The 121896-nt window shown below is 43.4% G+C and overlaps 1 protein-coding gene across 2 annotated transcripts; it reads right to left on the bottom strand.

The window, feature by feature from the left end:
• Positions 1 to 243: 243 nt before the first annotated feature.
• ESAM (endothelial cell adhesion molecule) lies at positions 244 to 103339 on the bottom strand. Of its 2 annotated transcripts, XM_089680905.1 has the most exons (7): positions 102879 to 103339; positions 17505 to 17662; positions 14229 to 14439; positions 10086 to 10241; positions 7672 to 7794; positions 5781 to 5922; positions 244 to 5058 (listed from the first exon to the last, which is right to left on the bottom strand). In XM_089680905.1, exons 1-7 carry the CDS (start codon positions 102940 to 102942, stop codon positions 4602 to 4604), a joined length of 1311 nt encoding a protein of 436 aa, XP_089537031.1. In that variant the 5' UTR covers positions 102943 to 103339; the 3' UTR covers positions 244 to 4601. The 2 variants fall into 2 exon arrangements, with proteins under 2 accessions (XP_089537031.1, XP_089537032.1); XM_089680906.1 differs by lacking the exon at positions 17505 to 17662 and having other exon boundaries at positions 102879 to 103337.
• Positions 103340 to 121896: the final 18557 nt, after the last annotated feature.

Genomic DNA, 121896 nt, shown 5'->3' with positions numbered 1-121896 from the left:
GGCAAAACATTCCCGTGGATAGAAACCTTTGATCTGGGCCATTTGGGTGATTTATGTTTTCATTATGATTTAAAAAGGAGCCAAACAAGTATGTGATAATAAATGGCTTCATATGATCATCATCCTTCAATAAAAGACAGTTTTTTGGCATGATCAGTCATATTTTCAATATCAATGCAAAAATTTCACAATTTCTGGCAGGGTATGCAAACTGATAGATAGATAATAGATAGATAGAGAACATTTCATTCTGTTGGGATTAAGCTTTTTATTGAAAAATGTGCTTTAAATATAACAGAGTATCTTGGCATTCTTTATAGCATTTAGAAATTTTAGAACAGTCTTTACATAAAATACAAAATAAAAGCAGAAAACCTGTGACGTCATTCGGTGTGCCCCTCCTTCCCCGATCTCTGTCACCCTCACACTATATTTCATCCTCCTCTCATGTGGCTGGAGGACTACAAATGCTTTGGTTTCATCTCTGTACAATTTCCAAACAAATAAAAAAACTAAATAAATAACTCTGTAAAAAAGATGATTTTTGGAAAGCTCTGCTACAGAAAGTAGTGCAGGATGAGGCTCTGCTACAGAACACGGTGCAGCATAAGGCCCTGCTACAGAATGTGGTGCAGGATGAGGCTCTGCTACAGAATGTGGTGCAGGATGAGGCTCTGCTACAGAATGTGGTGCAGGATGAGGCTCTGCTACAGAATGTGGTGCAGGATGAGGCTCTGCTACAGAATGTGGTGCAGGATGAGGCTCTGCTACAGAATGTGGTGCAGAATGAGTCTCTGCAACAGAATGTGGTGCAGAATGAGGCTCTACTACAGAATGTGGTGCAGAATGAGGCTCTACTACAGAATGTGGTGCAGAATGAGTCTCTGCAACAGAATGTGGTGCAGAATGAGGCTCTACTACAGAATGTGGTGCAGAATGAGGCTCTACTACAGAATGTGGTGCAGAATGAGGCTCTGCTACAGAATGTGGTGCAGAATGAGGCTCTGCTACAGAATGTGGTGCAGAATGAGGCTCTGCTACAGAATGTGGTGCAGAATGAGGCTCTGCTACAGAATGTGGTGCAGAATGAGGCTGTGCTGCAGAACATGGTGCAGTCTGAGGCTCTACTACAAAATGTGGTGTAGGATGAAGCTCTGCTATAGAATGTGGTGCAGGATGAGGCTATGCTGCAAAATGTGGTGCAGGATGAGGCTATGCTGCAAAATGTGGTGCAGGATGAGGCTATGCTGCAAAATGTGATGCAGGATGAGGCTATGCTGCTGAACGTGGAGCAGCATGAGAATCTGTATTGAATGTAGTTTAGGATGAGGCTCTGCTACAGAACCTGGTGCAGGAGGAGGCTCTACTACAAAATGTGGTGCAGAATGTGGTGCAGAATGCGGCTCTGCTACAGATTGTGGTGCAGGGTGAGACTCTGCTACAGAGTGTGGCACCCAGATGTGGCTCTGCTACAGAACGCAATGCAGGATGAGGCTGCTCTACAGAATGCAGTTCAGGATGGAGCTCTGCTAAAGAAAAGGGTGCAAAATGAGGCTCCGCGACAGAACACGATTCAGGATGGGGCTCTACTACAGAATGTGGTGTAGTATGAAACTCTGCTACAGCACGTGATATGTGATTAGGTCCTGCTACAGAAAGCAGTGTACGATGAGGCTGTGCTGCAGAACAGGGCACAGGATGAAGCTCTGCTGCAGAACAGGGCACAGGATGAGGCTCTGCTGCAGAACAGGGCACAGGATGAGGCTCTGCTGCAGAACAGGGCACAGGATGAGGCTCTGCTGCAGAACAGGGCACAGGATGAGGCTCTGCTGCAGAACAGGGCACAGGATGAGGCTCTGCTGCAGAACAGGGCACAGGATGAGGCTCTGCTGCAGAACAGGGCACAGGATGAGGCTCTGCTCACAGTGTGATGTAGGATGAAGCTTTTCTACAGAACATGGTGCAGGATAAAGGTGTGATGGAGAATACTGCACTTTCTGGTAATGACAAAAATGAATGAACAAATAAAGCATCCTTGCACGGCTCTGATTGGAGGTTACTGTTGACTCCTCCCCGTATGAGCATTCTCCAACGTCCTGGACCAGTATTATGGCGACTCTGGAGATATCCTGGACTGGAAGTAGACTGGCACAATCCCCTCATCTGTATACAGACTTCCAGTGTTGGTTTATAAAACATCCCCCCCCCCCTCTCCACTGTGCCACCTCCATGTCCTCCAATATTAAAAACTTCCCAATTATAGACAGAACCCCAACCACAGAAGTAGACTCCACTTCACCAAAAATCCCGATACATGTCCAGTCCTGAAATATATTTGTACATTCTGGAACCATAAAAATACTGCCGAAACAAAACCCCAGCCTAGAACCTGCAGAGGTCACTCCTAGACACTGCGCCAAAGTTTTGCATGACTAGCATGTCCTGCAGAAGACCGTTTCTGATTGGTGCATATAGAACGGGACACATTTCTCTGTGTAAATATTCACATATCCTGTACATCTACAGTGGTGGCCTCTGTGAAATATTAATCTTGCGGCTTAAATCAATATTCTTGGGGTTTGAAGGTTTGAAGAAAGATGCAGAATGGGCCGACAGGAGTTCAGGGAGAACACAATGATTATACTCATAAAGCAAGTTATTGGACATCCCTTGAAGAACTACAAACCCCAGCATTCTCCACTAATCAGACACACATCTCACTCCTTACTTCATTTTACAATAAAATAAAGCTCAAAAAATGTATAAAAACTGATACAGAAAATTCCAATATACTTAGAGATCATTTACAGCCTTACTGAGCTTTCAGTCTAAATCAGCTAAATACACCCCAGGGGCATCAAAGCAAAAGATGTGCAAAGTCTTACAGTTTTTTTTTTTTTTTTTTAGAAAGCAGCTACAGCCGAACTAGAATAGCTGGTCCCCTGCTAGCAATCTGCAGAGAAGGACCCTTGCTCTCTATGTGAAAACAGAGGTCTCTCTGCAAAGGGTCTACACACCCCTTCACTGAGCTAGAATTTAGGAGAAAAGCCTGGCCCCTGCCATTCTATAGAGAAGGACCCTTGCTCTCTATGTGAAAACAGTGGTCCCTCTGCAGAGGTCCTACACACCCCTTTGCTGAGCTAGAATTTAGGAAAAAGCCTGGCCCCTGCCATCACTCTATAGAGAAGGACCCTTGCTCTCTATGTGAAAACAGTGGTCCCTCTGCAGAGGTCCTACACTCCCCTCTGCTGAGCTAGAATTGAGGAGAAAAGCCTGGCCCCTGCCAGCATTCTATAGAGAAGGACCATTGCTCTCTATGTGAAAACTGTGGTCCCTCTGCAGATGTCCTACACTCCCCTCTGCTGAGCTATAATTGAGGAGAAAAGCCTGGCCCCTGCCAGCATTCTATAGAGAAGGACCCCCCTGCTCTCTATGTGAAAACTGTGGTTCCTCTGCAGAGGTCCTACACTCCCCTCTGCTGAGCTAGAATTGAGGAGAAAAGCCTGGCCCCTGCCAGCATTCTATAGAGAAGGACCCTTGCATTTTAAGTGACAACAGTGGTCTCCTTGCAGAAAACCTACACACCCTCTGCTGAGCTAGAATTCAGGAGAAAAGCCTGGCCCCTGCCAGCATTCTATAGAGAAGGACCCTTGCTCTCTATGTGAAAACAGTGGTCCCTCTGCAGAGGTCCTACACTCCCCTCTGCTGAGCTAGAATTCTTTTTACTGATTGCAAAGCTATAGATCAGACTCAGCAGGAGGCATGAAGAAAAGCCTGTCTCCTGCCAGCATTCTATAAAGAAGGACCCTTGCTTGAAACAGTGGTCCCTCTGCAGAGGTTCTACACACGCCTCTGCTAGGCTAGAATTCACCAATTAAAAGCATCCATTTTACTGATTGCAAAGTTATAGGTCAGAATCAGCAGGGGGCATGTCGGTCCTTTGCAGAAAAACCGCTGCTTCCATACAGAGAACAAGGGTCCTGCTCTGCAGCATACTGGCAAGGGACAGGCTTTTCTACTCAGGATGTAACTGCCTTTGCAGCCCTCCAGTTGTTGTGGAACTACATGTCCCATGAGGCATTGCAAAACTAAGCATGACAGCAAGGCAGAGGCATGATGTGACTTGTAGTTCTGAAATTGCTGGAGGGTTGCTGTTGTCCACCCTTGCCCTGGAATGTATTCAGCTGATTCAGTTGGGCTGTAAACGTTTTTTAGGACTGTCAATATTAAAAAACACTCGATTGTTCTGACGTGCCCGGCTTCTTTTCAAATATCAATATGTTGCAGCAAAAAGGTTAAAGTTATAAAATATAAAAAACGAAGGACTCGCGTCTGTTTGTCTGTGAATATAAAACGGCGCTTTGGACAGTGATGGGTCATTTTCCAAATGTGAGAGCTTTGCTGGGAGGGTCTGTAGGTGATAGAACAGACGTGGATGCATTATAAGGACACACAGGGAAAATCCCATTGGCCGTTAAGATCCAGCTTGTTGTGAAATCAGTAGAATATATCGCCCATATCTGGGCAGAATGAAAATATTTCATATCATCGTTGGCTGCTTAGTCTTGTAAACATTCAGTCATAAATAATACTGAGCTGGATCACACCAAGGACCCCGCCTGACTCTGAGCTGGAACCATAACCGGCACGGCCCCCATGCGCACCAGATTGGACGGAGTCACCCCAGACGGAATGTTTAAATCCTTCCTGGGAGCTTGCTGTTCCACACCGTTGGTCTTCTGGGCAGGGCTTCTGCTTGTTGGCACGGCTGTAGTGTAGTAGTTGCCATTCACTGGCGCCATGTATGCGGGCAGGGACTGGCTGGACATACTGGGGGTCGGTGTTGTGACTCGGCCTCTGTCGCTGATATAGGGGGGTCTGTAGCCGGCGGTGCTGCCTATGGCAGTATTTATGGATGTGGTGTCAGAGGGGGACTTGGGAGGGTAAGGCTTGTGGTCCCGGTTGCTGTTCATGGAGGATAGGGTGCCATTTTTGAAAGTAAGGTCTGACCCATTTGCCTTTACCCAAGTGAGGGTTTTTGGAGCCGCTGCATCCTCCCTGCAGATAAAGCAGAGATATTGAAATTAGGAGTTTAATTTATTATACTTGAAAAAATAAGTAATCATTTTACATGGAAAGTACTGCGTATTTTCAATATGTAGAACTCAAGGAAACCAAAATAAAAATAACCCTTTAGTAGAAAAACATAAAAAGGCATTTTTGTTTCGCTATTTACCTTTAAACCTGTGTTGTTTTACGCATTACTCCTTTTCATCAGTAGATGTCCTCAGTCTTCTGGGTTGAATGACATCCAACATCATTCAAACCACTTCCTTTGAGCCCAGTTTGTCATGGATCCACCCCCAGACAGCCTGAATTCACTGTGCTACACTAAACAGAGCTCCAGCATCATTATGTGAACGCCATTCTAAGCAGCAGTAAGTACCGCCCACCGCCACCTCCAGAGGAGAAGAGGAAGGACCTATGAAGCCATCAGAACGTGCAGATGACCCTTGGAAAAAGGTGTATATGAGCCTTATTGGGAGTTTAGGGGTGGAGGTGTATTTTTTTAAACTATAATTTAGCTTTGAAATGATTTCTGATGTGACTGTTACATATACGGAAAAGAAATCAGACATTGTGACAAATCCTAAACAAGAGTAAATCCTTATTACACTATCACCCTTACACTGTACAGAAGCAAAATGAAAGTACAGAAAGAAGGTCTGTGAAGTCGCTCAGTGACCATGCCCAGAACCGCCATTGCTGATGATTCTTACTTGATGTCATTCTCCATCTCATCCTGAGCTTCCTTCTTCTGCCGTCGGTATAAATAGAGCAAAACGGTTATCAAGATGGCCAGGCAGCACAGACCGACAATCGTCCCAACCACGGCCCCGACTATGATGGCCACTCTGGATGCTGGAATGTAAAAGAGTGGATGTTAAAAGAGAACTCTGCCAGACTTCATTTCAATTTAAAACATTCTTCACAAATTGATGTTTTTTGGTTGTTCCTTTTGGCCCTCTCCTCCCTCCTGTGTGCTCCTCTAAGTCTGGCTGTGCAGCCCTCGTACTCCTCCCGTGTGGCCCTCGTACTCCCCCCGTGTGGCCCTCGTACTCCCCCTGAGCAACCTTCTTATTCCTCCTCTGTTGCCCCTTACACCTCCTTCCGTGTAGCCCTCGTACTCCTCCCGCGTGGCCCTCGTACTCCTGCCGCGTGGCCCTCGTACTCCTGCCGCGTGGCCCTCGTACTCCTGCCGCGTGGCCCTCGTACTCCTGCCGCGTGGCCCTCGTACTCCTGCCGCGTGGCCCTCGTACTCCTCCCGCGTGGCCCTCGTACTCCTCCTGGGCAACCTTCTTATTCTTCCTCTGTTTCCCCTTACACCTCCTAAGCAGCCCTCTTATTCCTCCTGAGCAGCCCTCTTATCCATCCTCCTGAAAAGCCCTCTTATTCCTGTGTGGCCCTTTCTTTCTTCTTATTTCTCCTTTGGATCCTTTTCACACTTCTCGAGCAACCCTTTTAGTCCTCCTCCTCAGCAGCCCTCTTAGTCCTCCTCCCGAGCAGCCCTCTTAGTCCTCCTCCCGAGCAGCCCTCTTAGTCCTCCTCCCGAGCAGCCCTCTTAGTCCTCCCCCCGAGCAGCCCTCTTAGTCCTCCTCCCGAGCAACCCTCTTACTCCTCCCGAGCAGCACGCTTAGTCCTCCTCCCGAGCAGCCCTCTTAGTCCTCCTGGTAAACAGCCCTCTTAGTCCTCCTGGTAAGCAGCCCTCTTAGTCCTCCTGTGCAGCCTTCTCACACTTCGTGAGCAGCCCTCTTACCGCTTCTGAATGGCCCTTTTACTCCTCCTATGCCGCCCTCGTACTCTACCAGCGTTGCTCTCTCGCTCCTCCTGAGTGGCCCTCTTACTCCTCCATTGCGGCGCTCTCACGCCTATGGCCTGTGTGACCCTCTTAGGGCCCTTTCACATGAGCACACAGTCTGGATGTGTCTGTCAGTTTTTCCAGACAGAACCACGATGTTTGCCTATGGACAGGTGGCTGTAAACAGATGTACACTATTTACATCCAAGTCCATTCATGTCTGCAGAAAAAAAAAATCCAAAAGGTTTTTGATCTTTTCAATGGTTGAAGACATAAATGAATATAAATTGATGTTGTCTGTTTATGTGCGTTTCATTTACATCAGTTTGTTGGTAAGAAACTTATTTTTTTGGTATATATTTTTTCCAACTATGATGATTTTCTTCAACAACTAAAAAAAAAACAACTGTGAAATTCAGATGTATACTGATATAAATGGAACTGAACTGAAGACGGATGTATAGGACGATATGCAAACTGGGAGTCTCTCCCCTGTGCGTCCAATCCGCTGTTTTCACAGGCTGCAGGCAGCAGGGGTGAACGCTGCACCTGTGCCTCCTGGGCGCATGTAAATGCCAGGTTTGGACACACAGGGGCTAGATGCCCAGTGTGAAATGGCCTAAACTGATGGTAAAGAATTTGGGTTTTAATCTTATTTTTTAAACTAATTTTTGTGACACACCTGATGATGCTCATGTGAAAGGACCCTTAACTCCTCCATAAACAACAAAGCCTGTGATGACGGACTTGCTGGTGTCAGAACTGCTTCTCTCACCATATAGGTCACACTGTAATTGGCCTTTTAAGTGTACCTGAGGTCACCTCCATTGTGATGGTACACTCTGCCACACCGGCCGTGTTCCTGGACGTACACGCATATGTTCCACTGTGTTTGCTGGTAAGATTCGGCAGAGTTAACGTCCCCTTCACTGAATCTACGAGATAAAAATGTCTGTGTAAATGAAATCACAACCCATTGTTAGGAGGGGCATAACCTTGTTCCTGAGAGTTGAGTAAAGACACGTAGATACTTAAACTCAGTCTACATTGTAGACATTTTTTCATAGAAATTAGGCAATTTACAGCAATGGCACAACATACATTATATTACCAAAAGTATTGGTCAGCCTGCCTTTAAACACACATAGAATTTAATGGCATCCCAGTCTTAGTCCGTAGGTTTCAATATTGAATTGGCCCCGCCCTTTGCAGCTATAACAGCTTTAACTCTTCTGGGAAGGCCGTCCACAAGGTTTAGGAGGGTGTCTATGGGAAGGTTGGACCATTCTTCCAGAAGCACATTTGTGAGGTCAGGCACTGATGATGGAGGAGAAGGCCTGGCTCACAGTCTCCGCTCTAATTCATCCCAAAGGTGTTCTATGGGGTTGAGGTCAGGACTCTGTGCAGGACAGTCAAGTTCCTCCACCCCAAACTCGCTCATCCATGTCTTTATGGACCTTGCTTTGTGCACTGGTGTGCAGTCATGTTGGGACAGCAAGGGGCCATCCCCAAACTGTTCCCACAAAGTTGGGAGCATGAGATTGTCCAAAATGTCTTGATATGCTGATGCCTTAAGAGTTGCCTTCACTGGAACTAGGGGGCCAAGCCCAACCCCTGAAAAACAACCCCACACCATAATCCCCCCTCCACCAAACATTACACTTGGCACAATGCAGTCAGGCAAGTACCGTTCTTCTGGCAACCTCCAAACCCAGACATGGCCATCAGATTGCCAGACAGAGAAGTGAGATTCATCACTCCAGAGAACGTCTCCAGTGATCTAGAGTCCAATGGCGGCATGCTTTACACCATGGCATCCAACGCTTTGCATTGCACTTGGTGATGTAAGGCTTGGATGCAGCTTCTCGGCCATGGAAACCCATTCCATGAAGCTCTCTACGCACTGTTGTTGTGCTAATCTGAAGGTCACATGAAGTCTGGAGGTCTTTAGCTATTGACTCTGCAGACAGTTGGCGACTTGTGCGCACTGTTTGCTTCAGCATGCGCTGACCCCGCTCTGTCATTTTACGTGGCCTACCACTTGGTGGCTGAGTTGCTGTTGTTCCCAGTTGCTTCCACTTTGGTATAATACCACTAACAGTTGACTGTGGAATATTTAGTAGTCAGGAAATGTCATGGATGGACTTATTGCACAGGTGGCCACCTATCACGGTACCACGCTTGGAGTCACTGAGCTCCTGAGAGTGACCCATTCTTTCACAAATATTTGTAGAAGCAGTCTGCATGCCCAGGTGCTTGATTTTATACACCTGTGGCCATGGAGGTGATTGGAACACCTGAATCCAATGATTTGGAGGGCTGGATGTTATTTGGAGACTGTTCAAGGACAGAGGAGACATCCTGTAAGGCGCAATCTACTCTCTCCCTCCTCAACTGGTACTGCTCCCTAATGCTACTTCTGCTCTCTTGCTAACCCTAACCAGCAAGGCCTTTGTGCTTCTCTTACTCCCACACTGCAGGCAAACCGAATGATGCAAAATCTCTTATTGATATAATTCTGTGTCAAGGTGCCTACCCAAATATTGTGGGAATCAGTTTTACAATAGGATATGCTGTCCTTCCCAATATGGCTGCCTGGAGCCCATAGCAGGGGACAAGTAGTTTTTAATGGGTGCCTGCCAGCCTGAAGAAACAGCACAGTGTCCCCTTCAGGTTGGAGGATATACTGCAGTCTCCACCTGCCCACACCTTATCACTATCAGAAAGTTGAAAGTCATATAACGCTCTTCTGGAACAAAACTTTGTATTGTGCCTTAATTATTGCAACACAGTATTGTAAATTGGCCTTAGTGGTTGTTATTTTCATTAACAAGTATGTGCACCTAATAAAATGGCCACTAAATGCTAATCCCTTAAACACTGTATACTAATATATTATAATTATTTTTTTCTTTTTAGTGATTCCATGTCAGTGTCATTTTTTAAAAATGTATAAAAAAAAATTAAAAATTGTCTAAAGACATTAAAAAAATCATAAAGTGCAAGGAGCATAAACCTGGATTGACCAAACAGAAGTCAACACACTGCAGTCAGACTAGCAGCAGATTCTGATTGGATGCTCTTGGTAACCATTTTATTGCATACACTTGTATATCTTTAGCTCTGAAAGTCCAGGCTCAGTTTTCTAAGCTACAACATTCTTTATCAGAACTACAACATTATGGCTTAGTAAATTCAATTTAGTGTCTTTTTTTTTTTTTTTTACCGTGGGCCGGCGGAAAGAAAACCTCATTGATCGTGGATTTCTTTATCCATGCGTAGGTGGGGGTTGGCTGCCCGGATGATGACCTGCAGCTGAGGGTGATGTTGGTACCGATGTATGGACTTCCATTAAGTTGACAGGTGGGTTTAGAAGGAGGCACTAGAAAACAGACAGCAAAAGGATTAGAGATCACAGATTCCGAACAACAGAGCTGGCATGCAAAGTGCTGTCAACCCCATTTCAATTTCCAGATAGCAGGTGGCCGGAATTGTCAGATGTCTGGCTGCCATGGATTACTACACTTTGCGTGAGCAAATAATCTAGAAAAATTATAATTAAATAAAAAGGATCAGGATGTGTATAACAAAGCCATCCTACAGATACTCCAACCAAAAAGGTCCAGGTGATGAAGGACTAAATGTACCTTCTCTAATCTCCAGATTACAAATATGCTGCAAAAAGATTGCTTTATAAAACTTGCAATAAAAGATGGCCAGTTTAATAACAGAATGGTAATAGGTAATAAATAGGCACACATCTATTTATATGCAATGTACCAATGTTAATACATAGGCAGGTAGGTCCTATAGGTAGTGTATTAACTGTAACAAATAGGCAGGTATGTCTTATAAGCAGTGTATTCATGTTAATACATAGGCAGGTATGTCCTATAAGTAGTGTAATCATGGTATTAGATAGGCAGGGGTGTCTTATAAGCAGCATATTAATGGTAATATATAGATAGGTATGTCATATATGCAGTGTATTAATGGTAATATATATATATATATATATATATATATATATATATATATATATATATAGGTATGTCATATATGCAGTGTATTAATGGTAATATATATATAGGTATGTCATATATGCAGTGTATTAATGGTAATGTGTATGTATGTGTGTGTGTGTGTGTGTGTATATATATATATATATATATATATATATATATATATATATATATATATATATGTATGTCTGTCATATATGCAGTGTATTAATGGTAATATATATATATATATATATAGGTATGTCCTATATGCAGTGTATTAATGGTAATATATATATATATATAGGTATGTCCTATATGCAGTGTATTAATGGTAATATATATATATATATAGGTATGTCCTATATGCAGTGTATTAATGGTAATATATATATATATATATATATATATATATATATATATATATATATATATATATATATATATATATATATATATATAGGTATGTCATATAAGCCGTGTATTAATGGTATTCTATAGGCAGATACATCTTACAACAAAGCAACTTTCAGAACAGACTGAGAATAGATGGATAAAATACAGAACACTTCTACTTTGGAGTTGATTTAATAAAACCAGAGCATGCAAAATCTGGTGCAATCTGCACAGAAACCAATCATCTTCCAGGTTTTATTGTCAAAGCTTAATTGAACAAGCTGAAGTTAGAAGCTGATTGGCTGCCATGCCAGATTTTGCATTCTCCAGTTCTAGTAAATCAGTTGCACAGCTTATATTAGTGCCGCCTAGTGTGTTAAATCTGTCACTAACATTTACATCACCTGAAACAATAGGAGACATTAAATGCTAAAGAAAATTCAAATTCTGAATTCCCAATTATGACCTAAAGCCTACCTGTCGATTACATTGGGGTTGATTTGCTAAAACTGGAGAGTGCAAAACCTGGTGCAGCTCTGCAAAGTCATCAATCTGCTTCCAATTTTTTTTGTCAAAGGTTAATTAAACCAGCTGAATGTAGAACCTGATTGGCTCCCATGCACAGCTACACCAGATTTTGTACTCTCCAGTTTTAGTAAATCTCCCCCATTGTCTCGCGTAGCCCAGACACAATGGGGGTAGGTGCACATAGAGTGGTTTACAGCAGAGAGTGCATTGCTTTCACTCAGAAAGACTTTGTGCTGGCATGTAGAAAGCATATTAACATATGGCTGAGCGCTTTATAAATCCTCCCCATACTGCAGTACTGAACATGGGAGATTATAAGGTGGACAGTTTTCATGGAGCACATGGAGTACTGATCAGTGACCACTAGATGGCATGTGTAGACCAGAGAACAATACAAAGCAGTGCTGCCAAATAAAGTGTTTTATATTGTATTTGTTGTTATTATTGATTCTCCTGATGTGATACAAAGTAATACCTAAAATCAAGGATGGGTACTACAGACAATAAAAATAGAAATGTTCTGTTACGTACTACATTATGCAGTCCCAGCTACTACCTGGATGTTATACAGTCTAAGCAGGGCTTTATTTCTTAGAGGATAGGTCCAGGTACCCCCCCCTCCCCTTCCAAGTCATTCCTTCACTCCGCCCCCTACCCTCCTCTGAGCACTGTCCCTTAGTCCCGCCCCCTACGCACCTACCCATACCGCCCCTTTTAGAGAATTCAGAACGAGGTATTATTTTGGTGTTAAGTGACTTGTATGGAATTTGTTAATGGTAACAAAAAAGCAGTAAAATAGATCCCCTGCAGCCAGCAACAATAGATCCTCAAAGCAACAATAGACCCCCCCCCTAGCAGCAATAAACCAGCCCAGCAACAACTGATCCACCCAGCAACAACAGACCTCAAATAAACAATAGACCCTTCCAGCAACAATAGATCCCCCCTGACAACAAAGACCCCCCCCCCCCCCGCAACAAAATACCATGCCAGCAACAATAGATTTTCCAGCAGCCAGCATCAATAGAACTTCTAGCAGCCAGCAACAATAGATCATCTCCTCAACAACAGATCTGTCCCAGCAACAACTGACCCTACCCCAAAAACATTAGTCCCCCTGCAATAATACATCCCCCAGGCAACAATAGACTCCCATACCACCTCAGTAACAATAGATCTTCCAGCAGCCAGCATCAAAAGAAACTCTAGCAGCCAGCAACAATAGATCACCTCCTCGACAGTAGATTCCTCCCAACAACAATCAACCCCACCCCCAGCAACATTAGTTCCCTTGAAACAAAATACCACCCCAGCAACAATAGATCTTCCAGCAGATAGCACTAATAGAACTTCTAGCAGCCAGCAACAATAGATCATCTCAACAGTAGGTCCCTCCCAGCAACAATTGACCCCACCCCCAGCAACATAAGACTCCCCCGCAACAATAGATCCCCCAGCTTGTAGCATTATTAGACCTTCCAGCACCCCTTGCCATTACATACATTTAGTGCTGGAGGTGCCGGAACAGTGTTCCCCCCACGTTCCTGCTGAAAAAAAGCCCTGAATATAAGTGACCTATATTTACCCTGTATTTACAGAATATATAGAACACTTGGGTGAACCCACAGAGTGTACAAACTCCATGCAGATAATGCTCCTGGCTGGAACTGAACCTAGTGCCCCAGTGCTGCAAGGCAAGCAATTGTGCCACGGGACTAGTGTTTATTTACCAAAAAAGTGCTATGAATATCTGAGAATTCTCTTGTATGTTTCCATTGATGACTGATGACTGATTCCAAGGTTAGGAATTCTGGCTTCTCTGTAACATATTCCTCTCCCCAGTGTTTGGGTTTCTCCTGCATGCTGGTGGGAGGGCAGCTCAAGTAGTTTTCCTTCTCAGTTTAACAGCAGAAAGAGTTAACTGATCATGAGGTTATCTCTCACAGGGATGCAATGAATCAGTGTTGATGCTGTACAGAAGATCCATAGGGCTCATACTGGGGAATGGACAGGTTCCAGGCTGTTGACAGCAATCTACAAAGATCTGTGACAGCTTCATTTGTCATCAGGGATAGTTTTGGCATTTCTGCATTGTTTGTAGGCAGGATATAGAAGGAGCACAGATGGGTTCACAGACAACTGGAAAATACATGTATCAGGATGATATATTTAGAATGAACAGATTTGTTTTCCCAGTTGTCTAGAGTTGCCCTTTAACACTTGTTGGGTTTATGACCCTGTGTGTGATATTAATGATAATCACAGATTGTGCCCTCCCTGGGCCGCACCTTACACACATGGACATTTTCCACAATGTGTCTCGCCCTGGCCCACCCGCCATTGTCCCGACCTCTGGAATATAACCAAATTCCTTCTGGGAGTCCCCCATTAACCCTTCCCCGGCCTTTTCCCTGTGTGTTCTCAGCCCACAACTGTACACTCACCCAGGATGGATACATCCACCACCCCGATGTTGCCGCTGCCGATGATTTCGTCATTTTTCAGATTGACATAACATTGGTACTTTCCTGCATCAGTCCCCAGCGTTCTGTTGATTACGATGGAGATGTTCCTCGTCGGCATGGCATGGGCAAAAGTCAGGCGGTCTTTAAAATCCATAGCCACGGAAATCTCTCCATCCATGTATTTCAAGATCTAAAAATAACAAGGATCCATAAAAATTACACACTAGAGGATCTGGAATGCAGTGTAAACCCAATCACTAAAATCTCATAGAAGCTTTAACATATTAATGTCATTCCAAAATGAATTTACAATATTTTTAAATCAGCAGCTTTCAATAATCGTCATCAAGCAATCATTTCATCATCCCTGGTGATCCTGCCATCAGGGTCCTTGTTCAGCATTTCCTGTTATAGGGTGACAACTCTCTATCCCTGTCTCCCAATGGTGCTTCTGCATTGTCACCTTGTCATAGTGCTTCTGAGACTACAAGTGGCTGTTTCCACACACATTGTGCAGACATGGTACACTGCTGTCACCGTCAGGAGACTCGCTCTGATAAATGCCATGCAGGCATCATTGGAGTGCATGTAGACGGGAAGTGGCTAGAAGGAGGCTACTGAAGATCAGCAACACTGATATGTAACAAAGGATGAAAAAAACAGGATTTAAAAAAAATGATGTTGTTTATTAATCACAGTGCATTAGAAAAATGGCGTGGGAGCAGTAACTCTACTTACTGTTCTTGTCTCAGTGCATGTACAGTATATTATTCTGCTCAGCATGGCTGTAAAAAAGAAATGGACACTCTCTGGGAGTGAACTGGATATAGTTTCTTTGGTTGTGTTTCTGTGTTTCTAATAAAATCACTTTTTCCCACCTGTAGGAAGCCTACATAGCAAAAAAAAAAAAATATATATATATAAAATTATTATTTTTTTAATGACAGTGCTTGTGATGTGGCACCTGTGGTCCTTTTATGTCAACTGATGGCCTCAGCTATGGGAGAAACTCGCCTTCTAAACACAGAGAATCATTTTCTTTTTACTATTTGTGCTAGCTACGTAAGTTATGTATCCTATATGGCTAGTTTATTATTGCTCAAATGTAAGGATATGTACTGATAATTGATTGTTGACAATAATTATTGTTATAGAGTGGTATCCTTTCCCTGAGGAAGAATCTATACTAATGTATTCGAAAAAGCGTAGGATCCCATGCTGAATATATCTGCAGTCAAACTTGAGGTTGCAAGATGGAAATCAGCTTTGGGGGATACCACTGGATACATATTGCAAAAACCACAAAATTGTGTAGTGAATGATTTGTCAAAAATTGTTTTTTTTATATTGGCTAGTACGTCTTGTCTACATGATATATATCAATGTGTCAGATAAAAGAAATTTGTTTAAATAAAATGTTGATCTTTTTAACAATTGGTTTCTTTGTTTATACTACAAGGTTGCCTTAAAAATCCCATAAAATATAAGGTGTATCTTAGAGTGCAATTCTGGAGCGACAAATGCTGGTCTGCAGCTGTGATAAAGTTAGAAAATTCCCTTAGTTTACTCTAATTGGTGTTTTTTTTTTAGAACTCCCATGCAGCCAGATCCAGAATCTAGGGAACACCTCAATATTCCACCAGGAGTGAACTTCCTGTACTATGCACTGTGTAACTTCTGTCTCTGTTTCCTGTATCACATTCTGAATCTGATTGGCAGCTGTGAGAAACTGATTTTGTATGGGTATTTGAAATAAAAAAAAGTATAGTATTTTAATTACAATATTTCATGTTTGCCACTTGCAGCAAGCAGGTGGCAAGTGCAAGGTTAGTTTGAAAAAGGTTTCAGAAAGGTATTTTACTTCTATGCTGTGAATACCCTGCTTTGTAACTAGGCCTGAAAGATATCAGATTATATACTCTACAAGAGACAGTGCTGGTGTGTATTTCTACAGAAGCAGTCAACAATTGTACAGCTGGACTTTCCTTTTAGAACACCTTCTGGGCTATTATCATTATTAGTGTTACATTTACCTGATGTAATATTCCATGCTCTCTGATTAATAAGGACAAACTCAGTAGAACAATAATGTACACTGCAGTCTGGTTGTCTATTACATTTATATCCGGCCAGATACTCTTGAGTTACATTATTCTGAATCTATAGGAGATAGCGAAATCAGAGTGTGCTGTATATGGTCAGCTTTACGGACGTAGCTCTGAATGTTACATAAGGTGTTGTAATATGGAGAGCTCAGGATCACCAACCAGAAGTTTTAAAAGTCTTTATTTCTTCAAAAAAAATGTAGGAAAATAAAATAGCTTTCTTCAGCAAAGCAAAAATACAAACAGCCCATATTTCTGATGTAGTGAAAGCAATATTACAGCTCACCGCCATATTGCCAGTCCCATGCCTGGGTTCAGGTTCCCATCTGCTTCAGGGGAGGAGGAAAAGCCGCAGGATCTAAGCAGGACTCCCACACCATCTCACAGCTATGAATGTCTTCACCCCACTTCACAGACAGGTGTTGACTCCTTCTGGTTCCTTTTCAGGCCTCGCCTGCAGATGGGTTAACCCTGTTGGGATCCTGTAGTCGGGGTTGCAGGCTCTTTCCCACCCAAAGTCTCTCCAAGCCTCCGAATTCCGGGTCTTAAATGAGGACTTACTAATCCAGAGAGCACTATAAGTCAGTCCTCTCCTCACTGGCCCCCTGAACCCCCGAGCACTCAAAAGATGTTTCCTTCATCCCCCTTAAAGGGAGTTCAACCACAATATTCCCAACACAGATGTTACTGAATACTGGCTGTAAATGTGAGTGGGTGCTGCAACGAGCACTGGCTGGAAACAGAGGACATTCAAAGTGGAAGGTAAATCACCAACACACCAAGAATCTCCAGAACAGGTCCAAAGCTTTATTTAGCTATCACATTATAGTTACAGAAGTGATGTTTTGGATCCTCATATGACCTCTTCATCAGGCATGTGACAATAAAGGGGTCCTGTGAAGTTCCTGATGAAGGGTTCCTACAATGCTCTGAAATGTTGTTTCTGTAACTATGATGTGATCGCTGAATAAACATTTTGGACCCATTCTAGAGACCCTTGTTGTGCTGGTGACATATTGTCCACCTTAAAGGAACTACTCAAATAGCGGAGACATGTCCAGGACCCATTTTTGGCATCCTGTACAGCAGCTTGTATGTATTTGTAAGTTGAATGCACCTTATATTGATTTTAAAGATAAATACAACATACCTGAACCTGCTCCATCTGATCGCGCTGAATAAACCAAATTACATATGGTTTTTCTTCAGAGCTGCTGGAGTACCAGACAGGGAGAGTAATACTATGTCCCTCCACCGCCGTCACGAATTTCTGTTCCACATGAACCTCCAACAATGCCAAAGTGAGATCTGTGAGGACAGAGGAGACAAGCCCATTAGTAGGATCAGAAGTATTTATCTATAAAATATTTTGAACGTGTTCTTTCCATGTTGTCAGGACCAAAGTTCATCTACCAAGGCCATGTTTAGGAGAATGGGCGTTTTCTACCCTTTTAGCACTTGAGAATCAGCACAGGTATTATTTGGTACAGAGCTTCCAATGCACACAGTTATGCCCTACACTAGGGTACCTTCATATTAACCACTATCAGTCCCTGTAACCCTAACACTAACCCTTCCTTTAGCCCTTACACTAACCCACCCTGGTACTGTAACACTAGTGCTGAGTTCAGGCATGTTTGGACACGAGTCCAATTCTGCATGAGCTATCCCACTGGAAAGCTGTCAAAGTCAACAGCCAATCAATGCCAGCGTTGGCCTTCCTCACCCCACAATGGCAAGTATACAAGCCCCATGCATACATGCAGCTGCAGGGCAGGAAATGCCTTCATCGCCTGTGATTGCCTATCAGCTTTAACAGGTTTACTGAGGGATAGCTCTGGTGGTTTCAGCCTCTTGTGCAAACATGCCAGAGCTCATCCCTACCTAACACTATCCCTTATCTGTAACCCTAACACTAACCCTCCCTGTAACCCTAACACTATGCCTGCCTGTAATCCTAACACTAACCCTCCCTGTAACCCTAACACTAACCCTCCCTGTAACCCTAACACTAACCCTCCCTGTAACCCTAACACTATGCCTGCCTGTAATCCTAACACTATGCCTGCCTGTAATCCTAACACTATGCCTGCCTGTAATCCTAACACTATGCCTGCCTGTAATCCTAACACTATGCCTGCCTGTAATCCTAACACTAACCCTTCCTGTAATCCTAACACTAACCCTCCCTGTAATCCTAACACTAACCCTTCCTGTAACCCTAACACCAGACCTCCCTGCAACCCCAACACTAACCCTCCCTGTAACCCTAACACCAGCCCTCCCTGTAACCCCAACAACCAACCTTCCCTGAAACCCTAACACCAACCCACCCTGTTACCCTAACACCAACCTTCCCTGTAACCCCAACACTAATCCTCCCTGTAACCCCAATACCAACCCTCCCTGTAACTCTAACACTAACCCTCCCTGTAACCCCAACACCAACCCTCCCTGTAACCCTAACACTAACCTTCCTTGTAATCCCAACACCAACCCTCCCTGTAACCCCAACACCAGCCCTCCCTGTAACCCCAACACCAACCTTCCCTGTAATCCCAACCCTCCCTGTAATCCCAACACCAACCTTCCCTGTAACCCCAACACCAACCCTCCCTATAACCCCAACACCAACCTTCCCTGTAATCCCAACCCTCCCTGTAACCCCAACACCAGCCCTCCCTGTAACCCCAACACCAGCCCTCCCTGTAACCCCAACACCAACCTTCCCTGTAATCTCAACCCTCCCTGTAACCCCAACACCAACCTTTCCTGTAACCCCAACACCAGCCCTCCCTGTAACCCCAACACTAACCTTCCCTGTAATCCTAACACCAATGGTGTTGGATTGTAAATATTCCTATTGATTTCCTGGGACCCTTACTGAACAACTGCTGAGATAACAGGGTAAAGCTCACCAGTCTGCACAGTAGGTGCATATTGAAGTGAAAGGAGCAATAAATCACTTCTGTTTGTAACAAGCAATAAAAATAGTTTATGCTAATTATAGATAGTGTAATCAATTTATAAACTTGAAAATATAAAATAAAACCATAAACCAAGATAGTTTCCCTTTAAAATAATTATTTTTACATTTCTACTTTTCTTCCCAAATGATGTGAATTGGGAGGAGAAGAGCCCCTGGCTCAATGATACAGATTCCATTGCGTATGGAGGCCGCTCAGAGATTCCACGTTTCACTGTGGACGGATCGCCATCGATCGCTGACACTGAACACAGAGTAAGAGGTCACATGTTGATGAACTGGGGATCAATCATTAATGAGTCTGCTTTACCGGCTGAGTAGATACATTATTAACCCTTCCTGGGAAAATACAATTTGCAGCCATAGGAGGATGATACCGGCCTGGGGATTTCAGAGGCTCTGGGAGAGGTTTTATTTTCTGTTTTGGAAAATACAAAACCTAAGAGCCCAAAGATTGCATTGTATATGAAATGATGATCTCTTTATCTCACACCCTGTGTTCTCCAGGGGGAAAGGCAGGTGCAGAGTGTGACTATGAAGGTGGTGGAATTCTACATGGAAACATCCTAAGTACATTCTGTATTGTATTACTAATGATTAAAGCAGACTTTCTTCAGCTGACACATTTTCAATTCTGTAGTAAAATATGGAATTTCGGATCATAACAAACAATCCTGAAACTTTTTCAATTCTTTGTCTGCACTTAGAGACCAGTGACATCACTGAGAATGCAGCCTATCCATCACTAGAGAGCGGTGACATCACTGAGAATGCAGCCTATCCATCGCTAGAGAGCGGTGACATCACTGAGAATGCAACCTATCCATCGCTAGAGAGCGGTGACATCACTGAGAATGCAGCCTATCCATCGCTAGAGAGCGGTGACATCACTGAGAATGCAACCTATCCATCGCTAGAGAGCGGTGACATCACTGAGAATACAGCCTATCCATCGCTAGAGAGCGGTGACATCACTGAGAATGCAGCCTATCCATCGCTAGAGAGCGGTGACATCACTGAGAATGCAGCCTATCCATCGCTAGAGAGCGTGGACATCACTGAGAATGCAGCCTATCCATCGCTAGAGAGCGGTGACATCACTGACAATGCAGCCTATCCATCGCTAGAGAGCGGTGACATCACTGAAAATGCAGCCTATCCATCGCTAGAGAGCGGTGACATCACTGAGAATGCAGCCTATCCATCGCTAGAGAGCGGTGACATCACTGAGAATGCAGCCTATCCATCGCTAGAGAGCGGTGACATCACTGAGAATGCAGCCTATCCATCGCTAGAGAGCGGTGACATCACTGAGAATGCAGCCTATCCATAGCTAGAGAGCGGTGACATCACTGAGAATGCAGCCTATCCATCGCTAGAGAGCGGTGACATCACTGACAATGCAGCCTATCCATCACTAGAGAGCGGTGACATCACTGACAATGCAGCCTATCCATCACTAGAGAGCGGTGACATCACTGACAATGCAGCCTATCCATCACTAGAGAGCGGTGACATCACTGACAATGCAGCCTATCCATCACTAGAGAGCGGTGACATCACTGACAATGCAGCCTATCCATCACTAGAGAGCGGTGACATCACTGAGAATGCAGCCTATCCATCACTAGAGAGCGGTGACATCACTGAGAATGCAGCCTATCCATCACTAGAGAGCGGTGACATCACTGAGAATGCAGCCTTTCCATCACTAGAGAGCAGTGACATCACTGACAATGCAGCCTATCCATCACTAGAGAGCGGTGACATCACTGACAATGCAGCCTATCCATCACTAGAGAGCGGTGACATCACTGACAATGCAGCCTATCCATCACTAGAGAGCGGTGACATCACTGACAATGCAGCCTATCCATCACTAGAGAGCGGTGCCATCACTGTGAATGCAGCCTATCCATCACTAGAGAGCGGTGACATCACTGAGAATGCAGCCTATCCATCACTAGAGAGTGGTGACATCACTGAGAATGCAGCCTATCCATCACTAGAGAGCGGTGACATCACTGAGAATGCAGCCTATCCATTCACATTTGTTTCGTGTAGATCTGGATTTCCCTCTGTGTAAGAATCTTCTTGGAAAACCCCATAATTGTTTTATCTTTTTTCCGTAGCCAGCCAGGAACATTGGTACTCCACATATCCACAACCCAAACAAACCGCATAAATCCTGGCTGAGATCTGTAGAGCAATCTAACTGTGAATTGTTCCCCTGATGTAGCCCATAGCCAATAGATAAAATGGTTCTTATGAAATCTTTCCTGTGTGTAATTTGGGATGATGACAGTTAGAGAAAAGACAGGACCCTGAGCCGGGGATTCAGCCTGCAGCTCGAAGTCTCTCTGCTGGAAAACTCCCATCAAGTTGATTAGGCAAGCGCAGAGCAATGAATGCTTATTCTGCCCGGCCGCACACGAGACGATGTAACGCGCACGCGGCACTGTGTAACCTTCGCTGCACACGGCGACGTGTACACGTGGGAATGGTATTAACAAGGCCGCCCATACACCCTCCAATACTCACAAATGACCTGACCAGTTTGTGGTCTGTTTGCAATATTTGCACTGTCCATGTTCACTTTCTACTTTAACATTTAGGAACGTATATGCAGGTCACATGCTGCTATTCAAGGATTTGTTACAGGAGATATAACCCATAACAGGATGGCCTTTCAGTTTGCTCTGTCCAATGTGTACCATGAATAATTTACCTTTTATTTTACAAAATCCTTGCTTTCCCCTTATTTCAGTTTTTATAACATCACAGTGCGGTTGATCTCCTACAGCCTCTTGGCAGCCACTTCCTGCCTACATGGCATTTCTTCCTGAAGGTGATAACAGTAGACCATGTCTTGTGTTTCATCAGAAGCACTTGTGGCAGGGTGACAACGCAGGAGCACAAATGGTAGATGGGGACAGAGAGTTGTCACTTTATGCAAAACCAAAAGACTCTTCTGTGGTGAAGTATCAGACAAATAATGGAGGTAGATAGGCTCTACTTCTGGTATTCCAAATTCATGGAAATGTCACCAGTCATGGGGTGTCCACACACCCAGCTGCCCTCCTCAGATAGGGGTGTTCCAAAAACACAGCGCAACAAAAGACAGCCTCTTTTTCTTTTGTTATGCAGTGTTGTCACCAGGGGCGGACTGACAACTCATGGGGCCCCTGGGCAATAGGGGATCATGGGGCCCTTGTGTCCTTGGCCAAACTCAAAAAACCCTATGAAAAAGGTACCTGTGATTTAAGCTGAATTGGTAATAAAAGGCCGTGAAGGCCATTTTTACTCCAACAACATGTGGTCTCCTTTATTGGTGGAGGGATTGTTTGGGAAAAAGGGGATTTTTGAAAGTTGGGTTGGTATGGTTTAGGGCGATAGCATTTTCCAACACATCTCTTCTACACTAGTCATGGTATTTACTTACTAACTCCACATGACAGGAGAGGTGGAACTCCATCAAGGTCTTTTCTCATAAACATTAACTCCAGCAGTATATTGTACAACATAACCCCGTACAGATCGCTCAGGTCAGCAGAGACGCACAGTAAAAATATGACTTAAATATATCACAGGTGATCCGTACTGTTTAATGATCACACCGTCCAGGACATCAACCTCATAAAATACCATTCTATCCCTTTACTTACTTCCTTTACTTACTTCTGCTTCTCAGCTTCCAGGCAGCTCTGCAAATGCAAACAACCATTAAAGCAGCAAGAAGCAGTGGATGAGGTCCATATCACACAAGTGATTCTGTTTTAGGCGATTCCTCGTCAGTGATAGAAAGGCAGAAACTTGATTTACATCATCCTAGAAATCTGCTTCTTTGTGTGACCGACCGAGTCAGTGTTATTGAGATTTGATGCTGCTCCATTGCATTTGTCATTCCGATCCTCTGGTCTGGGGGCTCCTATGGCACTTTGGGGGGGACACTTTACTCTGGGTTTCCCTGGTCTGGGGGCTCCCTATGGTGTAGGTCAGGAGGTGCACACAGCTGGAGTCAGGGCCATGATAACACTACTGTATATAGTTAGTGGACAACTGACCATCACACCCACATGAGCTTGTTGGGGATCTCATTCCAAACCCATGGCTATTAATATGGAGATGGCCTCCTATGTACGAGGTGGCACGAGGTATCAAAATGTTTTGCAACATGCCAAGAGATGGCAGCACAAGGCTGCCTGTACAGTCACAAGGAGCACCGACCTTCATAAGTCAGTGTGCCAAAAGACATCGTCCGGTGTACATTGGGAGTTGTGCAACTGGTGCTATTCTGACCATGTGCATTACAACGTCAACTATGTCAACATTGGACAGCAAGTTAGAACAAAGAGCAAACATAAAATTCTGTTTGAAACTGCGCTAATCTGCAACAGAGACGTTTGACATGATTCAAGTTTACAGCGATGGTACAATGAGTAATTCAAGGTGTTTTGAGTGCCACTTCAAAAGTGGATAAACATCAATGGAAGACAAGAGTTGAGGAAGACCTTCGAAGAGCTTTACCCTGGAAAAGGTCGAAATGCCAAATCCACTCGGCAACTTGTGCATGATGATTGTCGGAGAACAATCCACAACATTGCTGCCATTGTCGGTGTGTCATATGGAACAGTCCAGGCAATTCTCACATGTGATTTGAACATGCACCATATTTCTGCCAAGTTTGTCCCCAGGCCGTAATGATCTTATTTTCGCACCTACCCTATTCACCAGTTTTGGCTCCTGTGGACATGGTCCTCCTCTCGAAGATGAAGATCCAGCTCAAAGGCTGCCATTTTGACAAGATCGTGGGGGTCCGGAAAGTGCTTGACACACAGCAGGAACACTGGGCGCGTTGTATTGCAGTGCAAGGGACTGTTTTGAAGGTGATAGTGTGTAAATGTAGATAAATAAAACACTTTCTTGTAAACAGAGCTAGTCTGGAAACCTTTTGATACCACCTCGTAACCTCCACTCTTCTGGGAAGACTTTACAAAAGATTTTGGAGTGTCTGTTGGAATTTGTGCCCATTTGTGAGGTCAGGTTCTAATGCTGGATGAGAAGACCTGGCTAACAATCAACATTCCAACTCATCCCAAAAGTGTTCAGTGGGGTTGAGGTCTGGGCTCTGTTCAGGACATTCGAGTTGCTCCACACCAAACTGGTCAAACCATGTGTTTATGGAGCTGGCTTTGTACACGGGGGTACAGTCATGCTGGAACATTAGAGGGTGCTTCCCACAACTTTAACCACAAGGTTAGAAGAGCACAATTGTCTAAAATATATTCATATGTTGTAGTATTAACAAGACCATTCACTGAAAGAATCCGTTACCAAACTATAAAACTGGCCATAGATGGATTGAATGTCGACCAGTTCAGCTGATTTTTTATTTTACATTATGGAGAATGTAACAGGAGGAGCTGGAACACACAAAGGTTGGTGGGGACACCCAAATTTCTGAGGTGGGCATGAACACAATCAAGAATCTCCCTGTTACATAGAAGATATCAGCAGCTGACGTAGTCCACCAAGCACCATCTATAAATAAAACATCACTTTTAGATGAAGTGACACTTGTCCAACATCTGCCTACAACTGACAGTTTTGTTGGGGGGGGGGGGTGAATCAGCCCTTTAAAACATTGCAAATGATAACTATATTGATCAATTCCCAGGCTAATGCTGGATTTTGTGTCCAGCCATCCATTATCCAGCCATTAGCATACATAGATTTGCCCCAGGGGTGAAGAATCCACCGCCACCCTGTGTAGTGAAGGTGGAGGTCCTGTGCAGTTACAGAGGGTGGCTTTCTCCCCATAGACACAACACAAGTGAACAGCGATGACCTTTTCATGTGCACAGAACCAGTGTCCAGGCCTGACACCAGTGGGAACCCATCACACCGATTGCGTGCTGCAGACATTCTGGGGTAGATTTACTGAAAGCAAAATCTGGTGCAGCTGTGAATGGTAGCCAATCAGCTCCTAACTTCAGCTTGTTCAATTAAAGTGTTACTAAACCCTTGACCCTGTATGCACTATATCTGGTCTCCCAGGACCCTGCATTCACTATATCTGGTCTCCCCGGACCCTGTATTCACTATATCTGGTCTCCCCGGACCCTGCATTCACTATATCTGGTCTCCCCGGACCCTGTATTCACTATATCTGGTCTCCCAGGACCCTGGATTCACTATATCAGGTCTCCCTGGACCCTGCATTCCCTATATCTGGTCTCCCCGGACCCTGCATTCACTATATCTGGTCTCCCCGGACCCTGCATTCACTATATCTGGTCTCCCCTGACCCTGCATTCACTACATCTGGTGTCCCCGGACCCTGCATTCACTATATCTGGTTCCCGGGGACCCTGCATTCACTATATCTGGTTCCCGGGGACCCTGCATGCACTATATCTGGTCTCCCCGGACCCTGCATTCACTATATCTGGTCTCCCCGGACCCTGCATTCACTATATCTGGTCTCCCCTGACCCTGCATTCACTATATCTGGTGTCCCCGGACCCTGCATTCACTATATCTGGTTCCCGGGGACCCTGCATGCACTATATCTGGTCTCCCCGGACCCTGCATTCACTATATCTGGTCTCCCCGGACCCTGCATTCACTATATCTGGTCTCCCACACTACACACAACATGGAAGTGCAATTATTTTAGTAAATATAAACTGCTAAATACCTTTTCTCATCAGCAGTATATAGCAGTCTATTAACTTCTATCAATATCCAGCAGAGCACTGGTTAAAGCTTGTAGGAAGAGGTTTTATTCTCCTGTAGGAGGATGCAGGACCCTGACTTCTGTCTGAAGAGTGCTGATTGGCCCTGAGCTGATCACATGCACTCTTCAAGAAAAAAAAAAAACCTCTCTAGCAATACACACCAAACTGAGCATGTGCAGCTTTCCTCTGAGCCTCTGTTCTAGCAAGAGATATTTAGGAGACACTGGAAGAAGGGGAGGATCAGAGAAGACAGGATCAAACATCCTTTGTACACAATGCAGAGGATTAACCCCTTAGGTTCCACAGTGAGTATAACAAGCATGCTTTACTGCATATACAGACTGATTTTACTGTTGTGGGTTTAGTAACACTTTAACAATAAAACCTGGAAGCTGATTGGTTTCTATGCAGAGCTGCATTAGATTTTCCACTCTCCAGTTTGTTTGTTTTTCCTCACAAATATACACTCTTCAGTTTTAGTAAATCAATCCCTCTGTATCTAATTTTTGTTACTTACTGTATATATTCAAGTTTCTATATTTCTACTTGAAGCTGATCAAATATAATATGAATAAAATGAAACATTTACTGGCACAAAGCACGCCCCCTGCCACGGGCACAATTCCCAGAATGCACCACAACCACTGTGCAAAACTTACTGCTAGAAATTGGGGGAATGGAAGTAGATGTGAAGATGGCAACACGTATGGATCTGTGATTGATCTAGGTATGACAGATCTCAAACAATCTATTCATTAATCATTAAAGTGGTTGTAAAGGCTGATGGTAAAAAATTCAATGCATGACGGCAAAAAACCTTTTGTGTGTAGCCCCTCCTAATACTTACCTGAGCCCCCTTCATTGCGATCCAGCATTATGCACAAGAGCCTGGGCTCTCCAGGGACCCCTTCTCAATCGTAGCCAGTGAGTCAATGAGGAGAGAGAGGGGGAGGGGTAGAGCTGCAGCTCTGTGTGTGAATGGACACACAGAGCAGCGGCTCGGGGGCAAGCCTGCTTGGGTGCCCCTAGAGCAAGCTGCTTGCTCTGGGGACAGGAGGGAGGAGCCAGGAGTACTGGCGGGGGACCTGAGAAGAGGACTGGGGCTGCTTGCACAGAGCAGGTAAGTATGACATGTTTTTTTTTTAATTGCCGTTATTATCATGCTTTGAGGAAGGCTTTGGCCGAAACGCGTTAGCTTTATAGATCATATCATGTCCATGATGTACTAATAAAGACTGTTGATGAAGAAGTGATCGTGTTGCCGGCTATGTCTTTATATATTATTCAGTGAGCGCTTCAGCCTGAGCACCGCCCCCCCCCCCCCACTCTCATTCTACCAAATTCAGCAGTACAGCTTGGGTGAGTTGCTTGGATTGCCTTTATTATCACTTTCAGTTATCAAACAAATGTAGGGCATAGGGTATTGATTGAAAATATGATTATCAAAGACGGTCTATTGAAAACAATTCATATGATCTGATATATGACACATGACTGATGTGAATGTACAATATATATGTAAAGTGCTGCGTAAATTGACGGCGCGATATAAGCACCTGAAATAAATAAATAAATGATCTGACATATTTTGATTGATCAGAAACCAAAGGAAAATTTCCGCCCTAGGTTACTGACTTGCCAGTGTCGAAAATGTTTGTCAGCTCATTAAATCCATGAAATGGAGGGTCAGAGCGATGTCACCCCATTACAGGAAGTGCCTGAACAAGGTCCACCATGGCAGGATCATCAGGGATTATTTTAATGAAAGATCCAGATTTAAAAAGAAGGAAATAACGTTTGATACGACATGATCAGGTTACGAGATTTTAGTCTTTAGGTTTACATCTACTTTACCGGTTTGTTTCACGGATGTTCATATAAACTGCAAATCACAGAAGAGGAATCCTTATCTGGATTGTCCCATTTCCTCTTTGATACACACGTGTGGTCACAGGAATTGGGCTATAAACAGACGGACACAAACCTACGGCCACTTGGAGTATAAAACAATAAATAATTCTGTGCAGGGGGAAATCATGACGAATGGAAACAATGGGGTGTTACAAACACAAAGCAAAGATGTCGTATTCCAATGTATGAAGTGACGTTGTCATGCAGCCTTCCATGGACACAAGACTTTTCCATATGGCATTGATACATCCCCTATAAAAGAACAATGCAGCTCCAACTGCAACTATATTTCAGGGTAGGATCAGGGGCGAACTGACCATTTGGAAACTCGGGCACTGACCGAGGGCCCGGGGTCAGTAGGGAGCCCCATGAGATGCCCCTGGTACCTTTTTCATAGGTTTTTTTGAGTTTGGGCAAGGACACAGGGGCCCCATGAGTTGTCAGTCCACCCTTGGGTAGGATACATCACACACTGCCTGCTTTTGTCCCCCAGGACTTCAGTGAGCTCTCTCCTCCAGAATTCCCAAACTGTGGTCACTGCAAAGTCAAATGATGGCTCACTCTCCACTCATATTTAATTTTTTTTATTTCAGGTACTTATATAGCGCTGTCCATTTATGCATCACTTTACATATATATTGTACATTCACATCAGTCCCTAACCCTCAAGGGGTGTACAATCTAAGGTCCCTACCTTCCATTTATACATACACATACTAGGGACAATTTAGACAGGAGCCACCCATATGGAAGAAAAATATATTTTAAAAATATTTTCAAAATATTCTTCCCAAATATATTGCCATATATTTGAAATGCTACAATTTTGGCCATATTCAATATATTTTAAAATTATATATATATACAGTGGGGATCGAAAGTTTGGGCACCACAGCTAAAAATTTGTATTAATGTGCATAAAGAAGCCAAGGAAAGATGGAAAAATCTCCAAAAGGCATCAAATTACAGATCAGACATTCTTATAATATGTCAACAAAAGTTAGATTTTATTTCCATCATTTACACTTTCAAAATAACAGAAAACAAAAAAATGGCGTCTGCAAAAGTTTGGGCACCCTGCGGAGTTAATATCTTGTACTGCCCCCTTTGGCAAGTATCACAGCTTGTAAACGCTTTTTGTAGCCAGCCAAGAGTCTTTCAATTCTTGTTTGAGGTATCTTTGCCCATTCTTCCTTACAAAAGTCTTCCAGTTCTTTGAGATTTCTGGGCTGTCTGTCACGCACTGCTCTTTTAAGGTCTATCCATAGATTTTCAACTATGTTGAGGTCAGGAGATTGTGAAGGCCATGGCAAAACCTTCAGTTTACGCCTCTTGATGTAGTCCCCCGTGGATTTCGAGGTGTGTTTAGGATCATTATCCATTTGTAGAAGCCATCCTCTCTTTAACTTCAGCTTTTTCACAGATGGCGTCAAGTTACCATCCAAAATTGGCTGAAATTTTATTGAATCCATTTTTCCTTCTACTCGTGAGATGTTCCATGTTGCCACTGGCTGCAACACAACCCCAAAGCATGATTGATCCAACCTCATGCTTAACAGTTGGACAGAGGTTCTTTTCTTTAAATTCTCTGCCCCTTCTTCTCCAAACGTACCTTTGCTCATTCCGGCCAAAAAGTTCAATTTTAACCTCATCGGTCCACAGAACTTGTTTCCAAAATGCATCAGGCTTGTCTATATGTTCATTTGCAAAGTTCAAACGATGATTTTTGTGGTGAGGACGTAGAAGAGGTTTTCTTCTGATGACTCTTCCATGAAGACCATATTTGTACAAGTATCTCTTTATAGTGGAATAGTGTACCACAACTCCAGTGTCTGCCAGATCTTTCTGGAGGGATCGTGCAGTCAAACGTGGGTTTTGAATTGTTTTTCTCACAATCCTGTGAGCTGTTCTGTCTGATATTTTTCTTGGTCTTCCAGATCTTGCTTTAACTTCCACTGTTCCTGAAGACTGCCATTTCTTAATTACATTCCGAACAGAGGATATTGACATCTGAAAATGCTTTGCTATCTTCTTATAGCCTTCTCCAGCTTTGTGAGCGTCAACTATTTTCAGTTTCAGTTTTCTAGACAACTGCTTAGAAGAACCCATGGTGCTGATTGTTGGGGCAAGGTCAGATGAGTCTGGGCATTTAAAACCTTTGAGATTGACATCACCTGGTCTTCCCAGACGATGATTGAGATGAGAACAATCCAAGACACTGGCAGGTCTCAGCTTGGCAAAGGGGGCAGTGCATGCTATAAATTCTGCAGGGTGCCCAAACTTTTGCAGACGCCATTTTTTTGTTTTCTGTTATTTTGAAAGTGTAAATGATGGAAACAAAATCTAACTTTTGTTGACATATTATAAGAATGTCTAATCTGTAATTTGATGCCTTTTGGAGATTTTTCCATCTTTCCTTGGCTTCTTTATGCACATTAATACAAATTTTTATCTGGGGTGCCCAAACTTTCGATCCCCACTGTATATATATATATATATATATATATATATATACACACACACACAAATACACACTGCATGTTGAAATGCGTTTTTATTACAAAATATATGAAAAACATTTTTAAAAATAAGTTTCAAAAATACTGCATGTCTTTAAAAATACAAATCTACATTTTTGGAATGCATTTACAAATATATGTAAAAATATATGTTAAAATTACTTTTCCATATGTTAAAACAAAAACTGAAGAATATATTTAAAAAAATATATATATTTAAACATTGGAGTACCTGGAGGAAACCCATGCAGGCACAGGGAGAGCATGCAAACTCCAGGCAGGTGGTGCCATGGTTGGGATACAAACAAATGACCCTAGTACTGCCAGGTGGAAGTGCTAACCATTTAGCCACTGTGCTGCCCCATATCTGAAGATACCACATGGCTACAGAAAACTACCGGAGATTAAACCATCCAAGGCCCATCTACAGCTATCAGTTTTGGGTGGAGTTGGTCTGTCATGCCAGGATAAGGTTGAATTTGTTTGTGCTTTTACTGGTATACGCCTTTTATAAGATGCAGTATGCCAGCTGTAATATACTATCCTACTTTCCCTATGTATGAAATAACGATACGAGAAGTCTATGAATGACACTGCGTGGTACTGCTCACTTTGAGTCTAGGTTCACACCTAAGTGTTTTCCGGTGCGATTTGCATTTTGCAGAAATACCCTACAGTCCATTTAACATGATTTCGCCGGGACACATTCACATCTCCGTGTTTTCACCTAGTGCGTTTTTTGCAGAGGGTCAGGTACTTTTTTAAGCTCAAAGCGCTTTGTTTTTGGTTAATAGACTTTAATGAAGATGCTGCAGAAATACATGATACGGTTTGTGTTTTAATCTGCCCAGTAACAAGTTGAAAAAAAATGCAAAACCAATCCAAAAAAAAAATCAATGATTTTTTTTTTATTTTAAAAATTGGATTTTTTTTATTTAACCTCCCTGGCGGTATGATTATTTCAGATTTTTGGTGCTGAAAGCGGTACCATTTTTTTGCATGGAAATATGTATTTTTTTTATTGTAGGCTGTAATTTTTAGGAAAAACTCACTGAAATCTGTCCGAACAAGAGTCTAGTAAACATCCTGGGTATGATAAAATTTGAAACACAAAATCATAAATTATAATTTAATAAATAATCATAAAAATAATATAAAAATAATAAAAAATTTAATTCAATAATATAATCAAACCAAAAACACTGAAATGTGAAATAGAGCGCCAAGTTCGCACATTGCTGAGCTCAGTCGCAAAATCGTTTTCAGTGTCTGATGACGAATTTCCCCCACGAATCATTATCACTCAATTCTGCAAGTGGTTCTGATTTACTATCGCTGTTCTCTAGCCGGTCTAAACCGCTTTTGACCTAAAGGGACACTTTTTGGACGCCATGGACATTTCTCAGTTTCCAGGCAGAAAGAACAGACAAAATGCAGGCAGGGCGCCGGACAAAGCACTCGGGACAAAATGTATGTGAAATTGGTTGAGACAGCAATGTTTTACTATGTAAAATGTAAACAAAAAAAAAAAGACATTTTTTAAAATTTTTAAATTTCCCGACGCCGGCGGCGCCCGTACGTCCCGACGTCACAGGGACAGGACACAGAAGCCGGATGCCGGCATCGGCCGGAGGAGATGGCCGTGGACGCTGCAGGGGACACATCGTGGGAGCGCAGGGTAAGGTAAGTGAAGAACACATGCCGGAGCAGTGCCGCAGGGTAAGCCCGAGTGTAGCTCGGGGTTACCGCTTTTGGTACTAAAATGTTACCCCGAGCTACACTCGGGAATACCGCCAGGGAGGTTAAATCAGATTTTTTTTATTTTTATCAAATTTATTTTAATAAAATGCTTTTTGAGTAAAAATCTATCTAAAAAAGTTTTCTATTTAAAATACAATAATAATAATTTAGATTACCATTATTATTATTATTATTATTATTATATGAAAGCATAGTTATGTAGCATGAGGCGGTATATTCTGCAATATTTAAATTTTTGGTAAACTCATTCAATGACTCCAAACTCTTCAAGCGGAGATAACATGCACTGCATTGATGCATTCACACAATTTCACAGTCACAATGAGAAAAGCATGAAATAAAAGAATTTGAGTTGTTCTCCAACTATGTTAGCAGTAGCGTTTTGGCATAAAAAAATGCATCATGTTTGTAAGCACGTGTAACGCGGTCAGGTGCGTCTAGTTCTTGGCCGTTAAATAATTTAATTGACCAGAATAATAATGGAATTTGTACATTGAAATGTATTGATGCTCAAGTGCTAAATGTGCCTGGTGTTAATGCCCGTTTACACATGTTTAGGCGAGTCAAGCATTTTTTCTGCCAAAATGCCGCTGCTCCTGGACATGCTGTTTTTTTCTGCCTCTTTACGCCTCCAAAATCCTCTAAATGCCGGACACATAGGCTAACATGGTGGGGCATTCAGAGGCAGAAAGAAAACAGACACCCCTAACAGCAAATTACAAATGTCTAGTGTACATGAGGTCTTCCACCTATTGGAAAATGTATAATGACAGTATAGATGATTAAATGTATTGTAAAATCCAGCTAGTATAAGTTCCCACATCTGTCTTTAGCTCTTGCCTCTGGGAGGGGAAGGGGTGGGCACCCAGGGCTCTGTTGCTTTGTACAGTGTTGGCTGAATATTTAGACCTCTTCCACACAGGCGTTCCATATGTCCATTTTTTCATCTGTCCATCTATGGATGAAAAACGGACACCCATGTATTTCTATGCACTAGTAGATGTAAATGGATGATCATCCATTTCCATTCATCAATGTCTGTATCTGTTAACATTGTTTTTTGAATGGAAGAAAACCGTATTTTTCTTCCGTAAAAAAAAACTTAACGGATGAACAATGGATGAAAATACGAATGAAAAACTGATGAAAATACGGATGTAAACTGATAAAAAAAAAGGATGTAAACTGATGGAAAAAAATGGATGTAAACTGATGAAAAACCGGATGTAAACTGATGGAAAAAAATGGATGTAAACTGATGAAAAAATGGATGTAAACTGATCAAAAAAAATGGATGTGATGAAAAAAATGGATGTAAACTGATGAAAAAACGGATGTCAACTGAAGAAACAAAACAAATGTAAATTGATGAAAAAATGGATGTAAACTGATGAAAAAAAAACGGATGTAAACTGATGAAAAAAAGGATGTAAACTGATGAAAAAAACAAATGTAAATTGATGAAAAAATGGATGTAAACGGATGAAAAAAAAAACGGATGTAAACTGATGAAAAAAACAGATGTAAACTGATGAAAAAAAGGATGTAAACTGATGAAAAAAAGGATGTAAACTGATGAAAAAAACAGATGTAAACTGATGAAAAAAACAGATGTAAACTGATGAAATAAAGGCATGTAGACTGATGAAAAAATGGATGTAAACTGATGAAAAAAAACGGATGTAAACTGATGAAAAAATGGATGTAATTGATAAAAAAATGAATGTAAACTGATGAAAAAATTAATGTTAACTGATGAAAAAATGGATGTAAATTGATGAAAAAATGGATGTAAACTGATGAAAAAAAGGGATGTAAACTGATGAAAAAATGGATGTAAACTGATGAAAAAAAAAAGTAAACTGATGGAAAAAAAACGGATGTAAACTGATGAAAAATGGATGTAAACTGATGAAAAAAAAGGGATGTAAACTGATGAAAAAACGGATGTAAACTGATGAGAAAATGGATGTAAACTGATGAAAAAAAACGGATATAAACTGAATAAATAAAAGGGATGTAAACTGATGAAAAAAAACGGATGTAAACTGATGGAAAAAAAAAGGATGTAAACTGATGAAAAACCGGATGTAAACTGATGAAAAAAATGGATGCAAACTGATGAAAAAATGGATGTAAACCGATGAAAAAATGGACGTAAACTGATCTGTTTTTTCTTGGAAAAACGGAACGCCCGTATGAAAGCGGCCTAACAGGAGGAAAGAGCAGAAGGATGACCTCATATAAGTGCAGCTGCTCCCTCATTGTGCAGGCAGGGGGTGTGTCCTGGACCAAGCTGCATCACTTAACTGCAGCAGGGCAAAGTGAGGTCTTGGGCTGTGCTATCTGACTGGCTCACAGGGCAGCTCTTGTGCATTTGGAGACTTTCTCTTCCACAACAGCTGGAGTAGCATTTGTTCCACTTAGCTGCATGAAAGGATCTTACCATTCCGGCTGTGTTGTTCATTGTTTTCTTATGTATGTGATAACAATGGCCTCAGAGGTCTCTTACACAACAATGTCCCTTAGAACGAACCATTTCCTGCCGTCTCCTTATCATGCTTCCCTCAGGAAGCCTTGCTCCTGCAGATAGGCGCGCTCCTCAACTTCACAAACGTTCGTCCCATCTGTACCAGAAGTCAGAACAATTGACTGTCCAGCTAAATAAACAGAGCATATAATTCCAATGATATCACCAATCATAAACTATATATACAGGACATGTGTTTAGGGGGCCCCTTTCTCCGCACTGTGCACCCCTACAGGTACAGTGAGGAACAGAAGTATTTGAACAACCTGCGATTTTGCAAGTTCTCCCACTTAGAAATCATGGAGGGGTCTGGATTTCACATTGTAGGTGCATTCCCACTCTGAGAGACAGAATGTAAAAAAAAATTCAGGAAATCACATTGTATGATTTTTAAAGAATTTATTTGTCTCGCACTGCTGAACATAAGTATTTGAACACCTGAGAAACAGCAAGAATTCTGGCTCTCAAAAGTCCACCTCTACTCCACTCATTATTCTAACTTAGTAGTACCTGTCTGAGCTCTTTAAAGACACCTGTCCACCCCACAGTCAGTCACATGCCAACTACTACCATGGGCAAGACCAAAGAGCTGTCAAAAGTCACCATAGACAAAATTGTGGACCACAAGGCTGGAAAGGGCTACGGGGCAATTGCCAAGAAACTTGGTGAAAATAGATCAACTGTTGGAGCAATTGTTAGAAAATGGAAGAGGCTAAACACGACTGTCAGTCTCCCTCGGACTGGGGCTCCATGCAAGATCTCACCTCGTGGGGTATCACTGATGATAAGAAAGGTGAGGAATCAGACCAGAACTACAAGGGAGGAGCTGGTAAATGACATGAAGAGAGCTGGGACCACAGTTTCAAAGGTCACTGTCGGTAGAACACTACGCCGTCATGGTTTCAAATCATGCATTGCACGGAAAGGTTCCCCTGCTCAAGTCATCACATGTCCAGGCCCGTCTGAAGTTTGCCAATGGCCATCTGGATGATCCAGAGGAGGCATGGGAGAAAGTCATGTGGTCAGATGAGACCAAAGTAGAACTTTTTGGTCTAAACTACACTCGTGTTTGGAGGAAAAGAAGGATGAGTTGCATCCCAAGAACACCATCCCTACTGTGAAGCATGGGGGTGGTAACATCATGCTTTGGGGGTGCTTTTCTGCGAAGGAGACAGGACGACTGCACTGTATTAAGGAGAGGATGAATGGGGCCATTTATTGTGAGATTTTAAGCAACAACCTCCTTCCCTCAGTCAGAGCATTGAAGATGGGTCGTGGCTGGGTCTTCCAACATGACAACGACCCGAAGCACACAGCCAGGATAACCAAGGAGTGGCTCTGTAAGAAGCATATCAAGGTTCTGGAGTGGCCTAGCCAGTCTCCAGACCTAAATCCAATAGAACATCTTTGGAGGGAGCTGAAACTCCGTGTTGCTCAGCGACAGCCCCGAAACCTGACAGATCTAGAGGAGATCTGCGTGGAGGAGTGGGCCAAAATCCCTGTTGCAGTGCAAACCTGGTCAAGAACTACAGGAAATGTCTGACCTCTGTAATTGCAGACAAAGGCTTCTGTACCAAATATTAACACTGATTTTCTCAGGTGTTCAAATACTTATGTTCAGCAGTGCAAGACAAAAAAATTCTTTAAAAATCATACAATGTGATTTCCTGAATTTTTTTTTAAATTCTGTCTCTCAGAGTGGGAATGCACCTACAATGTGAATTTCAGACCCCTCCATGATTTCTAAGTGGGAGAACTTGCAAAATCGCAGGGTGTTCAATACTTCTGTTCCTCACTGTATACATTAAAAAAATGAAAGTCGAACGCCAGCCTTCCCTTCAATCTTGCACAGTTGTACCGGCTCCTCTCCTGGACTGACATTGCTTACTCTGATTTCACTGCACACTGTGAGCTTCTCACCATGTGCATTAGAAGTTGTAGAAGGTCACATAGAGCCCGCCTCATTTCCTGGCTATAAAAAAAGTTTCTTGTCATGTGACCTACTGTAACGTAAAGTTAGAAATGCTTCTAAATTTCCCTTACCTCTCAAGCCTGATCCACATTCGGATTGTGCTTCAGAGGCTACTGACAGGTGGTGAGGAAGCAATGCGATGCCTCTTACCTGCCTGTTTTTACCCAATTTTTACTGACCATCTTGCTTTACCGCATGCATTGCACGCAGTTGCGGGACGTTTGCGGCACTTCCTACTTGAATGTGCAGCGTTTGGCAAGCTTGCTGATAGCTACATGTTGGAAGTTTGCATAGTTAAAGCGTGGCACCTTCGGCATGTAAACACCCCCATCAACTCCCTATTTCAGTATGGGGGGGGTGTTGATGGGCAGCAAAAATGCAGCTCAACTGAACATTTTTGCCGCTCCCAAACAAAGCCCTACAGTATTGAAAAAATATGCAGTGCCTTAAAAAAGTATTCATACCCCTTGAAAGTTTCCACATTTTGTCATGTTACAACTAAAAACGTAAATTTATTGTATTGGGATTTTATGTGATGGATGTGCATTTGTATTCAGCCCACCAGAAACTTTTCTTCTAAGATTGCCCTGTATTTGGCTCCATCCATCTTCCCATCCACTCTGACCAGCTTCCCTGTCCCTGCTGAAGAAAAGCATCCCCACAACATGATGCTGCCACCACCATGTTTCACGGTGAGGATGGTGTGTTCAGGGTGATGTGCAGTGTTAGTTTTCCGCCACACATAGCGTTTTGCTTTTAGGCCAAAAAGTTCCATTTTATCTCATCTGACCAGAGCACCTTCTTCCATGTTTGCTGTGTCCCCCACATGGCTTCTCACAGACTGCACACGGGACTTCTTATCGCTTTCTTTCAACAATGGCTTTCTTCTTGCCATTCTTCCATAAAGGCCAGATTTGTGGAGTGCACGACTAATAGATTCTCCCACCTGAGCTGTGGATCTCTGCAGCTCCTCCAGAGTTACCATGGGCCTCTTGGCTGCTTCTCTGATTAATGCTCTCCTTGCCCGACCTGTCAGTTTAGGTGGACAGCCATGTCTTGGTAGGTTTGCAGTTGTGCCATATTCTTTCCATTTTCCGATGATGGATTGAACAGTGCTCCGTGAGATATTCAAAGCTTGGGATTTTTTTTTTTATAACCTAACTCTGCTTTAAACTTCTCCACAACTTTATCCCTGACCTGGTGTGTTCCTTGGCCTTCATGATGCTGTTTGTTCACGAATGTTCTCTAACAAACCTGAAGGCTTCACAGAAAAGCTATATTTATACTGAGATTACATTACACACAGGTGGACTCTATTTACTAATTAGGTGACTTCTGAAGGCAATCGGTTCCACTAGATTTTAGTTAGGGGTATCAGAGTAAAGGGGGCTGAATACAAATACACGCCATACTTTTCAGATATTTATTTGTAAACAATTTTGAAAACCATTTATCATTTCCCTACTTCAAAATTATGTGCCACTTTGTGTTGGTCTATCACATAAAATCTCAATAAAATACATTTACGTTTTTGGTTGTAACATGACAAAATGTGGAACATTTCAAGGGGTATGAATACTTTTTCAAGGCAGTGTAGTACTTTTGCACATTCAAACCCTCCTAAGACGTCTGCTCAAAGCTTTAACGGTTGAGAACAAAGGATGGAATTTTGCATATTATTTGGCTTGTCATTGGTAATTCTGATCTGCTCCTAACTCACTGACAGGGGCGGACTGACAACTCATGGGGCCCCCGGGCAATAGGAGATCATGGGGCCCCTGTGTCCTTGCTCAAACTCAAAAAAGCCTATGAAAAAGGTACCAGGGGCATCTCATGGGGCCCCCTACTGACCCTGGGCCCTTGGGCAGTGCCCGAGTTTCCAAAAGGTCAGTCCGCCCCTGCTCACCAATCACCACAAACACTCACATGACTAGTGCTGGCAATCACAACAGTGTCCTAACAGCGATATGGAATCAGTAAAGGCAATCAAACTGGGGCGACCATTTTGGGAGGGGGGGGTGGAATTTTGCCAAATACAACAAAACAACATCAAATATCAGAAGGAGCCCTTCACATTGTCCCGGAATAGTAACAAGAATGTTCCCAGCATTGATGACGTCACCACGTCGTCTCCTTCTCATCCCGCTAGAAGGATCTGTGAGAATTTCCCAGGAATGAAAAATGACAGAATTCCTCTAAGCTGACTTTGTATGTAAATGGACGCTGAACATAACTCTGGAATCATCCGGACAACAATATCACTTTCTATGGAAAAAATACTTTTTACGATCATTTTAAAGTATAGAAAAAGTGCAGACTAAACTCTACTGTTACTTATATGCAAATTTAGACTTTTTCAAAAGTCAACAGCTAACCCCTCCTCTCTATCTCTAGCCACTCCCCAAGGCTGATGACATATGCAGAGAGCAGTGACACATGACTGTTATAGGAGATGTCGATAATGTGTGGGCTATGATTGACAGCCTAGCTCTACTTTCTGCTGGGTGTTTTGAGAATGCACAAAGCAAAGTTTTGTTCACCGATTATATACTGGTGAGATGTTTATATCCTGAATAACTCATAGTGGGGAGCTATTTCTATAGATATTGGCAAAGGAAAAGTATTGATTTTAGCTTTACTTAAAAAAAAATTGGATTAATTCTTCACCATATACGATGATATTCTCAGCTATTACGGGGCTCAAGATCCGGTCCCAGATTGACGGAAGAAGCTTCTTGACTCCATCACATTTCACCAAAATTTGCAGATCTTCATGGGAATTTCGGCAAAGCAAAGTCTCAGTTTCATCCATCCTGTTAAGCCTCCTGCACTGTTCCTGATGAGCCGCATTATAAGGAGAAAAAACGAAATGTGTTGTAATCTTTGTTTATTTTTGTTTTTATTACTTTTATATGTTGTGTCCAGCGGGATTATCTGAAGTTGGTATACATGTGGAGATGTCTGGCCATCCCTCAGCCTGACGGCCCCTTCTCCTGCGCTGACCCTGCCCATTGCGAATTTTTGGCTGGGCTCCAGGGAGGCGATTGTCCTCAGACTCGGAGTGAAGTTTGGTGTTTGGGGATGTCAGGTCCCCGGGGTACGTCAAGGACTTTCTTTAGACGCTTCCTGCTCCTCCTGAGCATTGTCTTGGCCCTTTCCTGTTCCGCTAACAAGATGTGAAGAGACAGGGATGGGTGAGGGACGGAGGGAGGCCATGCCGCAAGGAGGACGCTGCAGGGAGCCGGTGCACCATGAAATCCTCCTGTGCAAATCACTGTCAAAGACATGGTCTGAGTTCCAGGCGGGAAAGGAAAACCATCCAGAGCAGACATTTCTGAGCTACGTCCAGGGAATGCTAGCCGCCTGGCTGTCGTCTTCTAATTATAAGGGTCCATTTACATTTTTGTGTTGCTTTAACATGCATTACAGTGGAAATAAAGTCCACTGTGTAAGTTGTACCTTCAGATACACCTATAATAAGGCTTACCTGTAGGGACAGTGAATGTCTCCGAAACTTGCACCATTTAGGAGGTAGTCACACAGCCAGCGAGCCAGACCCTCAGAGCTCTGTGCCACAGCCGAGTGGGTGTGATGTCATCGCGGCTCCAGCCATTCATAATGCTAAAGTGGAAGACCCGGTGAAGATGGTGGCACCGGAGAGCCATGACAGTACGGCGCTGGAGGGCTCCATGTACAGGTAGGTCTGTCATAATGTACTAGTATGCAGAGCAACTGGAGGAAACCCATGCAGGCACAGGGAGAACATGCAAACTCCAGGCAGGTGATGCTGTGGTTGGGATTCAAACCAATACCCCTAGTACTGCCAGGCGGAAGTGCTAACCATTTAGCCAAAGTGCTGCCCATAATTACACCTAAAGCACTGTCAGGGATACACATACAACATAGATGCCAGTTGTCCTGGATTTGCTGGGACAGTCCTGCATTTCAGACTCCTGTCCCGCTGGGATCATATCATCCACCTTATCTGAGTTACTACACATGTGCAGTAACTCAACAAGGCATGTTGAGGAATCAAGGCAGTGAGTGGGCAGTCCCTGCATATTTTAGGAGGGGTGAGATCCTGAAGGAAACCCACACAGGCACAGGGAGAATATGCAAACTCCAGCCAGGTGGTGCTATGGGTGGGATTCAAACTAATGACCCTAGTACTGCCAGGTGGAAGTGCTAACCATTTAGCCACTCAGCTGTGTCCGTAGGAGATCACTGGGCGTGTGCCGCTGGGGGCGTGCAGGAGATGGAGCCCTGCGCACCCCCGTCTCCCGGATGGAGCCCTGCGCACCCTCGTCTCCCAGATGGAGCCCTGCGCACCCCCGTCTCCGGGATGGAGCCCTGCGCACATCCTTCTCCCGGATGGAGCCCTGCGCACACCCTTCTCCCGGATGGAGCCCTGAGCACACCCTTCTCCCGGATGGAGCCCTGAGCACACCCTTCTCCCGGATGGAGCCCTGAGCACACCCTTCTCCCGGATGGAGCCCTGAGCACACCCGTCTCCCGGATGGAGCCCTGCGCACCCCCGTCTCCCGGATGGAGCCCTGCGCACCCCCGTCTCCCGGATGGAGCCCTGCGCACCCCCGTCTCCCGGCTGGAGCCCTGCGCCCACCCGTCTCCCGGCTGGAGCCCTGCGCCCACCCGTCTCGCGGATGGAGCCCTGCGCCCACCCGTCTCCCGGCTGGAGCCCTGCGCCCACCCGTCTCCCGGCTGGAGCCCTGCGCCCACCCGTCTCGCGGATGGAGCCCTGCGCCCACCCGTCTCCCGGCTGGAGCCCTGCGCCCACCCGTCTCCCGGCTGGAGCCCTGCGCCCACCCGTCTCGCGGATGGAGCCCTGCGCCCACCCGTCTCCCGGCTGGAGCCCTGCGCCCACCCGTCTCCCGGCTGGAGCCCTGCGCCCACCCGTCTCCCGGCTGGAGCCCTGCGCCCACCCGTCTCGCGGATGGAGCCCTGCGCCCACCCGTCTCGCGGATGGAGCCCTGCGCCCACCCGTCTCCCGGATGGAGCCCTGCGCCCACCCGTCTCTCGGATGGAGCCCTGCGCACAACTGTCTCCTGGATGAGGTGGGTAGGGGATGGAGCCAAGGGACAGTGCTCAGAGGTTGGTAGGGGGTGGAATCAGGGGATAGTGCTCAGAGGTGGGTAGGGAGCGGATATAAAGAAGGAGGGGTTCCTGCACCTATTCTCTGAGAAAAAAAGCCCTGGCACTCTGACATTTGGAAGACTTTCCCACCGTCAGACTACACTGGTGAGCATTGCAGGCTATAGCACTGATCAAGCACTGATCAAGCGCGGACAATCCAACAGAGCAGTTGTACAGTTGTCCAGTAGATTTTTTTTTTATATATTTTTTTTTTATTATTTGCAAATACAGTTGCACCAATGCTGGTTTTTTTATCGCCGATACTTGTGCTCAAGTACTCGCCGATACCTATTACCGATTCCTTTGCAGTGTGAATTGAACCTATTCATTTTCTTTTGGCTCAAATCGCACCACAAAGGTATAGGTTTCAGGTATCGTATATACATATTGTTACATATAACAATAAGTACAATTCCCAACTTTAGCTCTCTGCAGCTTATGACACAACAGCACCATATATACAGTGAATAAACATGAGAAAGTGAAGAGCCTCCTCCTAAGAGGAAACCCTCCCTTGCAAAGGTTGGTGAAGAAAGTCTTTATGAACACAGCAGTCCTTGATGATCCTGTGAATGAGAAACACAACTAACTAAACTAGATAATTTACATTATTCTGCCAGAAGGTGGTATAGACCTGCTGACGGAAAAAAAACAAAAAACAAAACAAAGAAAGCACTTCAGCATTTTGCAATAAAGACTCTGAGCAAAACAAAAAGGACATTAAGGAGGAGCCCCAACCACATAACCTATATCGATTTTAACTAGGCCTCACCCCATGTCTTCTCCAGGGACCACTCATCTGGCAAAGGGTGGGTGATATTGGTATGTACATAAGCTATATGTTGTATTTACTATTTATTTGTACATATCCCTTTTCCAAGTTATATCCTTTTCCCCTACACTATTTTTGTATGGGATGCCCTTGCTCCTGGGCTCAGGAGCTTTTGTTTTTTCTGACAGGGCCTCTTTTTGCAGAAAAAGTGTTTGGACCAGTGACCAAGTGCACTTTTCACATGTGGGATCTCACCTCCATGTGCTACTAAGAGCACCCCTGCCCTGGGGTGACCACTCCCAGGGGGCACTGACTCTCTGCCTCCCTGGCTGGTACTAGCCTTCAGAGCCCCCATCATACCAACAGGGGTATTATACAGCCAGTCATCCTCTCCAAATGGTAAGAATGATGGCGGAGCACCCCTACTGGACACTGATAAGAACAGATACTACACTTGACCTCAGCCAAAACACCGAGAAGCAATCCGTCAAGTGAGTGATGCCACTCTGGAGGGAGTAGAAAGTCCAGGGTCCATCATGTTTGTACAGAATTTAGGAAATGTGTCCTTCGAGTTATTGTTTCAAGTCGGAGTGGGCATCACATATACCCCTAGAAACTATCTGAGTTGTTTACCCCTAAATAAAACAGCAAACAAACAAGCCCATCGACTGGTTACTGACTCTGAAATGAAGTTGGAAATGCATGTTGCCTGGCTGTGCAGAAAAATTGTGAGACCCAAAACAAGTGGCTCTCAAGGGTGATATCGCTACATTTGCATATAAGGAAGGACATGGCTAGATGGAAGGTCATATTTTACCTGAATAATTGAGAAAGGTTGTAATTTATTGTCAGAATCAAGTCTTTAAGGTCTACTTCTGTAAAACCTCCCTACCCATACATTGATTGAAATTCAGCCGGTTCAGCAGGGACCATGTGTTGGTCTGGCTTAAGACCTGGACACAGGATTGAAGGCTTCATCCCACCCAAGACTCTTTGAAGCCTTCGGACTCCAGACCCTGATCCAGGATTACAAAGCCTGGAGAAAGCTGAAACCCCATTCTTTTCCCTTCAGACACAATACTCCAGAGCCCCATTCTGCATTAGTGCAAACCCTGTGCAGCTTTCCCTATAATCAGTGGCAGAGACAACGTGCCTGAGTTGCAGTACGCAACTATAATCAGCAGTAGTGTGATGCATTATTGTAGTAGCAACTTTGGGAATACCAGGTAAACTCCGGACATAAACTTGAGGAAAACAAACCTTTTATTTACCAGCTGGGACTTAGCCAGACAGTGTCTGTAAAGCTAAGTGGCTTGAAAAACATCTCACAGGGTATACATATTAACAATGCATATTTTTCCTCTTTCACTTTCTGTACATTAAAAAGGCTTTCTAAACTGTGCAAAATATAGCCTTGAATACCAGCTACAGATAAGAATACCAGCTACAAGCTGGAACACATTACTTCACAGGAAATAAGGGAGGGGGGAAGTGAGCTGATGACCTTGCTTTTGCAAACAGAGACTGCTAGAAATGTTAAAGTTTAAAGGGGAACTCTGCAATGTTTGGGTGCTGCCACATTATAAGATTTAGGACATGTTGATTTTTGCCCCATTAAAGTGTTATTAAACCCTGGACCCTCATTCACTATATCTGGTCTCCCACAATACACACAACATGAAAATGCAAATATTTTAGTAAATATAAACTGATAAATACCTTTTCTCATCAGCAGTTCGAGCAGTCTTGTGACTTCTATCAGTGTCTAGCAGAGCACTGGTTAAAGCTTGTAGGAGGAGTTTTCATTCTGCTCTAGGAGGATGCAGAACCCCTAACCTCTGTCTGGACAGTGCTGATTGGCCCTGTGCTGATCACATGCACTCTCCCAAGAAAAAAACTGTCTAGTCATATGCACCAAACTGAGCATGTGCAGCTTGCCCCTGAGCCTCTGTTCTATCAGGAGATATTTAGGATACACTGGAAGAAGGGGAGGATCAGAGAAGATAGGATCAAACATCCTTTTCACACAATGCAAAGGATTAACATCTCAGGTTCCACAGTGAGTATAACAAGCGTGCTTTACTGCATATACAGACTGATTGTACTGTTGTGGGTTCAGTAACACGTTAAGGTGTGTTGGCTGTGTTTTAATTTTCATAAGTTGCCTTAATACAACGCATGCTAATGCTCCCTAATATGCCAGGAGGTTTGTGCCACAGCTCCCACTGTCTGCGTACATGTTCTCTGGATGGACCCTAATATATTCTAACTGACTGACCTGGAACAAGAATGCAGCCAGTGAAGTCATCACACCGACATGCTGTTTATGGGTCAGTGATTGAAGAAATGCTGGCTGGGTTATCAGCATGACAGCCAGGGAACAGGTATTTTCAGAAAGACCCAGCAGCCTACATCTTTCCCACAGTACAGAATCACACACTAAACATTTGGCATCAAAGTACTCTCAGGGGGTTTCCTCCACCATCCAGGTGACTACACTTTTTTCCAACCCCGAGCGCCGGCCTAGCCTGGTGAGTGCAGATCTGGATCAGGCCGCAGTTATCGCAGGTAGTCGGAAATGTGCAATAATAGATGTTTCAGGAGTTTATCACCTAAAAACAGGGAACCTGCTTAATCAGCAAGAATTGTCACTGATCCAAAGATGAGTCACACCGGCCCCTGCTGCTGCTGGGTGCAGATCCCCAGGGGCCACTGAACTGCCAAACATGGTGGGGTCACAGGCAGCACAAACTCAGCAAACATAAAAGACACAAACAAGTTTACTGAAAAGCTGTTTCTCTTTGCTCTGTGGATTTATCATTATCCCTTGAGAATTAAAAGATGCAGAATGTAATACTTTATACTTGCTGTGCTGTATGTATTGCATGCTGTGACAGAATAGTCTCATGTAATATGTCTCTCGTCTATGACCATCCCCTTTAGCATACCTGTAGTCTCTGACTATCTCCTGTAGCATGTCCACAGTCTCTGACCATCTACTGTAGCATGCCCGCAGTCTCTGACCATCTCCTGTGGCATGCACGCAGTCTCTGACTATCTCCTGTAGAATGCACGCAGTCTCTGACCATCTCCTGTAGCATGCCCGCAGTCTCTGACCATCTCCTGTGGCATGCACGCAGTCTCTGACTATCTCCTGTAGAATGCACGCAGTCTCTGACCATCTCCTGTAGCATGCCCGCAGTCTCTGACCATCTCCTGTAGCATGCCCAAAATCTCTGACCATCTCGTGTAGCATCCCCACAATCTCGGACCATCTCCAGTAGCATGCCTGCAGTCTCTGTCCATCTCCTGTAGCATGCCCGCAGTCTCGGACCATCACCAGTAGCGTGTCTGCAGTCTCTGATCATCTCCTGGAACTAGTCTGCAGTCACTGACCATCTTCTGTAGCATGTCCGTAGTTTCTGACCATCTCTTGTAATAGGCCCATTTTCCATTATCACCTCCTGTTACACATCTGCAGTCTCTGACCATCATTTGTAGCATGTCTTCAGCCATCTCCTACAGCATGTTCACAGTCTCTGACCATCTCCTGCAGCATGTTTACAGTCTCTCACCATCTCCCGCAGCATGTTTACAGTCTCTGACCATCTCCCGCAGCATGTTCACAGTCTCTGACCATCTCCTGCAGCATGTTCACAGTCTCTGACCATCTCCTGCAGCATGTTCACAGTCTCTGACCATCTCCTGCAGCATGTTCACAGTCTCTGACCATCTCCCGCAGCATGTTTACAGTCTCTGACCATCTCCTGCAGCATGTTCACAGTCTCTGACCATCTCCTGCAGCATGTTCACAGTCTCTGACCATCTCCTGCAGCATGTTCACAGTCTCTGACCATCTCCTGCAGCATGTTCACAGTCTCTGACCATCTCCTGCAGCATGTTCACAGTCTCTGACCATCTCCTGCAGCATGTTCACAGTCTCTGACCATCTCCTGCAGCATGTTCACAGTCTCTGACAATCTCCTGCAGCATGTTCTGTCTCTGACTATCTCCTGTTGTGTGTCTGCAGTCTGACTATCTACTGTAGTATGTCTGCAGTCTCTGATCATCTCCTGCAGCATTTTCCTAGTCTATGACCATCTCCCGTTTTGTGTCTGCAGTCTCCTATGTCTCCTGTTGTGTGTTGGCTGTCTCTATCTCCTATAGTATGTCTGTAGTCTCTGACCATCTTTTGTAGCTTGCCACCATTCTCTGGCAATCACTTGTTGTGAGTCAGCAGTCTCTGACAATCACTTGTTGTGAGTCTGCAGTCTCTGACAATCACTTGTTGTGAGTCTGCAGTCTCTGACAATCACTTGTTGTGAGTCAGCAGTCTCTGACAATCACTTGTTGTGAGTCTGCAGTCTCTGACAATCACTTGTTGTGAGTCTGCAGTCTCTGACAATCACTTGTTGTGAGTCTGCAGTCTCTGACAATCACTTGTTGTGAGTCTGCAGTCTCTGACAATCACTTGTTGTGAGTCTGCAGTCTCTGACAACTTTCTGTAGCATTACATACACATAATATATGTGGACCTTTGGCAATGTAAGTTGACTACCACAGGTGTAATGTGACTGTTAGTAAAAACAACAAAACTGAGAAATCTTTACATCAGAAACTTCAAGTTTGTAACTTATTAAATGAGATTCTGCCAAGTGTTGTTTTATTTATGACTTTATCTGCAGAAATAATTTAGCACAGAAATTTCCTGTTGTTTCGGGGAAGAATATCTATCACTGGTTCCCAATGTATCAGAACACATCTTTACATAACAGACACCACCACCAAAACAACGCACATCCCACCGACAGGAGAGACAGTAGCACATTGTAGTCAGGCTCAGCCCCATGTCGTCCTCTTGCGCCTTTTTTCCCAGGAAGAAGAAAATGACGTTGACTGTGAGATCGTTGGCCTGTGATTAATTCTGAGTGACATCTCTTTATATTGCGGACCGAGTTTAATGAGTCGGTTTTTCACTGCGGCTGCCTACCAGCGTGGCTGAGGGCTCATTAAGGGCTGGAGACTAACGATTAAATGGAGGTTAATTAAAGGTTAGGTTACCACGGGTTAATATGTGTGAGCGTGGTGTAAGGATCTTTTGGCAGGATTTTCTAAGAATCCGTAAGGATTACTGCCCATAAAGTAAGCCCGGTTCTTGCCTGGAAAGTGTCAATAATTCAACACATGATTCCCAAGGTATTTAAAGTGAATCTAAACCTGAGAACACAAATGTTATATATTGCAGCTTACCGGTCCTTAGATGTGGATGTGGTGACTATATTAGTTTTATTTTTTATTATTTTTTTTCCCATCTGTTATCACCTGATGATCCTGTTAGTAACATATTTTCTGCCCTAGGGTAACAACGCTCACTGTACCATATCTATGAAGGGAACAATGGTTGGCACCCTAGGACAGGACTAAAAACATGTCTTTCTCGCTTGAACTCCAATGCATGGGCGGAGGGGAATTTGTAGTAAACGGTAGACAGCTTGGAAAGAAAAAAATGGTTTTAAGTGATTTCAGTTCAGCTCATAGGAAGTGGCAAGGACATTGAATTTCAGGCAGGATCTACAAGTATTTTCTGTACTTGCTAAAAAATGGAATATGTAAACCAATGACTGGTTCTCTTTAACAAGTAAAATGTATTTATTACAAGTACTTATATAGCACCGTCAATTTACACAGCGCTTTACATATATATTGTACAGTCACATCAGTCCCTAACCCTCAAGGGGCGTACAATCTAAGGTCCCTAACTTACATTCAGGGGCGTATTTACCACAAGGCATTTGCCTAGGGTGGCATTTTTCAGGGGGGCAGCACCGCCCTACTGGAAGAAGGAACACATGAGACTTGGGGACCAGATGGGATCTGAGAGAGGCTGCAGGCTGCTTGACTCTTGTTCCTGGGGAAGTCCAGAGCTGTGAAGGTGAGTGTCTCTCTCTCGCTGGGAAGGGAGTGGCTGGTGTATGGAGGCAATGGTGGTGGAGGGCTCTCTCTGATGGGGTGGCAGGGGTGTTGTTGGTCAATGAGGCTCTCTCTGGGGGGGGGGGGAGAATTTTTTGTTGCCTAGAGCAGCACAAATCCTAAATACAGCACTGCATACATACACATACTAGGGCAAATTTAGACAGGATCCAATTAACCTACCAGCATGTCTTTGGAGTGTGAGAGGAAACTGGAATACCTGGAGGAAACCCACACAGGCACAGGGAGAACATGCAAACTCCAGGCAGGTGGTGCCATGGTTGGGATTCAAACCAACAACCCTAGCACTGCCAGGCGGAAGTGCTAACCATTTAGCCACTGTGCTGCCTGTAATTCCACCTAAAGCACTGACAGGGATACAGATACAACATAGAGGTCAGTTGTCCCGGATTTGCTGGGACAGTCCCGCATTTTGGTCCGCTGTCCCGCTGGGATCATATCATCCACCTTATCTGAGTTACTACACGTGTGCAGTAACTCAACAAGGCATGTTGAGGAATGAAGGCAGTGAGTGGGCAGTTCCTGCATATTTTAGGAGGGGTGATATCAGTACCAACCTGTAAAGTGGGTGTGATTTGAATCTGCCCACCCAGAAAGTGAGCATGGGTAGGGTTAACGGTGTCCCTGAATCCAGGACCATAATTTTGGTAAGTATGATACCACAAGGTGAGAAAAAGGAATACCAGGCAATCAGATCTACTGATAGATGTGGCAACATTTTTGTACTCTCGCCCGTTTTCTGCCTTCTCTATAACTTCAGCAGCCAGATCTGCAGTATGCAGAGACTGTGTCAGTCACATGAACCCCCAACCTTTGATCTCCTCCTTGACAGCCGGTGTAGGCACCCCCGCTGCCAGCCTTGACATATGATATAGTGTGTATGGGAGGGCAACGATTTAATATAAAAATGGAAAACAACTTGTGACTGCAGGCAGGACAGATAAAAATAAGATTTTTAAATGAGTGTATATATGGATCATATAAAAGAGTGTTTATATTTCACTGGCGATCCGATTTCAGTGTTCATATACATGGAACGTAGGGAGTTCGGGGAATTTGGAGTCTTGCACATTAGCAAGAAAGGATAAACAGAAATAGAGGAGATTGCTGGGGGCAGCTGCTGTTCTCAAGAGATACACGGATCACATTAGCTGAGAATTAGCTGGAAGATTTTATCGTATCGCTGACCTGATTCCAGACAGTCGCCACCATTGACTACTTCTTAGCTGTAAAACACAGACAGATGGGCTGAGAGGAGATTGTGAGATGTCCAGGAAAGACTGAGATGGTATTAGCAACAAAGGGGGTAGATGGCTGCCCTACAAAATGTTTACTTGTGTATGATGGGTCAGTAATAGGTTAAAGGTCAACTCCTCCTACATCTGATTTTTTTTTTTTGGGGGGGGGGGGTTCAGGTGAAGTGGCCAGCTTCTTATAATTTCTAGAGACTTCAGTTGTGAGATTTCCCCCCAGTAGTTTGTGTCTCTGCCCCTCCCACAATGATGAGATTTTCCCCCCTGTAGTTTGTGTCTCTGCCCCTCCCACAATGATGAGATTTTCCCCCCTGTAGTTTGTGTCTCTGCCCCTCCCACAATGGATAGATGATTTTCCCCAGTAGTTTGTGTCTCTTCCCCTCCCACAATGGATAGATTTCCCCCCAGTAGTTTGTGTCTCTGCCGCTCCCACAATGGAGAGATTTCCCCCCAGTCGTTTGTGTCTCTGCCCCTCCCACAATGGATAGATGATTTTCCCCAGTAGTTTGTGTCTCTGCCCCTCCCACAATGGTGAGATTGTCTCCCAGTAGTTTGTGTTTCTGCCCCTCCCACAATTGTTGGATTCCCCCCAATAGTTTGTTTCTCTGCCCCTCTCGCAATAGTAAGATTTCCTCCCAGTAGTTTGTATCTCTGCCCCTCCCACAATTGTTGGATTCCCCCCAGTAGTTTGTGCCTTTGCCCCTCCCACAATGGTGAGATTGCCCCCCCCAGTAGTTTGTGCCTCTGCCCCTCCCACAATGATGAGATTTTCCCCCAATAGATTTTGTCTCTGCCCCTCCCACAATGGTGAGATTTCCCCCTGTAGTTTGTGTCTCTGCCCCTCCCACAATAGGGAGATTTCCCCCCAGTAGATTGTGTCTCTGCCCCTCCCACAATAGGGAGATTTTCCCCCCAGTAGATTGTGTCTCTGCCCCTCCCACAATAGGGAGATTTCCCCCCAGTAGATTGTGTCTCTGCCCCTCCCACAATAGGGAGATTTTCCCCCCAGTAGATTGTGTCTCTGCCCCTCCCACAATGATGAGATTTCCCCCCAGTAGATTGTGTCTCTGCCCCTCCCACAATGATGAGATTTCCCCCCTGTAGTTTGTGTCTCTGCCCCTCCCACAATGGGGAGATCTCTCCCCAGTAGATTGTGTCTCTGCCCCTCCCACAATGGTAGTGGAAAGAGTAAAACTAGGGCCAAGCATGCAAGCAGAGGTGACATAGTTCATGCATCAAGAATTTGGTAAATTAACACCTCGCTGGCCTAAGAGGAGGACAAAGCGTAATGCAGGTACAGCTGTGGCGCAGCTCGCTATAAGACCCCCCCAGGGAAGGCAGAAAGTGTGAACCCCACATTATGAGCACAGAGTGATACCCAAACTGGCTGATCATATCCGACGCTGGAGAATAAAAGCTGTTAAGAGCTTCTGCGAGCAAACTGTGGTTTGGAACATGGAAACATTTTATTGTGTAATGAATTCTTCACGGGAGAGAAATCTATTGAATTCTGCTGACATTTTCACAGATTGTCAGTGCGAGGGATAACCCCCCCCCCCTCCCAAGAACTGACAGTGTTCTCTTTTCTGTGTATTTAAAGGAATCCTGTAATGATGCAAACACACTTCCATGGCTAACCTCCCTCTAAAAGTGCTAATTGCCTGGCTGCCTCTGGATTGAATACTTTGTAGGTCGCTGACTATGGGCAAGCAAGTGGCAAGCAAGATCGGACAACTGGTACAACTACTTATCCTGGGCCAGGGATACAGATGGCTATTTACTAATCCTGAATGGTGTAAAATCTGGTGCAGCTCTGCAGAGAAGCCAATCAGCTTCCAGGTTTTGCTCACCGGTGATTTAAAATCGTGTGATTTGTGTGCAACTTCAGCGCGATTTCAGGTGCTATTTCTGAAGACTTTCTGGCTACTTGTGAAGATTTTCAACGATTTCTTGCAATTTGCAGTGTGATTTCCATTATATTCTATGTATGTGAAATTGCAACAAAACTGGAGAAAAGGTAATGCAAGAACTACTTTAGAAATCGCGCTGCAGCAAATCGCAAATGTTAAGACACGGACAGGGGCAGACTGACCATTTGGAAACTCGGGCGCTGCCCAAGGGCCCGGGGTCAGTAGGGGGCCCCATGAGATGCCCCTGGTACCTTTTTCATAGGTTTTTTGGAGTTTGGGCAAGGACACAGGGGCCCCATGATCCCCTATTGCCCGGGGGCCCCATGAGTTGTCAGTGTGCCCCTGGACACGGACATTCACATTCAATAGAAGCGATTTCAGGTGTGATTCCAATTCCCAAATCGCACCTGAAATCGCACTGGTATGATTACCGTCAAAGCGTAATTGAACAAGCTGAAGCTAGAAGCTGGTATAATAGAACAAACAATATCTGCGCTGACTAGAAGTATAAGACAGCTGACACCAATAGATAGTATACAGACCTAAATGAATATACATAAACAGCACAGTAATTAAATGGTTAGCACTTCCGCCTGGCAGTACTACGGTTGTTGGTTTGAATCCCAGCCATGGCACCACCTGTTTGTGTGTTCTCCCTGTGACTGTGTGGGTTTCCTCCAGGTACTCTGGTTTTCTCCCACACTCCAAAGACATGCTGGTAGGTTAATTGGCTCCTGTCTAAATTGGTCCTAGTATGTGTATGTATGAATGGAAGTTAGGGACCTTAGATTGTATGCCCCTTGAGGGTCAGGGACTGATGTGAATGTACAACATATATGTAAAGTGCTACGTAAATTGACAGCACTTTACAAGTACCTGTAATAATAAACCATATAAACGTGTAGCGCCAATCATGAAATAGACTGAAATTAAATCAAAGCAAATAAAACAATATTATAATAAACATCCATGAAATCAAAAGATCAGTGAGAAAAAGTTCAATAAAGTTCGTCCTCCACCATAAAGTGCTCTTGCTTGCAGCAAAATAATGCACAAATGCCGTCACCATCTCCCAGTGAATTGAAGACTCACCAGAAATGATGGCTGCCACTACAACAGCATAAATGACCGTGTATATAAACAAGGATTCTAAAGGTGCACGTGTCTTGACATATGACTATGTTGACAGATGTCATTCTATCTAGCTGAGCTGCAGTAAAATAAAGCTCGCCAGGAGCAAATAGACTTCCAATAGTGTAGTATTTATTAAAATCCGATAAAGTTAATAGCAAGTATAACAAAAAAATGTCAGCTTACATAAATAGCTGCTGCCAACTCTGGAATAGCACAGTGGCGTGACGTCAGCACTGTACACTCCTCCCTGACATGTTTCGTCCAATAGTACATTATTAACCATTAGCCGCCCGACCAATGGCCGTTTGGCGGCTTCAGATGTGCCTCTTCATTCCGGGTGCACGCCATTTGGCGTGCTCCCGCACATGCGCCGTTTGCGGTAATGCAGAGCGGTGCAGCAGCAGGATCTGTCACGGGCCGTGCACCTCGGACACGGCCGATGACAGATCCGAGTACCGGCTCCCGTTGCTGGTACCATGTGACCTGCTGTGACCAATCACAGCAGGTCACATGACAGTTGTATACAATGGATGGCTTCATTCATGATGCCATCCATTGTATACTAGTGCCTAGCTGTGAATGGTCACAGCTAATCACATGCACATATCATGTGTTTAGCTGTGACCAAATCACAGCTAAGCACAAAAAAAAAACCAAAAAAAAAACTGAATGAATCGATTTCATTCAGGTAAATGCTTGCTTATAGCAAAGTAATTCTTTGCTATAAGCAAATTGTGTAAAAAAAAAAAAAAAAATACTGATCACTTTCCCAAAGTAGTACAGTGTTACTATGGTAACATTGTACTACTTTGGTCATAGTAAAATATGAAAAAAAAATCTTAAAAAAAAAAAAAAAAAAATGTAATAAAAAATTAAATATAATAAAAAAAAAAAAAAAATTTAAAAAAAAAAAAAATATATATATATATATTTTTCATACTGTCACCAGTCAGTGTCCCTGTTAACCGCCATGCCAGTTATATGATGATGCTGTACTGCACTGGTGACAGTATGTAAAAAAAAAAATAGTGAAAATAATTTTTTTAATTTTTTCATTTTCCGAAAAATTATGACATAAAAATACAACTTCAAAAAACTCGCCATGCCTCTTATGAAGTACGTCGGACTGTCTACTCTGCAAAAAGGGGTCATTTGGGGGATATCTGTACTGTTCTGACATTCTTGGACCTCAAGAAATTAGATTGGCTGTCAGTACTTCAGGATTGATCAATATTCAGATCTATCCCATAGTTTGTGAACTCTATAACTTTCCTACAAACTAAAAAATACATCCTAATTTGGGTTATTTTCACCAAAGACATGTAGCAGAATACATCTCGGCCTAAATTTATGAAGAACAATTATTTATTTGTAAACTTTTATAACAGAAACAAAGAAAAATTTGTTTTTTTTTCAAAATTTTTGGTCTTTTTTTGTTAATTTAGCAAAAAATAAAAACCCCAGCGGTGATTAAATACCACCAAAAGAAAGCTCTAGTTGTGTGAAGAAAATGATAAAATTTTAGTTTGGGTACAATGTTGTATGACCGCGCAATTGTCATTCAAAGTGTGAGAGCGCTGAAACCTGAAAAATGGCCTGGGCAGGAAGGTGTAAAATTGCCGGTATTGAAATGGTTAAGAGGTATTGATTGATTGATTTGCGATGAGAGGAGGGGCACTGTATAAATATGAGAGATGTCAATACTGCGATGCCTCTTGATATGTATAACAACCCACAAAATGTTTTTCTAGGTTCAGATAGCGTGGGGAAGGATTCGTTTTTTTATGGCTATTTGAGGCTCAGTTAGAGAGATTTATCTTCACTTCCTGCCCTAGTGACAACGTTTTACCAGACAAAAAGTGAGGGAAACTCTCCAAAAGGGACACTGATAGAGTTAGAAAGTAAAACATAATTATTTTGGTGCCAACTGTAACAAAGAATATTAAAGTTTGAAGCTGCCCCTAATTTAGTGGATGCCCATTCCAAAGGGTCAAATGACGCGCATAAAAAGGAACTGTAACCAGGAAGATAACTATGAGAGACTGGTAAACATATTGGTTGACAGGTTTGTAGAAAAGGGTTACAAAAGGGTTTAATATCACTTTAAGGGTGCAATAGGCTTTAATTACTCCTGAAAGTTACAGAAGCTCATTTTATTCTATTGTTTTTTATACTTTTGTTTATATTTTTTTAAACTTAGCCAGTTTATGTCCCATACACATGATAAGAAAATCGTATGAAAATTTTCGTACGAAGACCGATCGTCCGAAAATCTGATCGTTAGTACACAGCTTTTGAGAGCTGATCATGACAATTCATGCGATAATACCCGAAGGGACAAGTGCGAAAATGTTCCTCGTACGAAATCAAATGGTGCGATTTTTGTTTAATCAGTACAGTAGTCGTCCGAAAATACAATACAATAGAATACATTACTTCGCTTTCAAAATTGTTTTCCTTCCTATGAGAATTTTCGTAAGTTTAGTACCTTTTTCTTTTTCAATAAGCATGCAACAAAAAACAGATGATCATTTGACAATCTTATTGTGTGCATGGGGCATTAGAGCTGATAATTATTAGCTTTGTTTATAAACAAAGAGCCAGAGTTTGTATGTAGGGTTGAATTTACAAACACAGCCATTGATGTGGTTCTAGAAAAAATGAGGAAGGGTTGTAACAGCGCAAACACTGCAAAGTCCTGGGAAATGGTAGTATGGGTGATGGTGGTATTAGTGGCTACTGTATGAAGAGCGTAGGATTCCGTGTGGCACTGAGGGCAAGGCTTCCAAATAAGCTGTAGCAACTTCTGTAGATGAGAAAAAGGAGAGAAGCGCCTCTAAGTGCAATAAATCTTTTAATTCAAGTCTAAATGTAGAAACACTCACATGTGTGAAGTAATCATAAGCATAAAAACCGTGGTTAACAATAGTTAACGGTGGGGTGGTAACCCGGGTGAAGAGCCGTCATCTCTCTGCGATGTGGGGAGGTCAGCTCTCGGCTGGAACAGCGTGGTGGCTGGAGGGGGAACAGCGGTGAGGCCAGCCTTCATGCACGTCCTCCCTCAAAGCCGGATGGAACGCACGCTGGAACGTAGCGGCGGCGTGGCCGTGATGACGTCAGATCCCAGGGTGCACTGCGACGCGTTTCGGAGCATGCACTGGCCGTGGAAGGCGGAAGTGCACTCCTTTTTCAAGCAGGGGGAAGTGGATGAACAGGGGTGAATATATAGGGAACGTGAGTCTAATTGATCAATTAACCAATTAACCAGTGATTGACCATTGCTGTCAGGTGAATAGTGTAAAGTCATGGATGTTAACTGGGGGGTAAAAGGAAACCAAATGGGAAAAAAGAGAGGATGTAATAAATAAGAAAACGGAAGACGAAAGAAAAAAAAAAAAAAAAAATTATGTTCTGGGAGATTAGTGGGGTAAAATGTTCACCTTGCAGCACTGGCACATCAATTATGTAACAGTAGTGAGCAGATATTTAGTGGTAATACAGCATGATTGCAAGACGATAAACATATTGGTAATAATACATGCAGATGACATTATAAAAAGTAAATTACATTGTAAAAAATTGTAAAAAATAGAATAAAATATAAATAATGAACAAAAGGACTGTCCTTCACCTCCACTCACCACAAACATACTCTTGTATTCCTAGATCTCGAATTATACCATGACAATCTCCAAATATTAACAAAAAACCACTTCAAACCCGTATCTGGCAACTCATACCTCCACTTCAACAGCTGCCACCACCCCAAATGGATCCAAAATATACCTAAAGGACAATTCTGTCGTCTCAGACAAAACTGCACCACAGATTCAGATTACAATCTCCAGAGTGACATTCTAATCTGCTCACTACTGTTACATAATTGATGTGCCAGTGCTGCAAGGTGAACATTTTACCCCACTAATCTCCCAGAACATAAATTTTTTTTTTTTTTTCTTCTTTCGTCTTCCGTTTTCTTATTTATTACATCCTCTCTTTTTTCCATTTGGTTTCCTTTTACCCCCCAGTTAACATCCATGACTTTACACTATTCACCTGACAGCAATGGTCAATCACTGGTTAATTGGTTAATTGATCAATTAGACTCACGTTCCCTATATATTCACCCCTGTTCATCCACTTCCCCCTGCTTGAAAAAGGAGTGCACTTCCGCCTTCCACGGCCAGTGCATGCTCCGAAACGCGTCGCAGTGCACCCTGGGATCTGACGTCATCATGGCCACGCCGCGGCTACGTTCCAGCGTGCGTTCCATCCGGCTTTGAGGGAGGACGTGCATGAAGGCTGGCCTCACCGCTGTTCCCCCTCCAGCCACCACGCTGTTCCAGCCGAGAGCTGACCTCCCCACATCGCAGAGAGATGACGGCTCTTCACCCGGGTTACCACCCCACCGTTAACTATTGTTAACCACGGTTTTTATGCTTATGATTACTTCACACATGTGAGTGTTTCTACATTTAGACTTGAATTAAAAGATTTATTGCACTTAGAGGCGCTTCTCTCCTTTTTCTCATTGATGTGGTTCTATATGGTAATAATATTTGTTAGAAAATCATGTATTTTTATGCAAAAGTTGAAGATGGTTTTAACAAAATATTGTCAAAGTCATAATGAGTAATGCAGGCCATAGATGGGTCGAAAATCGGCTGATTTTTTGTCCGAAAATAAAATCGGCCGATTTTCGGATCGTTAGTGGGTTAATTGTTCGGCCGTTTTTCGGTATTTTGGCAGATTTTTTTTTATCGGTAAAGTTGGAAAAAGATCGGCCGATTTTCGCGGGAATTATGGGCAAATCGGCCGATCTTTTTACCGACAAAAAAAATCTGCGCATGAGCAGTGACCTGCAAAAGGAAGAGGAAGAGGAAGAAGAGGATGATGAAGATGAAGAAGAGGATGAAGAAGAAGAAGAAGAAGAGGAAGAAGAAGAGGAAGAAGAGGATGATGAAGAAGAAGAGGATGATGAAGAAGAAGATGAAGAGGAAGAAGAAGAGGATGAAGAAGAGAAGAAGAGGAAGAAGAAGAAGAGGATAAAGAAGAAGGAGAATTCCAGTCCGGCAAAAAGTGTCCCTGCAGAGAGCTATTTCTTTGACAGTGCTTTGACATTTATAGTGGTTGCAACAATGTATATATTTGTTTCCGAATAAAAACATCTGTATCCGAAATGGATACAAATAGATACAATGTTGCAGCCGCTAAAAATGTCAAAGAACTGTCAAAGAAATAGCGGAGCTCTCTGCAGGGACACTTTTTGCCGGCTGTAGACGGGATGAAAATAGGCTGATTTTTTTTACCGTTCCTGGTAACGTCGGCCGCTTGAACAACCGGGTTTTCTCCCCATCTATGGCCTGCATTAGGCTACTTTCACACTGAGGAGTTTTTCAAGCTCTCTTGTGGTAAAAAAAAAAGTGCCTTAAAAGCTCAAGAAAAATGCTTCCCTATGTATGTCTATGTATATTTTCACACTGGGGCGTTGTGCTTCCGTTGTGGTGTATAAACTCCTTCTTGCAGCATCTTTGGAGCATGTTTGTTCAGTTAAAAAACACCCCAAAAACACCTCTTTCCATTGAAATCTGTGGAAAACACTTGAAAAATGCCTGAAAAGCACCTAAAAAATGCCTCTGAGAAGCGTTTTTGGTGCAGTTATTAAGTCACGTACCCTTTAAAAAATGCTCAGAAAGCACAGTAAAAATGCATATGCATTTTTTGCTGTGGATCAGTGTGAAAGTAACCTCATTTTGCCTCAAATTCCAGCTCTTTAAAATCCCCCGCTCATCCCTACTGAAAAGTAATAGATACAATAGTTTTGTAATAGTTAGAAAAGAGACAGCATTGCAGGATACTTTGGTGGAATTGCTCAGATTTCCACGCTGTGCTTCATTCACCCCCAGCCCCCTGCTGTATGACCCTGACATCTCTTGCTCTTCATTCCATAAGACAGCGCCGTCATACCCGTCCGCTCACTTCACTCTGTCAGGTCTGCTTACTGCTCTGCGGCCAGAATTCTGCTCCTGTGCAGTGTGTGCCTCCAGGTTACATGTCAGTAAAAGGAACTGCAGAGCTTCATAACACCAAATGTTACATGGAAGAAAGGCTGGTGTGAGAAATATATATTCAGAGTGTTGTCAGAGGATGCTGGGATATACCTCCAACACAACAAGAACAATGGAGAACTGGGATCAAATGAAAGAGACAGACAGAAAGAGAGAGCAAGAGAAAGGGAGGGATAGAGAGAGAGAAGGAGAAAGAGTGTAGGAGAGAGAGAGAGAGAAGGGGGGAGAGAGAAGGGGAGAGAGAGAAGGGGAGAGCGAGGGGGGGAGAGAGAGAAAGAAGGAGAGCGAGGGGGGGAGAGAGAGAAAGAAGGAGAGCGAGGGGGGGAGAGAGGAGAGAGAAAGAAGGAGAGCGAGGGGGGGGGAGAGAGGAGAGAGAAAGGAGAGCGAGGGGGGGGGGAGAGAGGAGAGAGAAAGGAGAGCGAGGGGGGGGGGGGGAGAGGGGAGAGCGAAAGAAGGAGAGCGAGGGGGGGGGGGAGAGGGGAGAGCGAAAGAAGGAGAGCGAGGGGGGGGGGGAGAGGGGAGAGCGAAAGAAGGAGAGCGAGGGGGGGGGGAGAGGGGAGAGCGAAAGAAGGAGAGCGAGGGGGGGGAGAGGAGAGGGAGAGAGAGGAGAGAGAAAGAAGGAGGGGGGGGAGAAAGAAGGAGAGGGGGGGAGAGGAGAGAGAGAGAGGGGGGGAGAGGAGAGAGAAAGAAGGAGAGAGAGGAGAGAGAAAGAAGGAGAGAGAGGAGAGAGAAAGAAGGAGAGAGAGGAGAGAGAAAGAAGGAGAGAGAGGAGAGGGGGAGAGAAAGAAGGAGAGAGAGAGAGGGAAGGGGAGAGAGGGAGAGGGGGGGGTAAAGAGAGAAGGGGAGGGCGAGATAGAGAGAGAAGGGGAGAGAGGGAGGGGGTAAAGAGAAAGGGAAGGGGAGAAGAGGGAGAGAGGGGGAGAGAAGGGGAGGGAAAGAGAGGTAGGGGAGAGAGAAGGAGAGAGAGAGAGAGAGAGAGAGAGAGAGATGGGGGGGAAATAGAGGGAGTGAGAGGAGGGGGGAGAGAGCCGAAGAGAGAGAGAGAGAGTAAGAGAGAGAGAGTGAAAGAGATAGAAACAGAACTTAAAGAAAGAGATAACAATTAGCAGGTAGATAGGAGAGAGAGAAGGTAGAGAGAAAGAAAGAACAGGCAGGTAGACAGAGAGATGTGAGAGATCAGATATAGAGACAGAGAGCAGGTAGAAAAAGAGAGAACAAAAGGAGCAGAAAGACAACAGGGAGACAGAGCGAGTGAGCAGGGATATAGAGAAAGAGAGAGCAGGTACAGAGAGAAAGAGTGCAGATAGACAGATCAGGCAGAGAGCAGGTTGAAAGGGAGCTAGAGAGAGAGAGAGAGAAAAAGAAAGAAAGGAAAGAAAGAAAGAAAGAAAGAGAGAGAGATATAGGTATTGGTCCAGTTCTGTGGCTGTGACGGATGATAGAAATATCTTCAATTTCACAGAAGGAAAAAGAAACATAAAGGGAATGAGAACTGGTATTTCATGTCTATATTAGGGCACAATGCACTTTGTTTCCTTCCATCAGTCCTGTCCTGAACACAGGATGGAGGGAGGCTGCATACAGACATAACAAAGAGCCATATGACAGAGTGACATCAAGAAAACCACAAAGAGATGATGCGGATGGACGGCTCGGAGAAATGAGCTGACCCTGTGGGAATCGACATACACCTTTATAGGGACTAACAATGAGTTCTGACATGACATCACAACCTCACATGGCTGAACACTGAATGCATGGCGAGGATATCATCTCCTGAAATCCTCTGCACTGCTGCAGGTCTGTCCTTTCCAATGGAACTCGCTGTTCTTTTCTTCTATTAACCATCCCTGGTCATGATACCGCCAGTTCCATACATCCCTGTCCTTGTATGAAATAAGCCGCTCCCTACCCCCTATAGGATCATGTGCTCCTCTCCATTAATACTCTGTGCTGCGCGGATTATTCTGCTTTCTAGAGGATCTTCTATTCTTGACTGATTTACAATTGTAGACCAACCAGATAGTCCCATGGGGGAAGCTGTACAGTATGTTCCTTGTAATTGTTAGAAATGTGACATAACATATACAGTCCCTGTGTGAGCCAGGCTGCTCTTCAATGTTACTAAACATGACTCCTCCATGTCAGACATGATTTTCTAAAACTGTCCATAAAATCATATTTCTCCTTCTTCCAACCGTTTCACCCAGAAAGTTGTACAGAGGTGATATGAAATGTTTCCTGCATGGAAAGAGAGGCATCCCCAGTAAGGCCCTTATTTTGCCTGCAGTCAAAGTTTAAAATTGACCTCCAGCCTTCCCTTCAGTCTTGCACAGTTGTACCGGCTCCTCTCCTGGACTGACATTGCTTACTCTGATTTCACTGCACACTGTGAGCCTCTCACCATGTGCATTAGAAGGTGCAGATAGTCAGACAGAGCTCCGCATCATTGCCAGCACTTCAGTCTGACTGCCCCAGACACGTCCTTCTGATTCTTCGGGTTTCTGTTCTTGGAGGCTCCATATCACATATGTGGGTGTTACCTAGATTGGTATGCATGCAAATAGATCCTGCCCAGGAATGCCCATGTCTCCAGACTGACACCCACCCATCAAGACCCTTTGATATTTACATAACTCCTCCCTAAGGCTAGGTTCACACCTATGCAGTTTGCGTTTGATTCTTTTCTGCAGTGCTTTTTACGGTGCGTTTTCGGTTTTGCACATGTGTTTTTGATGCACTTTTGGTTCGTTTTGCTTTTTTTTTTTACAAACTTGTTGCTGGTCAGATTAAAACGCAAAACGCATCAAAAACACATAAAAAACGCATCGAAAACACACTACATGCATTTCTGCAGCGCCTCTGTTGAAATCTATTGAACCAAAAATGCTACTTTTTGCATTTAAAAAAGTCCAAAAAATGCACCGGGTGAAAACGTGTAGATGTGAACATGTCCCATAGGAAATCATGTTAAATGGACTGTAAAATGCAAAATGTTTAGGTGTGAACCTAGACTAATCCCGGGTTCACACTAAGCCTGGGCTCACACTGATGGGTTGTGGAATTCGCAGCGGTTTCTGTGCAATTTCTGCAGCGTATCAGAATCGCACCCCGTTCATGTGAACCGCTGCAGGTGTATATGTTAAGTTAACAACACCCCGAAATCGGTTCTCAAAACGCGGTGCGATGTGCAGAATCGGATCACATGGGTGTGAATAACCATGCGATCCAATTCTAATGCAGACAAAAAAAAGGGTCCTGCACTTTTTTAGTGTGGATGCGGTGCGATTTGAGCCATACAAAATGTATGCACACCACACCGTGTTTTGCAAACTGATTTCAGTGTGTCGGTAATGTAAAATACACACCCGCAGTGGTTCACATGAACAGGGTGCGATTGTGATGTGGTGCGGAAATGGCACAGAAACCGGTGCAAATTCCGCACCGCATCAGTGTGAGCCCAGGCTAAGGGACAGCCAACTGCTTGCATCAGGGCTGATGACTCTTGAGAAGCATGCTGAGGCAGGGTGCTGTGGTGATGTTTTCAGGAAGCTATGTACAGCACCCTCTCCCACAAACCATGATCTGCCCGCATTGTGTAGAGAAACACAGAGGCCCAGTGATTAAATCACTGGGCCTAAAATAATGTAATAAAAACAGATTTTTTTTTTCTTTTTAAATTTTATTAGAATGTTGATGGGAAGAGAGGAGAAACCAGGGAAAGCAAAATATAAGAAGATTCACCTTCATCTGGTGAGAACTTCTCACAGGATGTCTGAGTGGGTGCTAGCGGTGGAATGTTTCTTATTACACAACTAAACTATCTTAAAATCTGCAGAACAGAATCTCTAGGATGAGCCACCTTAAAATCTACGAAAAAAAAAGAAACTCTAGGATCTAAAAATCTACGAAATAGAAGCTGAGAATTCACAATCAGTATTCAGCTGCCCAGGTAAAACGTGTTTCTATGAAGAAGACCGCAGTCTCACTTTAAATGCACGGTGGATTTTTTATGACCCCCACTGACAAATACTGTCATTCAGTCTGTGACACCGATAGTCCCGGTTGTACGCCGTCCAAGTTTTTCTTTTCACCTGGCAGTGGAGGATGTATATTGTTCCCGGCTGGCTGGAAATAGAGACTGGATCCTATTAATAATACAGGATTGTAATCGGATAGATCTAAAAATAGAAAGTTCTTGACACACACAAGGCACTTCTTCACTCTTCGCGGTGTCTCCTCGTCTCTTGGCTTCCTCGCTGTCAGGACAAGCATCACTTGTGTTCAATGGTTCCCACCTGACCCTCTTGTGGACAGACAGGCCCACGGCCACGTACCGTGATAGGCTCCCCGAGATGACGGGGACAGCCTCTCCTACTGCTCCAGCCCAAGCACCCCTGGGTATTGGGACAGAAAGTGGGGGGATGAGTGGCAAGAGTGCCAGTGGGCCATGACTCCAATGATGTCATTGAAACTCTTGAGCATCGTGGTCACATAGCTGACAAAATATGTGGTTCGCTGACAGGAAGGAGGACAGGAACAAGCCAGGGTCGGCAAAAGTCACTTTCAATATGGCGGGCAGGGATGTAATCATGGACAGGCCAGGTCAGCACCTGGATGCCACCAATCCACCATTCTAGTGACACTTTTTATGCGTTTTGCGGTTTTGTTTTTTTTTTTCATTTTTCTTGTTGCTAGGCAGATTTAAAACACATCAAAAACGTGGCAAAAATGCACTACATGCTTTTCTGCAGCGCTTCCATTGAAGTCTATAGAACCAACAATGCAACTTTTTGCAATCAAAAAAGTCCCGGACCCTTTCCAAAAAACGCATTGGGTGAATCGCGGAGATGTGAACGTGTCCCATAGGAAATCATGTTAAATGGACTGTACTGCGTTTCTGCAAAATGCAAAACGCTGCGGAAAACGCTTAGGTGTGAACCCAGGGTAAGGGGGAGACTTACTAAAACTGGAGCCCTCGGAATCTGGTGCAGCTGTGCATGGTAGCCAATCAGCTTCTAACCTCAGCTTGTTCAGTGAAGCTTTGACAAACAAATCTGTATTAGACAAACTTGCAGCACTGCCCGAGGCCAGACAGCAGATTATTACCCCGCCGGTACACAGAAGATGGGAGCCGGGGTCCTCACACTAATACAGAAACGTTAGTAATCCAGAGAGATGAACGCTCATACCAGCCCAATGATAGTCTCAATGTTGGCCTCAGCCTCCGCTCCAGGCACATCCCTGCTGACGCGTTTCACCGGGGCTTGGTCACAGAGGTCTAAAAAAAACTTGATAGCTGATTGGTTTCTGTGCAGAGATGCACCAGATTTTGCACTCTCCAGATTTAGTAAATCACCCCCTAAGGGTTCTACTTATTAAAAAACTGTTTAGTCATTTGTCCAGTGACTCTCCATGTACATTCCATCTGTGTGAAATGGGCCAAAACAAATGTTGTTTAGGCTATTTTCTCTTCTGAATGAATATCTATTATGGAGAGCAGTAAAATACAGCATTATGGCCACTAGCCATAGCTGAAGGTCATAGGAAATACATACATTGTAACAAAAGATACAATGTAACCATTTTAGAGAACGCTAGAGAGAATTAGCAAATAAATGTAACCAGTGGTAACGTGTGACCAGAAGTGCCAATCACAGCTACTTTGTAAACCCAGTCTAGGACTATGGGGGCTCGATGACCATGGAGCTACCAGGAAAAATGCACATTCTGGGCCGGTTCACACTGGGAATCACACAGCAATGAGATGCACGTTCTTCAGTACCATGGGATCCAGAGCAGGCAAACACACTGCATTTGCGACCTGTGTTTGGAGTGTCATTAACTTACTATGAACACCTGCTGCAGACTGCACATACAGCACATATTGAATGCGGTGCAGGAAACGTAAACAGGACATGGGTTCCCACACTGCGTTCTGCTGTGAAGTGGCCTTTAGCAATACCCCCTTCAGATGGCAGTGACATGCACCTCAGCCGCAGCTCCAGGGTCCCCAGTACTGAAGACCAGAGGAATCAGAACATATCTGGCCCTCAACCTCTTCTCAGTCCTCTCCTGATGGCTCCTTCTGCCCTCATCATTAAACATACCCATCCTGCGCAGAACGGTAGCATGCTTTAGAGCAGAGGTCTCCAAACTTTCTAAACAAGAGGCCAGTTACTCTCCATCATGCTTTAGGGGGGTTGGACTGTGGCCAGTGGTAATAAATAATGCCTCGACATCAGTGGGTGTAGACAATGCCCTATCATTGGTTTTAGTGGAAGGAATAGTGCCCCCATTGTTTGTATCAGCGGGAGGAATAGAGCCCCCGTTGTTGGCATCAGTAGGAGGAATGGAACCTCATTGTTGGTATCAGTAGGAGGACTGGAACCCCATTGTTGGTATCAGTGGGAGGATTGGGGCCCCATTGTTGGTATCAGTAGAAAGAATGGAGTCCCATTGTTGGTATCAGCTGGAATAATGGAGCCCCATTGTTGACATCAGTGGAAGGAATGAAGCCCCATTGTTTGTATCAGTGGGAAGAATGGAGCCCCATTGTTGATATCAGTGGAAGGAATGAAGCCCCATTGTTGGTATCAGTGGGAGTAATGGAACCCCATTATTGGTATTAGTAGGAGGAATAGTGTCCCATTGTTGGTATCAGTGGGAGGAATAAGGCCCCATTTGTTGGTATCAGTGGGAGGAATGGAGCCCCATTGTTGGTATCAGTGGGAGGAATGGAGCCCCATTATTAGTATCAGTGGGAAGAATGGAGCCCCATTATTAATATCAGTGGGAGGAATAGTGCCCCACTGTTGGTATCAATGGGAGGAATGGAGCCCCGTTGTTGGTATCAGTGGAAAGAATGAAGCCCCGTTGTTGGTATAAGTGGGAAGAATGGAGCCCCATTGTTGGCATCAGTGGGAGGAATAATGTCCCATTGTTGGTATCAGTGGGAGGAATAGTGCCCCATTGTTGGTATAAGTGGGAAGAATGGAGCCCCATTGTTAGTATCAGTGGGAGGAATGGAGCCCCATTATTAGTATCAGTGGGAGGAATAGTGCTCCATTGTTGGTATAAATGGGAGGAATGAAGCCCCATTGTTGGCATCAGTGGGAGGAATAGTGTCCCATTGTTGGTATCAGTGGGAGGAATGGCACCCCATTGTTGGTATCAGTGGAAGGAATGGAGCCCCACAGTTGGTATCAGTAGGAAGAATGGAGCCCCATTGTTGGTTTCAGTGTGAGGAATGGAGCCCCATTATTAGTATCAGTGGGAGGAATGGAGCCCCATTGTTGGTATCAGTGGGAGGAATGGAGCCCCATTGTTGGTATCAGTGGGAGGAATGGAGCCCCATTGTTGGTATCAGTGGGAGGAATGAAGCCCCATTGTTAGTATCAGTGGGAGGAATGGAACCCCATTGTTGGTATCAGTGGGAGGAATGGCACCCCATTGTTGGTATCAGTGGAAGGAATGGAGCCCCACAGTTGGTATCAGTAGGAAGAATGGAGCCCCATTGTTGGTTTCAGTGTGAGGAATGGAGCCCCATTATTAGTATCAGTGGGAGGAATGGAGCCCCATTGTTGGTATCAGTGGGAGGAATGGAGCCCCATTGTTGGTATCAGTGGGAGGAATGGAGCCCCATTGTTGGTATCAGTGGGAGGAATGAAGCCCCATTGTTAGTATCAGTGGGAGGAATGGAACCCCATTGTTGGTATCAGTGGGAGTAATGGAGCCCCATTGTTGGTATCAGTGGGAGGAATGGAGCTTGATCATTACTGTCGGCCAGCATTGCCAGGTCAGTTCTGGCAAGTTCCTGGGTGTGGGCACCACTATTTCCAATAAGCATGCACCCTGCATGATGCACAGAACTATGCACACACACAGGTGCTCGCTCTGGAACCTGGCTGACTTGATCCTCCTAATACACTCTTTGGAAGTCCAATCCCTCTTTCCAGCTAAAACAAGAGTTTTAGTTGTGGAACCTTTGCCTGGATAATTTGTGCTAAAATCTCAAACAATATGTCAGCTACCAGATCGCCCACCTGAAAACACAAGTGGTCTGTCTCTGGCCACAGCTTGCCTTTTTAATCCTCTCATGTAAAGATCGGCTCTCCTCCCTCTGACAGAAGTGACTCTAAAGAGATTTTCTTTAATAGGTGGAGTAATCCATTTCCGCAGGGAAGGTATTATGATTTGGGTGGTGTTCATGAGATGGGAGGTAATGGAGCATTTGTTTGAACTGAAGAATGAGCACAAAAGTAAGAGTGATTGTCCCTAAACAAGCCAGCATGCGCCCAGTGTTGTCATAACTACAGCTGCTGCATAATTGCTGTACAACTCATAGTATTAATGCTACTGGTTGTCAGCCAGGCAATTCACATTTTCAGGTCGTCGTCTTGTCATTACATTTCTAAGCATTTATGGGCACCTTAACTCAAGCCTGACATTGTAAACCTGTCCTTGTAAGTTCTGAAAAAGATTATAATACAATTTTTAGTTTTCTTTTTCCAGTTTTGAAAATTCAAAATTTTGGAGGTTTATAATGAGCCACAACTTTTTTTTAAGCTTGCTTAGTCTCATACAAGTCTTCCTTTTTCCAGATTTGAAGGCGAAATGGTAAGCTATGTGATGAAAGAAACCATTTTTTCAAGAATAGGATGTAAATCAAGAATTTAAACAGCAAATGTATTCCTATTTTTTTTTTTGGTCATGACTCATTTACCTGGGCAACAGACCTTTCCTCCCTCTGAAAAGCGATTTGCTGTGGATCACTTTTCAGAAGGTAACTGAAAGGTGGGTGGTAGACAACTGCGTGTGTCTGTGTGACCCCATTCACCTGAATGGGTCGCATCTGGTGGTGGTACTGCTCGCCCAACATGACAGGGACATGTGTACAGCTCAGGGGCGGACTGACCATTGGGGAACTCGGGCACTACCTGAGGGCCCGGGGTCAGTAGGGGGCCCCATGAGATGTCCCCGGTACCTTTTATAGGCTTTTTTGGGTGTGGTTTGAGTGTGGGCGAGGACACAGGGGCCCCATGATCCCTTATTGCCCGGGGGCCCCATGAGTTGTCAGTCCGCCCCTGGTACAGCTCTGAGAAACTGCATATTCTTCTTTAAGTGAGTGGTCAGGGCAGAGAAAACTGCAGTTCAGCTGCCTGTTTTTACTGCCTCCAGCCACCTGTGTGAACTGGGGCCTTAGGAAAATGTTATTTCTAAAACGAAGAATTCAACAAACAATGAAATACAAAATATTCAGCCTGGGTTCACACTGAATACAGCGCGTCACATCACATGTGATTCACACAGGAACCGCACCGCATTCCTGTACAAATCACATACGAATTCTGTGCAGTGCGATTTGAGCCATACGGTTTGTACGGCTCAAATTGTACCGCATCTGCCCCAAAAAGGCGCAGGATCCTTTTTTTGGTCCGCACTAGAATCGGATCGCATGGGTATTCACACCTATGTGATCCGATTCTGCACATTGCAGACTAATTTTGGGGTTCTGTTACCTTAACATACACGCCCACAATGGGGTGCGATTGTGATGCAGTGCAGAATTCGCACAGAAAATGCTGAGAACTCCGCACTGCATCAGTGTGACCTCAGGCTAAGGCTTCTTTCACACCTGTGGCAGTGTTTATTGCCCCGCATGAAAGGTGATCTGCAGTGGACAGCTTTTTAGAGGATGGTGAAAGGTTTGCTGGAGTTTTTTTTTTTTTCCTATTGCCAAATAATTTTGCATTGCGGGACTGCGCCATAATAGTGAGCCGTTCATTTTGCTCGTGGTTGCAGTGCAGCCACATTCACTAACATGGGAGAATTTGACAGGTGGTGCCACTTGGCCAGCTTGGCAAGCAGAATTAAGCCTGCAGAACCACAGTAAAGCAATGATTTTACCTACCCTGTTAACCCACGTTAAGCCAAATAAATGGAGAGAAATTAGAATAAATAAAAACCCAGCAAAAAAAATCAGAATGGAAACATAAAACCAGCATGAATCCATTATCATATTATCCTAAACCCCCATCCCCCTCCGCCTACCACTGCAAATACCAGAACTCTACTAGGAACTTGCTTGTCCACATCCAGTGCCTTGGAAAAGTATTCATACACCTTGAAATTTTCCACATTTTGTCATGTTGCAACCAAAAACGTAAGTGTTTTTTATTGGGATTTTATGTGATAGACCATCACCAAGTGGCACATAATTGTTAAGAAGAAGGAAAATGATAAATGGTTTTCAACATTTTTTTACAAATAAATATCTGAAAAGTGTGGCGTGCATTTGTATTCAGCCCCCTTTACTCTGATACCCCTAACTAAAATCTAGTGGAACCAATTGCCTTCAGAAGTCACCTAATCAGTAAATAGAGTCCATCTGTGTGTAATTTAATCTCCGTATAAATACAGCTGTTCTGTGAAGCCCTCAGAGGTTTGTTAGAAAACATTAATGAACAAACAGCATCATGAAGACCAAGGAACACACTAGACAGGTCAGGGATAAAGTTGTGGAGAAGTTTAAAGCAGGGTTAGGTTATACAAAATATCCCAAGCTTTGAACATCTCACGGAGCACTGTTCAATCCATCATCCGAAAATGGAAAGAGTATGGCACAACTGCAAACCTACCAAGACATGGCCGTCCACCTAAACTGACAGGCCGGGCAAGGAGAACATTTATCACAGGAACAGCCAAGAGGCCCATGGTAACTCTGGAGGAGCTGCAGAGATCCACAGCTCAGGTGGTAGAATCTGTCCACAGGACAACTATTAGTTATGCACTCCACAAATCTGCCTTTATGGAAGAGTGGCAAGAAGAAAGCCATTGTTGAAAGAAAGCCATAAGAAGTCCCGTTTGCAGTTTGCAAGAAGCCATGTGGGGGACACAGCAAACATGTGGAAGAAGGTGCTCTGGTCAGATGAGACAAAAATTGCACTTTTTGGCCTAAAAGCAAAATGCTATGTGTGGCGGAAAACTAACACTGCCCATCACCCTGAACACACCATCCTTACCGTGAAACATGGTGATGGCAGCATCATGTTGTGGGGATGCTTTTCTTCAGCAGGGACAGGGAAGCTGGTCAGAGTGGATGGGAAGATGGATGGAGCCAAATACAGGGCAATCTTAGAAGAAAGCCTGTTAGAGTCTACAAAAGACTTGAGACTGGGGCGGAGGTTCACCTTCCAGCAGGACAACGACCCGAAACATCCAGCCAGAGCTACAATGGAATGGTTTAGATCAAAGCATATTCATGTGTTAGAATGGCCCAGTCACAGTCCAGACCTAAATTCAATGGAGGATCTGTTACAAGACTTGAAAATTGCTGTTCACAGACGTTCTCCATCCAATCTGACAGAGCTTGAGTTATTGTGCAAAGAAGAATGGGCAGAAATGTCCCTCTCTGGAGGTGCAAAGCTGGTAGAGACATCCCCAAAAATACTTGCAGCTGGAATTGCAGCGAAAGGGGGTCCTACAAAGTATTGACTCCGGGGGGCTGAATATAAATGTTGCAAACACTTGTCACAGATTTATTTGTAAAAATTGTTGAAAACCATTTATCATTTTCCTTCCACTTCACAATTATGTACCACTTTGTGTTGGTCTATCACATAAAATCCCAATAAAACACATTTACGTTTTTGGTTGTAACATGACAAAATGTGGAACATTTCAAGGGGTATGAATACTTTTTCAAGGCACTGTAAGAGGTTTGTTGGTCATAATGGAGTGTTTAAAGCAGTATTAAACCCCAAACCAAAAATGTAATATATTGCAATCATTAGATGTGGTGGCTGTATTTGTTTTCTTTTTGTAGGCTTTTTCCCTCTGTTTATCACATGGTAATCTGGTCAATAACACACCTCGTGTATTATTGATACACAACTCTGGATGAATGAGTACAGGAGGTACAGCAAACAGCAGCATTGTCAGTCTGGGGACAGGGTGGTGTTAGATGTACTAGCAGATTTAGTTACACTAACAAACTGAAGCCAAACTCCAGCTCACACTTACAAAGATTTACAGCGAACAGTTTTTTTCCTTTTTGAGATAAAGGTTTAACATGAATAAATAAAAGCCGATCATTGTAAGCACCCTGGTCAGTGGTAAATGGTTTGTCTCAACCCTGTAACTGCAGGAGAGTTTGCTCTTTTGAAAAACAAACGTACTGGCTAGATCACCAGATTAAAATAGAAGAAAGAAGTCCTAAAAATGAAAACCAGAGCAGCCATCACATCTAATAAGTGGTAAGCAGCAATTAAATAAATGTTTGCTTTTGGCTTTAGAACTGCTTTACACAGCAGAATGCTGCAAGATCTCAGAACAGCCTGGTATCCGTTGGCATCCAGAGTGCTAAGGAGCCCGCTGTGAGCTGTGCCGGCCTCAGCCACCATAATCTGTTTAGGAATTAAGGGATCTGGGCTGATTTTATCCGATGACTTCGCCCCATAAGATTAAAATGATTAAACTCTGTAACGGCGGAAGGGAAATTAAACCGCGGCAGATGATCTTGAAACAGTCGTTGACACAGTTTGGGTCCAGCTGTTCAGGAACTATAGGACTTGTAGTTCCTGCACATTCAAATAACTGTTGTCTTCCTTTAAGGTAGGCCTAAAGTCAAACTTTTTTTTTTGTAATTTTGGACACAGTGTAGCCTTTTATTTCTGTCTTTGTACCCCATGGAAAAAACCATGCCTACCTGTTTGTCCTGGGGACCATTGTCATCAAGACATAAAGAGATGAAAACCACCAGTCTTGGCTTTGATTGTCCCTTCAACAGAGATGGCTTGATTAAAGTGTAAGCATAGCCAAAAACATTTTCATTTAGTTTTGGAGCGAGCAGGGAAGAGTTAATGGTGTACCATGGGGGGGATCTCCCTTCACATTCTGACTAGAGACACAACAGGAAGTTAGAGGAACTCTCTCAAACTGAAAGAAAGACAAAAGACAATTGTCCCTGGAACAGGTGTCCCCGTTGGACACCTTCAATTCCCCTTGTCCTAGGGACAACTCTAGGATTTTGGAATTCCCTTCCCTTTTTTCTTGGTGGCAATGGTCATCAGTACAAAGAGATAATTGAAGCTCCACAATGAGGAACAGGTGTCCCCATTGGACACTTCCAATTCCTCTTAACTTTTTTCCTAGGGACAACTCTAGGATTTTGGATTTCCCTTCCCTTTTTTCTTGGTGGCAATGGTCATCAGTACAAATAGATAATTGAAGCTCCACAACAAGGAACAGGTGTCCCCATTGGACACTTCCAATTCCCCTTAACTTCTTGTCCTAGGGACAAGTCTAGGATTTTGGATTTACCTTCCCTTTTTTCTTGGTGGCAATGGTCATCAGTACAAATAGATAATTGAAGCTCCACAACGAGGATGCAGACATCAATAGTAACTTGAACGAATCTTGTTAGGACAACTCAATTTCGTACCGGCACCCTCCGTCCAACCATTCCAGATACAAAGTACTTTGGGAATAATGCAATTCAGATATTGAGATGTGAAGTGCAGAATTCAAAGTCTTTATTATTGTACTTGAGTTTAATTATGGAGATAACACCGAATACTTCGGGCGGTATCCATAAAGCACCAATCAGAATACATTATAGATGCTACAATTAATCACCATATGGTGTGTAATAGAAATATAGCAAAAAAGATCATAAATTCTGCAAACCTTCAAGGCCGGATATACATAGAAAACAACATTCCAGTCCCCAGAGAACATCCTGTCTATGGGAATAAAAGTTGGTTAGTAGGCACAAAACAAAAGTTAATTAACTATTAACCCTTTCACAACCTCCCGTTTGTCACAACGTGACAACTAATATATTTAGCCTTCATGCCATTTTTATCTGTACTGATTCACTGAACGTATCATTGCCACCAAATTGGGAATACATTGTAGACAACTGCATAATCCAATTAGGCTGCAACATGCTATTATGAGGCATGAGGCACCACACCATGATATTCAAGTCTAATACAAGTTTATTCCAATAACAGACTGTTTATAAAGGCAACGCGTTTTGGGAGTGAACAATCAATAAATAGCTGATGGAACCCAAAACTGTCCATTAACGCCCAACGCTTTGTGAATAATATGTATTATATTGATTGTATGAAGTCCACTTATAATGTTTCTTTGTTTCACGTTCCTAAGCTCTGATGAGAGGGGTGGAGTTACAGCTCCCAAAACGTGTTGCCTTTATGACCAGTATGTTATTGCAATAAACTTGTAATCCTGTAACTTGAGATCCCGTTATGTTTTTTTTTATGTTGGCATCGCCATTGTGGGGATTCACCCTTCTTTTTGTACCGTTGACCATTATTCTTGCAAAAAAAGGGGTGGAGTTACAGCCCACAAAAAACATTACTTTTATAAACTGTTTGTTATTGGCATAATCTTGTAGCTGGACTTGAATATCACAGTGTGGCACTTCTATACTAGATTCACAACCCAAGATGATTATGGACAACCATCGGTGTGTAGAAGCTGCCAGCCCAGTAATCAGATTCTCTATTTTTACACCACCGCCACCAGACTATCAGATGAGAAAAACTACAAAAAAAAACAATAAAAAGAAATCTCAGGGTTCCAGCACTTATCCACATTCCCAACATATAAAAACCTGAGACAGCCTAAAGTCAGCCATGCATGGAACAAATTTTGACAAACCAAACTTGAACTATGGGTGGCCCTGTCGGGTCCCTCCTGGCTGACATCCTTGGATCTGAAAATTGAAGCAGTCAGGCAGAAAATTGTCAGCTGGGGAGCAGATCAGATGCAACCACTGTTCGGATATTGTGACAGCTGTGGGTACCGGCTGTCAGAGTCCAGTGGCCAAGTAAGGTGAACAAATAGCACTGGACCAATAAGGTTATCCTATTGGCATTGCTGCCTTAAATTATTGATGTTGATGTAAATAATCTGCTTTCCGGGCAGGCAGCTACTCCACCCCCGAGGATCTCTATTGCTTCCTTGGCTTGAAGGTTCATGTAATACAAATGCAAATTGAAGTGCCTCACCACTGCTAAGAGGTTCTGATACAGCTTTATTCCAAAAAAAGTCAGAAGGACAATCCAAAAAGTATGAATCACCTTTCAGGGATCCATATCACCCCCCCCCCCCATCAGGGCTTGATGGACTAGAAACTGGATCTTTAATCTCATTTGTTCTAGTGTGATTTCCAACACTGGCCTTGCCAGCAGTTGATTTGGCAGCCATTCACATTGTAAGTATGATTATAGGCGCTGCCTTCTGCAAACATGTGTGACCATCAATTAACTAAATCCGTGAACTCAAATCATCAAATCAACAAACCATAATATTGCATCAAATCAAATCATATTAAATCAAAATGTACAATAGTCTATGTGTCTTGTATTTCTTCATTCACATTTTGTGCCATTCATCTTATAACGTGCTCCATGCTGCTCATTAAACAACTTGTGTAAAAAGTGCTCCCCTCCTGTGTGCCCACTCACTCACCAGAACGTATGGACTCTTAATATTAATAAAAGTCTGTAAATGATGGTTAATCTGGGACTTGTAGTCCTGCTAGATGCTCTTTCCAATTTCGTCTTCTATGGCCAAATTGCTGTCCATTGGTCCCATATTGAGTGAAAATATGGAAGATATGGAATGCCCCAGAGAGTGTAATTCCGTTTTTTATTAAAATACATAGTTAAAACAATTGCACTTACATTTGTATAGGAATATGAAGGCAAAACATAATCGCTGGACCCGAAATGTTGCACACCCGTGTGTCTCTCCGGCCGGAAATGACGTCGTCCCACAGCTGTCACTGACGTGTTTCGCCCCTCCTCCAGGGAGTTATCAAAAGGTTGTGCTGCCGGCGGTGTACCGACTATTTATATCTCCACTCCTCTATATATTTTCCCATATCCTATAGATACTTTCAGCCTCGATCTACATCATATCTGCTTCCTATCTCGGCTCTTAAAGTGTTACTAAACCCAGGACCCTGCATTCACTATATCTGGTCTCCCCTGACCCTGCATTCACTATATCTGGTCTCCTCGGACCCTGCATTCACTATATCCGGTCTCCCAGGACCCTGCATCCACTATATCCGGTCTCCCAGGACCCTGCATCCACTATATCTGGTCTCCCCGGACCCTGCATTCACTATATCCGGTCTCCCAGGACCCTGCATCCACTATAGCTGGTCTCCCCGGACCCTGCATTCACTATATCCGGTCTCCCAGGACCCTGCATTCTCTATATCTGGTCTCCCAGGACCCTGCATTCACTATATCTGGTCTCCCCGGACCCTGCATCCACTATATCCGGTCTCCCAGGACCCTGCATCCACTATATCTGGTCTCCCAGGACCCTGCATTCACTATATCCGGTCTCCCAGGACCCTGCATCCACTATATCTGGTCTCCCCGGACCCTGCATTCACTATATCCGGTCTCCCAGGACCCTGCATCCACTATAGCTGGTCTCCCCGGACCCTGCATTCACTATATCCGGTCTCCCAGGACCCTGCATTCTCTATATCTGGTCTCCGAGGACCCTGCATTCACTATATCTGGTCTCCCCGGACCCTGCATCCACTATATCTGGTCTCCCAGGACCCTGCATTCACCATATCCGGTCTCCCAGGACCCTGCATCCACTATATCTGGTCTCCCCGGACTCTGCATTCACTATATCTGGTCTCCCCGGACCCTGCATTCACTATATCTGGTCTCCCAGGACCCTGCATTCACTATATCTGGTCTCCCCGGACCCTGCATTCTCTATATCTGGTCTCCCCGGACCCTGCATTCACTATATCTGGTCTCCCCGGACCCTGCATTCACTATATCTGGTCTCCCAGGACCCTGCATTCACTATATCTGGTCCCCCCAGACCCTGCATTCACTATATCTGGTCTCCCCGGACCCTGCATTTACTATATCTGGTCTCCCCAGACCCTGCATTCACTATATCTGGTCTCCCAGGACCCTGCATTTTCTATATCTGGTCTCCCAGGACCCTGCCTTCTCTATATCTGGTCTCCCACAGTACACAGAACATGGAAGTGCAATTATTTTAGTAAATATATACTGCTAAATACCATTTCTCATCAGCAGTTTATAGCAGTCTTGCGACTTCTATCACTGTCCAGCAGAGCACTGGTTAAAGCTTGTAGGAGGAGCTTTCATTTTGCTCTAGGAAGATGCAGAACCCCTGACCTCTGTCTGGACAGTGCTGATTGGCCCTGTGCTGATTACATGCACTCTCCCAAGAAAACAAATCCTCTCTAGCAATACACACCAAACTGAGCATGTGCAGAGTGAATCCACATGATTTTAAATAAATTTTTAATGAGTATAGTGATAAGGAATCATATATATATAGCATTTAGGTATTTACAGTATAATATAATATGAGGGTGTAGTAAGATGGTGTATGTACATGGTATGAAGCCGGGTGCACCTTTTAAGAGCCGAGATAGGAAGCGGATATGTAGGCGGAGGCCAGAATTATCTATAGGATATGGGCAAATATATAGAGGGGTGGAGATATAAATAGTCGGTACACCACCAGCAGTACAACCTTTGATCACGCCCTGGAGGAGGGGTGAAACGCGTCAGTGACAGCTGCTGGTGACATCATTTCTGGCCGTCGAGACGCGTGGCGGTGCAACACTTCCAGTCCGGCGATTCTGTCTTGCCTTTATATTTTTATACAAAAGTAAGTGCAATTGTTTTAACTATATATTTTATTAAAAAACAGAATTACACTCTATGGGGCATTCCATATCTTCCATATTTTCACTCAATATGGGACCAATGGATAGCAATTTGGCCATGGAAAACGAAAAAAAAAACAGCATCTAGGAGGACTACAAGTCCCAGATTTACCTTCATTTACAGTGCTGATGATTCTTATTAATATTAAGAGTCCATACGTTCTGGTGAGTGAGTGGGCACACAGGAGGGGAGCACTTTTTGCACAAGTTGTTTAAGAATCAGCACAGAGCACTTTATAAGACTTCATAGATGAATGGCACAAAATGTGGATGAAGAGATACAAGACACATGGACTATTGTACATTCTGATTTGATTTGATACAATATTGTGGTTTGTTGATTTGATGATTTGAGTTCCTGGGTTTAGTTACTTGAGGGTCACACATGATTGCAGACCAGGCAGCGCCTATAATCATACTTACAATTTAAAGGGATATTACCATAATAGAGCTGCAGCCGGACAAATTGTGCACAAAGATCGGAGCGAAGCGCGGGTGCATAACATATACTACAGCCATTCACATTGCTTTCAATCAAGCCCTGATGAAGGGGCATTTTTGGATCCCCGGAATGCATTGACTCCCTGCAAGCACTGATGTGAACTATGACACTGACAACCATATCACCTACTTTCTGTGCGTTTTGGATGCAGAAAAAAAGCAACTGAAATGCATGTAGAGTGAACTGGCCCTAAATCAAATAAAACAGAATATCCTGTACCTTCTGTAAAAAGTTTTCTGCATCCTTCCATTCTGCAACACTGTATCGTTACTGTATGTTATGCAGAACGCTGCAAACCGCCACCGAGCATTAATCTGTCATGGGGAATGGTGAGGGTCTCCTTGCTGACAGGTAATAGAAAATATTTATCTGACATGGGGAAATATTCTGTAAGACCGTATAGGCAGAGCAGTGTGTATAGAGGAAACCTCCCATCACTTTTCTGGCCAATTTGGCTTCTCTATGAATCACTTACCTGGAACAAGCATGCAGCCAATGAAATCGCTGGAATTCTGTATCTCTATATTTCATCAAGATCAGTGACTGGATACCCAGTTCCCTCCCTCTGGACGGGTGGCTACTGTGGGCAAAGCGATGTCCCCGTACATTGCTGCCTCCTTCCGGGTTTAGGGAGCGTGCATGCGTGCCAGTGCAGTGATTGCACACATGGGAGACTGTCAGCAAGACAGACCTCATACGTTTAGGTGGCCTCAGTATGGGGATCAGGGGCTCTTATCACAGTGACAGGGGCACTAAAAAAGTATAACTAAAAAAAAAAAAAGTTTGGCTAGTGCTGGACCTGTAAGGTCATCTTATTGGTACTGTTTTCTTAAAGTAGTGAGTAGAGTTGTACACATATTATTTTTGGATATATTTTACTAATTTTTATATATTTATTCTCATTAGGTTAATTTTTAATCTGAGTATATTATTTTATTTATTTATTATTATTGTAGTATTGTTATCTTTTTTGCTTTATTTTTATTATCACGGTTGTTTCCCTATTGATGAACTGCAATAATATGTTTCATATTCAATTCATTCAATTCATAGTTTCACAGTTGTCTGAGGTTCTGGTATATTGATTATATATGCAGTGTTGCCTAACTTTTGACATCCAGTACTATTGGCTACTGGATTTTACTTTAATTTTTGACATGCAGTACTATTGGCTATTGGATTTTACTTTAATTTTTGACATCCAGTACTACTGGCTACTGGATTTTACTTTAGTTTTTAACATCCAGTACTATTTGGATTTTACTTTAATTTTTGACATCCAATACTACTGGCTACTGGATTTTACTTAAATTTTTTACATCCAGTACTACTGGCTACTGGATTTTACTTTCATTTTTCACATCCAGTACTATTGGCTACTGGATTTTACTTTAATTTTTGACATCCAGTACTATTGGATTTTACTTTAATTTTTGACATCCAATACTACTGGCTACTGGATTTTACTTTAATTTTTCACATCCATTACTATTGGCTATTGGATTTTACTTTAATTTTAGACATCCAGTATTACTGGCTACTGGATTTTACTTTAGTTTTTAACATCCAGTACTATTGGATTTTACTTTAAATTCTGACATCCAATACTATTGGCTACTGGATTTTACTTTAATTTTTCACATCCAGTACTACTGGCTACTGGATTTTACTTTCATTTTTCACATCCAGTACTACTGACTACTGGATTTTACTTTCATTTTTCACATCCAGTACTACTGACTACTGGATTTTACTTACATTTTTTACATCCATTACTATTGGCTACTGGATTTTACTTTAATTTTTTACATCCATTACTATTGGCTAATGGGTATTTGGCTTTAACTATGACCCTAGAGAGTGAATAGTGTAATAATATGGAGATATCCTTTTCTAGCCCTGATGAAGGAGGCCTGTTTGGACTACTGAAACGCGTTGGATACTTTTTGAACTCTCCCTTTGACTTTTATTGAAATAAAATGGTATCTGGTCCTCTTAGCAGTGGCGGGGCACTTCAGTTTCTATTTTTGCTACAGGTCTTTATTGCTGTCTGTTTCCCTGTCCGGTAGATTCACCCCTCTATTTGTCTTGATGACCGTTATCAGTGACAGTAAAAGAAACACAGGAATCCTAGAATAGGAATAGAGGGGAAATCTTCCAAAGGGAACACTAGTTCTGGTGACAACCAGGGGTTTCCTTAACTTTTGGAAGGATTTCATTTCACTTCCCGTTGAAGCTATGTGACAGGAAGTGAAAGGAAATTTCCCCCGATGGGAGACAGATGTCTAAAAAAAACCTGACAGGGATATAACCCTCCCCTACGCTATCCAAAATTAACAGAAACAACATTTTGGCTTTAGTTCAAATGTCAAACATGTGCGTCCACGGCGGCCAGAGCTGAGAGGGCGCTCACTGCGCATTTCCAGCACACTGATCGAGCTGTCACTGGCTGCAGCATTAAAAACAGTAAATAAGCATAGAAAAATTATATTTTAAGGGAAGGTGGGAAGGTTGGGGGAGGGGGTATATTACTGGCATGAAGGTCTGCTTTAACTACTGCTACAGGGTGGCAGGGCTGCGCAAAATCACGTATATATACATGATTTTGCATTTCCGTGTAGAGGTGCACCACCATTGGTGGCTACAGATGTCGATCACCGGGTCCCTGCTGGAGATTCTCCGCCGGCAGCCAGCGATCACCGAGGAACAGTGACAGGGGAGAGACCTGTATGTAAACAACACAGATCTCTCCCCTGTCAGCACCGATATGCTGCTTTGTATCGCTCTGCATATCAGAGCGATACAAAGCAGCATTCTTACATAGTAAAACAGCCCACAGAATACAGTTAACCCTGTGATCGCCCCAGATGTTAACCCCTTCCTGCTCAGTGCCATTAGTACAGTGTCAGTGCTTTTTATTAGCACTGATCACTGTATTAGTGTCATTGGGATGTCAGTGACAGTTAATCAGTTCCTCCCCCCCCCAGTGTCAGAATGCCCGCCGCAGTCCCACTATAAGTCGCAGATCGCCATCATTACTACTTTAAAAAATATAAAAAAGAATTCCGGTATCTATACCGCCATTTGTAGATGCTATAACTTTCACATAAACCAATTAATTTACATATATTGGGATTTCTTTTTTATGACGAAGAATACATTTTGGCCTAAATTATGACTAAATTTGATTTTTTAACATTTTTTTACTGGACATGTTTTATAGCAAAAAGTAAAAAATATTGTTTTATTTTTTCAAAATTGTCGGTCTTCTGCTTATAGCGCAAAAAATTAAAAAATTAAAAACACACAGGCGATCAAATACCACCGAAATAAAGCTCTATTTGTGGGAAAAAAGGACATAAATTTCATTTGGGTGAAGCGTTGGATGACCGCACAATTGTCAGTTTAAGTAACGCAGCGCCGTACTGCAAAAAAATGGCCTGGTGAGGAAGGGGGGGTAAATCCTCTGGAGGGCAAATGGTTAACAAAAAAAAAGTTTTGGTTTTAGTTCTACTGTAAAGAGACCACACACATAATGCATATATGCTGTGACAGGAAAGGTGGGCATTAACGCTCAGATGTCGCACATATGCGTCCACGGCGGCCGGAGCTGAGAGGGCGCTCACTGCGCATTCCCAGCGTGCTGACCGAGCTGTCACTGGCTGGATCATTTTAAAAAAAGAGGTATATATTTCAAGGAAAGGTGGGAAGGCTGGAAGGCTGGGGGGGGGGGGCATTAAGGTCCACTTTAAGTAAAATAAAAAAAAAACTAAGCAGAGTTTCTTGTACTCAGTTACAGCACTGGGATTTACAACAAACAGAAAACATCCCTCCACCCTACTCTGCAACATTGTAACCCTCTACAGCTACTGTATGTTATGCAGAACGCTGCAAACCGCCACCGAGCAATTATCCGTCGCCGTGAATCGTGAGGGTCTCCTTGTTGACAGATGATATCAAATATTTATCTGAAATGGGGAAATATAGGCTGGAAGAGCGTATAGGCAGAGCAGCATGTGTTGAGAAAATCTCCCATCGCCTTTCTCACGACCCCCAGGGCCAAAAGCAGCTCCATCCTCCTGGGATTACGAATCTGGAGATGTGACATTTCTGCAGCACTATTTGGCTGAGTTACAGAGGCCGTTGTACCAAGCTGGGGGGAAATGGAACCCGTCTATGGATTGTCATTGCGCCAATGTTTCATTACATCCTCAACGCGATCTGAATGTCGCAGGAATCTCATGGAGGATGCAAAACGTTTACAGCTGGACCGTCACATATTACATGCTGTATTCTTCCATTCTGGGAAGGGGTGTGTTGTGTAGGGAAATAGGTCCAGTAAAATAGCTTCACACCAGCTGAAATTTTTAAACAGGCTCTCAGTGGGAGTGACTGCTCTGTTGAGTGCAGGGGTGAGTGACACCGGTCTCTTGATGAAGAAGCTGCATACTCAGTAAGTAAATACATCAGCTTCTGAAAGTGCTTCACAAATGGAGAATTAAATACAGGATCATGTTAGGGGGTGTTTATCAGAAATAATGAGGGAATTTGCATTTTTAAATAGACACTTCCAATTCAACGTCCTAGTAAGGCCCCTTTCACACCGCAGTTCCGTTTTTTTCATCAGTTCAGTCATGTTTTCTCCAAGAAAAAAGGAATCAGTTCACGTCAGTTTTTTATTAGTTTACATCCAATTTTCATTCATTTACATCTGTTTTTCATCCAATTTTCATCCGTTTACATCCGATTTTCATCTGTTTTTTCATCCGTTTACATCAGTTTTTCATCAGTTTACATCCGTGTTTCATCCGTTTTTCATCAGTTTACATCCGTGTTTCATCTGATTTTCATCTGTTTACATCCAATTTTCATCAGTTTTTTCACCTGTTTACATCCGTTTTTTATCAGTTTACATCTGTTTTTCATCTGTTTACATCTGATTTTCATCTGTTTTTTCATCCGTTTACATCCGTGTTTCATTAGTTTACATCCGTTTTTCATCTGATTTTCATCTGTTTACATCTAATTATCATCTGTTTACATCCGATTTTCATCTGTTTTTTCATCAGTTTACATTCGTTTTTAATCTGATTTTCATCTGTTTATATCGATTTTCATCTCTTTACATCCAATTATCATCTGTTTACATCCGATTTTCATCTGTTTATTCATCAGTTTACATTCATTTTTAATCTGATTTTCATCTATTTACATCGATTTTCATCTGTTTACATCCAATTATCTGTTTACATCCGATTTTCAACTGTTTTTTCATCAGATTACATTCGTTTTTAATCTGATTTTCATCTGTTTACATCCAATTTTCATCTGTTTTTCATCTGTTTACATACGTTTTTCATCAGTTTTCATCTGTTTATATCCGATTTTCATCTGTTTTTTCATCAGTTTACATTCGTTTTTAATCTGATTTTCATCTGTTTATATCGATTTTCATCTCTTTACATCCAATTATCATCTGTTTACATCCGATTTTCAACTGTTTATTCATCAGTTTACATTCATTTTTAATCTGATTTTCATCTATTTACATCGATTTTCATCTGTTTACATCCAATTATCTGTTTACATCCGATTTTCAACTGTTTTTTCATCAGATTACATTCGTTTTTAATCTGATTTTCATCTGTTTACATCCAATTTTCATCTGTTTTTCATCTGTTTACATACGTTTTTCATCAGTTTTCATCTGTTTATATCCGATTTTCATCTGTTTTTTTGTGCATTTAGATCCGTTTTTCATCAGTTTACATCCGATTTTCATCTGTTTACATCCATTTTTCATCAGTTTTTCCATAAGTTTACATACGTTTTTCATCTGATTTTCATCTGTTTACATCTGATTGTCATCTGTTTTTTTGGCCGTTTACATCCTTTTTTTTATCAGTTTACATCTGTTTTATCCAATTTTCATCTGTTTTTTCATCTGTTTACATACGTTTTTCATCCAATTTTCATCCATTTACATCCGGTTTTCGTCCATTTACATCAGTTTTCATCCATTTTACATCCATTTTCATCCGTTTACATCTGTTTTTGTTCGTTTACATCCATTTTTCATCCGTTCTGTTTTTTGTTAACAGAAGAAAAATAGGGGTTTCTTCCATTCAAAAAAACGAATGTTAACAGATGTGGACATTAACGAATGCAAACAGGTGATCATCCGTTTACATCCGCTAGTCCATAGAAATACATGGGTGTCTGTTTTTCATCCATATACAGACAGATGAAAACAGACAAACAGATGCTTCCTTGATAAAAGTGAATTTGCTCTTCAAGTCCACATTGAAGCTTAAACTTGAAGACATTTTCATTCCTCTCATACAGCAAATATATAGGAAATCAAGCAAGTTTACAATTATAACCTTTGACTGTTCATAACACCTCTGCTGTCCCCTGAGAACCTCAACAGCTACATATTTCTTGGCTCTTGGCCCAGAGCAGTCCTATTAGAGGTGACTGGCTATTATGAGATTGGGTCTCTGGTTCCCTTAAAGCAGGGGTCTCCAAACCTTCTAAACATGCTGCAAGTTTACTGGTCTTCAGAGTTTAGGGGGGCCAGGCTGTGGCCAGTGGGAGTAGAAATTGCCCTAGAGTCAGTGGGGGTAGACAATGCCTCTGGCTTGGTGGTCAATGGGAGCAAAAATAAATACACAATGCCTGTGGTCAGTATGATTAAGAATAATGCCCTATCACTGGTATTAGTGGGAGGAATAGTGCTCCATCATTGGTGTCAGTGGGAGGATAGTGCCTCATCGTTGCTGTCAGTGGGAGGAATAGTGCCCCAATATTGGAGTCAGTGGGAGGAACAGTGCCTCATCATTGGTGTCAGTGGGAAGAAGAGTGCCTCATTGTTGATGTCAGTGGGAGGAATAGTGCCCCATCTATGGTGTCAGTGGGAGAAAGGGTGCTCTGTCATTGGTGTCAGTATAAGGAATAGTGTTCCTTCACTGACGTCAGTGGGAGGAAGATCGCTTCATCTATGGTGTCAGTGGGTGGAATAGTGCCCCAATATTGGTGGCAGTGGAAGGAATAGTGTTTCATCATTTATGTCAGTGGGTGGAATATTGCCCCATCATTGGTGTCAGTGGGAGAAATAGTACCCTATCATTGATGTCAGTGGAAGTAACAGTGCCCCAGCATTTGTGTCAGTAGGAGGAAGATTCCCCCATCATTGGTGTCAGTGGATGGAAAAGTACCCCTTCATTGGCATTATGCACACAAGAGAAACTCGCCCAAGCTCTACTGCTGATAGAAAAAATGTGAGTGGAGATCTGGTGCTCAAGCTGAAACGTTCCCTTCAGAATATGTAGTAATATAGCTGGCAACTCGGTCACTTCTTATAAAAATATTTATTGGCACATAATAGAAAATATAAAGAGGGGGTGATGTACACCACAGCCTGCTCCAGCGTGAGGTGTGGTAGATCCACGCACTTCACACCAGGGTGCCCTCTGGCCTGAATGATAGAATGGATGTCAAACTTTTTTTGAAGCAAATACAGTTGTGTTCAAAATAATAGCAGTCTGTTGAAAAAAGTGAATAAAGCTCAAAATCCTTCTAATAGCTTTTATTTCCATACACACAAATGCATTGGGAACACGACACATTCTATTCCAAATCAAAACATGAAGAAAAATGTATCAAATTTGTGTTGTTCCTCTAAACAAATTGAAGTAAAGTGAATATTAGACGGTTCAAAAAAATAGCAGTGTTTGTATTCTTCTTTACAAACTCAAACATTCACTATATAAACTGAAAAATGTTCAAGATTTTGCTTTCCTTTGAATCACTTAATGAATATTTGGTTGTAGTCGCACTGTTTCTGAGAACTGCTGTACATCTGTGTTGCATGGAGTCACCCAACTTCTGGCACCTGTGAACAGGTATTCCAGCCCAGGATGATTGGACTACATTCCACAGTTCTTCTCTATTTCTTGGTTTTGCCTCAGAAACTGCATTTTTGATGTCACCCCACAAGTTTTCTATTGGATTAAGATCCGGTGATTGGGCTGGCCACTCCATAACGTCAATCTTGTTGGTCTGGAACCAAGATGTTGCACGTTTACTGGTGTGTTTGGGGTCATTGTCTTGTTGGAACACCCATTTCAAGGGCATTTCCTCTTCAGCATAAGGCAGCATGACCTCTTCAAGTATTCTGATGTATTCAAACTGATCCATGATCCCTGGTATGCGATAAATAGGCCCAACACCGTAGTATGAGAAACATCCCCATATCATGATGCTTGCACCACCATGCTTCACTGTCTTCACAGTGTACTGTGGCTTGAATTCAGTGTTTGGGGGTCGTCTGACAAACTGTCTCCGCCCACTAGACCCAAAAAGAACAATCTTACTTTCATCAGTCCACAAAATGTTGCGCCATTTCTCTTTAGGCCAGTCAATGTGCTCTTTGGCAAATTGTAACCTCTTCAGCACATGTCTTTTTTTCAACAGTGGGACTTTGCGGGGGCTTCTTGCAGATAGCTTGGCTTCACATAGGCGTCTTCTAATTGTAACAGTCCTCACAGGGAACGTCACACCTTCTTTCATCTTCCTGGAGCTGATTGTTGGCTGAGTCCGCGCCATTTTGGCTATTCTTCTATCCATTTGAATGGTAGTTTTTCGCTTTCTTCCACGTCTTTCAGGTTTTGGTTGCCATTTTAAAGCATTTGCGATCATTTTAGCTGAGCAGCCTTTCATTTTCTGCACTTCTTTATGTTTTCCCCTCTCCAATCAACATTTTAATCAAGGTACGCTGTTCTTCTGAACAATGTCTGGAACGACCCATTTTCCTCAGAATTTCAGAGAGAAATGCACTGTAACCAGCATGTACAACATTTGCTGCCTTCCTTCCTTAAATAAGGGCAATAATTGCCACCTGCTTTTCAAAGAATGAATGACCTCACTAATAGAACTCCACACTGCTATTATTTTGAACATGCCCCTTTCAATTAGTGATTCAATTACACAGAATCAGCAGCATGCATGTCATGACTGTTGGGTCAGTTGGATTTCTATTACTCTACTACACCTGCTAGTAAGTTATTTGCCATGTAGAAATATCATTTCTACCAAAAACAGTGATTGATCAGGTTAGTGATGTCTGACTGCTATTATTTTGAACACAACTGTGCCTGTAATAAATGAATAGGGCAGTCATTGGACATAATAATAATGGAGATCCAGCACCTCTTATGTTGCCTCCAATCAGGGGCGGACTGACAACTCATGGGGCCCCCGGGCAATAGGGGATCATGGGGCCCCTGTGTCCTTGCCTAAACTCAAAAAAGCCTATGAAAAAGGTACCAGGGGCATCTCATGGGGCCCTCTACTGACCCCGGGCCCTTGGGCAGTGCCCGAGTTTCCAAATGGTCAGTCCGCCCCTGCCTCCAACACATGCAGCAGTTTTCTTTTAGAGCTGCGCCATCCTTTAAGCGCAGCACCACATGTCCCAGCATGCCCTGCGCAGTCAGGAAAACAGCTGGACAGCCCCAGGTGACATGAATTTATTGGGAAACATAATCCTCTCATACACGTATCACCCTGGTAACTAATCTCTCACAAACAGCAAAGTCCGGGATACAAACCGAAAAGCAGCACCGCCCCAGATCGCTGTTCGCTGCACACATGCCGACACAAAGCCGCCAACAAACTTTGATCAGACAGGCGAGAAAGATCCACTAAATGAAATTTGCCACTTCAGTGACCTGCAAATCTCAGTGCGCAGACAGTCTTATGTTACATCCACCATACTCTACGTCACAACGGACAAAGAATCTGCTTCCAGCACGCCACCCTGAAAGCTTGCTGTCACATCCACTGCAACTAGACAGCCACTAAAGAGGACCTGTCATGAGCATGCTCGGGAATGTGTCAGTGGAATACTTCCACCACGTGTGTATTACCTCTCACAGAAATCAAAGTATCTCTTCATCTGCTTCTCCCAAGAAGGCCAACACCATCTTTGTTCCGGCATCATCCATGGTCACCATTTACTTCCGGAGATGGTAGCTCAGAAATGACACAATCATGTACATCCTGGTATCTGTCCAGTTCTTGGCTGTGTTCACAAATGTCTAACACACGTCAGCTCCTGCTTCAGAATTTCACCTTGCTACAAAGTTACAATGTAGAGTCTGATCACGGGGGAGAGGAGACTGAGGAAATGCTTCCATCTGCCTGCAGCAGACTGATGACATCATGATCATCACCTCAGCCTAGGCAATGTCACTGGACTGGAGCTCAAAGATGGCTTTTTAAATGAATAAAAGTGGAGAATTTCTGGAATATGATACTGTTGCTGTTTTGTATTGTGATATGTCAGGATGTCACCATTGTGAAGAGCAAGTGACAGTCACTACTGTGGGGAAATCTGGGAAAGGGGAAGGAGACAGCAGACACATAAGCACTGTCATTTCAGGCAGTTATAAAATGTGTGTGTGATTTATGTGCTGATAATTTATGTGCTGATAATTGATACAGCTTTCAGTGGAGTTCACCTTTAAGTCCCACAATTACTGTTGTCTGATGTACCCAAACACACCCATCTTCACTAAGCCCCACCCCTCCAGATTTTTAGAATTCAGACCTCTAATTTTTACAGCTGAACTCTAGGATGAGTAAATAAAGTCTAAATATATTCATTGTGTGTATTCCTCCTTAAGGATCGGTCCACACCATAAAAACGCAGTCCAGATGCCTCCCGGATGCGTTTCTGCATGCACATTTTTTACATTTTTGGCGCATTCCAGTACGTTTTTAACACTTTCCAGTGCATTTTTTGTGTATTTTTTACACTTGCTGATGCATTTTTTGTGCATTTTTGACATGTTCCAATGCGTTTTTGATGCCTTCCGGTTCATTTTTTCCCCTTATTCTTCAAATGAAATAGGGACATGTGCAGTCCAGTGCATTATTGGTGCGTTTTGGAACGTTCCGGTGCATTTTTGATGCGTTTTACCACGTTCCAGTGCAGTTCTGTGCAGCCTGTTCTACTTTTTTTTCTGCAACGGGAACTGCAAGCACTGATGTGAACTATGACATTGACAACCATATAACCTACTTTCTGTGCATTTTGGATACAGAAAAAAGCAACAGAAATGCATGTGGTGTGAACTGGCCATAAAGCTTATGCTTTATGTATTTCTTCCAGATCTGTGCAGTAATCCAGTGTGTGCAGGAGCTTCCTGTAATAAAGACCGGTCACTGCTGTTCTCTCTCTTTGTGCAGGTTGACTGGTCTTGTCTCCGCCCCCTTCTGTAGTTTTCTACAGGCAGCCTGCAGTGGGTGGAGCCTACTGGGTCCCTCCCACAGCTCTATTCTCTGCACAGGCCATGTACAGCACTGTGATGATGTCACCACAACTTTTCCAAGACAATGATGGGATTTGTTTGGTGCACACAAAGTGAATTTATATCCTTTGTGGCTATTGAGGAATAAAGTTGAATTAAACTTTTTATTTCTAGAGTTCAGCTTTAAAGTGTTACTAAACCCCGGACCCTGCATTCACTATATCTGGTCTCCCCGGACCCTGCATTCACTATATCTGGTCTCCCCGGACCCTGCATTCACTATATCTGGTCTCCCCGGACCCTGCATTCACTATATCTGGTCTCCCTGGACCCTGCATTCACTATATTTGGTCTCCCAGGTCCCTGCATTCACTATATCTGGTCTCCCCGGACCCTGCATTCACTATATCTGGTCTCCCCGGACTCTGCATTCACTGTATCTGGTCTCCCCGGACTCTGCATTCACTGTATCTGGTCTCCCCGGACCCTGCATTCACTATATCTGGTCTCCCCGGACCCTGAATTCACTATATCTAGTCTCCCCGGACCCTGCATTCACTATATTTGGTCTCCCCGGACCCTGCATTCACTATATCTGGTCTCCCCGGACCCTGCATTCACTACATCTGGTCTCCCCGGACCCTGCATTCACTACATCTGGTCTCCCCAGACCCTGCATTCACTATATCTGGTCTCCCAGGACCCTTCATTCACTATATCTGGTCTCCCCGGACCCTGCATTCACTATATCTGGTCTCCCCGGACCCTGCATTCACTATATATGGCCTCCCAGGACCCTTCATTCACTATATCTGGTCTCCCCGGACCCTGCATTCACTATATCTGGTCTCCTCGGACCCTGCATTCACTATATCTGGTCTCCCCGGACCCTGCATTCACTATATCTGGTCTCCCTGGACTCTGCATTTGCTATATCTGCTCTCCCCGGACCCTGCATTCACTATAACTGGTCTCCCCAGACCCTGCATTCACTATATATGGCCTCCCCGGACCCTGCATTCACTATATCTGGTCTGCCCGGACCCTGCATTCACTATATCTGGTCTCCCACAGTACACACAACATGGATTTGTAATTGCAATTATTTTAGTAAATATAAACTGCTACATACCTTTACTCATCAGCAGTATATAGCAGTCTTGTGGCTTCTATCAGTGTCCAGCAGAGCACTGGTTAATCTTGTAGGAGGAGTTTTCATTCTCCTCTGACTGTCCTATGAGGCTGCATAACCCTTGACCCTCTGTCTGTACAGTGCTGATTGGCCCTATACTGATCACATGCACTCTCCCAAGAAAAAAAAACTCTCTAGCAATACATACTAAACTAAGCATGTGCAACTTGCCCCCAAGGCTCTGTTCTATCAGCAGATGGATTGGGGACAGTAGAAAAAGGGGAGGATCAGAGAAGTCAGGATCAAACAGCATTTTTACACAATGCAGAGGATTAACCCCTTAGGTTCCACAGTGAGTATAACAAGCATGCTTTACTGCATATACAGACTGATGTTACTGTTGTGGGTTTAGTAACAGTTTAAATAAATGTATCAATATCAGTTGATTGGAAATGTGGGGGTCATTAGGTGCTATCAGTGCAGCTTTCAGTTTCATGAGGCATACCAATGACTTGGGCTCTGTGTTCCTCAGTGTAACCAGATCTTTGTCATACTGAGCCTAGAGATCCCGCGCAGACGCATCCTCTCCGTAGCGTGTCACGGCGGCCAATAAGCAGCGCTCAGTAGTTAATGGAGAGAAATCAGAGCGAATTAGAGTGATGTCTTAAGATTAGGGGTCATTAACTCCGGAGTTCCTGTAAACAGTTGGCCGGACTAAGCTGCTCATTACTCGGACACTGATGTCCTCCGGCTCAAGTCCTTAATGAAATTCCCTCCTCCCTGCATTTATCTCCTTACTGCCGATTCAAAGCTGAAAGGTCAGCGATTTCTCGTGTGACACAACTCAGTGCTGCAAATGTACTGATAGGGCACAGGGGTACTCCCAGCACAGGCGGTGCCCCTGGTGACATCTCCTTCATTGGGGGGCAAAATGAGCCATCACCCAGGTCTGCCATAGAACTGGGGCCAGTACAACCGTAGTGGATGGTGAAGTCAGACAGCTGAGGTTGTAAAATACAGGCTAAGAGATTACTCATGTCTTACAGTACAAAGGTCCTGGATTCATTTGCTTCTATGCCCCCTACCTGCATGGAGTCTGTATGCTCTCCCTACTTTTTTTCAAGTTGCTTTCTACGAACCAAAAACATGTAGATAGAATAATCAGCTTCCATGAAGACTGGCAGTACAACTTGGATAGGAATATGAGATTGTAAGTGTTGGAATACAATGTTCAAGTATTCTTTGTGCAACAACTACATCAGTATTTGGTAGAGATATATTCTTCAACCAGTAGATGGCAGTGTTTGTAGCTGCATCCATGATAAACTCTCTGAATAAAAGTTCCTGTCTCCTGTTAGCAGAGAAGCAGTAGATAAACATTGTGGACTGTGCACAGTCTGTTCTGTAGGGCTATATACAGAATCTCTAACAGTAAGCCTCTGTGGGGAAAGAGAGTTGTATGAGTGGGTCAGCCTGTTCTGTACAACACTACAGTGTATGTTTGGACCATATAAATAAGTCAAATAAATAAATGAAATCACATCTTGGCCCCCAAGATCTTTACTTTGGTGTCCTCTTTAAAAGGTTTGTTACCCCAACATTTCCTATTCCTGATCTGTGCCTGATGTATCATGTACTTTGTATGAAAAATACCCTGTTCTCTTTGTATTGCTCCTTCGTGTGAAATCCCAGGTGATCCTGGCTACCCCCTGCTCTCTTACTTCAAACTGACCATACTAGGCATAGGAGCTCATCCCTTCCAGTGTGGTCAGTTTTCAGGCTGTGCTGGGAGAACAGCTTGCCTGTCCTCCAATTGTCAGAATTTTGCTGACACGCCCCCTTGCACAGCCATTCACTGGGAAGATCAGTATGCTGCTGTTTCTCCATCCCCAGCTCTCTAAACCCCAAATGTAACTGAGAACAGAGGTTATGTAAGCACCTTTACAGTTTCCCCTCTGCCCTAAAGCAGAAATGCTGCTACAGGGTGGCAAGAGTGCGCAAAATCACGTATATATGTGATTTGCATTTCTCGGCTGTCAATCACCGGGTCCCGGCCAGTTATAACTCGCCAGCATCCGGAGATCACCGAGTATCTCCAATGGGGGAGATACCTGTGTATAAACAACACAGATCTCTCCCCTGTCAGCTCCTGCATAGCAGAGCCATACAAACCAGTGTGCTTACAGTGTAAAGCACACACACAGCACACAGTGAAAAAGCACACAGTTAACCCTTTGATAGCCCCACATGTTAACCCCTTTCTGCCCAGTGCCATTAGTACAGTGTCAGTTCTTTCTATTAGCATCAATCACTGTATTGGTGTCACTGGGGATGTCAGTGACACCAAGTCAGTTCCCCCCAGTGTCAGAATGTCCACTGCAGTCCTGCTATAAGTTGTTGATCGCCGCCATTACTAGTGAAAAAAAAATTCCAGTATCTATACCGCCAATTGTAAATGTTATAACTTTCATGTAAACCAATTCATTTACTTTGAAAAGATTCCTGCACTACTCTGATGTGGCTTTGATGCGACTTGGGGTCATAGAGTGTAAAGTCGGATCAAAGTCGCACTTAAAGTCACATCAAAGTCACCCTGGAAATCGTGCGACTTTGGAGTCAAATAAGTGTGAATGGAGCCCAAAGCCATAGTTGGCTCAGTTCTCACTATACGCAGGTAGTGTGGGGGGGGGGGGAGGTATGGGGCAAACATCACAACAGTTCACAAAGGTCATCAAAATTCACAAATAGAAAAATGAAACCCAGAAGACATTACATTGTCAAAGCCCGAAAGCAAGATTAAAATAGCATCCTCATAAATTACAAGCATGTCCTTGAGTCAACAAAGACCCAAAATAAATCTAAAACAACATTCCAAACAGTGGTACATAGTAACACTGACATATACTGTGACATCACAGGATGCACTTTCCCATGAGGCCTTTCTTCATCGCAATATTCAGTTGAACCATCAACATAACTAGCAAACTTGTGCTGAACAGACTAGGGACATTACTAATAGTTTTCTTAGCAGCCAAAATGTGCAGGCGAGGAGTGCAAAGGGTATGATGGGGCAGTATGTGAAGGAGAGGAGTTCAAAGGGTATGATGGGGCAGTATGTGCAGGAGAGGAGTGCAAAGGGTATGATGGGGCAGTATGTGAAGGAGAGGAGTGCAAAGGGTATGATGGGGCAGTATGTGAAGGAGAGGAGTTCAAAGGGTATGATGGGGCAGTATGTGCAGGAGAGGAGTGCAAAGGGTATGATGGGGCAGTATGTGCAGGCGAGGAGTGCAAAGGGTATGATGGGGCAGTATGTGCAGGCGAGGAGTGCAAAGGGTATGATGGGGCAGTATGTGAAGGAGAGGAGTTCAAAGGGTATGATGGGGCAGTATGTGCAGGAGAGGAGTGCAAAGGGTATGATGGGGCAGTATTTGCAGGAGAGGAGTGCAAAGGGTATGATGGGGCAGTATGTGCAGGAGAGGAGTGCAAAGGGTATGATGGGGCAGTATGTGCAGGAGAGGAGCGCAAAGGGTATGATGGGGCAGTATGTGCAGGAGAGGAGCGCAAAGGGTATGATGGGGCAGTATGTGAAGGAGAGGAGTGCAAAGGGTATGATGGGGCAGTATGTGCAGGAGAGGAGCGCAAAGGGTATGATGGGGCAGTATGTGCAGGAGAGGAGTGCAAAGGGTATGATGGGGCAGTATGTGCAGGAGAGGAGCGCAAAGGGTATGATGGGGCAGTATGTGAAGGAGAGGAGTGCAAAGGGTATGATGGGGCAGTATGTGAAGGAGAGGCGTTCAAAGGGTATGATGGGGCAGTATGTGCAGGAGAGGAGTGCAAAGGGTATGATGGGGCAGTATGTGAAGGAGAGGAGTGCAAAGGGTATGATGGGGCAGTATGTGAAGGAGAGGAGTTCAAAGGGTATGATGGGGCAGTATGTGAAGGAGAGGAGTTCAAAGGGTATGATGGGGCAGTATGTGCAGGAGAGGAGTGCAAAGGGTATGATGGGACAGTATGTGCAGGAGAGGAGTGCAAAGGGTATGATGGGGCAGTATGTGCAGGAGAGGAGTGCAAAGGGTATGATGGGGCAGTATGTGCAGGAGAGGAGCGCAAAGGGTATGATGGGGCAGTATGTGCAGGAGAGGAGCGCAAAGGGTATGATGGGGCAGTATGTGCAGGAGAGGAGCGCAAAGGGTATGATGGGGCAGTATGTGCAGGAGAGGAGCGCAAAGGGTATGATGGGGCAGTATGTGCAGGAGAGGAGCGCAAAGGGTATGATGGGGCAGTATGTGCAGGAGAGGAGCGCAAAGGGTATGATGGGGCAGTATGTGCAGGAGAGGAGCGCAAAGGGTATGATGGGGCAGTATGTGCAGGAGAGGAGCGCAAAGGGTATGATGGGGCAGTATGTGCAGGAGAGGAGCGCAAAGGGTATGATGGGGCAGTATGTGAAGGAGAGGAGTTCAAAGGGTATGATGGGGCAGTATGTGCAGGAGAGGAGCGCAAAGGGTATGATGGGGCAGTATGTGAAGGAGAGGAGCGCAAAGGGTATGATGGGGCAGTATGTGAAGGAGAGGAGCTCAAAGGGTATGATGGGGCAGTATGTGAAGGAGAGGCGTTCAAAGGGTATGATGGGGCAGTATGTGGAGGAGAGGGGTGCAAAGGGTATGATGGGGCAGTATGTGAAGGAGAGGAGTGCAAAGGGTATGATGGGGCAGTATGTGAAGGAGAGGAGTGCAAAGGGTATAATGGGGCAGTATGTGAAGGAGAGGAGTGCAAAGGGTATGATGGGGCAGTATATGAAGGAGAGGAGTTCAAAGGGTATGATGGGGCAGCATGTGCAGGAGAGGAGTGCAAAGGGTATAATGAGTCTGTATGTGAAGCAGAGGAGTGCAAAGGAAAGTATATGTAAGAGAGGAATATGGAGGGTATGACAGTAGGTTGTATGTGCAGGAAAAGGAGGGTGTGACAGTGGGCAGTATATACAGGAGAGGAGTGAGAAGGGTATGACAGTGGGTGGTACAGTATGTTCAGAAGGTAATCAAAGGTATAATAGTGGAAAGTATGTGCAAAGAGGAGTGCAAAGGGGTATGACTGTGGGACGTATGTGTAGGAGAGGAGTATGGAGGGCATGACAGTGGCCAGTATGTACGGAAGAACAGTGTGAAGGGTATGATAGACAGCATATGTAGCAGATGAGTGCAGAGGGTATGAGAGTAAGCAGTATATACAGGAGAGGATTGCAGAGGGTATGACAGTGAGTAGTATGTTCAGGAGTGTGTGGAAGGTATTACTAGTGGGCAGTATTTGTAGGAGAGAAGTTCAGTGGTTCTAATAACCACTCTTTGTGAGCAGTGTTGCACTTGTCATGCTGCTATGTTTTATGAGAAGTTCAGAAGGCATGAGAGTGGACAAAATGTGCATGAGAGAAGTGCAGAGGGTATGACGGTGGACAGTATGTACGGGGGTGGAGTGCGGAGGGTATGGCGGTGGCCGTCATACCCTCTGCACTCCACCCCCATACATACCGTCCACCGTCATACCCTCTGCACTCCACCCTTGTACATACCGTCCACCGTCATACCCTCTGCACTCCACCCTTGTACATACCGTCCACCGTCATACCCTCTGCACTCCACCCCCGTACATACCGTCCACCGTCATACCCTCCGCACTCCACCCCCGTACATACCGTCCACTGTCATACCCTCCGCACTCCACCCCCGTACATACCGTCCACCGTCATACCCTCTGCACTCCACCCCCGTACATACCGTCCACCGTCATACCCTCTGCACTCCACCCCCGTACATACCGTCCACCGTCATACCCTCTGCACTCCACCCTTGTACATACATCCACATGCACTGCTCATCTCTCCGGACCATACAGAAACACTTCAATGAGGTTATAGAGTTAAAACCTGCGTACAAGCGGCTCCATCCCTCACAATAAAAAACACATTAACCTAATTTATGTTTGCATAACAAGGCAATAACGTCCGATTTATTACCGGTGAATAGAACACTCTAGAAAATTCCAAGTGCCCGCCTTGTGGAACCAGAAACATGGTAGAAAATGTATTAGCATAATTAGAAATAAAGTTGACTGGTGGTGTCATTATCATAATGGCACAAATATTGTGCTTATCTATAGTCTGTGCACAGAGCCGTGTTGCTGTGCTAAAGTGATACACATATCAGGCTGTATTTTCCAAATTATGACTACAAACAGTGAGATTAAACCAAACCTGAACTGTAATCTAGAAATCAGAATCCAAAAATATCCAACCTAATGCACCAACCTGAGAACCTCTCTACCTAGCCTACCCCCAGCTCCTATGACCAGTCCTCCACCCCAAATACCTCCAATCCTCCCTCCTAGCTCCTATAAACCCTCCTCCATACCTGACGTCACTACAGCTTCTATAACCCCTCCTCCACATCTAACCCCCCCAAATCCGATAACCCCTATCCTGCACCCAATACCCCATCTCCTATAACCCCTTCTCTGCACCTAATACCCCCATCTCCTATAACCCCTATCCTGCACTCAATACCCCATCTCCTATAACCCCTTCTCTGCACCTAATACCCCCACCTCCTATAACCCCTACTCTGCACCTAATACCCCCATCTCCTATAACCCCTACTCTGCACCCAATACCCCCATCTCCTATAACCCCTACTCTTCACCCAATACCCCCATCTCCTATAACCCCTATCCTGCACTTAATACCCCCATCTCCTATAACCCCTTCTCTGCACCTAATACCCCCATCTCCTATAACCCCTACTCTGCACCCAATACCCCCATCTCCTATAACCCCTACTCTTCACCCAATACCCCCATCTCCTATAACCCCTATCCTGCACCCAAGACCCCATCTCCTATAACCCCTTCTCTGCACCTAATACCCCCATCTCCTATAACCCCTTCTCTGCACCTAATACCCCCATCTCCTATAACCCCTATCCTGCACCTAATACCCCCATCTCCTATAACCCCTTCTCTGCACCTAATACCCCCATCTCCTATAACCCCTATCCTGCACCCAATACCCCATCTCCTATAACCCCTTCTCTGCACCTAACACCCCCATCTCCTATAACCCTTCCTCTACAGTAATCATCCCAAATCCTATAACCCCTCTTCTACGTCTAATACCCCCAGCTCCTATGACCAGTCCTCCACCCTAACACCTTCAATTCTCCCTCCTAGCTCCAATAAACCCTCCTCCATACCTGACGTCACTACAGCTTCTATAACCCCTCCTCCACATCTAACCCTCCCAAATCCTATAACCCCTATCCTGCACCCAATACCCCATCTCCTATAACACCTACTCTGCGCGTAATACACCCCATCTCCTATAACCCTTCCTCTACACTAATCATCACAAATCCTATAACCCCTCTTCTACGTCTAATACCCCCATCTCCTGTAACCCCTACTCTGCATCCAATCCCCCATCTCCTATAACACTTCTTCTGCACCTATCCCTCCCAAACCATAAAATTCCTCTTCTATGCCTAATACCTCCATCTCCTACAACCCCTACTCTTTATCTAAATCTCCACTTCTTATAACCTGTTCTCAGTACCTAAATCCCAATCTCCTCTACCCCCTCCTCTGCACCAAATCCTCCAAAACCCTATAACCCTTCTTCTACACCTAACAGACAATCTCCTATAACCCCTACCCTTTATTTAAATCCCCATTTCCGTTAAGTCCTCCTCTGCATCCAACACTTCCAAAACCTGTAACCCTTCTTCTACACCTAATACTTTATTCCCTACAACCCCTCCTAAATCCCTGTCGCCAATAACTTCTGCTCGGCACCCAACTCTCAAAAACCCTTCTTCTACACGTAATACTCCATCCCCTATTACCCGTCCCCCGCACCATACACCCCCCTATCTTTCACCTACTACCCCATTTTTTGTAACCTCTCCTCGGCACCCAACCCTCCAAAACTCTAAAACCCTTCTTTTACACCTAATACCCCATCTCCTATAACCCCTACCCTTTACCTAAATCCCTATCTCCTATAATCCTTTCTCTGCACCTAATACCCCATCTCCTATCACCCCTCCCCTACACCATACACCCCCATCTGCTATAACCCCTATCCTTCACCTAGTACCCCATTTGCTATAACCCCACCTCTGCACCCAACCCTCCAAAACCCTATATCCCTTCTGCTACACCTAATACCCCATCACCTATAACCCCTACCCTTTACCTAAATCCCTATCTCCTATAACCCTGTCTCTGCATCTAATACCCTATAACCCCTCCCCCACACCATACACCCTTATCTGCTATAACCCCTATCCTTTGCCTAGTACCCCATCTCCTATAACCTGTGCTCTGCACCCAATGCCCGTCGCCTACACGTAATACATCATTTCCTATATCTCCACCCGCACACCTACTACCTAATTTCCTATAACCCCTTCTTCACACCAAATCCCCATTTTTTATAACCCAGCCCCCTCACCTAATAATTCATCACCTACAACCCCTCTCCCATACCTAATATCCTATCTATTATAACCCTCCCCCCCCAGGTGCTTTAACTCCTCTACTTGCACAGTATACAGCTCCAGGAAAAGTAATTTTGGCCGAATACTCAGCTTGATAGATGGGTTTGGATTTGGCAAGGTACGTGCTTCAGGTACCGAGGAACAGGTGACCAGCTATAATGACAACCTCTCCTACTACCCCTATTCCCCATTCTCAGTGAGGTCGTGGTCATCAGCACTGATAACACACGTCTGATATCAGCCTAAAGGGCCTTCACATTGGGTGCCACAACTACGAGGAACTGTGAATACCAATGAAAGGATCTCGTAATTTGAGAATACAACATATACAGGAAGCGATTGGCCAACTGAACCTGATGCCACTGATGCTACATTCAAGCCTTTACCAGTCTAATAAATATCATCTTACATTGCACCTCATACCAGACAATGGACAATATAGTATTTACATGTACATGTTCTTTATCTATAACCATGGCATCCAATTAAAAAAAACATATGTGCTACAACTGTTAATTATAGGTGTATCTGCATTTACGATTTTCTTTTGGTCCTCTGCAAAGTCCCACAAATACCTGTTGATCCTGCCAGAGAAGTCCAGCTTCCTGTGATGGGGTGACAACTATGCTGTGTTGCTCCTAAATTCACAGCACAGTTGTCACTCACATGTAGGCTGGGCCTGCTTGCACTACAGTGGGATGAAAACATGTTGAAGGGGATGTAGCTATTAGCATTGTCACTGCTAAGTCTGATTGACAAGCCTATAGCTTGTCAATCAGCACCTGGCCACACCTTGTCCCGCCCTCTTCTGGATTGACAGCACTGCCTCTGTTACTGAAACCTCCCACTGTCAGCTGCAGTGTCTGGGAGGGGGAGTGTGTGAGACACAAATGAAGGAGGACTTGGCTCAGTTAGGGGAGGTAAAGGAAGTTTTTGTCTACTTTATGAGGCTTGTGCATCGCTTAGTAAGTGGATTTGGGACTTGTTTATACTGTCATACAGGACCCTTTAGTGGTACTTTAACAAGCAGTAAAACAATATTTAAGAGAGAAGTATGGCCAAAGCTTTTTTGGCCATATTTATTTTCTGGGTCACAGCAGTGCACTTACTATTGTGAGCCCGCTGTAAGATGACATCAGAGAGCCGCTCCAGGCTCTGGAATGATTCCAACCATATTGTCAACATCCCCCAAACTACCTGATTGACAGCTGGCTCAGCCTCTCAGGGTACAGCCAAGAGCCGAAGCAACTGTGCCCACCCCCTTTTCAGCCTGGCTCCCCAGTAAACAATGGAGGGGCAGAGCGGAGAGCGATGACTGACAGTCACTGCTCTCCACTCTAAGAAGACCAATGGGAAGACCAGTGATAAGCGGTCATGTTATTGCCCAGTTCTCAGGCTTACAGCAAAGAAAGGACAGCTGCAGCATCAAACCAATGCTGCAGCATAGAGGTGAGTATAGGTGTTCCATCTTTTTAAATACCCCAAACATCTTTAAGCCCTCATTCACCTCCCTAGCTTCTTGTACTGAACTCAGTCACTCTCAGAGACCCTCAAGGATCACAACTAAGACTCTAGAGTCAGATTTCAGTTAGTTTCCAACAGCTTAGAGACACCTGCTGTGTATTACATTAGAGGGCTGTTAGGCTTTTTTATCCTTTATTGCATCTCGGAACTGCTGATCTCCCGCAGTCACTTCCCTTCTACGTGCAGTCCAGCAATAGCGATGGCATTTCTTAGGATGGGTTTCCTGATGGTGACAACAGTGGACCATGCCTGTGTAATATGTGTTGAAATAGCCACTCCATCAGAAGCAGTGTGGCAAAACAGGAGCAAACTGGAAGACAGGGACAAAGTGTTGTCACTCTATAACAGGAAGTTCCTGAAGATGAACCTTCATGGCAGGATCATCAAGGATTATTTTAAAGCAAGTTGCAGATTTAAACATATTAAAATAACATTTGAAATTGTTTTGAGATGGTAAAGCTTATATAAGATTTTAGTGAATGGGCTTACGTCAACTTGCAGCTGGCGAAATGTAGGTCAATGTGCCAAAAATGCAGCACACGCACTTTTCACAGCAAACCGCAGTGCAAGGCATTGGGGTAAACAGGTCCTACTGATAATAATGTATTTTCTCCTTCCAGTATTTGAAAATTGCATGGCGATCTCTTAATGCGGAGAAGACCACAAGGCAACGTGAGAAATCTTAATTTCAGTACAGATGGGAAGACTTGATTGCCTGAGCGTCCATACACTTACAGCAGACCACTTTAACCTACCAACGTCACAGGAAAAAAAAGCAGATGTGTGCTGACGTATCACAGCTGTGATTGTTTCAAAGATACGAGGATCAATTCACAAAGCCAACATGCCAGGATAAGGATTTTTATTTCTAAAGTTCTTTTCAGCCGAACAAAACGTGAAAATGACAGTCACATGGCTGAAAGTAAGACCCTTGTGCTTAAGCTTCTGGAATGGCGCCTACATAGTGACACAGTTGGTCAGATGGAGAAAAAAGACCATCAAGTTCAAATAATAGAAAATAAATAAATAAATTGATCTAAAAGTATCAATTTTAACTATAAAAAATAAATACATTAATCTACAATCTGTATACTGGAATCGTGAGAATATTATAAGCAGAACAAACAACAGGGGGAAGAAAAGGCAAGACCACCTGCCTGGAGTCCGCGGAGTTTTCTGATTTCACCTGTGTATGACGGTCAGCCGCCATCGGCTAATAAAACCGCTTGCGAAGTTTATGGGAAAGCCTGAATCCTTCTCATTCTAATGAATTGTGTCATCTCTATAGAATGAACCATCTCTATCCCATATCCCCAGCGACATTACTACTCCTTAACACTCCGGTCACATCGGGTGCCACTTGGCATGCGATTTGCATGCCCTGCGACTTGCAAATTGTATGCCAAGTCGCACCCTATTGTCCGCTATCAGAGCGGTCATATCGGCGCTGTTCCCACTTGGTCAGAGCGCGCCGAATTCTAAAGCAGTACATACACTACTTTTGTTGCGATTTGCATAGACATCTGTGTCACATGTCGTGCAAATCGCAACTGAAATCGGCAGGTCAGCCGACTTTGAAATCGTGCAACTTCGCTGTCAGTCGCACGATTTTAAAGTCGGCTTTGATGTGACCGGGGGCTAAGTCTAAGCGTTTTCCGCAGTGTTTTGCAGAAATGCACAGCAGTCCATTTAACATGATTTCCTATGGGACAGGTTCACATCTCCGCGTTTTTACCAGGTGCGTTTTTTGGAAAGGGTCAGGGACTTTTTTAAAACGCAAGACGTTGTGTTTTTGGTTCTATGGACTTCAATGGAGACACTGCAGAAAAACATGTAGTGCGTACACACAAAATGCATCAAAAACACAGCAAAAACAAGTGCAAAATCGCAAAATGCATCACAAAAAGTATTGCAGAAACGGATCAAAGCAAACTGCATGGGTGTGGACCTAGCTTTAAACTCATTCTTACAATTCTGTGTACCGTATACCGATCGTTGTCACCGACGGAGTGAGCGTGCTCAGTACAAGTGCCAGGGAATTATTATCTGTCTATGGTATTTATCATGTTATCTGTGACATTTGTCGGTTTCTTCTATGAGTCTAAGTTCTTTTTCATGGAGGATTATTCCAGAAAAATGTCACCTCTTTCCATTTATTTTTATTACAGGTACTTATATAGTGCCGTCAATTTACACAGTACATTACATATATATTGTACATTCATATCAGTCCCCAACCCTCAAGGAGTGTACAATCTAAGGTACCTAACTCACATTCATACATACACATACTAGGGACAATTTAGACAGGATCCAATTAACCTACCAGCATGTCTTTGGAGTGTGGGAGGAAACCGGAGCTTCTGGAGGAAACTCACACAGGCACAGGGAGAACATGCAAACTCCAGGCAGGTGGTGTTGTGGTTGGAATTCGAACCAACAACCCTAGTTCTGGCAGGCGGAAGTGCTAACCATTTAGCCGCAGTGCTGCCTGTGCTTTCCATAATGTCAATGTTTAAATGAACCCGTGAACTCTGTTAAACTCACCACACACATTACAATCTGATTGTACAATCTCCTTTACATCCCCCAACAACTATGTAGTGCATGGACCTACCTGACTGGAAACCAATTGATTGGCTAGATTAGGTAGGTCCTCCTATTGCAGTCTAAAGTTGTACTGTTTGATTGTAACGTGTATGGTGAATCTAAGTCTGCCAGTAAATCAGATATCACTCCTCCAATAGATACGTTTGTTTTTTAAAGGTTACAATCTATTTCAGTGTATCTTTTGGAAATCTTTCATAATCATGTAAGTATTTTCCATCGTACAAGTTTTTTTCTGTATTTGAAATCAGTATAAATGAGTGTTTTTAGAGCGATAAGATCACATTTATCCGTATCTCGTGACTTTAATAAATGTTGATTTTTTTATTAGTTTTGGTCTGCCCAAAGCTGCCCTTTATTTCCCAGTCTAATTCCTCCATAACACAAGGGATCTAGGTTATAATACGGTATGATTGGTACTCACCCAGAAGGAGAAGAGTGCCCAGCGCCAGCAGCCAGCGTCCCCCTGCTGTAGTCGTACTCCTCATGCTGGATTCCCCTGTGCTGTCAGCTCCTCTGGAGTAATTCTTCCTTCTGTGCAGCTGTTGTAATGTAATCCAAAGTGGGCCAGTGGGTGGAGGGGTAAGGGGGACACCTGCAGCATGCACCCTGCACTGGCTGAGCAGTTCCAGGGTATATCCAGCAGCACACAGTGTCAGCTCTGCAGGTCACACCCAGCACTGGTGTCACTCAATGGCACAACTCAGACCAGAGTCTGGCCAAGTCTATGGGCTGGAGCCTACCTGCACTGTGAGGGGAGTGCTGGCTCCACCTAGAGGATGAAGGGGGCAGTGCAGGGGGACAGGGAGCAGGTGCTGAATGTGGAGCTTCCAGCGCAGAGGAAGAAGCAAATCCCACTCAGACACTGCTGAGATCCCTTCCAGTGAGGAAGCTTCAAGCTTCCTGTGCCTCATGTGCAAAATGCCATTTATATGCTGGGTGACACCCACTCCAGTTAACCCCAGCCTTGATCTTGAACTCATCTCCAGCCTATCCCTCAGCAGGAACTAGAGGACCACCAAGGCATAAGGCGCAGAATGTCTCGTGTATCGGGGGGGGGGCTATGTCAGCTCCCACAGTTATTCTGAAACTCCCTCCTCCCCCCATCTCCCACAGTAAAGATCTGAATAAATGAATGTACTACATTTCTGTAGGGTGCCCTAGGCTTTGTATCCAACCTTTAAATGATTGCATTGCTTATTTTGCAAATGATAGCAGAAAGCAAAAACAGTAGTGAAAAAAATGTGCGGCTAAGTTTAAATGGTTTCTAGTTTTCACCTCTTTATATGTCTGTTGCAATCATGTATTGTAATGCATGCCTTGTTAAAGCAATATTAAACCCCCAAAACAAACACTGATTATATCACAGCTGTATATACAGTTGCAAGAAAAAGTATGTGAACCCCTTGGGATTCCGTGGAGTTTTGCATGAATTGGGCATAAAATGTGCTCTGAACATCATCTAAGTCACAACAATAGAAGAACACAGTCTGCTGAACTTAATACTACACAAACATTAGATGTTGCCATGGTTTAATTGCACATAACATGTAAACATTCACAGTGCAGGGAGGAAAAAGTATGTGAACCTTTGGACTTAATAACTGGTTGACCCTCCTTTGGCAGCAATAACCTCAACCAAACATTTCCTGTAGTTGCAGATCAGACCTGCACAACGATCTGGAGTAATTTTGGACCACTCCTCTTCACAAAACTGTTTCAGTGTAGCAATATTCTTGGGATGTCTGGTGTGAATCGCTCTCTTAAGGTCATGCCACAGCATTTCAATTGGGTTGAGGTCAGGACTCTGCCTGGGCCACTCCAGAAGGCGTATTCTGTGCTGTTGCAGCCATTGTTTTGTTGAATTACTTGTATGCTTTGGGTCATTGTCCTGTTGCATCACCCATCCTCTGCGGAGCTTCAGTTGGCAGACAGATGGTCGTACGTTTTCCTGCAAAATGTCTTGATAAACTCTGGAATTCATTTTCCCATCAATGACAACAATCCGTCCAGGCCCTGAGGCAGCAAAGCAGCCCCAAACCATGATGCTCCCTCCGCCATGTTTTACAGTGGGGATGAGGTTTTGATGTTGGTGTGCTGGGCCTTTTTTTCTCCACACATAGTGTTGTGTGTTCTTCCCAAACAACTCAATCTTGGTTTCATCTGTCCACAGTATATTTTGCCAGTAGTGCTGTGGAACATCCAGGTGCTCTTTTGCAAACTTCAAATGTGCTGCAATATTCTTTTTGGACAACAATGGCTTCCTCCGTGGTGTCCTCCCATGTACTCCATTCTTGTTTAATGTTTTCCTTATTGTAGATGTGTCAACAAAAATGTTAGCATGTGCCAGAGATTTCTGTAGGTCTTTAGCTGACACTCTGGGATTCTTCTTTACCTCATGCAGCATTCTGCGCTGTGCTCTTGCAGTCATTTTTACAGGACGACCACGCCTAGGGAGAGTAGCAACAGTGCTAAACTTTCTCCATTTGTAGACAGTCTGTCTTACCATGGACACATGAACATCAAGGCTTTTGGAGATACTTTTGTAACCCTTTCCACCTTCATGCAAGTCAACAATTCTTGATCGTAGGTCTTCTGAGAGCTCTTTTCTGCGAGGCATGGTTCACATCAGACAGTGCTTCTTGAAACCAGTAAACCCAAAACAGGTGTGTGTTTTTTTAAGGGCAAGACAGCTGTCAGCAACACATCCAATATCATCACACTGATTGGAGTCAAGGTTGGCTCACTCCTGGCTCCAATTAGCTCTTGGAGAAGTCATTAATCTAGGGCCTCACATACTTTTTCCTCCCTGCACTGTGAATGTTTACATGTTATGTGCAATTAAACCATGGCAACATCTAATGTTTATGTAGTATTATGTTCAGCAGACTGTGTTCTTCTATTGTTGTGACTTAGATGACGTTCAGAGCACATTTTATGCCCAATTCATGCAAAACTCCACGTAATCCCAAGGGGTTCACATACTTTTTCTTACAATTGTATATGTAAATGTAGTGGCTCCATTCGTTTTCTTTTTTAGGCTGTCTTTCCTTTTCCTGCCAGTAAGTCTGTTGTTTTTCAATAGAACGAGCTGTCCTGTAGATGTAGCAGTTAGGGAGAGTTGAGACAAACTATTTACTACTGACTGGGGTGCTTACAATGGTCAGCATTTATTTATTTAGGTCAAATATTTATTCCAAAAGGAAAAACAGTTTGCTCTAACTGCTTATAAAGTGTTTGCTGGAGTTTGGCTTCAATGTGTTAGTGTATCTGATCTTCTAGTACAGTGGTCTTCAAACTGCGGGGCCAGGGCCTAATGTGGCCCTTTGCTCGCCTTTATCGGACCATTGGGGCACTATTTGATCCAATGACACCAACAATAGGGCATAATTCCACTGACACCAAAAGTGGGTCAGCATTCCTTCCACTGACATCATTGAAAGGGTACAATTCCTCCCACTGACACCAACAATGGGGCATAACTCCTTCTAGTGATACCAATGATGGGCCAATATTCCTTCCACTGACACAAATAATGAGGCACTATTCCTCCCACTGACACCAATGACAGGGCACTATTCCTCCCACTGACACCAACAATGGGGCATAACGTCTTCCACTGATACCAACGATGGGCCAATATTCCTCCCACTGACACCAACAATGGGGCTGAATTCCTTCCATTGGCACCAATGATGGGGCCAAATTCCTTCCATTGACACCAACGATGGGGCCAAATTCCTTCCATTGACACCAACGATGGGGCACTAGTCCTCCCACTAACAAAGATAAGGCACTGTTTACACCCACTGGATGCCAGGACATTTTCTATTCCCACTGACCCCAGTCTGGCCCCCCCCTAAATTCTCAAGTGTTTAGAAAGTTTGAAGACCCTTTTTTCTTGTACATCCAACACTCCCATCCCCCCCAGACTGACAATGCTGCTGTCCAAAAAGTGCCCCATGTGCTCCTTCATCCAGAGTGGGGGTGCTGTAGTACAGGAGGTGTGTTACTGGCCAGATCACCAGGTGAAAACAGAGGGGCAACGCCTAAAAGAAAATGAATGCAGCCACCACATCTAATGATTGGTAAGCTGCAATATATTACATTTTTGGGTTGGGGTTAGGTTTAATACCACCTAAAGTCAATGTAAACCTTAACTGAATGTCATTTAGTTTGTTCTGTGCACTGTGAGTCAAGGATTTGCCATTTGTAAAAATAAAATCACTTTTTCTTCTTTTTTTTCATCCTTATTGACATATCCTCTAAGATTGTAAGCTCCAAGGATCCAAGGATAACCCTCTTGTATTGAACTGTATTGTTGCTGTATTGTCTCCCGTTATATTGTAAAGTGCTGAGCAAACTGTTGGCGCTATATAAATCCTGTATAATAATAATAATATATAAATCCTGTATAATAATAATATATAAATCCTGTATAATAATAATATATAAATCCTGTATAATAATAATAATAATAATATATAAATCCTGTATAATAATAATAATAATAATATATAAATCCTGTATAATAATATATAAATCCTGTATAATAATATATAAATCCTGTATAATAATAATAATAATAATATATAAATCCTGTATAATAATAATAATAATAATAATCTATAAATCCTGTATAATAATAATCTATAAATCCTGTATAATAATAATAATAATAATAATATAAATCCTGTATAATAATAATAATAATAATATATAAATCCTGTATAATAATAATATATAAATCCTGTATAATAATAATAATAATATCCTGCAGCCTCTTTGCAGCCACATCCCGTCTACATACTGTACACTCCAGTGATGGCTGCATAGCATTTCCCAGGGCTGGTTTCCTAATGGTGACAACAATGGACCGTGTGTGTAATGATACAATGTTAGGGGACCATACGACAGAGTTGTCAATCTGTAGCATAAAGTGCTCTGGCTTGAAGGATCTCCAGGTAAGAAACTTTGCCATCAATTCACAAAATATTTGCCTAATAAAACTGTATACAGTGAGACAAGATGGCAAACAAACTGCAAAACAAATTGGGTTTACATACACTATAAAGTTGATATTTAATCTGCTCATATTCTGCCTTCCCTGGTTCCTCCTTTCCCCTCTCATCAATACTCCAATGACATTTTAAAATATAAACGTTTACATTTTACATTATTTTAGATCCTATGATGTCATCAATGGGTTTCTATGCTTCTCTATGCAATGCAGGCAGATCATGGCCTGTGGGAGGGGCTGGCAACAGGTTGTATATAGCTTCCTGGAAACATCACAGCACCCTGCCTTGATACTCTTCTCAGCCGTGATACAAGCAGTGGGATGGCTTTGGGAGGAGTTATACAAATATCGAAATGCCTTGTTTATTTATTACAGGTACTTATCTAGTGCTGTCAGTTTACGCAGCACTTTGTACATTCACATCAGTCCCTGACCTTAAGGAGCGTACAATCTAAGGTCCCTAGCTCACATTCATACATACACATACTAGGCCCAGTTTACCTACCAGCCTGGCTTTGGAGGGTGGGAAGAAACCAGAGAACCCAGAGGAAACCCACGCAGGCACAGGCAGAACATGCAACCTCCAGGCAGGTAATGCATTGGCTAGGATTCAAACTGATGACCCTAGTGCTGAAGGGCTAACCGCTTAGCCACTGTGCTGCCTTCATAGGTGGATGTCAGTCTGGAGGAGTGGTAATTCCTAAGCAGACTGTATTTTCATGAAGACCACCCTAGGTAACTCCCACATGTGATGCTGAGCCTCCACGATTGATAGAACTAAAATCCAATGAATGAAATGGAGCGGGCCAGGGACAGTCAGACTGGAGAGAAAAGGGCTAGATGATGCTGAATGTCCTCCACCCAAGAAATAAGGTGGGCTCTAGATCACTTGCTGCAGCTTCCAATGCACATGGTGAGAAGCTCACAGTGTGCAGTGAAATCAGAGTAAGTAATTTCAGTCCAGGAAAGGAGCCGGGACAATTGTACAAGACTGCAGGGAAGGCTGGAGGTCAGATTTAAAACTTGGCACCAGGGGCAGACTGCCCATTCGAGCACTCGGGTACTGCCTGAGGGCCTGGGGTCAGTAGGGGGCCCCATGAAATGCCCCTGGTACCTTTTTCATAGGCTTTTTTGAGTGTGGGCAAGGACACAGGGGCGCCATGATCCCCAATTGCCCCGGGGGCCCCATGAGTTGTCAGTCTGCCCCTGCTTGGCACAAAGAAGACCCATTGCAACTTATACCTCCCTTGCCCTCAGCAAAATCATCAGGAGATCCCGCACTGAGATGGACATCAAAACCATTCGCTGAAAAACAAAGAAACGCCAAGACACCAGCAGGGCCAGAGACCATCGTGTCATATCTGACACTTGCCAAGTCTGTGAACACAATTATACCTCTTTATACCACAAACGTGCCAATGAAATGAACATTCCTTTTTTTTTTTGCACTGCTTCTGTGGAAATGGCCGTTTTTGGCACAATATTTGTAGAGTAGAGATTGGACACGAGTCGCTGTCATGTTTATGGACGCAGAGCTGGGAGCAGATTCTGTTTACACTCCCCACTCCCTGAACTTCTCTCTGCAACTCCTGATAAGGGTTCAAAATTCTGGCACCCCATCAAAGGCGATGTCTACCAGTTATCTCTGCTTTTCTGTGGCCTGTAAATAATCTTGATCTGTAACAATGTCGATTAAAAAGTGATTATTATGGCGTGAGAGTGGAGTAAGACTGGACAGGCACTCTGGATAACTCATAGTATACAAAAACTATATGGTCCTATATCGAAATATGCCCAACGGTGCCACCAGCTATTCAGTACTATGAACGGGGGAGCACCCACCCGCGCACCTGTAGCCACTGAGCAAAAAACATTCATTTTATTACTTCAATTAAAATTGCTACAAAATAGTGCCATATAGTATACAGTGAAAGGTTGACATGATCAACTCCATTTTGTGATACAAGATGTTTGCGTAAAAAATATATGACTTTTGTACACACTAAAAGACAAGTTTGTATGTATGCTTTACAGGAAACTAACTGTGTTTGTAAGTTTTTGAGGAAGCAACTTTCGGTAAAGTCAGTCGCCGTAGTCTTGGCGTTATGCCAAGATCATGAGTTAGTCTGACCACAACCATCTGGCCAGATACTAGTTCTGCAAAGTTTAATGGCAATTAAGGATAAAATACATGAATTTGATTGGTTGATATTAACCACATGCCGCCCAGCCACTGTATAAATACGGCGGCAGGGCGGCACGGCTGGGCAAAAGCACGTTTTAAAACGTGTGTTTTGTAAATAGGTAGGGGGCGCGCACGAGGCGCGCCCCAACCCTGCCTGTCCCGCCGATCACAGCCGTGGATGTCAGTCGCCGGGTCACAGCCGGTCGTTACCGGCTATGTCCCGGCGATCGGCGGCAATAGCTGACAGAGAGCACAGCTGCAGTAGCTGTGCTTTCTGTTAGTTCCCTGACAGCTCCAGGACATGCTGATCGGGACAGAAGAGTTTCTCTCTCCCGATCAGCGGTGTTCACTGCAGCACACACCCCCGCCCCCTAGTAAAACACTCCCCCTCACACAGTTTACCCTTTCCCTGAATAATAAACTTAACCCCTTCCTCCCCAGTGCCATTAGTACAGTGTCAGTGTTTTTTTTTTTGCACTGATCACTGTATTGGTGTCACTGGGGATGTCAGTGACCCCAAGTCAGTACCCCCCAATGTCAGAATGTCCGCTGCAGTCCCGCAGTCCCGCCATAAGTCACTGATCGCCGCCATAAGTCACTGATCGCTGCCATTATTAGTATTAAAAAAAACTAAAAATCCCAGTATCTTTCCCGCCATTTGTAAACGCTATAACTTTCACGTAAACCAATTAATTTACACGTATTGGGTTTTTTTTAAGCAAAGACATGTCGCAGAATGCATTTTGGCAGAAATTTATGACTAAATTTGATTTTTAAATTTTTTTTTACTGGACATGTTTTATAGCAAAAAGTCCAAAATATTGTTTTTTTCCTCAAAATTGTCAGCCTTTTGTTTCTATAGCGCAAAAAATAAAAAACGCACAGGCGATCAAATACCACCGAAAGAAAGCTCAATTTGTGGGAAAAAAGGATGTAAATTTAGTTTATGTACCGTATTGCATGACCGCGCAATTGTCCGTTAAACTAGCGCAGCGCTGTATAGCAAAAAAATGACGTAAATTGCAGTATCTATACCATAGTTTGTAGACGCTATAACTTTCACACAAAGCAATCAATATACACTTATTGGGATTTTTTTTACCAAAGACATGTAGCAGAATACATTTTGGTCTAAATTTTTAACCAACTTTGAGTTTACTATATATTTTTTATAGCTGAAAGTAAAAAATATTGTTTTTCTTCAAAATTTTTGGCCTTTTTTTGTTTATAGCGTGAAAAATAAAAAGCGCACAGGTGATCCAATACCACTGAAAGAAAGCTCTATTTGTGTGAAAAAAAGGACATAAATTTCGTTTGGATGCAGCATTGCATGACCGCGCAATTATCAGTTGAATTAGTGCAGCATCGAGTAACAAAAGGAGGCCTGGTCATTAAGGCGGGTAAATCCTCTGGAGGTCAAGTGGTTAAAGGTTGGTCATTAATAATCTGCCTAGAGACTACAGATTTATATATACGCCTATGTTTCCGCAATAGGGTTGAAGTGTCTTGCATCAAGCTTTGGCGTAGCGTGCAACTCATTTCCCGATATATCGTAAGCTATCGCTCAGGTGTAACCGGTGGGGACCCCCATTGAGAGGAAAAATTCAGCACCAACCCTTTGATACAGTAAATACCAAATTGAGTGAGAACTTATACATCCCAAGGATACAGCTGAAGGTGGTATCTCATCATTTGGCTCATATAACTGGTCTATGAATATCCACATCTATGGGGCAACAAGACTTTGGATAATGGAGGACAATGACCCCTGGTTCACATATATGTGACCGTGTGGGCCGCATTTTGCGTGGGCACGAGAGCCCATTCATTTGAATGGACTCCCGTGCCCCATGACACGCAAGGAAGAAGTCCCTGCACTTCTTCTGAAAATGTAGTCCTCACGGGAACCTCGGTACGGTTGTGTTTTCCAGTGCGGGCGGCATACCATTAGAACTGATGGCACCCGCCTGCGGGTCCGCATTCCTCTGTGCGGGTGGTGTGGCTGCACGGATTTCATGTGGATCCGCAGCCGCACCACCTGCACATATGTGAACCTAGCCTAATAGTCCCCTGTAGACTAATAAAGGGCTTTTGCTCTATTCTATGAGGTACTGCAGGGCACTAGAAGACTTGGCATGACTCCCTGAAGCCCAGCTTACCAACAGTGCCAGCCTCAGCACATCCATGTACTTACATAGTTACACCCACAGTTGATCCAGAGGAAGGCAAAATACCCAGCAAAGCATGATCCAATTTGCTCCTGCAGGGGAAAAATACTCATTCCTGATCTCCTGAGAGGCAATCGGATATTTCCTGGATACACTATCTTCTTACATGACTTAGACCAAGTTCAAAGCAAACTTACCTTGAGAGATTGTTACTCATTCAATAACCATGTGTGTAAAAAGTAAAAAAAGTGTGTCATTGACCAGTTATATGAGCCAAACCTCTGATGAAGAGAGTATAGCCCTATGAACTGGGGGGGAATCAATGGTGGAGAAGGATCTGGGAGTTCTGGTAGATCACAAGCTTAATAATGACATGCGATGCCAAGCTGCAGTTTCTACAGCGAGCAAAATCCTCTCTTGTATTAAAAGAGTTATAGACTCCAGAGAGAGATATCATTTCCCCCGGTACAAATCATTAGTAAGACCTCATCTGGAATATGCAGTTCAGTTTTGGGCACCAATTCACAAGAAGAACATTGAGGAACTGGAGAAAGTACAGAGAAGGGCAACCAAACTGATAAGAGGCATGGAGGAGCTCAGCTATGAGGAAAGATTAGAGGAACTGAATGTATTCTCTCTTGAGAAGAGGAGATTAAGGGGGGATATGATCTCCATGTATAATACATAAGGGGGGGTATGATCTCCATGTATAATACATAAGGGGGGATATGATCTCCATGTATAATACATAAGGGGGGATATGATCACCATGTATATTACATAAGGGGGGATATGATCTCCATGTATAATACATAAGGGGGATATGATCTCCATGTATAATACATAAGGGGGGGTATGATCTCCATGTATAATACATAAGGGGGGATATGATCACCATGTATAATACATAAGGGGGGGGATATGATCTCCATGTATAATACATAAAGGGGGGATATGATCTCCATGTATAATACATAAGGGGGGATATGATCTCCATGTATAATACATAAAGGGGGGATATGATCACCATGTATATTACATAAGGGGGGATATGATCTCCATGTATAATACATAAGGGGGATATGATCTCCATGTATAATACATAAGGGGGGATATGATCTCCATGTATAATACATAAGGGGGGATATGATCTCCATGTATAATACATAAGGGGGGATATGATCACCATGTATATTACATAAGGGGGGATATGATCACCATGTATATTACATAAGGGGGGATATGATCTCCATGTATAATACATAAGGGGGGATATGATCTCCATGTATAATACATAAGGGGGGATATGATCACCATGTATAATACATAAGGGGGGGGATATGATCTCCATGTATAATACATAAAGGGGGGATATGATCTCCATGTATAATACATAAGGGGGGATATGATCTCCATGTATAATACATAAGGGGGGATATGATCTCCATGTATAATACATAAGGGGGGATATGATCTCCATGTATAATACATAAGGGGGATATGATCACCATGTATAATACATAAGGGGGATATGATCACCATGTATAATACATAAGGGGGGATATGATCACCATGTATAATACATAAGGGGGGATATGATCACCATGTATAATACATAAGGGGGGATATGATCACCATGTATAATACATAAGGGGGGATATGATCACCATGTATAATACATAAGGGGGGATATGATCACCATGTACAATACATAAAGGGGGGATATGATCTCCATGTATAATACATAAGGGGGGATATGATCACCATGTATATTACATAAGGGGGGATATGATCTCCATGTATAATACATAAAGGGGATATGATCACCATGTATAATACATAAGGGGGATATGATCACCATGTATAATACATAAGGGGGGGATATGAGCTCCATGTATAATACATAAGGGGGGGATATGATCACCATGTATAATACATAAGGGGGGATATGATCACCATGTATAATACATAAGGGGGGATATGATCTCCATGTATAATACATAAGGGGGGATATGATCTCCATGTATAATACATAAGGGGGATATGATCACCATGTATAATACATAAGGGGGGATATGATCACCATGTATAATACATAAGGGGGGATATGATCTCCATGTATAATACATAAGGGGGGATATGATTCCATGTATAATACATAAGGGGGGATATGATCTCCATGTATAAATACATCAGTGGTTCATATAGTGAATGCGGTGTAGAGCTATTCACCCTGAGGTCATCACAGAGAACAAGGGGGCACTCTTTATGTCTGGAGGAAAAGAGATTTAATCTCCAAACACGGAAAGGTTTATTCACATTAAGAGCTGCGAAAATGTGGAATAGACTCCCTCAAGAGTTGGTTCTGGCCAGCTCAGTGGATTGCTTTAAAAAAGTCCTGGATTCTTTCCTAGATACACAGAATATAACTGGATACTAACATTTATAGGTAAAGTTGATCCAGGGAATATCCGATTGCCTCTTGGGGGATCAAGAAGGAATTTTTTCCCCCTGCAACAGCAAAAAGGATCATGCTTTTCTGGGTTTTTTGCCTTCCTCTGGATAAACTTGGGTGTAGGATTATAACTTTTTTTTTTTTTGGTTGAACTAGATGGACTTTTGTCTTTTTTCAGCCAGACTAACTATGTAACTATGTAACTAGCCCTCGAAACGTATAAGACAACAATGACCCTGATGGCTTTGGAGTACGCTGAGCTTTATGAACAACTGGGCTACGGATGTGTAGCATAATATGCTGTTTCATTCACACGCTTTGTGAATACAGTGCTATAGTTGAGTCGCCTAACCTTGTTTCCTTGTCCTATGCATGAAAACATAGGAATTGGAGTGCAGAAAATGGCAGCAGATGCTCTGGACTGAAGAGGCAAAATGTGAAATATTTGGTTGTAGCAGGAGGCAGTTTGTTAGCTGAAGGGCTAGAGAATGATACAATAATGAGTGTCTGCAGGCAACAGTGAAGCATAGTGGAGTTCCTTTGAAAGTTTGGGACAGCATTTCTGCAAATGGAGTTGGAGATTTGGTCAGAATCAACAGGGTTCTCAATGCTGAGAAATACAAGCAGATACTTATCCATCATGCCATACCATAAGAGAGGCGTGTGATTGGTCCCAAATGTATTCTGCAGCAGGACATCCCCAAACATGCAGCCAAACTCATTAAGAACTACAGTGGGGAAAAAAATGATTTGATCTCCTGCAGACTGTGTAAGTTTGCCCACTTACAAAGAAATGAAGGGTCTATAATTTTTATCATAGCTGTATTTTAAATGATAGAGACAGAGTATCAACCAAAAATCCAGAAAAAAACACGATACAAATGTTATAAACTGAGTTGCAGTTCAGTAAGTAAAATAAGTATTTGATCCCCAAGCAAAACATGACTTAGTACTTGGTGGAGAAATCCTTGTTGGCAAGCACAGAGGTAAGACGTTTCTTGTAGTTGGTTACTAGGTTTGCACACATCTCAGGAGGGATTTTGGTCCACTCTTCTTTACAGATCTTTAAATCCTTTAAATGGTTTCTTGGCTGTCGTTTGGCAACTCGAAGTTTCAGCTCCCTCCATAAATGTTCTATAGGATTAAGGTCTGGAGACTGGCTAGGCCACTCCATGACCTTAATGTGCTTCTTCTTGAGCCACCCCCTGCTTGCCTTGGCCATATGTTTTGAGTCATGCTGGAAGACCCATCAATGACCCATCTTCAGTGTTCTGGCTGAGGGAAGAAGGTTCTCAGCCAAGATTTTACAATACATGGCCCCGCCCATTGGCCTCTCAATGTGGCAAAGTTGGCCTGTACCTTTAGCAGAGAAACAGCCCCAAAGCATAATGTTTCTACCTCCATGCTTGACTGTAATGATGGTGTTCTTAGGGTCATAGTCAGCATTTTTCTTCTTCCAAACAGTCGAGTCAAGTTAATGCCAAAGAACTCAATTTTGATCTCATCTGACCACAGCACTCTCTCCCAATCCTTCTCTGAATCATCTTGCTGTCCATTGGTAAACTTCAGATAGGCCTGTACATGTGCCTTCTTGAGGAAGGGGACCTTGTGGGCGCTACAGGATTTCAATCCATGGCAGCATATTGTGTTACCAATGGTTTGTTTTGTGACTGTGGTCCCAACTGCCTTGAGATTATTCACAAGCTCCTCTCGTGTAGTTCTGAGCTGATACCTCACTTTTCTCATGATCATCCTTACCTCATGAGGTGTAATCTTGCATGGAGCTCCAGACCGAGGGCGATTGATGGTTATTTTGTACTTCTTCCATTTGCGAATAATCGCTCCAACAGTTGTCTTCTTCTCACCAAGTTTCTTGCTGATGGTCTTGAAGCCCATTCCAGCCTTGTGCAGGTCTACAATCTTGTCCCCGATGTCCTTTGACAGCTCTTTGGTCTTGACCATAATGGTGGTGAGGTTTGAATGGAAGAAAGAGATTCTGTGGACAGGTGTCTTTTATACACATAACATGTTGTATTTAGGAGCACCTTCTTAAATTGACAGGACTAATCTGTGTACCACATGAGCACATAGTCAGTCTGTGGGAGCCAAAATTATTGTTAGCTGGTAGGGGATCAAATACTTATTTTACTCATTGAACTGCAACTCAATTTCTAACATTTGTATAGTGTTTTTTCTGGATTTTTCTGTTTTTTCTGGATTTTTTTGTTGATATTCTGTCCCTATCATTTAACCGTTTCAATACCGGGCAATTTTACACCTTCCTGCCCAGGCCATTTTTCAGGTTTCAGCACTCTCACACTTTGAATGACAATTGCGCGGTCATACAACACTGTACCCAAACTAAAATTTTATAATTTTCTTCTCACAACTAGAGCTTTCTTTTGGTGGTATTTAATCATCGCTGGGGTTTTTATTTTTTGCTAAATTAACGAAAAAAGACTGAAAAGTTTGAAAAAAAAAACATGTTTCTGTTATAAAAGTTTGCAAATAAATAATTGTTCTTCATACATTTAGGCCAAGATGTATTCTGCTACATGTCTTTGGTGAAAATAACCCAAATAAGTATTTATTATTTAGTCTGTAGGAACGTTATAGAGTTCACAAACTATAGTATAGATCTGAACAGGGGCGGACTGACCATTTGGAAACTTTTAAGATTTTTTTTTTCATATTTCACCATGTCCAAAGTAGTACAATGTTACCATAGTAACATTGTACTACTTTGGGGAAGTGATCAGTATTTTATTTTTTGTACACAATTTGCTTATAGCAAAGAATTACTTTGCTATAAGCAAGCATTTACCTGAATGACATCGATTCATTCAGGGGTTTTTTTTTTTTGTGCTTAGCAGTGATTTGGCCACAGCTAAACACATGACATGTGCATGTGATTAGCTGTGACCATTCACAGCTAGACACTAGTATACAATGGATGGCATGAATGAAGCCATCCATTGTATACAACTGTCATGTGACATGCTGTGATTGGTCACAGCAGGTCACATGGTACCGGCAACGGGGGCCGGTACTCAGATCTGTCATCGGCCGCGTCCGAGGTACACGGCCGGTGACAGATCGCGCCGCTGCGCGGCTCTGCAAGAGCGCGAACTGCGCATGTGTTGGAGGACGCCATATGGCGGCCTCCTGGAAAGGTAATGCATTTTTGCGGACGCCATTTGGCCATAGGCCGGGCGTCAAATGGTTAACATACACCTATGATAAAAATTATAGACCCTTCATTTCTTTGTAAGTGGGCAAACATACAAAATCTGCAGGGGACCAAATAATTATTTACCCCACTGTATCTTCAGTGTAAAGAAGAGCAAGGAGTCCTGGAAGTGATCGTTTGGCCATCACAGAGCCCTGATCTCAAAATTATGGAGTCTGTCTAGGATTACATGAAGAGACAGAAGGATTTGAGGTAGCCTACATCCACAGAAGATCTTTGGTTAGTTCTCCAAGATGTTTGGAACAACCTATACACTGGGTTCCTTCAAAAACTGTGTGCAAGTATACCTAGAAGAATTGATGATCACACCAAACATTGATTTGATTTTTCTTCTGTTCATTTAATTTTCATTTTGTTAATTGATAAAAAATAAATTATAAACACTTATATTTCTGAAAGCAGTCTTAATTTACAGCATTTTTCCACACCTGCCTAAGACTTTTGCACAGATTTTAAATGCAGATTTTAAATAAATGTCACATGGGATAATGCACTAGGCTGGTGTGCCCTCTTCAGTTTGTTTTTTTTGTATGGGGTTTCCTGATGGTGATAACAGTGTGCATTGGCAAGGACACTTGTTATTAGAAGGCAGTGTGACAAGGTGACAACACAGGAGCATGCTTGGAAAGCAGGGACAGAGTTGTCACCCTATAATAGGAGGTGTCTGAACTAGGATCCTAATGGCAGGATTACCAGGGATTTTGTTGAGAGCTGCAATACTGAAGTTGACTTTCAAAATTGCTTTAACATGGTAAAATGTACATGAGATTATGGTGAGTAGGTTTAAATGCACTTTTAGTGAAACTGCAATAACCTACCTGCATGTTTTTGGATTTTACAAAGCAATGAGTACAGACAAGGTGAGACCACAGCATGGCAAGTAAGAGTGCTAGCCACTGAGCAATTGACTACTTCAAACCCCTTCTGTATTGCCATGTCTAAATGTATGATCATGGAAGGAAGCATTTCTTTTATTTTATGGTTTGTTGTTGGTTTATTTTTTTTTTTAAACATACAATTATTCTTTCCTCGTATAAGTTGACCATTCATGTGATTTTGCTGAGAAAAACACAGGAAATCTTTTATTATTAGGAAAGACATCTTTGTCTTGAGAACAAAACAGGAACCGCCTTGGAAATGAGTCTGGTACTTAAAGAATTCTTATCTCAAATGCCTTGACTTCCTCTAAGACGGTTTCCTTCCATTGAACACACAGGCTGCCTCTCCCAGAGTGAATATTACAAGTGAGTATGCAAGTTGCACCCATGGATAGGCTGAACAAAATTAGATTGTATTCAGATTTCATGGAAAAATAATATTTAATGTAAATCTGTGTTACCCAAAACTAGCTATTCTCAACCAGGGTTCCTATAGAGGTTGGTAGAGGTTCCTTGAGCTGTGGCTGATTGACCTCTCATTTTATGGTGTCTCTATAGTTACAGGGGGCCATTTCCACTTGGCAGAGCCTGCTGAATGACACCAATGACCTTTTTAGTTGTCTGTAATCTTCCCACTGACCACCAATGTAAGGAGCATTCTCCCCACTGACCACCAATGTAAAGAACATTCTTCCCATTGACCACCAATTTAAGGAGAATTATCCCCACTGACCACCAATGTAAGGAGCATTCTCCCAACTGACCACCAATGTAAAGAACATTCTTCCCATTGACCACCGATTTAAGGAGAATTATCCCCACTGACCACCAGTGTAAGGAGTAAGCTTCTTCTGATCTCAAATTCATGGAGTCTGTCTAGGATTACATGAAGAGACAGAAGGATTTGAGGTAGCCTACATCCACAGATGATCTTTGGTTAGTTCTCCAAGATGTTTGGAACAACCTACATATCGGGTTCCTTCACAAACTGTGTGCAAGTGTACCTAGAAGAATTGATGGTCACACCAAATATTGATTTGATTTTGATTTCTCTTCAGTTCATTTACTTTCCATTTTGTCAATTGATAAAAAATAAAAAAAAATAATTATAAACACTTATATTGTATAGATTGTATTCAGATTTCATGAAAAAATAATATTTAATGTAAATCTGTGTTACCCTAAACTAGCTATTCTCAACCAGGGTTCCTAGAGAGGTTGGTAGAGGTTCCTTGAGCTGTGGCTAATTGACCTCTCATTTTATGGTGTCTCTATAGTTACAGGGGGCCATTTCCACTTGGCAGAGCCTGCTGCATGACACCAATGACCTTTTTAGTTGTCTGTAATCTTCCCACTGACCACCAATGTAAGGAGCATTCTCCCCACTAACCGCCAATATAAGGAACATTCTTCCCATTGACCACCAATTTAAGGAGAATTATCCCCTCTGACCACCAATGTAAGGAGTAAGCTTCTCAATGACCATCAATGTAAGGAACATTCTTCCCAATGATCACCAATGTAAGAGGCAAGCCTTTCTCTTTGTGAAGATTAAATCTCTTTTCTTCAAGTCCTAAAGAATCTGTAATGATCTTAATATTAATAACTCTACACCAAATTCACTATATGGACCACCTATGTATTTATACATGTTGAGCATATCCCCCCTTATGTATTATACATGGAGATCATATCCCCCCTTATGTATTATACATGGTGATCATATCCCCCCTTATGTATTATACATGGTGATCATATCCCCCCTTATGTATTATACATGGAGATAATATCCCCCCTTATGTATTATACATGGAGATAATATCCCCCCTTATGTATTATACATGGTGATCATATCCCCCCTTATGTATTATACATGGTGATCGTATCCCCCCTTATGTATTATACATGGAGATCGTATCCCCCTTTATGTATTATACATGGTGATCATATCCCCCCTTATGTATTTATACATGGTGATCATATCCCCCCTTATGTATTATACATGGAGATCATATCCCCCCTTATGTATTATACATGGTGATCATATCCCCCCTTATGTATTATACATGGTGATCATATCCCCCCTTATGTATTATACATGGAGATAATATCCCCCCTTATGTATTATACATGGTGATCATATCCCCCCTTATGTATTATACATGGAGATCATATCCCCCCTTATGTATTATACATGGAGATCGTATCCCCCTTTATGTATTATACATGGTGATCATATCCCCCCTTATGTATTTATACATGGTGATCATATCCCCCCTTATGTATTATACATGGAGATCACATCCCCCTTATGTATTATACATGGAGATCATACCCCCCCTTATGTATTATACATGGTGATCACATCCCCCCTTATGTATTATACATGTTGAGCATATCCCCCCTTATGTATTATACATGGAGATCATATCCCCCCTTATGTATTATACATGGTGATCATATCCCCCCTTATGTATTATACATGGTGATCATATCCCCCCTTATGTATTATACATGGTGATCATATCCCCCCTTATGTATTATACATGGTGATCATATCTCCCCTTAATCTCCTCTTCTCAAGAAAGAATAAATTCAGTTCCTCTAATCTTTCCTCATAGCTGATCTCCTCCATGCCTCTTATCAGTTTGGTTGCCCTTCTCTGCACTTTCTCCAGTTTTCCAATATCCTTTTTGTGAATTGGTGCCCAAAATTGAACTGCATATTCCCGATGAGGTCTTGCTAATGATTTGTACAGGTGTAAAATTATATCTCTCTCTCTGGAGTCTATACCTCTCTCAATACAAGAAAGGATTTTGCTTGCTTTAGAAACTGCAGATTGGCATTGCATGCTATTATTAAGTCTAAGATCTACCAGAACATCCAGATCCTTCTCCACCGTTGACTTACCCAGCTGTTCTCCTCTCCTAGAATGTATGATGAATGTGTGTTTTTAGCTCCCAAATGTATAACTTTACATTTGTCAACATTATTTGCCACATAGCTACCCAATTAAACAAACATTGAGGTCGGCTTGTAAATTGGAGACATCCTGTAAGAACGTTATTCCACTACACAGCTTGGTGTCCTTGGCAAAGACCGAAATGGTACTTTTAATCCCAGACCCTATATCATTTATAAATATATTAAAAAGTAAGGGTCCCAACACTGAACCTTGGGGTACACCACTAACATCCATAGACCATTCAGAGTATGGATCATTAACCACTACTCCCTGAATGCGACCTTTTAGACAGTTTTCTATCCGTTTATAAACGGATTTTTCCAAGTCCGTAGACTTAACCTTACACATTAACCATGTGTGGGGAACTGTGTCAAACCGTTTTGCAAAATCCAAGTATACCATGTCCACAGCCACTCCTTTATCTAAGGTTTTGCTCACCCCCTCATAAAAAGAAATTTGTTTGACAACTTCTGTCTTTCATGAATCCAAACTCCTTTATGTGGTCTTATAATAAACTCTTA

The sequence above is a fragment of the Staurois parvus genome, unplaced genomic scaffold (genome assembly GCF_062004578.1).
Source record: "Staurois parvus isolate SC_StPar_1 unplaced genomic scaffold, SC_StPar_1.0 ptg000253l, whole genome shotgun sequence".
Classification (NCBI taxonomy): Eukaryota; Metazoa; Chordata; class Amphibia; order Anura; family Ranidae; genus Staurois; species Staurois parvus.
This window is presented reverse-complemented; position numbering and strand designations above follow the sequence as displayed.

Bases quoted from the DNA above. Each gene is read 5' to 3' on its own strand.
- ESAM (XM_089680905.1), bottom strand. From the start codon at position 102,942: ATGAGGAGTACGACTACAGCAGGGGGACGCTGGCTGCTGGCGCTGGGC. The intron at 17,663-102,878 runs GTGAGTACCAAT...CTGTCCTCACAG, and splicing joins GGGCACTCTTCTCCTTCTGG to ATCTCACTTTGGCATTGTTG. The intron at 5,059-5,780 runs GTAAGAATCATC...CTTTATCTGCAG, and splicing joins GAGATGGAGAATGACATCAA to GGAGGATGCAGCGGCTCCAA.